The 120,086-nt window shown below is 38.9% G+C and overlaps 1 protein-coding gene across 1 annotated transcript; it reads left to right on the forward strand.

The window, feature by feature from the left end:
* Nucleotides 1-3,586: 3,586 nt before the first annotated feature.
* Nucleotides 3,587-65,689, forward strand: LOC128639063 (transmembrane protease serine 3-like). The gene is made up of 14 exons (XM_053691208.1): nucleotides 3,587-3,818; nucleotides 5,222-5,275; nucleotides 12,025-12,154; nucleotides 13,669-13,809; nucleotides 15,355-15,498; nucleotides 26,279-26,423; nucleotides 34,318-34,437; nucleotides 38,032-38,075; nucleotides 42,470-42,635; nucleotides 43,305-43,474; nucleotides 48,351-48,446; nucleotides 48,919-49,061; nucleotides 64,963-65,115; nucleotides 65,607-65,689. The coding sequence occupies exons 1-14, from the start codon at nucleotides 3,807-3,809 to the stop codon at nucleotides 65,625-65,627; spliced, it is 1,539 nt and encodes a 512-aa protein (XP_053547183.1). The 5' UTR covers nucleotides 3,587-3,806; the 3' UTR covers nucleotides 65,628-65,689.
* The last annotated feature ends 54,397 nt before the right edge of the window (nucleotides 65,690-120,086 follow it).

Genomic DNA, 120,086 nt, shown 5'->3' on the forward strand with positions numbered 1-120,086 from the left:
AAATAAAAACACCCCTAATCTAATACTAAACTACCAATGGCCCTTAAAAGGACTTTTTGTAGGGCATTGCCCTAAGTTAAACAGCTCTTTTCCTTACAAAAATACAAAGTCCCCCCTCTAACAATAACTCCCCCCCCCCACCAAACCCCCCAAAATAAAAAAGCTAACACTAAAAAATCCTAAACTACCCATTCCCCTTAATAGGGCATTCAGCTCTTTTAAGATTGCTCCAAATCCCTAATCTAAAAAAAGCCTTATTCTAACCCCCAGATAGGTACTCATGGTTCCTGAAGCCCGGCGGAGAAGGTCCTGTTCCAGGTGGTGAAGTCTTCTTCCAAGCGGCCGACATCTTCTTCCAAGCGGGGACCTCTTCTTTCTTCATCCAGGACCAAGCCGGCACGGAGCGGAGATGAACGCAGACCAGGACTGGCGACCGCGGAGCCATGGAGCATGGAGGATCCTCTTCGTACGAGAGCCGCTGTACACTCACTATTGAATGCAAGGTATGCGATTAAAAATGGCGTCCCTTGCATTCCTATTGGCTGATTTGATTCTTCAAATTCAAATCAGCCAATAGGATGAGAGCTACTGAAATCCTATTGGCTGATTTGAACAGCCAATAGGATTTCAGTAGCTCTCATCCTATTGGCTGATTTGAATTTGAAGAATCAAATCAGCCAATAGGAATGCAAGGGACGCCATTTTTAATTGCGTACCTTGCATTCAATAGTCAGTGTACAACGGCAATGGTACGAAGAGGATCCTCCACGCTCCATGTATCTGTAGTCACCGGTCCTCGTCCGCGGTCCTCTCCGCTCCGCGCCGGCTTGGTCCTGGATGAAGAAAGAAGAGGTCCCCGCTTAGAAGAAGATGTCGGCCACTTGGAAGAAGACTTCACCGCCTGAAACAGGACCTTCTCCGTCGGACTTCAGGAACCGTGAGTACCTATCTGGGGGATAGAGTAAGGCTTATTTTTTTTTTTTTTTTAGATTAGGGATTTTGGGCAATCTTAAAAGAGCTGAATGCCCTTTTAAGAACAGTAAAAGAGCTGAATGCCCTTTTAAGGACAGTAAAAGAGCTGAATGCCCTTTTAAAGGCAATGCCCATACAAATGCCTCTTTAGGGGCAATGGGTAGTTTAGTATTTTTTAGTGTTAGGTTTTTATTTTGGGGGGTTTGGTGGGTGGGGGGTTTTTACTGTTAGAGGGGGGACATAGTATTTTTTTTAAGGAAAAGAGCTGTTTAACTTAGGGCAATGCCTTACAAAAGGCCCTTTTAACGGCTATTGGTAGTTAAGTATTAGATTAGGGGGTGTTTTTATTTTGGGGGGGCTTTTTTATTTTCATAGAGATTAGGTATAATGTTTTTATTTTTGATAAAAAATAATTATTATTTTATGTAATGTTAGACTTTTTTTGTTTTCTGTAATTTTAGCTTAATTTAAACTTTTATTTTTTATTTTTAAAGTAATGTTTGCTTTTTTATTTTAATTGCAATTTAGTATTATTTTAATTTATGTAATGGGGTTAATTTAGAGGGTGTTAGGTTAGGGGCTTAGTGATTAGTTATTTGCATTGTGGGGTTTGGCAGTTTAGGGGTTAATAGATTTATTAGCATTATTGCATTGTGTGGGTTTGGCGGATTAGAGGTTAATAGTTTTATTAGGTTTATTACGTTGTGGGTTAATGGCGGATTAGGGGTTAATAGTTTTAATAGGTAGTTTGCAATGTTGAGGTTAGCGGATTTAGGGGTTAATACTTTTATTAGGTAGATTGCAATGTATGTGAATGGCAGATTAGGGGTTAATAGTTTTATTAGTTTTTTTGCATTGTGGGTTAATGGCAGATTAGGGGTTAATAGTTTTATTAGGCTCATTGCATTGTGGTTTAATGGCTAATTAGGGGTTAATACTTTTATTAGGTAGATCGCAATATATGTGAATGGCAGATTAGGGGTTAACAGTTTAATTAGGCTTATTGCGTTGTGGGGGGTTGTCGGTTTAGGGGTTAATACTTTTATTATTAGTTCCGATGTGGGTTTGATGGCGGATATAGGGGTTTTTACATGTCGGGTTTATTTTTGGGAGCGGGTTAGACTTTTACGGGAGATTTTAAAAAAATTTTATTTTCTTAGGCGCCGGCAGTTTCTATAGTGCTGTAAATCACTGGCGACTCCAGAAATGTGTATTTACGGTCATTTCTGGACATTGCTAGTTTATCTGACTTACGGCATTTTATGAACTGCAGGCGGGGTTTATTGGATACCCTGATGTGCAAGGTGAAATTACAGGCAGCGCAGGTTTCAGCACTTGCGCTGAATCCTGCACCGTATATGTAATCTTGCCGCTTTAGAAAGTCCAGAGGATCAGACTGATAATAGCGCCAGCAGACAAGCTGGAGAGGGTGCAAGGGCTAAAACCAACAAAAGGCATTCCAGAGAAATCAAGATTTTCAAAGAAAAAGTTATAGGAGAATTAAAGTTCAATTAAACTTTCATGGTTCGGATAAAAAAAGTCAATTTTAAACAAGTTTCCAATTTATTTCTTAAATCAAATTTGATTTGTTCTCCTGGTATCCTTTGTTTAAGAGTAAATCGAGGTAAGCGGATAGGACCTCAGTAGCGAGCACTTGTCTATGGTAGCAATGTTTTGCAACATTGTTTATATCAGTGTTATACATTGTTGCTAACACTACTGCCCTAGGAAAAATCTGCATAATAATCTGATAATGTCTGACAAAGTTGACCAAATTTTGGTTTCCAATTACAAAAAAAAAGCAAAGTTTAGTATATTGTTCCTTATATTAAACTAGTCATAGCCTTCTCAATCCAAACATCTATTTATATTTTACCTTATATAAATAAACAATGAAAAAGTCAGTTTTGTCCCCTTTGTTAGGAATGCCTGATGTACAATTTGATTAACTGATATAGGTCATTTTCTAACCCCTTAGCTGATATAGCCACCCCATAGACGGCAAATATGTTAGCGCAACAAACTTTTAATATTCACACCCATTTTATGTTGTTCCTTCCAGTAAGCTCTAAAACTTGCCCCACTATTTCAAGTTAAGAAGCTTTGGATAATTATATTTCAACTTAAATAACAGCAGTAAATATTATTTGTCACATCAACTTTTAAGTTCTGAAATGATAACTTAAAAAATGTAGGGATACTGCTTTTGTTTTAGCGTCTTGCAGCCTTTATTAACTATAGGGAATGAATGTAAGTTTAGCTGTGTACACTATAGATAAGTCACTTTATAGTATTACATTACATATGTCAATAACATATTCATTTTCAAATAATAAAGATTTTGTTTTCAAAATGCATAGAAATATTTTACTTATTCTATTTGTTATATGTTTATTGTATTTATTAGAATATTTTAACTAAATATTTTAAAGCAAGTGATGTCATACAGTTTTTATATTTGTGTTTTCTTTCTCATTTTGATTCTGCCTCTGATGGTTTCTTCATATTAACCCCCTCTGCAGGTCTCGTCTTTGTAGGAGTATCAGCTGTATGCGACTGGTTCTGTCTGTAACATTATACCTCCGGTAGGACATCTGATCTATCTCCCATAGGTTCCAGTCAGCAGCATGTGCCCAGTACACAGAGGAGGAAGATATCTGTGTTTTGTTTGTGTATTGTCATTAGGAAGCTATATCTGCTCAATATCTGGCGTCTCAGCTCTGGGCTGCAGAAATACTGCCTGGCACTGTATGGCTCTGAAAAGTCCACCTTCAGTGCCACCTCTGTGGTGAGCAGTATCAGACAGCAAGGAAGGAACTGTGATATGGCCTCTCATGATGACAAAGGTAAAACTGAGAATCTGCTCCACTAAAGGGATATGCAATGCATAACAGGTGTCATTGGGGTTTTACTTGCAGGTTTACAAAAACAAATCCATCACTAGGAAACACTGACACGCTGTGTGCACACTGTGCAGCTAGAGGAGAGGAACTAATTGTGTTACTAACACAGATCGCTCTTACCTTAACAGACATGGAAGTCAAAAAATAAACTTTCATCAGTTAGTTGTTAGAGGGTGCAATAAAACAAAATAATAATCCAATTTTCTTCTGGTATTTAACAGATTTCTTAGTGTTGGTCTCAGCTCCTTTCTATAAGAGCATACTGAGGTAGGATCAGGGCAGTGCATGTGTCTATAAAACTTTATGGAAGCAGTGTTTGTAACAATACATATATTGGTCAAGATGTGTATGCTCCTAAGCCTTTTTTTTTTGGACGCCACCCTGTCTAAATTCTGAAAGTTTAAAGGGACATTCCAGACAAAACTGAAATCCACATGGATGTATTTTAGTTGTGAATAGAAGCATTTTTGGAATATACATGCATTGGCAAAAATGCTTCTATTAAAAGCTATAGCTGTTTCAAATGTGTATTTAAATATGGACCGTGCACCAGCATTTTAAACGCAGCACTTGCTGGTAATGACTCGATTAGTTAATTGCCAACATGATAAAAACCCCACTGGTGCTCTGAGCAGCTGCACTGAGAATATCTAGCTATGCTTTACATGCACGTGCAGAGAAAAATGTTAACACTAAAACAGTGATAACTTTTACTAGAAGCATTTTGCCAATACAAGTGTATATGCAAATATGTTTCTATTCATTTGATGTAATTTATCTATGTGCATTTCAATTTTGACTGGAATGTCCCTTTAAGTTTAACTTCTATGTCAATTTAACTGATTTCAAGAACTCAAAAGCAAGCTTGCCCCTAACAAGATTAGAGTTGTAAGGCTGTTTCCGTCATTCATCTGAAGGGAGGGTAATTTCCCTGTACTATGCAGCTATGACCCTTTCAGTTTTTGATGTTCGATATTCATTAGCATATGTCAACTCTGTGTTTAACTTCCCACAAAGGGGTTAAACACATATTATAAAGTACCGGTTGGGAACCGCAGAGAACCTATGCGCCTGAGCAGAAACTGCTGGTAAGCCAAATGACAGCTTCTGATTGGGTCACTGTTGATTTCCACTTGAGAAAATCGGTTCTCTGCTTCTCTCGAGTGGTACTTTTAACCATGTGCATAATGGTTCTCAGAATGTAATACATAATATATATCTGAAGATTTTCCTGTTAAATACAAATTGTAGCCTCATGCCCTAACATCATGTACTAACTCTACAGGAAGTTGTTTATAATGTAAATTGTGCTGGGAAATAATACTTTTTTGTGTTTTTTTATTTAGGTATCAAAAAGAATTTCCTTATTTGACATTTTTCAAGAAACTGAGAGAGAACCGGTGAGTGAGAAAGATCAAAAGAAATACAAATGTGCTTCCCTAAATGTAATATTCTAAAAGAATTAAATTAACCAGGACCTATAATTGTACCAGGTAAGACAAGAGGAACCAGGTGGCACTTTGACAGGGGTGACACATAGGGACATCATATTCTGGCTAAAACGTACTCTTTTATGAGACCCTCATAAGTGATACATCAATCTTCATTTGCTTGATACCACTGACTATGGTTGGTTTAAATTAATGTGGACAGAATGTTAGGGCAGCATCATTTCATTCTAGGAGTCAGACCCAGGTGGCACTATGTCTTGTGCCTAGGATTGCCAGGTGTTCAGTATTTCAGCAGGTAACCAGTGAAATCTATACAAAAATACTGGACACTTACATGTCCATTGTTATTTTTATAGTCCCCCAATAAGCAGCTACATTTTAAAGGCGTCTTAATCCTTACAAATAAGTGGTGCTGCACTTATACTACTCTGTGTTGCAAACAGCCAAGAATGGTTTTAAAAAATCCCTCATTTCTGTGGGGGAAGGGAATAAAATACTGGTGTGTGTTTGTGTTATCTGTAGCCGCAGTCATTGGGTAACTGCTGTGTGTTTTTGTTTTCTGTAAAACATGGGGGGGGGGGGGTAAAAATACTGTTTTACTTGTGATAGTGGCAGTTAAAGGTATAGTAAACACCAATAATTACAATTTCAGCCAAGTCTAAAGGTTTTTTAAAACAAATTAAGATCCTTTATGCTGCAGTTTTTTTTTTTTATCAAAAACAAAACTCCACCGACCATTTCCTTATTTGGAGGAGGCAATCTAAACTTTAGTCTCAGACAACAAGGCTAGCCACAGTCATAATGTTAAAGGGATATTAAACAGGGGTCAAGTCCTAAAAAAAAAGTGTAGGACCAAGACTTCCACCCCGTCACAATTAATATTGTTTTATATACACACACACTGTATTTATATGTATATAATCTATACACTCTGGTTAATGAAAGCAAATTAAATCCAATGAAGGGTTGAATTGGTTGCCTTTGGGCCTGAGACTGCTCCTCTGTCAGATTATCACCCACTTAAAGGGGCACTCAGGTTAAATTAAATTTGCATGATTCAGATACAGCAGGTAATTTTAAACAACCTTCCAATTTACTTCCATTAAAAAAAATGTGCACAGTATTTTATATTTACAATTTTTGAGTCACCAGATCCTACTGAGCATGTGCAAGAATTCACAGACTATACGTATATGCATTTGTGATTGGCTGATTGCTATCACATGGTACAAGGGGAGTGGAAATATACATAACTTTGAAATTTGTTATTAAAAAAATCTACTACTCATTTGAAGTTCAGACTAAGTGCTATTGCATTGTCTTGTTATCTTGCATTTGTTGATTATGCAAATCTAATGTGTTGACTGGTCCTTTAAGGTGCAATAGTTGTATTTCTGCTGAGGGGAGCTAAATAACCACAGAGCAAGCCACACAGACATATAAGTACCATGTGTTTCACACAGTGCAGGGTGATTACACAGCAAGACCGCTGACAGTCTTGCTTTAGTGTATTGTAGGAAGTGTTACTGCCCATTACTAGAGGATCTCACTATCCCTCTAATCAGACTGCTCCAGCTCCTCCCACCAACAGCAGCAGTGTTTACTGAAGCGTTTCTGTTCTCTGTCCAGGGGGAACTTAGTTCCACCTGCAAAAATAGTGTAGGAACTCTGTTCCCAATGCATTCCCACTGGACTTGACCCCTGATATTAAACAGCCTTTTTTATTTTTGTAATAAAAAAAGCATTAAACAAGGGAACCTCTCATGTTTTAAATAATGTGATGGAAGCTGAAGCATTCTGCAGAGAAGCTGGTGTCCCTTAAAAGGCTGGTTGGTAAACGGAATAAAGATGACTTAGATTCCAGAAATGGTAGATATTTTAAGTTTATGTGTAACAATGGTTTATGTGTTTTCGTTTTTTTTTTTTTGGGGGGGGGGTTTCTCTTCCTTTCTTTCCCTCTCCGTCTCATCTCCCCCCGCGTTCGCCCACCCGCCTTTACCTGACTCCCTTAATTATCTTACCAGCTTCTAATTAGATTAAATGGAATCTAAGTTGAACTGTCTTTCCTGGAATGTGGGCAGGATTACCTCCCCAATTAAAAGAAAATCTATAATAAAATATCTTGGGAAATTCAAGCCTGATCTAGTATTATTGCAAGAACTGCATCTTAAACCCCTTGATATCCCCAAACTTAAAACTAAATGGGTTGGGGAGGTGGTCGCCGCCCCTTTCAATTCAAGGAAAAGAGGAGTTGCTACACTTCTGAATAAAAACCTGGAGTATCAGATACTAAACACTGAGATAGACCCGGAAGGTCAGTTTTTAATTTTGGAAATCAATATTAATAAAGTTAAATATACAGTCTGTAATATTTATGGGCCCAATCATGTCGATCAAGAGTTCTGGACCTCTTTAACAGTTAAATTACATAGCCATATAGGACAAAATCTTATTATTGCTGGAGACTTTAACTTACTAGCAAATGCCACTTTGGATAGTGTTAAAAAAAAGTCGATAATCTCTAGGGATAGGAAAGTACGGATTTTGCAAAAATTTTGTGCTCATTTAGGTCTTATTGACATATGGCGGGTTCAGAACCCGGATGGGCGTGCATATACATGCATGTCACAAGTACATCAAACATTGTCCAGAATTGATTATTTCCTAATTTCAGACTCATTGCTTAAGCGGAGCTGGGAGGCCAAAATTGAGGATATAATAATCTCGGACCATGCGGCCATATCATTGACTTGCAATTCTAATATAAAAAATTCAAGTAAAAGTAACTATATTTACTTTCCTAAACATCTCAGCAATAATATTACTTTTCAGGGTTGGTTGCGCCAGAAGTGGGCAGAATTTTCCAAAGACAATATAAATTACTTGGGGAAAATTGAAGTGTATTGGGAGGCAGCTAAAGCTGTGTTACGTGGGGAGATTAAAAATTACATGTCACACTGGAAGAGGAAATGTGGTCATATAGGCAGGCAACTAGCTAATCAGGTTAAAAAACGCTTACTGTGCCTTTTTAGATAATCCTATAAAACGACATTGGGATAAGTATATGAGAGCAAAGTCACTCCGGGATAGTCACATTAAACAGAATAGTGCTCAAGAAGATCTTAGATTAAAGGCATTATATGGTGGACATACCGGTAGATCTGCTAAATTTTTAGCCAGGATTGCCAAAACTACGGCAAGGCAGGCTATTCCGGCGATCAAACAAGGTCAAAATAGATATACTAATCAGGCAGATATAGAGAGAGTGTTCTTTCAGTTTTTTCAAGAACTATATAAAGCAGATTCCCATAATATCGCTGAGAGAATAGCATTTTGGAATAAGATTAAGATACTGAAACTCTCATCAGAAGCTCTGAGTTCCATTAATGCTGTTATCTCAGATGATGAAATTTTATGTGCCATTAAGAAATCCAAGTTAAATAAAGCACCTGGGCCAGATGAGCTGCCTATAGAATTCTACATAATTCTACAAACCCAAACTTTACCTATTTTGAATAAACTATTCAATTTATATTTTTTGGAAAATTTTACTTGTTCACCATATTTTGCGGCGGCCAACATCTCTTTAATCTTGAAGAAAGATAAAGATCCTGAATTACCTAGCTCATATAGGCCGATTTCAGTTTTGAATACTGATTACAAGATGTTGGCCGCAATTTTAGCCAACCGATTGAAGCCACATATTGGAGACCTAATACATGAAACCCAATCTGGATTTATGCCAGGACGGAACCCGGTAAGAAACATGAGGAAAGTTCTAGTACTGATAGAATCTATTTGGAATAAATATAGGACTGTGGGATCTCACGTGATGCAGGATAAAGCTATACTAATGGTTGATGCCGAGAAGGCTTTTGACTGGATTGGTTGGGACCATCTGTTTTTCTCATTAGGGCAATTTGGGTTCTCTGGGCATTTCAGTAATTATATTAGACTTATTTAAAGTTCTCCCACTTCGGCAATTATTATTAACAATACGATTTTGCAACACTTTACTTTACAGAGAAGGACTAGACAGGGATGTCCACTCTCTCCGTTGCTTTTTAATATTTGTTTAGAGCCTTTAGCGATATTACTTCGTCAGGAATTAGAAGGCATTTTTATGGCGGGCGACAAACTGGTCTTGATGCTATACGCAGACGACCTATTACTATTCATTCTAACGTGAGAGAGTCACTCCCAATATTTCAGAATATTATTACTCAATTTGGAGCAATTTCGGGGTACAAGGTTAATATTCTGAAATCGGAATTGTTATGGCTATATAGAAACCCGGCACGTAGAATTATGCATCCCTTTGCGGAAGTATCCCAAATCACGTATCTAGGCCTCAGACTCAGCAAAAACCCAGAGGAATGGTAAGAGTTGAATTATACACAATGTTTGCAACATTGTATGAGGAAACTGGAGGAGTGGACATCCCTACCCATCTCTTTATCAGCCCGAGTGGTCATGATCAAAACGATTATTTTTCCCAAGCTCTTATATATTTTTCAAAATATGCCAATTATTATGCTGGGGAAAGATGTCCTCAAGTATAATAAGGCATGTTCTGGATTTCTATGGAATAATACAAAACCACTTATAGCCTCTTACCGACTTATGAACTCAAAGCTAACTGCCGGCTTAGCGCTACCCAATATCCAAGCATATAATCTAGTTTTTTCCGCTAGATTTGCAATAAACTGGATAACCGAAAAAGATCAAATTTCTTCATTTAGCTGGGAATCTCAGTTAGTGGCACCGTTTCAATTAAAGGCGCTGTTACATTGTCCTTTGACTGCACTCCCCTCAAACGTATTTTATTTATCCTTGTTTAAAAATGTCATAGTAGCTTGGCAAAAATTGTGTGCTGATTTAGAATACTCCCCGTTTGTATCTCAGTATTTACCTATCTGTGGTAATCCTAACTTTAGTCCCGGTCTGTCAAATAAGATTTTCAAGGTTTGGGAAAGAAAAGGGCTTAAATTTATGAGTCAAATTATGGGAACAGATGGTCACCCAATATTATTTGTTGAACTACTTGATAAGTCTGCCCTGACATCACGTGAATTCTATGCGTACCTCCAAGCTCGTCACTTTCTTTTGGAAATATCCCAAAAGTATGGTACAAACTGGTCTCTGGGCGAATTGCAAGACAGGATATCTAGCTATCTAAATGGACTCTATTCAATCTCCCCAATATATCTACTGTTAAACCAGAAATCATCTAGGTTGCAGGTCAATGATATGGTTGCAAAATGGCAGAAGTGGTTTCCGGATATAAATGAACAGATTATCATTGAGAGTTTTAAAATAATTCAACAAGCATGGGTATCAACATCGTGGAGAGAATTTCATATTAAAGTCTGTCTCCAAAGGTATCTTACTCCAGGAACCTTGTCCAAATGGTATAAAACTAAGGTGTTTTGTTCCAGATGTAGGGCTACAGAAGTAGATATATTTCATTGTTTTTGGCAATGCCCCAAAATTTTGCAGTTTTGGCAAAAAAATAATTACTGGATGAACGCAAGTCTGCATCTGGACCATCAATGAGATCCAATGGAGATTTTTTTTTTTTGTTAAGTTTCTAGGTGTTGCTAAAAACTTTAAGCTTATAAACCCTATTGTATTATGTGGGCGTAACCTTATTTTAAAACACTGGAAGGCACGTTCAGCATCCAAGTTTGCCCACCTTAAAAATGCATTAATTACACAATACACGTTGGAGCAATTTAATCTGCCATATCCGCATGAAGAATATCTGCCCACGTTTTTTAGGAAATGGGAGAGTTTCGTCAGGGCAGTACCAATAGCCTGCCAAAAGGAATTGATTAAACCATTTAGTAATTCAGTGTATGTTCAGGCAAATATATATGCCGGTCATTTTCCTGAATATTGGGCAGACGGGAGTGAGTGAGGTGGGGGGGTGGGCAGTGGGGGCGGCGGTGTAGGGGGAAGGAACCCTTTTTTTTTTTTTTTATGTTTATCTTGTCTAGTTTGTCTTGCCGTGTTTGCTTTCTGTCTGTTTTTTTTTTTTTGTGTAGGTTTGGTGATGTCGCGTTTTATGATACACTGTTGTTTTTGTATTATTGTTGTGTATAAGAGTTGGTATTGTCATACTATGGTGAATCAAATATGCAGATTAAATATTAACATTGTTAGTTAAGCTAGATTGGATGTATAAACAGATTGATTGTTATCTTTACTATTCAGACTTTTGTTAGCAAGACACATTGTTGATATTATTTACAAGTACTAATCTGTATTAACACATGTTTTTTATTTTTTTGTTATAAATAAAGATTTAAAAAAAAAGCATTAAACAGTGGATTGCAATATGTATTATTCATCATTTTAAAAAGATTATACTGTTAATTTATTTTTTTAACTTCATTTATGCAGTGTCCATTACTTCCTGTCACAGCCTGTTTTGTTTTTATTGAAATTTACATTTTACCCACATACTTGTACTTGACCAGGACTGAGCACAGATCATGTAAAAAAAGGACTGCCTTACCAATGAGTAGTTACTGACACATTTGAGAATGGGATGGGGCTACAGTAATTATTGAGCTTCTTACCACCTCCTAGAACTTCCACAAATCAGTATTGTAATCTACACTAAGTACCTCTAGACACACAGTTTGTGTTTACTATATGCAGTGACAAAGTAAACTGTATTTCTAACTCTCCAGGATGTGAATCCTTGTAATGAATTACCTGAATCTGAGAAGGGGACCAATATTACAGGGGAAGGTGACAATCCACAGTCAGTAGACGAAGCTGCCATTATTATTTCTTCCGTGTCTGATGGAGAGAATCAGGGTGAGTTGGAAATACTGAGGACAAGAGGGTGGAAAGGAATAAGTGAAAGACGTCTAATCAGGGGTATCTAGCGTTCATTACATAAAGTGAACTGAAGTTGGAAATGCTTTAGCAAGTCATAAGCATTAGATTTTGTGTGGACAAACACCAATATATTTTGCTAATGCAATTTAATGATACATCAGTATTGCTTAACAAAACACAAAACATGATTGCCCCTAAGCCCACACTTGCTGATTTAAAGGGACAGTAACGTTTTTTTAGTTTATTTTTTAAAGGGCCACTGTAAGTAAATATTTTCTATGCCTGTTACTAACTACCCCAAATACGCTTTTTATCAATAGCATTTCATTAACATATCTCTACCGTATATCAGAAATCTTGTCTGCAAATTTAATTGTTTTCCAAACCCACTCCGTGGGTATCCTTTGCTCTGTACCAATCCGTTTACAATACCTAGGTTTCAAAATGGCGCTTTAAACATATAGTTATTTGTTTAAGTATTTTCAACATGCAGTGCTGAAAATAGTGGGCAGGATAACGTGACATCATCGGCGAATAAAAGATATAACTTTTAGAACGTTATGAAACTTCGTTTTGGAGAAAATATAGGTCAGTAGGTTTTAATTAAGGTTTATTAACTTTAATATGTTAGTTGTTTAGCATAAAAATTATAACAGAAATTAATCCTTTAATTGTGTGCTGTTTTATCAGCTTAGCTTTGTTCTTTTGATTTTCGTATTTAAATTGTAAACCAAAGTAGACACACAGGAGCTCAGGAATATGCACATGTTGTTAGCACTCAATGGCAGCAGTGTTTGCAACAATATATAACAATTTTAAAAACATTGTTGCAAGCACTGCAGAGGCACATGCACACTCCTGAGTCTGCCTAGCTTTACTCTTCAACTAAAGATACCAACAGAACAAATTAAGAGAAACTATTCTGTTTTAAGAGCCTGAAGCCTGAAGCTGTATAAATACTACACTTGAGAGGGGGTTGAGGAATAGTGAGGGGTGACAGACAGGCCTAGTGTTACGTTCTTCTGCACAGAAAGGTTCTCTACACATGTGACAGCAAACACACAGTAAACAGGCAGCAGCTTGCCCAAGGGATATAAAGGTAACCAGGGGCAGGGTTCTCATCTGGTGGGGGTATGTATTTTTAATTGAAGGATCATATATGATATAGATATTTGGCTGCAGGGTCTCCTCTGATATACGTATGTGGCTGACAGAGGAGCTGCAGGGCTAGGAGCATGATCTGATAAGGTTATGTGGCTGACTGAGGGGCTGCAGGGGTCTAATCCATATGCAATTCATAAAACAATGTTGTAAATTATCTATTTTTGCCCCAGAACCAATAAGGGCTAGTAGAAAGCCAGATTAAAAAATGTAGGGCCAGATTTCTGTCTTCACATAGTAAATTGGACAAACCGGCTAAGTCTGTTAAATATTTCTTACATCCTTATGGTTGTGATGGTGCTAAAACATTTGTTTTTCTTCTTATACAGGTAGTGAAAGTTCTGAGAAACTCTGCGGATTCCTGGGAAGGTCAACGTTCTGTTCCCTGCAGCATTTCACAAGACTGCTACTGCATTCCTCCATCATACTGACTGTAGCTGCAGCAACGTCACTGTCCATCTGTCTTATCTGTAAGAAGATCTATATTCTGTTCTATAAAAATAACTCAACCTGTTTGCCCAATCCTATTTTCACTGCATGTCCTGCACACAGTTTATGACAAGCTGAGCGCCTCCAGCCGTCCAAAGCAAAACACAATTTTTTTCAATGAGGTGATGTTTCCACCTGTTAGCCAATAGTGTGCTAGTCATCCAGCATAATGCCGAAGGACAAGCCTGACTATTGGCTAAGAGGTGGAAATGTCACCTCATTGAAAAAATTGCGTTTTGCTGTGGGCGGCCAGAGGCGCTCAGCTCGGCATAAACTGCAGGCAAATAAAGGAACTTCCAGCATGAAGTTTAAAACGCTAGGGTTTACGATCATTTTAAAGGGACTGTATACACTCATTTTCATATAACTGCATGCAATAGACACTACTATAACAAAGAATATGCACAGATACTGATATAAAAATCCAGTATAAATCCTTTTAAAAAACTTACTTAGAAGCTCCCAGTTTAGCACAGTTGATAAAGTTAGGCTGGGACACCCACTGAAAGGACCTGAGAAAGCAAGAATAGCAGACCCCCCCCCCCCTCCCCTGCATATAAAAAGACCCATTACACAACTAGGAGTCTGTAGACATTAGTATACATATAAAACTTTGGGGCCTGAAAATCAGCTAAATGTTTTTTTTAAAATAAGCAAAACTATAAATTTTTACAAAAACACCCCCAGATGGGCTATATAAATGGATCATCTACAAAACATTTATGCAAAGAAATATAGCGTACAATGTCCCAATAAGATGAGCCTATGTTTGAAATTAATTAAGGCTCACTTATCACCTATCATTTCTAGCCTATCACTACTATGGGCATTCCTGTCATTAACTTATACAGATCTGTTAATTTGCCTGATGCATATATCTAAACTGCAAAGGAGAAATGCTAGTAACGCAGATAAAAAATAATAATTACAACTACAACACTTTTGAAACTTTCCCAAAAAGTTTTTTTGTTAGTTTTGTAATGTTTTCGTGATGACTGTACCCTTGACAGTGGAGGTTGTTTTAGTTGATTGGAAGTTAACAGTTGCAAAACAGAAGCAGCTGCTTTGATTTCAGTGGAGCTGATCTCGCTACTCATTGCTTTGATGTTGGGCCAGGTACAAATATTTAAGAATTCCACAATTTGTGGGCAGAAAAGTTGTGGCAAGTTTTTGTCAGCAAGATATTAGCCTCACAAATAAAGTTTTATTGAATCTAGGCCGGGGTCTAAAAGCAGGCATAAGTAGTAGAAAATGATTACTGCCCTATTAGTACCACTATTTATCCTTGATATGGATCTTTGTGGTGGCTTTAGTCAGCACCACAATTTGTAGAGCCACCACTGCTCTGCACCCCATTCTGTTTCTTATTGTATATAACACTGCATTATGTGTACCTTCTAGTGTTTTCTAGAGACCATATTCAGCCTTAATTTACACATGCACAGCAATGCTGTATTATTTATATGTCCTGCACCATATTCATGCCTTTTCCTCATCTTTCTCATCTCACTTTTTATTTCTTTCAGTGCAGTATTTCTATCATCCTGTGGCCCAGCGTGCCTGTCCTGATTATTTGGAGATATGTGCCCCTTTAACAAACTGCTCCTTCTCCGATGGTATCAATATCTGCTCTCCGGACAGACAAACAAGCAACCGGACCCAGAACAGTGGTGAGAAAGAGTTGACAGCCTAATTTAGGGACTTAAAGGGGCAGTATACACCCATTTCTCCAACATAGGTGTGTCCGGTCCACGGCGTCATCCTTACTTGTGGGATATTCTCTTCCCCAACAGGAAATGGCAAAGAGCCCAGCAAAGCTGGTCATATGATCCCTCCTAGGCTCCGCCTACCCCAGTCATTCTCTTTGCCGTTGCACAGGCAACATCTCCACGGAGATGGCTAAGAGTTTTTTGGTGTTTAAATGTAGTTTTTATTCTTCAATCAAGAGTTTGTTATTTTAAAATAGTGCTGGTATGTACTATTTACTCTGAAACAGAAAAGAGATGAAGATTTCTGTTTGTAAGAGGAAAATGATTTTAGCAACCGTTACTAAAATCGATTGCTGTTTCTACACAGGACTGTTGAGATGAAGTAACTTCAGTTGGGGGAAGCAGTTGGCAGACTTTTCTGCCTGAGGTATGATGGCCACATTTCTAACACGACTTGGTAATGCTGGAAGGCTGTCATTTTCCCTATGGGGATCGGTAAGCCATTTTCTTAGATTAAGTATAAGAATAAGGGCTTTATAAGGGCTTAAAAAACTGGTAGACATTTTTCTGGGTTAAAACGATTACTTGCTAAGCATATTTGACAGATTATAGCGCTTTATAGTTATTATAATCTTGGGGATTGTTGTTAAAAAACGGCAGGCACTGTATGGACACCTTTTTCAGATGGGGGCCTTCTCTAGTCATAGGCAGAGCCTCATTTTCGCGCCACTAATGCGCAGTTGTTTTTGGAAGGCAAGGCATGCAGATGCATGTGTGAGGAGCTAAGATCCACTGAAAAAGCTTATAGAAGGCGTCATTTGGTATCGTATTCCCCTCTGGGCTTGGTTGGGTCTCAGCAAAGCAGATACCTGGGACTGTATAGGGGTTAAATGTAAAAACGGCTCCGGTTCCGTTATTTTAAGGGTTAAAGCTTTCAAATTTGGTGTGCAATACTTTTAAGGCTTTAAGACACTGTGGTGAAATTTTGGTGAATTTTGAACAATTCCTTCATACTTTTTCACATATTCAGTAATAAAGTGTGTTCTGTTTAAAATTTAAAGTGACAGTAACGGTTTTATTTTAAAACGTTTTTTGTGCTTTGTTGACAAGTTTAAGCCTGTTTAACATGTCTGAACCATCAGATAAACGATGTTCTATATGTATGAAAGCCAATGTGTCTCCCCATTTAAATATATGTGATAATTGTGACATGGTGTCCAAACAAAGTAGGGACAATGATGCCACAGATAATAATAGTGCCCAAGATGATTCTTCAGATGAGGGGAGTAAGCATGGTACTGCATCACCCCCTTCTGTGTCTACACCAGTTTTGCCCACACAAGAGGCCCCTAGTACATCTAGTGCGCCAATACTTATTACTATGCAACAATTAACGGCTGTTATGGATAATTCTATTGCAAATATTTTATCTAAAATGCCTACTTATCAAAGAAAGCGCGATTGCTCTGTTTTAAACACTGAAGAGCAAGAGGACGCTGATGATAACGCTTCTGACATACCCTCACACCAATCTGAAGGGGCCAGGAGGGAGGTTTTGTCTGAGGGAGAAATTTCAGATTCAGGAAAAATTTCTCAACAAGCTGAACCTGATGTTGTAACATTTAAATTTAAATTAGAACATCTCCGTGCACTGCTTAAGGAGGTATTATCTACTCTGGATGATTGTGACAATTTGGTAATTCCAGAGAAATTATGTAAGATGGACAAGTTCCTAGAGGTTCCGGTGCCCCCCGATGTTTTTCCTATACCCAAGCGGGTGGCGGACATAGTAAACAAGGAATGGGAAAGGCCCGGCATACCTTTTGTGCCTCCCCCGATATTTAAGAAATTATTTCCTATAGTCGACCCCAGAAAGGACTTATGGCAGACAGTCCCTAAGGTCGAGGGGGCGGTCTCTACTCTAAACAAACGCACTACTATTCCCATAGAAGATAGTTGTGCTTTTAAAGATCCTATGGATAAAAAATTAGAGGGTTTGCTTAAAAAAATGTTTGTTCAGCAAGGTTACCTTCTTCAACCAATTTCATGCATTGTTCCTGTCACTACGGCAGCGTGTTTCTGGTTCGAAGAACTAGAAAAGTCGCTCAATAAAGAATCTTCGTATGAGGAGGTTATGGACAGAGTTCATGCACTTAAATTGGCTAACTCTTTTATTCTAGATGCCGCTTTGCAATTAGCGAGATTAGCGGCGAAAAATTCAGGGTTTGCTATCGTGGCGCGCAGAGCGCTCTGGCTAAAGTCTTGGTCAGCGGATGTGTCTTCCAAGACAAAATTGCTTAACATCCCTTTCAAGGGCAAAACACTGTTTGGTCCTGATTTGAAAGAGATTATTTCAGACATCACCGGAGGAAAGGGCCACGCCCTTCCTCAGGATAGGTCTTTTAAGGCTAGAAATAAGCCTAATTTTCGTCCCTTTCGCAGAAACGGACCAGCCTCTACTTCTACATCCTCTAAGCAAGAGGGTAATACTTCTCAACCCAAACCAGCCTGGAGACCGATGCAAGGCTGGAACAAGGGTAAGCAGGCCAAGAAGCCTGCCACTGCTACCAAAACAGCATGAAGGGATGGCCCCCGATCCGGGACCGGATCTGGTGGGGGGCAGACTTTCTCTCTTTGCTCAGGCCTGGGCAAGAGATGTTCAGGATCCTTGGGCACTAGAAATAGTTTCTCAAGGTTATCTCCTGGAATTCAAGGAACTACCCCCAAGGGGAAGGTTCCACAGGTCTCAATTATCTTCAAACCAAATAAAAAGACAGGCATTCTTACATTGTGTAGAAGACCTGTTAAGGATGGGAGTAATTCATCCAGTTCCAATAAGAGAACAAGGGATGGGGTTTTACTCCAACCTGTTCATAGTTCCCAAAAAAGAGGGAACATTCAGACCAATTCTGGATCTCAAGATCCTAAACAAATTTCTCAGGGTTCCATCGTTCAAAATGGAAACCATTCGAACGATCCTTCCTACCATCCAGGAAGGTCAATTTATGACCACGGTGGATTTAAAGGATGCGTACCTCCATATTCCTATCCACAAGGAACATCATCAGTTCCTAAGGTTCGCTTTTCTGGACAAGCATTACCAGTTTGTGGCACTTCCATTCGGATTAGCCACTGCTCCGAGAATTTTCACAAAGGTACTAGGGTCCCTTCTAGCGGTTCTAAGACCAAGGGGCATTGCAGTAGTACCGTACTTGGACGACATCCTGATTCAAGCGTCGTCTCTGTCAAAAGCAAAGGCTCATAAGGACATCGTCCTAGCCTTTCTCAGATCTCACGGATGGAAAGTAAACATAGAAAAAAGTTCTCTTTCCCCGTCAACAAGAGTTCCCTTCTTGGGAACAATAATAGACTCCTTAGAAATGAGAATTTTTCTGACAGAGGTCAGAAAATCAAAACTTCTAAGCTCTTGTCAAGTTCTTCATTCTGTTCTTCGTCCTTCCATAGCGCAGTGCATGGAAGTAATAGGATTGATGGTTGCAGCAATGGACATAGTTCCTTTTGCACGAATTCATCTAAGACCATTACAACTGTGCATGCTCAGACAGTGGAATGGGGATTATACAGACTTGTCTCCGACGATTCAAGTAGATCAAAGGACCAGAGATTCACTCCGTTGGTGGCTAATCCTGGACAACCTGTCACAGGGAATGAGCTTCTGCAGACCAGAGTGGGTCATTGTCACGACCGACGCCAGTCTGGTGGGCTGGGGCGCGGTCTGGGAACCCCTGAAAGCTCAGGATCTATGGTCTCGGGAAGAATCTCTTCTCCCGATAAACATTCTGGAACTGAGAGCGATATTCAATGCTCTCAAAGCTTGGCCTCATCTAGCAAAGGCCAAATTCATAAGGTTTCAATCAGACAACATGACGACAGTTGCATATATCAACCATCAGGGGGGAACAAGGAGTTCCCTGGCGATGGAGGAAGTGACCAAGATAATTCAATGGGCGGAGGATCACTCCTGCCACTTGTCTGCAATCCACATCCCAGGAGTGGAAAATTGGGAAGCGGATTTTCTGAGTCGTCAGACATTCCATCCGGGGGAGTGGGAACTCCACCCGGAAATCTTTGCCCAAATAACTCAATTATGGGGCATTCCAGACATGGATCTGATGGCGTCTCGTCAGAACTTCAAGGTTCCTTGTTACGGGTCCAGATCCAGGGATCCCAAGGCGACTCTAGTGGATGCACTAGTAGCACCTTGGACCTTCGACCTAGCTTATGTTTTCCCACCGTTTCCTCTCATTCCCAGGCTGGTAGCCAGGATCAACCAGGAGAGGGCTTCGGTGATCTTGATAGCTCCTGCGTGGCCACGCAGGACTTGGTATGCAGACCTGATGAATATGTCATCGGCTCCACCATGGAAGCTACCTTTGAGACAGGACCTTCTTGTTCAAGGTCCATTCGAACATCCGAATCTGGTTTCTCTCCAACTGACTGCTTGGAGATTGAACGCTTGATTTTATCAAAGCGTGGGTTTTCAGATTCTGTAATTGATACTCTGATTCAGGCTAGAAAGCCTGTGACTAGAAAAATTTACCATAAGATATGGAAAAAATATATCTGTTGGTGTGAATCTAAAGGATTCCCGTGGAACAAGATAAAAATTCCTAGGATTTTATCCTTTCTACAAGAGGGTTTGGAGAAGGGATTATCTGCAAGTTCTCTGAAGGGACAGATTTCTGCGTTATCTGTTTTACTTCACAAAAGGCTGGCAGCTGTGCCAGACGTTCAAGCGTTTGTTCAGGCTCTGGTTAGAATCAAGCCTGTTTACAGACCTTTGACTCCTCCCTGGAGTCTTAATCTAGCTCTTTCAGTTCTTCAAGGGGTTCCGTTTGAACCCTTACATTCCGTAGATATTAAGTTATTATCTTGGAAAGTTTTGTTTTTGGTTGCAATTTCTTCTGCCAGAAGAGTTTCTGAGTTATCTGCGCTGCAGTGTTCTCCGCCCTATCTGGTGTTCCATGCAGATAAGGTGGTTTTACGTACTAAGCCTGGTTTTCTTCCGAAAGTTGTTTCCAACAAGAATATTAACCAGGAGATAGTTGTACCTTCTTTGTGCCCGAATCCAGTTTCAAAGAAGGAACGTTTGTTACACAATTTGGACGTAGTCCGTGCTCTAAAATTCTATTTAGAGGCCACTAAAGATTTCAGACAAACTTCTTCTTTGTTTGTTGTCTATTCTGGTAAAAGGAGAGGTCAAAAAGCAACTTCTACCTCTCTTTCCTTTTGGCTTAAAAGCATTATCCGTTTGGCTTATGAGACTGCCGGACGGCAGCCTCCTGAAAGAATCACAGCTCACTCCACTAGGGCTGTGGCTTCCACATGGGCCTTCAAGAACGAGGCTTCTGTTGACCAGATTTGTAAGGCAGCGACTTGGTCTTCACTGCACACTTTTGCCAAATTTTACAAATTTGATACTTTTGCTTCTTCAGAGGCTATTTTTGGGAGAAAGGTTTTGCAAGCCGTGGTGCCTTCCATTTAGGTGACCTGATTTGCTCCCTCCCTTCATCCGTGTCCTACAGCTTTGGTATTGGTTCCCACAAGTAAGGATGACGCCGTGGACCGGACACACCTATGTTGGAGAAAACAGAATTTATGCTTACCTGATAAATTACTTTCTCCAACGGTGTGTCCGGTCCACGGCCCGCCCTGGTTTTTTTAATCAGGTCTGATGAATTATTTTCTCTAACTACAGTCACCACGGTATCATATGGTTTCTCCTATGCATATTTCCTCCTGTACGTCGGTCGAATGACTGGGGTAGGCGGAGCCTAGGAGGGATCATATGACCAGCTTTGCTGGGCTCTTTGCCATTTCCTGTTGGGGAAGAGAATATCCCACAAGTAAGGATGACGCCGTGGACCGGACACACCGTTGGAGAAAGTAATTTATCAGGTAAGCATAAATTCTGTTTTTCATTTAACTGCATGTAATAGACACTACTATAAAGGATAATATGCACTGCACAGATACTGGTATAAAAATCCAGTATAAAACCTTTTAATAACTTACTTAGAAGCTCACCAATTTAGAACTGTTGATGAGATTATCCTGGGACACCCACTGAAAATGACTGAGAGCAGAATCCCTCACCCTTCCCCTGCATATGAAAAGACCCATTATACAAACAGAAGCAGTCGGAAGTCTGTTTATATCAGTATACATCTAAAACTTTGGGGCTTGGTTAGGAGTCTGAAAATCAGCACAATGTTATTTAAAACTAAGCAAAACTATACATTTTAACAAAAACAGACCCAGATGGGCTATATAAATGGAACATCTAGAAAACATTTATGCAAATAAAAATCTAGTGTATAATGTCTCTTTACGGAAGTGGATTCTAGGACTGAATCAGATTACGGTCTATGGGGCCTATCTATCAAGCTCCGAATGGAGCTTGACGGTCCGTATTTCTGGCGACCCTGCAGGCTCGCCAGAAACAGCAGTTATGAAGCAGCGGTCTAAAGTTTAATTTTGACTTTCCTATTCCTTTAAATGCTGTGTACATGTTCTTTTTCAACAAAAGATGCCAAGAAAACTAAGTAAATTTGAAAATAGAAGTGAATTTAAAGGGACATAAAACTCAAAACATTTTATTTCATGTTTCAGATAAAGCATGCCATTTTAAACAACTTCCTAATTTTCTTTTATTAAAATATTTTCTTTATTCTGGTGGTATCTTATTGTTGAAAAGCAGGAACGTAATCTCAGGAGCACGCACGTGTCTGGAGCAGTGTTCCCTCTAAAGGCAGTTTTGTGAGCACCGCAGCAGTGAAACGGTTAATAAAGGACCCACACCTTGCAGCCTGCATTGTGTAGTGTTTGCTAAATGATCTAATTAACTGTTTCGCTGCTGGGCCACTTACAAAACTGGCCTTAGGGGGAACACTGGTAGCCATGTAGTGCTCCAGACCCCCACCTAGGTATCTCTTCAAAAAAGACCACAACGGGAACAAAGCTAATTTGAGAATAAAAGTAAATTGGAAACTTTTTCGAAACCGCAGGCTCTTTCTAAATCACAAAAGGAAATGTTTGGGTTTCAAATCCCTTTAAAAGTGCCTTTAAATGACATGCTATACCTTTAATTTACAAGTTGATCATATGAAATAGGAATACTCGCCCTATTATATATGCATTTTAAGTATTGTAACGTAATGTACAACGCCTGTGGATTTGCTTTAGGTACTATACTATTATCTGTAGACATTTTTACCAGTTTATATTAGGGTCACTATTTGCATTTTATGCCAATGTTATCTCAGATCTTTTAAGTGAGCATGATAAACACTGTTTTTGTATTCATTAACCCATATTTACTTTATACCGGGGTCAACAGATTTTAAAGTGCCATAAAACATGTTGAGATCTGTGCATTTCCTAAAAGGGCTAATTAAGTAAAATAGTTTGCATAAAAAACTGTTTAAAAATTGCTGGCAAGTATTTTAAAATAATTTTCAAAAGTAAGCAAAATTAGTTACATAGCCATGCTGTCTGGCGTAGTCTGGTCCACCCCCTTTATCAGTGTTTAGCATCAGAAACACAAGCAGTGTATTTCAAGCTCACAGTAGCTTATTTGCTTCTAGGTAAGCTCCAGCAGATAATGAGTGTTAACGTCTTGCATTCTACCAAATCAAAGGTGGATATAGATGCCGCCATAGAAGGAAATGTGTGGGTGGTGTTAGAGCAGTACCATTCGGAAACTTAAAAGAAAGGGTTAATGGTGAGGCTCTGCAGTATTCATTTGCAGGTAAAGTAATTAAAGTACTTTTTTTTTTTTAAGTATTTTTATTGATTTTATGCATGAGTTATACATAATTTTGAAATGTACACGGTTATCAATAATCAACAAAACAATAAAACGAAAAAATAAAAGTTGACAATAATTTTGTGTTAGATACATCAAATACAGGTTTAAGAAAACTGTAAGAATGAACACCATTACATCTTAATAGGTCAAAGGAATACAAACAAAAGTACAACCACTGGTTCTGTGAGTTATTAAAGAATTCATGAAAGGGATAAGTGTGAAGGGTTAAGGGGGCTCCGGAATTTTTGGGTTATGTAGGATTCCCATAAGATTTTAATTTCTATATACACGTCTTTGCGTTTAGTTTTCATGTAATGGTACTCTTCTAGACTCAAGACCGTATTACATTGGTCCAGCCACTGCGCCAGGGTGGGGGTTGTGGGTGTCTTCCAGTTTCTCACTATCAATGTTTTTGCGTTGTTAATTAAGATATGTAGTAATTTAGTTTGACAGGTGGTGAGCTTTTTAGGGGTGAGGTTAAATAACCAATGATTATAGGGCCTAAAATATTTACAGTTTCTTTAATTACTATTGCCCAGAAAGGGGTAATATCCAGGCACTGCCACCAGATATGTGACATTGTTCCCACCTGGGTATGACACCTCCAGCATTTATCGCTGACTTTGTTAAATAATTTATGACATCTAGCTGGGGTGAGGTACCATCTGTGCATTCATTTAATATTCGTCTCTAGCATTCTGCTAGAGATAGAGGTTTTAGTATTGTTAGCAAACATTTGTTTCATTTCTGAAGGAGTGATAGCTAAGCCAAGCTCGTATTCCCATCTATCTATATAATAAAGAGTATGGCCGAGTGATTGGGTTTGCAAAATGGTATACATGTGTGATAAAGCGTGAGTGATTGGGACATGTTTACTGCATAAGGATTCAAACGGGGTGAGTGATCTCATCATATTTCTCCTATCTGGGTGGTTAGCTACGTATGAGTCACACTGGCGCAGCTTAAACCAATCTTGGAGGAAGGGAAGCCCATTTTCTTTTAGTTCTTCAACCGTGAACCATCTTTGTTAGTTTCCCAGGTGGTTTACCATTAGGGATCTGTTTGATTTTTGGGTTAGGTATCCTATCTGGCCCAGCCCAGGGATGAATTCATAATTATCAGTAAGGGGGGTCAGCGGGGAAGGTCTACTGGAGAGGAGGGGGTAGGCCTTTAGTAGTTTTTCCCAGACACTATAAGTTTCTGATATGATTGAGTTATAGTTTGGGGAGAGTAGTTTGGTGATTTTCGGCCCCCAATATAGGGTGCCAAGGTGTGTAGTACAAGCTATGTCATGTTCTAGGTGGACCCAGGGTTTTTGATCATAATTTGAGAACCAATCCGGAATTCTCTGCAGGAAGATCGACTGTCTGTATTTGGTCAGGTTGGGAACCCCCAGTCCCCCTTGTGTATATGGCAAATTCTTGCAGGCTTTTTGTTCCATATATAGTAAAAAATTGTTTCTGTAGAGTATTAAGGAAGGATGGGGGCAGAGGGATTGGGGGGGTCTGTAATAGATATAGAATTTTTGGCAGCATGTTCATTTTAAAAGCATTTATTCGCCCAAGCCACGATATATTGCGAGAACGCCAGGAGGACATGTAATTAAAGTACATAATATTATATTTTGTCTCTATCCCAACTTCTTTTATGTCCCTTTAATATAATGGTTTTGCCTTCTCTCAGCTCCAGTCTGTGTGTAGGATTCAGTACCACAAATGGTTAAGCATTATGCTGAAATTCAGCGTTCTACTCAGGTTTTATTTTGTATGGGTATAGTGTTAAAGAATATAAAGCCTAAAATTTTTCGAGCATATAACTGTAAAAAAGTTTCCAATTTACTTCTATTTTCAAATTTGCTTTGATCCCATGGTATTCTTTAGTAGGTGTCTGGAGCACTCCATGGCAGGAAATAGTGCTGCCCTCTAGTGAACTTGCAAATGAATAACATTCTTGCAAAACTGTTGCCATATAGTGCTCCAGACACGTGCATGCTCCTGAGCTTACGGCCCTGCTTTTCAACAAAAGATACCAAGAGAAGAGAGAAAATTAGATGAGAAGCAAAGCACTTTAAAAATCATATAAAATGTAGAGAGCAAAAATATAAACAAAAAGATTGCATTTATTAACATGGCCGGTTGAGCTCACACCTGCATCTATAAATAGGGTATGGATCTTGCACTAATGTCCAAACCAGACTTCCTTCCATAAGGCTTTTACTTTTCCTTATTGCCTAATTGATTCTCTGCTAATATTTATATATAGTCATATGACTTAATGGTCTTTGTAATCATCTTTTGCTTTTTTTAGAAATTAAAGCAATCATTTTAGTGGTCATGTAAATTAGAAATAACAAAGAGGGCGCCACATAGCGTGATATTGTAGATTCAATGCCAAAATAGGTGAATAATGTAAAGGCTTACCAGAGGTAATGGCACCGTATGATAACCGGTGCTGACAGGCAGGCTAACACTTTCAGTGGCTAGCACACTGGGTGGTCTCCGGCAAGCTGTTCACAGGTGATGTTCAGCGTTTCTTTTGATTGGCGTCTGTGCGGCTGAAACCTGAGACGCTGCGGTAGAGCAGATACTTTGATGCCTTATCCAGGAAGGCTCAAAGGGAGAACCAAGGCAAAAAACAAATGGACAACTTCCGTATAATTAAAATCAGTAAATTTTAATCCATAAAAACTGCTACGCGTTTCTAGACCATAAACCGGTCTTTTCTTCAGGCATACAAACAATGGATATATTTTGGTTCATTTTAGTAGTCATATTTGGAAAAAACATTGCTGTATGTTACTAATATTTTAACATACTTGGTGCTTGTTTTCAATAATGCTGGGGCATGTTTATACATAGAGTCACATGGTAAAGGCGTAGAGCATGTCTCATTATTACCTTTATTTCACAGAATACAAAAATCCAGTGCTTCTGCTAACAGGCCGCTCGGTGCTGCAGGTGTATAGTGTGAGCACAGGTCGGTATCACACTGTGTGTCACCAGGGCTGGGAGCCTTACCATGGCTGGACAGTGTGCAGGGAGCTGGGTTTCAACAGGTACCATCTCTGGTCATTTCATGTGTGTGCTATTCTGTGACTTGCTCTGCATTACCACATGTGCGTTGCCTGTGTATCCCTGTGTGAGTGCTGCCCAGTTTAGCGTGATTGAATCTGCTCAATAGCTTTCAATGTTTAAAATCCTTGTTTCCATTGTGGCATTTTCTATAAAGCCCACTATTATAAACTTGAGAAGTTGTGTCTACTTTCTTCTGCTAGACATTAAAGGAACAGTAAACACCTTGTGATTACAAGACATTTATGTTGTGTTGCTATAGAATAACATACCAGCCAAGTCTTAATGTTTTAAAATAAATTAACACCTTATTTTACTGCAATTTTTTTTTTAATACTTCACCCACCATTTTCTTTATTTGGAGGAGCCAATCTGGGCTTTAGTCCACAGACAACAAGGCTATCCGCTGTCGTAAAGTTAATATAAGGTACATTTTTTGGCAGTTGTTATAATCTGATAAAGCTATTTAGGGACCTATATGTAGCAGGGTTAGCCTTGAGAAGCCAGCAGGTTGCATTTCCATTTCTGAGAATTAGAAATTGCTTACATTTTCTGAGCTAAATTACATGAAAAAGGGGCAAAATAAATAATGAAAGTATATTGAAAAGTTGTTCCATTACACATAACTCAACATTTCATATACAAATCTCAAGGTGTTCACTGTCCCATTAATATCCCACATTGTTAATCTCAACAAATGATACAACACGTTTTACACAATAAAGGTAGTAGAATTATATTATGAGCAACTTTACAGTATAATGCATATAAAAAACATACCCTACACACATGCAATGTATACCCATAATGCCACAGCTCAAATGTATTAATTATTGTGATTTTTAAATATATCTTATAATTACCAATGGTCATTGCACTATATAGTAAAGATATAGGTGTTCAATTGGTGTAACTTGTATAATAATGAGGAAATATTTCAGGTATGTTCAAGTTTTCTAAACCTCAGATGGCCAACTTGCTGCCTATGGGCCACATAGGGCCCTCTAGGCTAGTTTATGCGGCGCCGGCCCCTAAGGGAAAAGAAAAACTAAGAATCTGTTCCATAGTTTTGTGGCTGTAGGAAAAAAAGGAAACTAAAGAGGAATACTTTTGGGGAATTCTGGTGATGGGTAAACAAATTGGCCACGATTCAAAAGGGCCCTATAAGGGGGAAAACAGCAGATAGGATACCCTGCAACCTTACCTAAATCAGGGCCTAAAAAATTTATTTGCACCCCTTCTTGTTTTTTTAAATATTGATCTGTGCGCCAGTGACGTGCAGTGAGGTCAGAGGCTGGTGAGGCACTAGATATGATACCCTGGAGAAACACATGTATAGAGGGCCGCAAGTACCCCCAACAGGGCAGGTTTAAATGATAGCTGAACCAGTGCACAGGTGACATAATCAGGTGATGGGTGAGAGCAAGTTAGTAACCACTGAGTTATTGATCAGCTAATTACTTCACCTGTGCACTGATTCAGCTATAATGAAAACCTGGCCTGTTGGGGGTACTTGAGGACCATTGTTAAGAAACACTGCACTAAAGCACCAGCTCATCGGAAATGTATTGATTACCTGGAGAATAAAGCACACATACTCTGCTCACTGACACCCACACACACTCTGCTCACATACACACTCACACAATTCTGTGGCACAGTGCCAGTTACTAAGCAATTAGAATTATACACAATCTCTTCTCTACTCACTACAGTATTGTAAAAAAAGAAATAATTTACCATACAAGTTTTACACAAAGGACAAGTTATCAATACTGCCAACACAGCTGCTGCAATATGGTGTTCAAGAAACACATGTGCACATCCCACTTAGGTATGCTCTTCAACAAATGATGCCAAAAGAATGAGGTACATAGTAATAAAAGTAAAATATAAAGTTTAAGAAAAAACACAAAAACCAATGGCACTACCTTGTTATGTAAGGTTTATGAAAAAGCTCTTGATATCTCAAATATTTGATTAATTGTTCACCATGAACTTAGTAGATATCGATTGGTGCTGTGTATTAGAAGAATTTTAGAACAAAATTGTGGTAGGTAAAGGAAACCCCACAGGAGAAAAGAATACACATGTAGCACTCTAGAGCTATTAGTAATGTTGAAGTATATGAATATTATAAAAATAGGGTAGACACCACTAAACACCCATTGGAATAACCAAAACTTATGGTGCTATTCTGGAGACAATAACAAACTGATATGTATGCTTCAATAAGGATGGCAACATAAAATGTAATTATTATTAACAACAAAGCTATTATTCTGAATCCCTGTGTAGAATCCAAACATGGTTTCAATCCTACCCACAACATACTATATAAACCAGATTATTTATATAGATACAGATGCTTGTATCTTTATTATATCAGTCAACATATATATCGTGTGTGTTTTTAATGTGGTTGCTTCCCATACTTTTAGTATTAATTTCACAATAAAAGTTATATTTTAACTAGCTCCCCATTTTCCTCTCCCCCAATCCTGTGATTTAGTATCAGCAAAACATGATACTTATCTTATAATATTCATGTACTTCAACATTACTAATAGCTCTAGAGTGCTACATGTGTATTATTTTCTCCTGTGGGGTTTCCTTTACCTACCACAATTTTGTTCTAAAATATAAAGTTTATTTATTTTTATTTTTTGTGCAATTTCTATCTGTATGATGGAAATGTAATTATGACTTTCATGTTCCTTTCAAAAACTAATTTGATTTGCTGACATGGGGCCAGTAACAGTTGATGCTAATTCTCAAAATATAAATAAATAGAAACGTCTATTAAAATAGCATGCTCTACCTCAATCATGAAAGTTTAATTTTAAATGTCTCCCTTTGACTATGTGTTTAACCAGTTACTTTACAGTGGCATTATTTCTAAAAACATTTAACTGCAATAATTACATATATTTTTTAAATGACTCATTATCTCCTTTTATTAATATAAACTTGTATAAAAGCAGCACATATTAAAAACACAATGCAACAGCTTTCAATTGATTTGTGAATTACAAGTTAACAGCAGTCTTTAAATAAATGGAGACACAGAGAAAAAGAAAAATAGATACTGCATCCTCTGACTGAACAGACATAACATATATGGAGTTTGTACCTAATTAAATCAAATTACCATGGAAAAGGGAGGCTTAGCAATATTCAATGTCAAAAACTTTAATTTAAATAATGTGGACACTGCACACTTAACTTCAAACTCTGGGTTTTAAATTATGGATTTAAATTTGAATTGACCCTTTGACTTCCTGTCAGTATTGGGTTATGCTCACTTACTGTCCCCCTGTTAATGAGCTGTATCTGAACACAATTTGTGAATCACAAGAGATGTAGAATACTACTTTACTCTTCTTCTTGGTGTCATCTGTTCTTAGGTTACCTCAGCTTCCAGTTGTGTTACATGACCCTGCTCACTGCATCCTCCTTCTGATTAATCTATATATCCTTCACTTGCTAGGAGGCATCAAGAGGGGTGCCTCCTATTGGTCCCAATTTTTGCTGCTAATATATTGACAGAACACAGGTGGCGCTGCAGCACATCTTTTCCTTTGACCCATGTACTGCAATGGAGAGAAGCATTCCTGTACCTGCCTCTCCATAGCATTACATGGGGGGGGAAATATTTTTTTTTTTACTTTTTGTTTTATTGTTTTAATTAAAATTTAATTAAGCTTTGGCCACATATGGCAGGGGAGGCACTGCCTCCCCTGAATCCTATGAGTGCACGTCCCTGCTGTGCACCCTTAAAGCTTCTAAAATTCTGATCCCGTGGCCCCCATGTGTTAGGAAGTTTGTTTCTCTGTTCTAAACAATATACGCAAGCTAAGGTGAACATTATCCTACACGCCTGTCTTGCCACTCTTTTACTGGTGAGATAAGCAAATATTTAAATTGAATATAACACGTATTATATTGTATGTAAATATCTTTTGAAAATATGCCCCTTCCACACTCTGAATTTTTTTCTAATCATTGTGAATGTCAGCAGTGTTCAAATGTAGTGTGACCTGTACTTTCCTATAGAAACAACATTGCAAATCATCAGTACGGTGAGGGAAAGACTACTTTTTTAGGACCTGGCATGACCAATGCAAGACTAGAGAGACAGAAATTAACATTTCTTATCTGACCTTTTAGTACATCTCTGTCTAACCCCCAACTAGGAGTATGGTTTTTTTTTCTTTCTTTTCTAAATGTTTTTGTTTAAATAGCTTTTCTACTTACAGTACTTAATTATTGACATTTTCAGTATATATGGGGATCCAACAGGCAAAAACAGTTATTTGAAAATACAAAATCAAGGTAAAGGAGCTATCTGTAAACAATTGAATACATTCCAGAAGGTTCAATTGATAATTGGCAACACATTAAAGGAGACAACACTCACTGCCCCTATAAGTTCAAACAAACAATACCAGGAGAAATGTTACTTTGATAATAAAAAAAATTAAAGGGACATTACATTTTATTCCCCCGCCCCTAATTCTGTAGTATATGTACAATTAATGATTACAATGAGAATCTCTGCTTTTACATCTAATCTTTTTTTTTTGTATATTTATTGTCCCAAAAGGTCCTCCGTTCACAGCTGCAAAATCCTTCTTTCTGGCTCCTTTTATTTTTTAATGTGTCCCATGTTTATTGTCCAATCACAATCCACTTGTTGGTGCCGTTCAGATAAATGTTCCCTGCTCCTGTACTGTACTGGATAAAGCTTGTCTTGTGATTAAGGAACAACCCTCTGTGATACGTTATTTTTAAAAGCTGAGAGTCTTATTGTAGTAACTATTTGTGCACATACTGCACAATTATGGGGAAAAAGTATTTTTTAATGTCCCTTTAAATTGAACGCCGTATCTGAATCATGAAACTTTAATTTTATCTCCTATGTTAAAAAAATAATTATACACAAGAATGCTCCAGAGTAGGTGAAGTATCACTATCATTGTACAATGTCGAATAAGACATTTTTAATCAATTTAAATGAACACACCATGATTTAACTAGTGCATGGGGCTAAAAGGGTAACCTGTATCCCATTGGTGTAAGGTTTTTACTAAAACAAAGATTCTTCACATGCTATAAACCCTGAGAAGTGAGACAATTAAAGGGGTCTTTCTATGGATAAGCTTATTAATCAATTACTCAAAAAAGGTCTTGGTGGCACTTAACTGAATAGCAAGAATGACCTTGTTGCAGGGTTTCTGCAAACATACAGGGAGTGCAGAATTATTAGGCAAGTTGTATTTTTGAGGATTAATTTTATTATTGAACAACAACCATGTTCTCAATGAACCCAAAAAACTCATTAATATCAAAGCTGAATATTTTTGGAAGTAGTTTTTAGTTTGTTTTTAGTTTTAGCTATTTTAGGGGGATAGCTGTGTGTGCAGGTGACTATTACTGTGCATAATTATTAGGCAACTTAACAAAAAACAAATATATACCCATTTCAATTATTTATTTTTACCAGTGAAACCAATATAACATCTCAACATTCACAAATATACATTTCTGACATTCAAAAACAAAACAAAAACAAATCAGTGACCAATATAGCCACCTTTCTTTGCAAGGACACTCAATAGCCTGCCATCCATGGATTCTGTCAGTGTTTTGATCTGTTCACCATCAACATTGCGTGCAGCAGCAACCACAGCCTCCCAGACACTGTTCAGAGAGGTGTACTGTTTTCCCTCCTTGTAAATCTCACATTTGATGATGGACCACAGGTTCTCAATGGGGTTCAGATCAGGTGAACAATGAGGCCATGTCATTAGATTTTCTTCTTTTATACCCTTTCTTGCCAGCCACGCTGTGGAGTACTTGGACGCGTGTGATGGAGCATTGTCCTGCATTAAAATCATGTTTTTCTTGAAGGATGCAGACTTCTTCCTGTACCACTGCTTGAAGAAGGTGTCTTCCAGAAACTGGCAGTAGGACTGGGAGTTGAGCTTGACTCCATCCTCAACCCGAAAAGGCCCCACAAGCTCATCTTTGATGATACCAGCCCAAATCAGTACTCCACCTCCACCTTGCTGGCGTCTGAGTCGGACTGGAGCTCTCTGCCCTTTACCAATCCAGCCACGGGCCCATCCATCTGGCCCATCAAGACTCACTCTCATTTCATCAGTCCATAGAACCTTAGAAAAATCAGTCTTGAGATATTTTTTGGCCCAGTCTTGACGTTTCAGCTTGTGTGTCTTGTTCAGTGGTGGTCGTCTTTCAGCCTTTCTTACCTTGGCCATGTCTCTGAGTATTGCACACCTTGTGCTTTTGGGCACTCCAGTGATGTTGCAGCTCTGAAATATGGCCAAACTGGTGGCAAGTGGCATCTTGGCAGCTGCACGCTTGACTTTTCTCAGTTCATGGGCAGTTATTTTGCGCCTTGGTTTTTCCACACGCTTCTTGCGACCCTGTTGACTATTTTGAATGAAATGCTTGATTGTTCAATGATCACGCTTCAGAAGCTTTGCAATTTTAAGAGTGCTGCATCCCTCTGCAAGATATCTCACTATTTTTGACTTTTCTGAGCCTGTCAAGTCCTTCTTTTGACCCATTTTGCCAAAGGAAAGGAAGTTGCCTAATAATTATACACACCTGATATAGGGTGTTGATGTCATTAGACCACACCCCTTCTCATTACAGAGATGCACATCACCTAATATGCTTAATTGGTAGTAGGCTTTCGAGCCTATACAGCTTGGAGTAAGACAACATGCATAAAGAGGATGATGTGGTCAAAATACTAATTTGCCTAATAATTCTGCACTCCCTGTACTGCTGTGAAATGTCCAAGACCATAAGAATGCTAAGAACACCACAAATGGTGTCAAAATGATGTCACCATAATGATGGTGTCACCTGCAGGCAGGCTTCCATACTGGTAACTATAGGAACAAAAACTGCAGTTTTAAAGTGAAAAGAATCAGCAGTATAGTGGGAAGACACAGGTACCCTAAGCAAGCACTGACTAGGATTCAGGAATATGAAGACACATTATTCACAGATATCCGAAGTATAAAAATAAATAACTACCTGATTATCAAGGTGTATTCTAGGGCAAGACTGGGCCATCTGGATGAGGACAGGTACCATAGCGGACACAAATAGCACAAATGATTAACTAGCTGGGGGTCACTAACACTATGCATTTGAAATGAGCAGTAGAATATTTTGTGGCGAATTTAAAAGTTAAACTAAAGCCCCCCCCCATATCATGTGACAATTTCACAATGTATATATTATACATTATGCAAATTTTTATGACCCTGGGAGGTCTCCCTAAGGGTGATGGGGGAAATCAGACCTGGACTCCTTGCCCGTGTGCTTAGAGGAATATGGCTGCACCTCACTGACAAGGCCCATGGAAGGCCAAAACGATCGTCTGGGGTTGTCATATTCCTTGTTCAGAGGAGAATTGCCTGGTATTTCGGGGCTGGACTAACCTTACTTGGAGGGATCAGACTGCTATACTTTAGGAAAGTTTTCCTCAGTAGAAAGCACAACTGGGCTAAAAGAGGCTGCTCCTAGGTGGTAACTCGCCATAGAACAAGCCACTGAGCTGTTGTTCGTTCCTGGTAGAGCGCTTCTCTCTTTGTATGCAAATATATACTATACACTTGTGCACATGCCCAGTAGGAGATGGAGCCTCAGAAAATTTGCATATAAAAAGAATGTTCATGTTTTTATAATTAAAGTATATTGGAAAGTTGCTTTTTTATATTTTATTTTTATTGCATGCTTTATCTGAATCATTAAACTTTAATTTTGATGTTAGTGGTCCTTTAAATGCAAGAAGGTTTTAACTCTTCCCTTTGAGACTCCTCTTATTTTTCTCGACAGTCATACAGAATCCTTGCCTGTCCTGCTCAGTGCCACAGATCCCAGCTGTCTAGAGGCTTTTGCTGTACTGAATAAATCAAATGGATCACCTAGTACTCTGGAAGCTTTCCTGAGCCCTGTGTAAGTTCCATATACATTACTCCCCTTATAATTCCACTGAAACATAAACACACACTTTATATATCTCCCTTATACAAATGTAGCCTATGATAAAGTTTCTTGTTTTTAACTTGTATGTTTACCTTCTGCTTCAGAATATTCTATATGTTTTTCCATTGAGAACACTGCAAATTGTATATGAAATTTAAATGGGCATTAGCTTACCAAACAAATGCCAACTATGGCAGCAGGCAGCACCATTCAGCTAATTTTGGCACCATATTTATTTGTGTAGTAGACTGTGCAACACAGAAATATCTGGATTTGGACAAATATTTTATGTTGCACTATTACACAAATAAATCTAGTGCGGAAAATAGCGGAACGCTGCTCCCTGCTGCCTTATTTGGCAGTCATTTTGTAAACAAATGACACATAACCAAATTCTGCCTAATAAATAACAAAATGTGTCCTGGTCCTACATAAAGGCTAACAGCTTTCAGGATACAAAATGCCACACGTTTACCACGGAGAGATGGGATGGATCTTGTCTCTTATCCCCTTTGAAATAACTAATTTTCCCAATCAAGTCAAACCTGACTGTAGGAGGAGCACACTTAAAGGGACACTGAACCCAAGTTTTTTCTTTTGTAATTCAGAAAGAGCATGCAATTTTAAGCAACTTTCTTATTTACTCCTATTATCAATTTTTCTTCGTTCTCTTTATTTGAAAAATAAGGCATCTAATCTTTTGGGTTCAGTACTCTGGACAGCACTTTTTTATTGGTGGATGAATTTATCCACCTATCAGCAAGGATAACCCAGGTTGTTCACCAAAAATGGGCCGGCATCTAAACTTACATTCTTGCATTTCAAATAAAGATACCAAGAGAATGAAGTAAATGTGATAATAGGAGTAAATTAGAAAGTTTCTTAAAATGTCATGCTCAATCTGAATCACGAAAGAAAAAATTTGGGTACAGTGTCCCTTTAAAGAATTGCTTGCGGTGAGGAAGTTGTGTGGTGGTCGTGAGTGGAACTTGGATGTGCCATGGCTTGGGTGGTGCCTCCCCTGTGGAGTTGGGGTTTAATGTGGAGAGGTTAATTTACACTGAGGTTTGATTGCAGTGAGGAAATAGCAACAGATATGGGGTAAATTCATTGGGGAGAATGTTGAAGTAAGATATTCTGGTGCATAAGAGAGTAAATAGTTGTTTGTGTTTTTGTTTTTTATAATTGTACACTTTGTTGAAAAGCAGATAGGTAGGTTCAAGAGTGTGCACGTCTGGCCCACTATATGGCATCAGCTTTGGAAGAAAACTTTGCAATTTAATAAAATGTTATACTTTGTGCAAACAATGCTGCCATCTAGTGCTCAAAAGATTTCTTGCAAAAATGCTACCATATAGAGATCAGGGCATGTGCAAGTTGCCTACTAAGGTATTCGCTTCAACACAGAATACAATGGAACAAAGTAAAATTGATCCTTTTTTTTTTTAAATCTGAAACATGAAATAAAAACATTTGGGTTTTATGTTCATTTAGTGTTACTGGAGTGAAGTGGGTATTAAAATAAGGAAATCATAAAGACTATAGGTGTTATAAATATATAATATAGTTGAGGAGTTTTAGTGTAATTTGCATGTATATAAATTTGAATAAACAATAAGGCATTTGATGCTGTTTGATATTAGGTAAGAGCAGTTGGCAAAATGACGGTCATGATTAAAAAAATAAATTAAAAAAAGCAATTTATAACTGTAAAAACCCTGCTTTACCAGTGTTCATATAGATTGGAATTTGATTTTAAACCCAGCTATGTGGTAAAAAACGCAAAAAAAATGCTAAAAATTGAGCACATGATGGCTTGGAATTTGAAAATGCCATATTTGTCAGTATTAAAGGAACGTGAAACCCCTCACTTTTCTTTCATAGTCAGACAGAGAATACAATTTTAAACAACTTTCCAACTTCTATTATTATATTATTTATTAATTGTCTTAGTATCCTTTGTTAAGGAATGAATCCATTTGGATCCAGCAACACACCAAATCATAATATATAAACTCACTCCAAAATCAAAGCCTCCTTCATTTTCTTGGTATTCTTTTTTTAAAATAAATACGCAAATATCCTACACGAATGGGAGCTAGCTGCTGATTGGTGCCTGCACACATTTGTCTCTTGTGATTGGCTAACTAGATATGTTCATCTAGCTGCCAGTAGTGCAATGCTGTTCCTTCAGCAAACGATAACAAAGAATGAAGCAAATTGATAATAGAAGTCAATTCAAAAGTTGTTTAAAAGTGTATGTTCTATCCAAATCATGAATGAACATTTTGGGGTTTCCTGTCTCTTTTAATAAGTACACATAAGTTTCAACATTGTTTAATCATAAAAAGTCAGTAAAATCCTTTTCTCTGTTTATACCTTATAGGATACAAATATAGCAAATTAGATCATAGAAGTGGAATGTGGTTTAAAATTGTATGCTCTATGATGAAAATGTAATTTTGACTTTAGTGTCCCTTTAAACCCACCTGATAGCCTGACTGACAGGACTGCAATCCACCTTCATGTCCGACTAATATTTTCAAACTAACATTATACATATATTGTGATAGACTGGGTGGGCAGTAAATGTATATCCTCTAAATTTAAGTTGGTTAAAGGGACGGTCTTCTTGAAAATTATTATTGTTTAAAAAGATAGATAATCCCTTTTATTATCCATTCCCCAGTTTTGCATAACCAACACTGTTATATTAATATAATGTTTACCTTTGTGCTTACCTTGTGTCTAAGTCTCTGCAGACTGTCCCCTTACTTCAGTGCTTTTAACAATCTTGCATTTTATCCAATCAATGCTGGTTCTTATATAACCATTATCATTCTCCACAGGAGTGAGCACAATGTTATCTATATGGCACTAGCACTGTCAGTGATATTTATTAGCTTTTTAAAACTTGTAAATAGCCAGAGATAAGAGGAGGCCTGCAGGGCTTAAAAACCGGCAGACTTACAGGTTATAAATATATTAATGTAATAATGTTTGTTATGCAAAGCTGATAAAGGGATTATCTATATTTTAAAATAATAATAATTTTTAAGTAGACTGTCCCTTTAAAGTAATGGACTGGAAAACCTATGCACTTTTTAATTCCAGTAATTATTCTGTGCATCCTTCTACCTCCAGCTTCAAAGTAGAGCAATGACATCAGCTGCACAGCCAGGTTTGTTAACAAGTAGATATTTATTGGCACAAGCAGAAACCAGAGAAACTGTCCGTAATAGCTAAAAATGAGGAGACCTGAATTCTCTAAGCAGACAAGCACGGGCTCACAGAGATCCTATTCTACTTGTAAATAAAACATATAGTAGCAACAACAATCTCTATTAATGTATACAAAGATTTTCTTTATCACCACCAGTTGGTCTGTATATTAGCACCGTTATAGGTTTCTTATTTGTATCACTCATATACATAGTACTTGCACCTTCCATGTTATATGTATGTTTATTTTATTGGTCATAAACACAGAAGTCTACAAGAAGAATTTGTTCATGAATCCGGGAACCAGCATAATATTTATTGTAATGTTCTTTATCTTGGCAGAGAAACCTGCCCTGCCCAGGAAGGAGTATCACTACAATGCACAGGTGAGAAATTACAATCTGGAAGAGCCTTAAAGGGACATTAAACACCTCAAGATATTAATATAAATAATTTAATTACAGTATCTCACAAAAGTGAGTACACCCCTTACATTTCTGTAAATATTTTATTATATCTTTTCATGTGACAACACTGAAGAAATGACACTTTGCTATAATATAAAGTAGTGAGTGTACAACCTGTATAACAGTGTAAATTTGCTGTCCCCTCAAAATAACTCAACACACAGCTATTAATGTCTAAAGTGTTGGCAACAAAAGTGAGTACACCCCTCACATTTTTGTAAATATTTTATTATATCTTTTCATGTCACAACACTGAAGAAATGACACTTTGCTACAATGTAAAGTATTGAGTGTACAGCCTGTATAACAGTGTAAATTTGCTGTCCCCTCAAAATAACTCAACACACAGCCATTAATGTCTAAACCGTTGGCAACAAAAGTGAGTACACCCCTAAGTGGAAATGTCCAAATTGGGCCCAATTAGCCATTTTCCCTTCCCGGTGTCATGTGACTCGTTAGTGTTACAAGGTCTCAGGTGTGAATGGGGAGCAGGTGAGTTACATTTGGTGTTATCGCTCTCACACTCTCTCATACTGGTCACTGGAAGTTCAACATGGCACCTCATGGCAAAGAACTCTCTGGGGATCTGAAAAAAATAATTGTTGCTCTACATAAAGATGGCCTATGCTATAGGAAGATTGTCAAGACCCTGAAACTGACCTGCAGCATGGTGGGCAAGACCATACAGAGGTTTCACAGGACAGGTTCCACTCAGAACAGGCCTCGCCATGGTCAACCAAAAAAAGTTGAGTGCATGTGCTCAGCGTCATATCCAGAGGTTCTCTTTAGGAATTAGACATATGAGTGCTGCCAGCATTGCTGCAGAGGTTGAAGGGGGTCAGCCTGTCAGTGCTCAGGCCATACCCCGAACACAGCATTACATTGGTCTGCATGGCTGTCATCCCAGAAGGAAGCCTTTTCTAAAGATGATGCACAAGAAAGCCTGCAAACAGTTTGCTGAAGACAAGCAGACTAAGGACATGGAGACTGGGCTGCATGGCAGTATTCCAACATGATAACGACCCCAAACACACCTCCAAGACGACCACTGCCATGCTAAAGTAGCTGAGGGTAAAGGTGAAGGACAGGCCAAGCATGTCTCCAGACCTAAACCCTATTGAGCATCTCTGGGGCATCCTCAAACAGAATGTGGGGGAGTGCAAGTTCTCTAACATCCACCAGCTCTGTGATGTCATCATGAAGGCGTGGAAGAGGACTCCAGTGGCAACCTGTGAAGCTCTGGTGAACTCCATGCCCAAGAGGGTTAAGGCAGTGCTGGAAAATAATGGTGGCCACACAAAATATTGACACTTTAGGCACAATTTGGACATTTCCACTTGGGGGTGTACTCACTTTTGTTGCCAATGGTTTAGACATTAATGGCTGTGTGTTGAGTTATTTTGAGGGGACAGAAAATGTACACTGTTATACAGGCTGTACACTCACTACTTTATATTGTAGCAAAGTGTCATTTTTTCAGTGTTGTCACATGAAAAGATATAATAAAATATTTACAAAGATGTGAGGGGTGTACTCACTTTTGTGAGATAATGTACATTTAGTAAAACAACTTTGCATATACTTTAATTATTTATTTTGTTCTCCTTTCCTGTTTTTTAGTTCTGAATTTTGTGGGCTTTCCAATTCAGGTTAAACATGGAAGTGCAGACACAGCTATATTCCACACAGTCATTGGTTGCATACTCTAGCAAGCTATTTATAACCATTCCTAATTGGCCTCAGCAGAAAGGGTAACCTAAGTTACAATATGGCGGCACCCACTGCTTTATGGACATTAATAATCTACCATTATTTTTTTCAATATTTAAACTAATATAATTTTTAAAAATACATGTACAACTTATCTTTCCTCTGCATACAATATTTAAGCAATGATTTATTTAGTGTTTAATGTCCCCTTAATATACTGGGTAATATTCTTGTGATGCTGGCAGTGATCTAATAAGTCAATCTATGGTGGAACAATCTACCGCATAGAGCAAACGTAAACAAAGGCTTTCTTCTTTTTTCCCCATTTTCAGTATTTTAACACAAAACAACCAGAACAATTACAGGGTCAGTGCCTGCTTATATGTAGGCATTCACAATACCAGATAATATTTTGAGTGATGTATAATAGTAACACCAAAGTAACTATAGATTGACTTATTTATTTAGTCCATCAGCACCTGAAGTGCTGCACATTAACTGCATATAAAATTCCTACATAACTTAAATTGTAATTAACGCCAAAGCTATGACCACCCAGCTGTAGATAATCACAATACTACACAATACTGTCAGAGGGGCAGAGTATCAACATCGGATTATTAAAAGGTTGATTTACAAATTTACAACAAGGGCCATAGTGGATTAATCAAAGATGGATTTATATACTTATTAACCTTCTACGTTTTATAGGCTTTATAACTATCACTTACCATCTTTAGGTGACCCATGCCTAATTTACCTATTGCAAATCATTTTATAACAATTGGACAACACTGTCTAATAACTACATTTATTCATTAACCCTTTACCGGTTAATATCCACACCATACTGGTTGATATTAGATCCAACCGGCAAGAAGGTTAAATACAGTACCCTCTGTATGCTAGCTGTCCATATCGATGTGCAGTTATTTAATAACAGGTGTAGAGATTCCCGGTGCTCTGACAAAATGCAGAAAGACATTTGGCAGAAGGACATTTGGCAGACGGACATTTGGCCGACGGACATTTGGCTGACAGACAGAAAGCTAAAGAATGTTCCGATTTCGGCTGAGGGCAGATACGTTCCAGAGTGCTCTGTTCTAATCAGAGCCTCAGGTGCCGCAACTGCCTCTGGGAACCTTACCATGGGTCCCAGGCTGCACGTTTTGTAATTCTCTGTCTGGGAAATTATCTATCTATCAAATCTATCTATTTATCTATCAAATCTATCTATCTATCGTATCTATCAAATGTATCTATTGCATCTATTGATCTATCTATCTAATCTATGTATCTATCTATCTATCAAATCTATCTATCTCGTGGCCGGACTGTTATCTGACAGCCACTTGTGTTTCGGCCAAATGTCCGTCGGCCAAGTGTCCGTCGGCCAAGTGTCCGTCGGCTAAAAGTCCGGCCACGGAGATTCCCAGTGGCCATGAGTGCTTTATAATGCTCCTATATTTCAAACTTTGATAGGGCCTTTGAATGTTAGTCTATTACTAGCTCATTAGGTACCGATACACCATACCAGATACTTCTTTATAGTTATCATTTGATCACCAGTAGTGCAGAAACAGCATTTTGATAATGCATCTCATTTGTGTTTTTAATTTCACACATCTGTTTTCATTTTAGAAATAAAAGCTATGTTTTAAACAAAAACTAGGTTTCTACCCCTTGCAAAATGATGTCCTTAATATAAGGGGAGACAGAAGTGCTATAAAGGTGCATACTTTCTAGTCAAATTTATTTGATTCAACTCTGTAAAACCTGCCTAGATTTGCTAATTGTCTATACAATAATTCTTAATTTTATCTCCGCCATAGCTTAAATGAATATTGTTTTTGCCCTTAAACTAAGCTTCACTTAGCAGCAAATCAAACCTCTCTTCTGCTGATGAAAGTTAATGAGCTTGAAACAGCTGTCCAGAATTGGTTTTGTTTTTGCTGCTCTGATCACATAAGGGTATCCACTGTGCTTAAACACTATACTGGCAGCAAAAAAGTATGAGATTTGCATATTTTATACAGAGTTCTCTGGTGTATTGGTAACAATGTATATAAAATCCATCTGAGGAAAAGCAAATGGTGATACTTATCTAGCTGACTAATTGTCTACAAAATAATTTTATGGCTCTTACTTTTATAAAATGGAGGATTTTAATCTTATGCTTTTATCTTCACAATAACTTAAATGAATGAATAATCACAATTGAAAACAACTTATATATAACACACACACACATACACACACACACACATATATATATTAAAAGAGAACATAGTTTGATAGTGTAGGACTAGACAGAAGATAAGTCACAATTATATAAGCACCTATGTCTTCTGCAAGAGCTTGGTATATGTTTTTAACCATTTCTTACTAGCACTATTCTACAGATCTACTACAATTTCTGTAAATTAAACCCTAAAACTCACATTGAGGATTAAAAACATAACATTATATGAATATGATAACCTTGTTACAATTATTTATTTTTTTGAGCACTTGAATTCTTGTCTTTATATGTAATCCCGTTTCTGGTTCTGTGCATATAGTGAAGTGTGGGTTGCATTTCCTGTTATGTTTTCTTCTTTTAGACTGTGGGCGAGCCACTGTGGAGAGTAACCGTGTAGTAGGAGGATCTCCATCTGCTCTGGGTCGCTGGCCATGGCAGGTCAGCTTGCAATGGGATGGACGTCATGTTTGTGGGGGTTCTGTAATCTCATCTCAGTGGGTGATGAGTGCCGCCCATTGCTTTGTGCTGTGAGTATCAGCATATTTTTCGCCCTTGAAGACATTAAAAGACCATTAAACATTTCAACAACGTATAAAGTGTTTCATTATTGCAAGTGAAACATTATTGCAATATACTTTCATTATTTATTTTGCTGCCTATTGCTGTAAAATACATCTAAAAACTGTGTTTGTTTCACTTTTTTTCCAGAGAGGTTAGGGTTAATACTTTTACTCAATTTATGTGAGTTTTTGTTTACTTCACCCTCCTCCCTAAGATTCTCAGCAGTTACATATTTGTGAAGGCTGGACTATCAGTATTGCATCAACAATCATGATAGGAGAAACATTTTTTTGCAATAGTAACTAAGTTGAATCAGTGCTAAACCACCTTATTGTAAGAGATAATGGCAGGTTTTTCCCCAGTCTCTCTCAACTGCACAGGTGCAAACAGAGTTTGTGCTATATCTGAATAGTAGTTTGTTATTGGTTAGCAAGGATTATTTTGTTCTGGGGGACAGGGAAATCAGTGAAATTAATAAACATAAAACAATATACTCATTTGACAAAATAAAGCTGCAGTTTGTATTGCAAAATTATTATCAGATATAAAGGTTCAAAATCATGCAGTTTAAAATTTGTGTTTAGTGGTCCTTTAAGGATTTAATCAGTATTGATTTTTTTTTTGTATACTCCCAGCTCCAACTTACTAGCAGTCGGAAGGTGGAGAGTCCATGCTGGGTCTACTACTCTGTACCCGGCAGCCTCACACTCTATCCGGAGCATCTATTACAATGGCCTCTATGATATTGCGACCAATGACTATGATGTAGCTCTACTCAAAACCACGTTTCCTATGGCATTCTCTGGTACGTGCAGCTGTAACTGGTCGGCAAAGAATAGTGCTGTTTTCGTAAAGCAAATGACAAAGGCTGGACAGGACATAATAGTCAAAGTTAAAATGTGCATAAGTGCAGTTTTGCATAGATGCACATTTGCCATTTACTAGTATTAGCAAAAATGTTTCCTGTAAAAGCTATCAATGTTTATTTATTTTATTTATTTATAAAATATTTTACCAGGAAGGATACATTGAGATTTCTCTCGTTTTCAAGTATGTCCTGGGTCCACAAGACATTGCATTGATAACATAGGGTACAATAAAATACAAAAAACAATAATAATACACAATATATGAAAAAAAAAAAAAAATTAACATAGAACAGGTATTTAATCAACCATGACAGATGCATTCTGTTTTGAGATATGTAGAGAGTGATCTCTTAAAGGATATTAGGCTTGGGGAAGGTTTGAAAGTGTGCGGGAGGTTGTTCCATAATTGTGGTGCTCTGTAGGAAAAGGAGGATCGAGCTGCTTTCTTTTTGTATTGAGGCAAGCTAAATAATGTGCTGGTATTGGATCGGAGGTTATAGGAGGTGGGAATAGCCGGGGAGAGCATTCTGCTCAGGTAGGGTGGGAGCTTCCCAGAAATGCTCTTAAACACAAGGCAAGAAAGATGGAGGGAGCGTCTGGATTCCAGCAACAGCCAGTTTAGTTCTTCTAGCATGTCACAATGGTGGGTCCTGTAGTTACATTGTAGCACAAAGCGGCAGAATGAGTTATATAACGTATTTAGTTTATTAAGGTGAGTTTGCGGTGCAGGTGCATATACTACGTCCCCGTAATCCATGATAGGCATCAGCATTTGCTGTACAATCTTTTCCTTTACTGTAGGGCTGAGGCAAGATTTGTTTCTGTACAGGGCAAATAGTTTTGGATAAAGTTTAGATGCAAGTTTTTCTATGTGGAGGCCAAAAGATAGATTGGGGTCTAACAACATACCCAAGTATTTGAAAGAGTGGACTGCAGTCAGCGTGCAATTGGATTTTGTTTTGATGCGTAGATGGGAATTTTGTAATTTGTGTAATTTAGGCCCTGTTCCAAAGATCATTGTGACAGTTTTGTCAGTGTTTAGGAAGAGTTTGTTTTTGATATCCACTTTTCTACCTCTGTGAATTGGTCTTGGAGCACTGCTTCAAGCTGCGGCAGATTGGAATTGTTTACATAGATTACCGTGTTGTCTGCGTACATGTGTACAGTTGAGGATTTGCAGACATTAGGCAGATCATTTATAAATAATGTGAATAGCAGGGGGCCGAGAATGGATCCTTGGGGAACACCACACGTGACCAGGAGAGGGAGGGAGTCACTGTCAGAAATGGAGACATATTGTGATCGATCCGATACATATGATCGAAACCAGGTTAGCGGACGATCACCAATACCTGAGTTTTTTAGTTTGAGCAGTAGTATATCATGGTCTACTGTGTCAAAGGCCTTTGCAAAGTCAAGGAAAATCGCTCCAGTTAGGTCTCCTTGTTCCATGCCAGTTTGGATGTCGTTGCAAACTTTTAGGAGGGCAGTTGTAGTGGAGTGATTCGGGCGAAAACCTGATTGTTCAGGGGTCAGATAGTTACATTGTTGGTAATACTCACAAAGTTGCGTATGGACGCATTTTTCTAAGATTTTTGACAATACTGGGAGCAAAGATATGGGACGATAATTAGAAACCAAGGTTAACTCCCCACTTTTATGGATAGGCACTACTCTTGCAGTTTTCAAAAGTTTGGGTATGTATCCAGACACCAAGGATTCGTTAATTAGGGTTGTGATGGGTTTAGCAATTGCCGGCGCACTGATCTTCAACAGCATTGCTGGGATTTGATCAGGTCCAGACTGATTTTTCATTTTTAGATTATTAAGGTGTTTCTTAATTACATTGATGGGTACAGGTCTAAAATTGAACTTCTGTATATTGGGTCTTTGCTGATTTAGTGGGGCCTGATCCACATTTGTAGTTTCAGGATGCGCGTCATTTATTAGTTTGTCAATCAGGGTGGTGGAGCATCCGACAAAATAACTATTAAAGGCATTTGCTACTTCTAAGGGGAGTTGCAGGGTTTGGTTGTCCACATTGACAGTGCGGGGTTGGGAGTGGATTGGTGAATTTTGTAAGTTGTTTATGAGTTTCCAAAACTTTCTAGGGTTTGATATGTTATTGTTCAGATTTTCACAGAAATATTGGGCCTTGGCCAATTTTGTTTGTTTAGTGCAAATATTTCGCCATTGTCTATATACACAGTGATCGTTCATAGAGCCTGTATGCTTGAACTTTGACCACAATGAATCCCGAAACTGGTACATTTGAATGAGGTCAGCTGTGATCCAATTTAAGTGTGTTCCTTTTACTCTCACCTTACGCAGCGGGGCATGCATATTCCAAACTTGTAGGAGTTCAGACTGGAAGAATTCTACTGCGGAATCTAGATCTGGGATTAGGTTTAATCTGTGCCAGGGGAGGTTCTTAATGTCATTTAGAAATGATTGAAGATTACATTTTTTGAAGGACCTGGTGATTTTAACCTTGGGAAAGGATTTAGTTGCCTTTATTTTGCGCACGCAGTACACTAGGCAGTGGTCACTGAAATTGTTAGGAAGAACACCTGCCTCCTGGATTCGGTTGGGAGAAGTGGAGAGAATCCAGTCAAGCAGGGTGTGATTATGGCTTTTGATGTTTATGCGAGTTGGGGAGGAGATTAATTGCGTTAGCTGCAAAGATTTAAACAGTGAGCGACAACTATTATTTTTTAGATTCAGCCAATCAATATTAAAATCTCCAAAAAACTAAATTTCACTTTTTGGGTTTTGAGCTATGGTTTCACTAAGGAGATGTGCTATGTCAGAAAGGGAATGTACAGGGGAGCTAGGTGGGCGGTAGATCCCTGCAACAATTATTGATTTACTGCATGGGATTTCAATTTTGCCAGAAAGGAAATCAAAGGTGGCAGGAGAGCAAGATTTTTGTAAGGGGGTGAACTTTGTGGAATTGTCAACATAAATTACAATGCCGCCTCCTCTCTTTGCTCTATCATTTCTATGGCATGAATATCCATGTATTGCAATGGCAGAGTCAGGTATTTTTGCGGTTAGCCACGATTCAGAGATCACAATGATTTTGGGTTTGTATTGTAAACACCAAGCTTGCAGTGCATCAATTTTCGGTAGTAAGCTGCAGATATTACAGTGCACAAAGGAGAGGCCTTTCTTAGCTGGAAGGCTAGGAATGGAATTTGTTAGGGGACCAGGGTTAGACTCTACGTCATTTGCAAGGGCAAGTAACATAAGGAATAGGAATTTGGAAATAATTTTTGATTGGCCATGTAGTGAATGTGATACTTTATAATTTTGTGAGGTGGGGGTAGGAGGGTTATTTTTTATAACCCTCCACCAGCACTCAGCAGATAAGTTACAGCAACAGAGCAGGCCATGATGTATGATAATTTGTTTTCCAGTTTGAGGTGTGTGCTTATGGCGGTTATTATGTGAACCAAATTGGAGTGAGAAAAGGGTTATCATGAATAACAGTATGGATATATTTGGATTCATGTTAGTGGTATGAGGTGTGTAGATAAAAAATAAAAATGAAAAGTATATACACTATTGATGTGTGATATATAGCTATATGTAGGAAGAGAGGGTATTTATTCTATAGGGTTAAGTAGAAGGAAGGATGTGCTGATCAGTGGTTGCAGCTGTCATTTAAGGAGAATGAAAGAAGTGTGGGAGACTATCTATAAAGGAAGAAATGAGCCTGGGGTGGGTGGGGTGAGGGGCAGGGTGGGAGGGAAACTATCTTGCAGGATCTACCTGTTTGCAAAGCAGGGGCACAGCTGAGATAAGTTCTGTATTTTCTTGCAAGGCTTGGGTAGATATGTTTAAAAATCAGGCTAAAGGAGAGAGATAAATTAGCGTCAGATTGGGCTGCAAACATTTAGAGGAATGGGGAGGGAATATCTATGAACATTTGAGCTAAGGGTCATAAAAGCAAAAACACAGGGAAAGTTAAAATTACAGAGATAACACAGAGGTATTCATGTAGGGGAATAAAACCATTAAAGTACAAAAAAGATACATGGCCTTAGCTGATTAAACTAACTTTCAGGGTCAATGATATATATGATGCATGTGCCCTGTACAACCAAGTTCAAAGTCCACCCGATCAGACAGCTATTGGTGGCATCATACAATCACCGGCAGCTCTCCGAGCATAAGTACAGTTTTGCTAATACAGATATGCTTTTATTCAAAATTCAAATGTACTCATGCACATTTCAATTTTATCTATAATGTCCTTATATAGAAAAATTTTGTAATTGAAAATAACATTTTTTCCCCCTTTTTTGTGCATGTTCAGTTGACTTGTTAATAAACAAAAAACTATTTATGATTGTACTCAAATTAAAATGATCAGAGTTTTCATTTATGATAGGCAGCTATTAAGTTTTGGATGTTTTCAAAAACTATACTTATAAAATGATGTTAAAATGACATGAAATGAATTGCACACCTTTTATGAATCTGCTTTCAAAATGTTTTCAATATTAAATCAATTAGCCGTTGTTCGCCTTCACAAAGATCCCTAAAAACCCATGTTAAAAATTCCTTCAAAACCTTGTGGTACAGTACACCTGGTTCTTGTTGGTTATATTTAATTTGAGTTTCCTTTTTGTTGCTTATGTAATTTAATACATTTTACTAGTATAAACAATTGACCTTAAAAAGGAACAAATTACACATCTTTCATCTGATATTTTCGCAGGGGATTTCATATGTATTGGAAATGGGATCACTAATAATCCTTGCAAGCTTTTTGTTACTTCTCTGACCTTTGTTTATATCCTGTAGAGACCCTGAGGCCTATCTGTCTGCCCAGATCACACCAGCAGTTCCATGTCACAAGCAATTGCTGGATTAGTGGATGGGGTCATGTGACTGAAGGTGGTACGTACCTAACAAGAACATTAAATGATAAATAAAATATAATGATAATAAAATAACATAATCATATAAGTTCCAGGTAAGGCCTAGATCCTATGCGACCTGCTAGTGATAGTGACTCATGTGTAACAAAGATGCAGGACTGTTTCTATTAGTAGTCAGTAACGAGCCATCATTCTCAAAACACTAGTTGAGCAGCTCAAACAGTGTGGCGGCTTCTAAGTAATAGTGATGGTTAACACTCTTTATAAGCAATGCTCTTTGCAAGTCATTAAGCTGTTGTACAACTGCTATTAGGTCCATGAAACTCAAAGCAGAATATCAAAACTAAATAATACTCTACATGGACTTAAACTGAACTTTACTGTCCCAAATCCCCAAAGTGCAGCAAAACCCTAACTGCACTGTCCTGATCCCCTTTCCAGTTCTTCATTTAATTGTTTTTATTTATCCCTTTTTATTCTTCCATCCTTAGGGCAGTTGTCGCCTGTCCTCAGAGAAGCTAAGGTGCATCTGATCAATAGTCAGCTGTGCAACCACTCTTCATACTACCATGGACTAATAAGCCCTCGCATGCTGTGTGCCGGGTACCTAGATGGTAAATCGGATTCATGCCAGGTGCAGTATGAGAATAAACCTCCCCAAAGCATTAATTAGTGATAGTAAGTGGTAGTGTCCTGTTGGCGTTAAAGGGACATTAAGCACTTTGTAATTGTAATATAAAATGGTAAATTATGGTTAGTAACTAGATTTGTGCAGCAGTGAAGTTTATTATTATTATTATTATACTTTATTTATGAAGCGCCAACATATTCTGCAGCGCTATCCATGGGTACAATTCATTTAAATAAAACAATGATATAAAACTTGTAAGAGACAGGACAAAATTTACAAACACATACAGGAGGAATTGAGGGCTCTATTCCCGTGGGAACTTACAATCTAGAAGGGTAAGAAGTTGAGAAACAGGAGGTGATACGTTTAGGACGAATCATTCAAAATTAATATTCTGAAATTTTAGTTTTCTGAATATTTGTTTGCTGCACTATTCAGTATTCGCTTTGTGTAAAACTAAACAAAAACTGAATATTTTGTAAGATATAAATTCATTTTTGTTAAAACAAATGTAAATTTAACTTTTTCACCTGCAGTAAAGGATCACCTGCAGACTTATACTTACCTATAGCCCGTTGGGGGAGCCGCACTAATTCCGAACCTTCTTCACTGAGCCCAGGGCCACGCTATTAAGGGTTCTGTGAAGAAAGCTCAGGATTAGCGCAGCTCTCCAGGGCACTATAGGTAAGTATTTTACCTTTTAAAGGTCGTTAGTATGTATTTGTTTTCTTTAAAATTTGTTCAGATATTCGTTTATTGAAAATGAAACAAATATCTGTGTTTTCGTTAAGAATATGCATTTGTAACTAAACACAAACTTAAAAGATCTGAAATACAGAGCATATAAAGCGCAAAGAACACCATCTAAGAATAATCAGTCTTTATAACCAAATCGCACACAAACATTACCTGGTGTTTCTTGTAAAGCCGGCTCTCAGACACGCTGGTCTTAACACGATGATGCTGATAGCGCCACTTAGCGGGTCACATTTAGCAAAGGTGAGAGTGAAACATCGGAGGTTTGTGATCCTCTCATGAATCACTGACAGATCGGAGATAAGAGAAAGGAGCTGTTTGGGATGATTGAATTCAAACTTTTATCATTCCTCACATGTTTGAGGTTTGTCTGTGTGAGTGCATCTTGTTTATATATTAAAAACAAATGGTTTTAACCTAATACTACACTTAGATGGTGTTCTTTGCGCTCTATATGCTCTGTATTTCAGATCTTTTAAGTTTGTGACTTTTATGGACACTGCACCAGTGCCCAAATAAGGAGCTGCATACACCGTGAGGAATAATACATAACAAAACAAAGGAAAAAGGGACTCAGCGTTCAAAATATAAGATAAGATATTGAAATATTTGACAGAAACTGATATTGATAATATTCATGTTTATTGTTTGAATGTATTATTAAGCTATATAGAGAAATTAGTGGCGCTCTGGTTCATTAGTTTGGATCATTTGATTTGTAACTAAACAAATGCATGTCTAGCAGTAACAGAACTGTGCAGTACACTCATTTTTTATTTTGTACCCTTTTCCTGTAATTTAACTCTGAATAATGAGTGCTCATTACTTTATGGAAACTGTTTAGTGTTAAAGGGACAGTCTAGTCCAAAACAAACATTAATTATTCAGATAGGGCATGTAGTTTTAAACAATTTTCAAATTTACATCTATCACCAATTTTGCTTTGTTCTCTTGGTATTCTTAGTTGAAAGCTAAACCTAGGAGGTTCATATGCTAATTTCTAAGCCCTTGAAGGCCGCCTCTCATCTCAGGGCATTTTGACAGTTTTTCACCACTAGAGGGTGTTAGTTCATGTGTTTTATATAGATAGCACTGTGCTCACGCACGTGGAGTTCCTATAATCCAGCACTGATTGGCTAAAATGCAAGTCTGTCACAAGACCAGAAATAAGGGGGCAGTCTGCAGAGGATTAGATACAAGGTAATCACAGAGGTAAAAGTGTATTAATAAGGGGACTATCTATCTTTTAAAACAATAAATATTCGGGTGTAGACTGTCCCTTTAAGTTTCCATTTAAAGGGTCAGTGAACACCTTGAGATTTTTATATAAAATATTTAGCAATGCTAAAAATTACAATAAATTTTCTTTGCTCATTTTTTTTATTGCAAAATGACATCAAAATCTGCAAATTTTTTTATTTTTTTTTAACTATCAGAACTTGAGATGCATCCTTCTGACTTCTCAGGAGTCAGGACTAGATCTGTCCCTAAATGGATAACACATTTAGAATAAAGTACATTGTTTTGTAGTTATGACCGTGGATAGCCTTGTTGTCTGTGGACTAAAACCCTGATTGGCTCCTCCAAATAAGGTAAATGGTGGGTGGAGTTTGGCTATTGAAAAATAATTGCAGTAGAAGAATGTTATTTTTTTTTTTTTTTAAATATTAAGACTTGGCTTATATGTTGTTCTATAGCAACACAACAGACGTGTCTTGTATTTAATAGGTGTTTACTGTCCAGTTAAGATTAAGTATATCTTTACAATTAGGTAACATTCACATCTTGGGTACAATATATATAGGGCAACAAAGTCCACAGGTGGGGATTATGAGGGAAAACTGGAATAACCCTGAATGCTCCCTTTGGGATGGATGACTGGACACAGAGCAATGCTGGTGTTTGGTATAGAGACCCAGCTGTTATCTGTGCCCCTCCACTAATAAGTCCCTACAAGAGGTGCCCCCTGTCTCAACACTGAGTGCTGAGCTGTCAGACATGCTGTGTGCAGGCTGCACTTTGCTGCCATTGTCACTGTGTGGCTCTCTGTCTCAGCACAACTGGTTCCCAGCCTCTTACCTTGCTCTCCAGGAAATTATTCTACCTAGTCTCCTCCTAGCTGGCCATGCTAGGAATGTCTAGTGGCCAGTTTACTGCTCAGGTGGTGCATACGGGAACTATGCCACCTCTGCCTACCCAGATTTGGGAACAGACTGTGCAAGGAGCCGTGACGTGAAAGTGCAGTAATGGGATTGGGAACCACCTACATACAGTGTGCAAAGTGCTGCCTATACCTGACACTGCACCTTCAAGCTGCTCTTGACACTGGGGGATTTTTACAGACATTTAGTGCTATTACTGAGCAGTGTTCTACTGACCTCGAGGGGCAACACCATGAACAAAATCTTGCCCAGCAGTGGTGGAACTCCAGGGTGCACCAACTCCCCTCCACCCCCCCCCCCCACCCCCGTGGCGGTGCTCCAGGGCCTGGTGATACCTGCTTGGCCAACACCCCCAAGGATGGACTTCTAGGGCCTGGTCACATCTGTGACCTTTTAAACCCTGAAAGTTCCACCATTGTAGTCCACTATTCCTAGACGTGTATAAAGTTGCAGTGCTCTACTGAGGAACTAGGCTTCTTCCTATTTTTAGTATTGGACGTACCACTTTTTTTCTCTCAAGTTTAACTTCACCAGACAGAATAATGTCAAACTCTGGTTTTCAAGTGCTTGTAACTTTTGATTGAGTAAAATAATTTTCTTAAAATTTTTCAGTTTTGTGGTCACTCTGTTACAGTAAGTGCTAAAAATCTGAAGTAAATTGAGAATTTTTTTTTTATTGCAACTTCAACTTTACTGCAACTGTCTGCCATTTAACGCTGAAAACTTATAGCAAAAATTACAGCAAAACACTGCTATGAAAGTTGCTTATTTTGATATATTTTGAGCATGCTTAGTAGAAGTGGAAATTGATGTCTCCTTCCTGGTGCAGGATGGTAAATGTGATATCAGTTACCTCTGTCTCACTCACTTTATCTAGGATATAAAATTATTAATATTGATATACTTTGTTTCAGTGCCAGAGTTGACGCATTTATAAAAGAGCAATGTCATGGTATTGATTATATTCCTTCTTACAGACACTGATAGCCCCTGAAAAAACACTAATTATAGTGGCTATAAACAGCCCTGATAAGATTATGTAAATTATTAATGCCCAACAGTAATTATCACACATATTAACCTGACTTACATTCTTTGGTGTAAAAGCCCTGTCCAGTAAACAAGTGTTACCATGTCATTGGGTGCCCTGTGCTACCTGTATTCTAGTTCTAAACAGTTTTTAGCCCAATTACAATGCATAATGTTAGCAGAGCTTTCAGTAATTGAGGGAAATGCCCAATTTAGTTACACACTTTCACATGGCCAGCACACACCCCTGTTTCAATTTACCCCAGTATGTTAGATTATGGGAGTTTTTTCGGAATTTGGTTCTTTTTGGCACATGTGCAAATCCAGATCTGTGTGTCACACTAATATATCCGGTGCCAAAAAGAACCGAATGCCACTGTGGCCATATTCAGCTTTTGCTTAACAAATGAATGATGAATTCTAATAAACAGCCATGTCTAGAAAAATTTGATTGCACTTATTTCTTACTAGAACTCCATTGCTCAGTTTGTTTGGTTTAAAGGATAGTGCACTATATATCAAATATTTTTTTTCTCTTAATTTCTCCCTGAATTTCTCTCCTTCTATCCCAAAATTGTTTTGTAGACGTTCTTATTTTTGTGTTTTAATATATTTATGCCTTTCTAAAGTATGCTATGAACAAAATGTATTTGAAATTCTAGATTTCCTTCATTGTTTACTTTTGATTTGAAAATGTGTGTGTACATGTGTGTGTGTGTGTACATGTGTGTGTGTGTGTGTGTACATGTGTGTGTGTGAGTACATGTGTGAGTACATGTGTGTGTGAGTACATGTGTGTGTAGTGTGTGTGAGTACATGTGTGTGTACATGTGTGTGTAATGTGTGTGTACATGTGTGTACATGTGTGTGTGTACATGTGTGTATAATGTGTGTGAGTACATGTATGTGTGAGTATGTGTGTGTGTGTACATGTGTGTGTGTGTGTTTACATGTGTGTGTGTGTGAGTACATGTGTGTGTGCAATGTGTGTGTGTGTACGTGTGTGTGTGTGTGTGTGTGAGTACATGTGTGTGTTGTGTGTGTACATGTGTGTGTAATGTGTGTATATGTGTGTGTACATGTTGTGTACATGTGTGTGTGTGTGTGTGTAATGTGTGGGTGTGTAATGTGTGTGATGTGTGTGTAATGTGTACATGTGTGTGTGTAATGTGTGTGTGTGTACATGTGTAATGTTTGTGTGTGTGTGTACATGTGTGTGTGTACATGTGTGTGTGTACATGTGTGTGTGTCTGTGTGTACATGTGTACATGTGTGTGTGTACATGTGTGTGTACGTGTGTGTGTGTGTACACATGTGTGTGTGTACGTGTGTGTGTACGTGTGTGTGATGTGTGTGTACATGTGTATGTGTAATGTGTGTGTGTGTGTGTGTGTAATGTGTGTGTGTGTGTGTATATATATATATATATATATATATATATATGTGTGTATATATCCAAAAACAAGATGACAAGTACAAATCCTGCGCTAACTGAAATAGAAAAAAACATAATTTATGTAAGAACTTACCTGATAAATTCATTTCTTTCATATTAGCAAGAGTCCATGAGCTAGTGACGTATGGGATATACACTACTACCAGGAGGGGCAAAGTTTCCCAAACCTCAAAATGCCTATAAATACACCCCTCACCACACCCACAATTCAGTTTAACGAATAGCCAAGAAGTGGGATGATAAGAAAGGAGCGAAAGCATCAAAAATAAGGAATTGGAATAATTGTGCTTTATACAAAAAAATCATAACCACCACAAAAAAGGGTGGGCCTCATGGACTTGCTAATATGAAAGAAATGAATTTATCAGGTAAGTTCTTACATAAATTATGTTTTCTTTCATGTAATTAGCAAGAGTCCATGAGCTAGTGACGTATGGGATAGCAGATACCCAAGATGTGGAACTTCCACGCAAAAGTCACTAGAGAGGGAGGGAAAAATAAAGACAGCCATATTCCGCTGAAAAAATAATCCACAACCCAAATCAAAAAGTTTTAATCTTATAATGAAAAAAACTGAAATTATAAGCAGAAGAATCAAACTGAAACAGCTGCCTGAAGTATTTTTCTACCAAAAACTGCTTCAGAAGAAGAAAAAACATCAAAATGGTAGAATTTAGTAAAAGTATGCAAAGAAGACCAAGTTGCTGCTTTGCAAATCTGATCAACAGAAGCTTCATTCCTAAAAGCCCAGGAAGTAGAAACTGACCTAGTAGAATGAGCCGTAATCCTCTGAGGCGGGGACTTACCCGACTCCACATAAGCATGATGAATTAAAGACTTTAACCAAGATGCCAAAGAAATGGCAGAAGCCTTCTGACCTTTCCTGGAACCAGAAAAGATAACAAATAGACTAGAAGTCTTTCTGAAATCTTTAGTAGCTTCAACATAATATTTCAAAGCTCTAACCACATCCAAAGAATGTAAAGATCTTTCCAGAGAATTCTTAGGATTAGGACACAATGAAGGGACAACAATTTCTCTACTAATGTTGTTAGAATTCACAACTTTAGGTAAAAATTTAAATGAAGTTCGCAACACCGCCTTATCCTGATGAAAAATCAGAAAAGGAGATTCACAAGAAAGAGCAGATAACTCAGAAACTCTTCTAGCAGAAGAGATTGCCAAAAGGAACAAAACTTTCCAAGAAAGTAATTTAATATCCAGAGAATGCATAGGTTCAAACGGAGGAGCCTGTAAAGCCCTCAGAACCAAATTAAGACTCCAAGGAGGAGAGATTGACTTAATGACAGGCTTAATACGAACCAAAGCCTGTACAAAACAATGAATATCAGGAAGTTTAGCAATCTTTCTGTGAAAAAGAACAGAAAGAGCAGAGATTTGTCCTTTCAAGGAACTTGCAGACAAACCCTTATCCAAACCATTCTGAAGAAACTGTAAAATTCTAGGAATTCTAAAAGAATGCCAAGAGAATTTATGAGAAGAACACCAAGAAATGTAAGTCTTCCAGACTCGGTAATAAATCTTCCTAGATACAGATTTACGAGCCTGTAACATAGTATTAATCACTGAGTCAGAGAAACCTCTATGACTAAGAATCAAGCGTTCAATCTCCATACCTTCAAATTTAATGATTTGAGATCCTGATGGAAAAATGGACCTTGAGAAAGAAGGTTTGGCCTTAACGGAAGTGTCCAAGGATGGCAACTGGCCATCCGAACGAGATCCGCATACCAAAACCTGTGAGGCCATGCTGGAGCCACCAGCAGTACAAACGAACGCTCCATTAGGATTTTGGAAATCACTTTTGGAAGAAGAACTAGAGGCGGAAAGATATAAGCAGGTTGATAATTCCAAGGAAGCGACAACGCGTCCACTGCTTCCGCCTGAGGATCCCTGGATCTGGACAGATACCTGGGAAGTTTCTTGTTTAGATGAGAGGCCATCAGATCTATTTCTGGAAGTCCCCAGATTTGAACAATCTGAAGAAATACCTCTGAATGAAGAGACCATTCGCCCGGATGAAGTGTCTGGCGACTGAGATAATCCGCTTCCCAATTGTCTATACCTGGGATGTGAACCGCAGAAATTAGACAAGAGCTGGATTCCGCCCATACAAGTATCCGAGATACTTCTTCCATAGCCTGAGGACTGTGAGTCCCTCCTTGATGATTGACATACACCACGGTTGTGACATTGTTTGTCTGAAAACAAATAAACGATTCTCTCTTCAGAAGAGGCCAAAACTGAATAGCTCTGAAAATCGCACGGAGTTCCAAAATGTTGATTGGTAATCTCACCTCCTGAGATTCCCAAACCCCCTGCGCTGTCAGAGATCCCCATACAGCTCCCCAACCTGAAAGACTCGCATCTGTTGAGATCACAGTCCAGGTTGGACGAACAAAAGAAGCCCCTTGAATTAAACGATGGTGATCCAACCACCAAGTCAGAGAAGATCGAACATTGGGATTTAAGGATATTAATTGTGATATCTTTGTATAATCCCTGCACCATTGGTTCAGCATACACAGCTGAAGAGGTCTCATGTGAAAACGAGCAAAAGGGATCGCGTCCGATGCAGCAGTCATGAGACCTAGAATTTCCATGCACAAAGCTACCGAAGGGAACGATTGAGACTGAAGTTTTCGACAAGCTGAAACTAATTTCAGACGTCTCTTTTCTGTTAGAGACAAAGTCATGGACACTGAATCTATTTGGAAACCCAAAAAGGTTACCCTTGTCTGAGGAATCAAGGAACTCTTTGGTAAATTGATCCTCCAACCATGTCTTTGAAGAAACAACACAAGTTGATTCGTATGAGATTCTGCAGAATGTAAAGACTGAGCAAGTACCAAGATATCGTCCAAATAAGGAAATACCGCAATACCCTGTTCTCTGATTACAGAGAGAAGGGCACCGAGAACCTTGGAAAAGATCCTTGGAGCTGTTGCTAGGCCAAACGGAAGGGCAACAAACTGGTAATGCTTGTCTAGAAAAGAGAATCTCAGGAACTGATAGTGATCTGGATGAATTGGAATATGAAGATATGCATCCTGTAAGTCTATTGTAGACATATAATGCCCTTGCTGAACAAAAGGCAGAATAGTCCTTATAGTCACCATTTTGAATGTTGGTATTCTTACATAACGATTCAATATTTTTAGATCCAGTACTGGTCTGAAGGAATTCTCCTTCTTTGGTACAATGAATAGATTTGAGTAAAACCCTAGACCCTGTTCCAGAACTGGAACTGGCATAATTACTCCAGCTGACTCTAGGTCTGAAACACATTTCAGAAACGCCTGAGCCTTTACTGGGTTTACTGGGATGCGTGAGAGAAAAAATCTTCTCACAGGCGGCCTTACCTTGAAACCTATTCTGTACCCTTGTGAAACAATGTTCTGAATCCAAAGACTGTGAATCGAATTGATCCAAACATCTTTGAAAAATTGTAATGAGGAATGAGGGCGGCACCTTCATGCAGATTTAGGGGCTGGTTTTGACTTTCAAAAAGGCTTGGATTTATTCCAGACTGGAGAAGGTTTCCAAACGGAAACTGTTCCTTTAGAGGAAGGGTCAGACTTTTGTTCCTTATTCTGATGAAAGGAACGAAAACGATTAGCAGCCCTATATTTTCCTTTAGATGTTTTGTCCTGAGGCAAAAAGGCTCCCTTCCCCCCAGTAACAGTTGAAATTATTGAATCCAACTGTGAACCAAATAATTTATTACCTTGGAAAGAAAGAGAAAGCAATGTTGACTTAGAAGTCATATCTGCATTCCAAGATTTAAGCCATAAAGCTCTTCTAGCTAAAATAGCTAAAGACATATACCTGACATCAACTCTAATGATATCAAAAATGGCATCACAAACAAAGTTATTAGCATGTTGAAGAAGTTTAACAATGCTATAAGCATTATGGTCTGACACTTGTTGCGCTAAAGCCTCCAACCAAAAAGTGGAAGCTGCAGCAACATCAGCCAAAGAAATAGCAGGCCTAAGAAGATTACCTGAACATAAATAAGCCTTCCTTAGAAATGATTCAAGCTTCCTATCTAAAGGATCCTTAAACGAAGTACTATCTGCCGTAGGAATAGTAGTACGTTTAACAAGAGTAGAGATAGCCCCATCAACTTTGGGGATTCTCTCCCAAAACTCTAATCTGTCAGATGGCAAAGGGTACAATTTCTTAAACCTTGGAGAAGGAGTAAATGAAGTACCCAGACTATTCCATTCCCTAGAAATTACTTCTGAAATAGCTTCAGGAACTGGAAAAACTTCTGGAATAACTACATGAGGTTTAAAAACTGAATTTAAACGCTTATTAGTTTTAATATCAAGAGGACTAGACTCCTCCATATCTAATGCAATCAACACTTCTTTAAGTAAAGAACGAATAAACTCCATCTTAAATAAATATGAAGATTTATCAGTGTCAATATCTGAGGCAGAATCTTCTGAACCAGAGAGATCCTCATCAGAAATAGATAAGTCAGAATGATGGCAGTCATTTAAAAATTCATCTGAAATATGAGAAGTTTTAAAAGACCTTTTACGTTTACTGGAAGGAGGAACAGACAGAGCCTTCCTAATAGAATTAGAAACAAATTCTCTTACATTAACAGGAACATCCTGAACATTAGATGTTGAAGGAACAACAACAGGTAATGGATTATTACTAATGGAGACATTATCTGCGTTAGAAAGTTTATCATGACAACTAACACAAACTACAGCCGGAGGAACAGTTACCAAAAGTTTACAACAAATGCACTTAGCTTTGGTAGAACCAACATCAGGCAGCGTCTTTCCAGAAGTAGATTCTGATCCAGGGTCAGGTTGTGACATCTTGCAATATGTAATAGAAAAAACAACATATAAAGCAAAATTTATCAAATTCCTTAAATGACAGTTTCAGGAATGGGAAAAAATGCAGAACAAACAAGCCTCTAGCAACCAGAAGCAACAAAAAATGAGACTGAAATAATGTGAAAAAAATGACGCCCACTTTTTTTGGCGCCAAGAATTACGCCCACATTATTTGGCGCCAAAAACTACGCCCACTTTTTTGGCGCAAAAAAACGTCTGTAACACACATGCGTCAAAAAATGACGCAACCACGTGAAAACTTCTGGCGTCAACTATGGCGCCGGAAATGACGAAATTTTGTGTCAAAAAAGTTCGCGCCAAAAATGCCGCAATAAATTGAAGCATTTTCTGCCCCCGCGAGCCTAACAGCCCGCAAGGAAAAAAGTAAATTTGAAATTTTCAAGGTAAGAAAAAATATTTATTCAAATGCATTTTCCCAAAAAATGAAACAGACAGTCTGAAAGAAGGAATACTGATTATCCTGAATCATGGCAAATATAAGTTTAAGACATATATTTAGAACTTTACATATAAAGTGCCCAACCATAGCTTTGAGTGTCATAAATAGAAATAAGATTTACTTACCCCAAGACACTCATCTACATATAGTAGATAGCCAAACCAGTACTGAAACGAGAATCAGTAGAGGTAATGGTATATAAGAGTATATTGTCGATCTGAAAAGGGCGGTAGGAGAAGAAATCTCTACGACCGATAACAGAGAACCTATGAAATAGATCCCCTAGAGGAAGACCATTGTATTCAAATAGGCAATACTCAGCCTGCTGCGAAGCGCATATCAACGTAGAAATCTAGCACAAACTTACTTCACCATCTCCATGGGAGGCAAAGTTTGTAGAACTGAATTGTGGGTGTGGTGAGGGGTGTATTTATAGGCATTTTGAGGTTTGGTAAACTTTGCCCCTCCTGGTAGGAATGTATATCCCATACGTCACTAGCTCATGGACTCTTGCTAATTACATGAAAGAAAAACACACTCTGAGTACAAAAACAGAGTGTAACATATGTCCCTGCTAAAAATCACAGTAGAGATCACAGGTAAGAGTGACAAAGAAACAAAACAGTTCAAATGTTGCTAGATGAAATTCCCAAACGATGAAAGTTCAACAAAAATACTCACAAGAAATAACCTCAATCCTATGAGGTAAGTTTACTGCTGGGGGGGAGAGGAAGTGGGTTTCCACATCTGCTGTTTTCACTGTTCTGAGCCAGTAGCGTCACTTGTTACTTGAATCTTAAAGTTTTGTAGTGAAAGGGATATCCTCATACATTGATAAAGAAAAAGGGATAACGACTGTGTAAACTTGTTTAATAGCAAAAAATAAAACACAGATGCCCATGCACTCACATGTAATGACCTTAATTGTTATGAGTTATCCGCAAAGCCAAAAAAAAAACCCTCACATGGTCCCAGTGCTTAAACGGAAATCTCTGTGACCATCTAAAATTCTGATATAAGCACTGTTCTCCGATGTGATATGCCGCCAGGTAACACCACTTAATCCTGGCGGCATAGCACATCAGAGAACAGTATTTATATATATATATATATATATATATATATATTATACAAATCTATTAAAAAAACAACATTATTTTTGCAGGGACACGCTAATATGCAGTTATCTGCAGTTTAACAGCTCCTTCTAGAGGAATGTAATGATAATCTGTAAAATCTGTAAAGTCTGTTTACCAGCAGCTGGAAAAATACAAGCTTTACATGTATAAAACGCTGGTGCCTAAGTTATATATGCCCCAGTTATAATACATGTTAAACTTCTAGCACCTAAAACCTAGCCATGGCCTCACCCTATTAAACACTATTGTACCAGATCTTCACCACAATTAATTTCCTACCCCCCCCCCCCCAGATCTGCTCAGTATTTAATCACACTTTCCCTCACCATATTAACTAATACTGTATTCACTAACCAAGACTAACTCCAATCTCACTTAACACAATTGTACCCACTAACCTAGATTAAATCCAGCCATTATAAACATGGCTGAAAACAGCCCCCTTAGCATCCTAGGACCCTGTCCATGACTTCCCTGGCACCGATCATCCCCTCCCTCTATGACTTCCCCAGAACATATCATCCCCTCCCTCCATGACTTCCCTGGCACCGATCATCCCCTCCCTCTATGACTTCCCCAGAACATATCATCCCCTCCCTCCATGACTTGCCCGACACCTATCATCCCCTCCCTCTATGACTTCCCCAGAACATATCATCCCCTCCCTCCATGACTTCCCTGGCACCGATCATCCCCTCCCTCTATGACTTCCCCAGAACATATCATCCCCTCCCTCCATGACTTCCCTGGCACCTATCATCCCCTCCCTCTATGACTTCCCCAGAACATATCATCCCCTCCCTCCATGACTTCCCTGGCACCGATCATCCCCTCCCTCTATGACTTCCCCAGAACATATCATCCCCTCCCTCCATGACTTCCCTGGCACCTATCATCCCCTCCCTCTATGACTTCCCCAGAACATATCATCCCCTCCCTCCATGACTTGCCCGACACCTATCATCCCCTCCCTCTATGACTTCCCCAGAACATATCATCCCCTACCTCCATGACTTGCCCGACACCTATCATCCCCTCCCTCTATGACTTCCCCAGAACATATCATCCCCTCCCTCCATGACTTGCCTGACACCTATCATCTCCTCCCTCTATGACTTCCCCAGAACATATCATCCCCTCCCTCCATAACTTCCCTGGCACCTATCATCCCCTCCCTCTATGACTTCCCCAGAACATATCATCCCCTCCCTCCATGACTTGCCCGACACCTATCATCCCCTCCCTCTATGACTTCCCCAGAACATATCATCCCCTACCTCCATGACTTGCCCGACACCTATCATCCCCTCCCTCTATGACTTCCCCAGAACATATCATCCCCTACCTCCATGACTTGCCCAGAACATATCATCCCCTCCCTCCATGACTTGCCCGACACCTATCATCCCCTCCCTCTATGACTTCCCCAGAACATATCATCCCCTCCCTCCATGACTTGCCCGAAACCTATCATTCCCTCCCTCCATGACTTGCCCGACACCTATCATCCCCTCTCTCCATGACTTCCCCAGAACATATCATCCCCTCCCTCTATGACTTCCCCAGAACATATCATCCCCTCCCTCCATGACTTTCCTAGCACCTATCATCCCCTCAATCTATGACTTCCCCAGAACATATCATCCCCTCCCTCCATGACATCCCCAACACCTATCATCCCCTGCTTCTAAGACTTTCCCAGAACATATCATCCCCTCCCTCCATGACTTCTCCGACACCTATCATCCCCTCCCTCCATGACTTCTTCCACACCTATCATCCCCTCCCTCTATGACTTCCATAGCACCTATTACCCAGTCTAAGGTGTGGCCGTGCTCATCTCAATCCTCCTCTCACCTCAATCCTAAATGAATAATGACTTTACAAAATTATTTTTTAAAAAAATATATAAAAAGGAGGACAATACCCAAACCTACTGCAAGAAAGACCAATGAGAAATATCCTTTTGTCATGGAAGGAAGAGGCTGAAGATGCAGGACCAAAGATTAAGGGAAGTACAAAAATTGTAACTCCTGAGATAAACATAGCATGTGATTGGCAGCTGTGTAAAACAGTAATTTCCTGATTAGCTCACCAACCATGTTTTCTTATACTTTACCTATGTTTTTAACCCAATTCCATATTCATGTGGAAGTTGCATATGTTACTGAAAACGAATAGAACTTCTGAACAAGGCATTCCCATCATAATTACTGCAAGCTCTGCTAAAATTCTGAAGAATAATGTAAAGTGTACAATAAAATATTTATGACTAGCTGCTTCTAATTAAAGGGACATTATACACTAGATTTTTCTTTCCATAAATGTTTTGTAGATGATCCATTTATATAGCCCATCTACTTTTTTTTTTATTTAAATAACATTGTGCTGATTTTCAGACTCCTAACCAAGCCCCAAAGTTTTAGATGTATACTGATGTATACAGACATCAGACTGCTTCTGTTTGTATAATGGGTCTTTTCATATGCAGGGGAGGGGGGAAGTGCTGCTATCAGCCCCTTTCAGTGTGTGTCTCAGGCTTATCTCATTAACAGTGTTAAATTGGGAGCTTCTAAGTAAGTTTTTAAAAGGTTTTACACTGGATTTTTAGATCAGTATCTGTGCATATTATTCTTTTTAGTAGTGTCTATTACATGCAGTTAAATGAAAATTGGTGTATACTGTCCCTTTAAGACAATGGTGAAACAGAATAACCAGTGAGAGGGTAATACTTGTTTATTGGCCAGAGAATTCACACCATAGAAGTGTGTGATAATTACTAATCTTATCAGGCATGTTTATGACCACTATACTTTGTATTCCTTCTTACAGAGACCGATATCTCAAGAGAAACACAATCAATAAATATTATGAGCTCTTTTCTAAATGCATCATCTCTGGCACTGAAACAATATTAATAATTTTACATCTTCAATAAAGTTAATGAGACAGAGGTAACTACTGAAGACAGAAATACTGGAGCAAAAATTAAGGAAGGAAAACCATTGCAGTACAAATATGACACGTGATTGTTAGCTGCGTAAAATAGCCACATTCTACTAGAGAGCTGCAACTTCTTGTGTGATTAAGTATGTATTTAACCCTTTTGCTGGGGTTAAACCAAGAAGTTGATGAAAATCTATTGTTTGTTTATGATCTGCATGTAAACAGCTGTAGATGAGCGCTTGCCTATGGAGGTTCAATCACAATCAGTCATTTTCATTGTTTAACTGGAGCACTTTTTCATATTCGGTTCTGTGAAACATTTTGTTGTTTTCTAGATCACAATCCAAATTCTTAATACTTAGCAACAGTTTTACAGGGCAATTTTTCACTTATCAAATTCAACGAGTTGGAGTTCATAAATAACCAGACAACACTTACTACTGAGTATCCCAAAACGTTTTTTAATAAAACATTGGTTTTGCACATGCACTTAAAACACTGACATTACTCCACCATATTGGATCACAATAGGAAGCAATATCACCAAACTAATGCAAACCCTACCGGCCCAATCCATTAAACTTAAGAACTTTCATAATAAACACTTTAAACCTAATAAAAATTAGACAAGCCTATACCCAACAAACTCGGATTACCACTATACCGATAATGGCCCTGTTCAAAAGAGTCATGCACTCATATATCCCTATTATTTTGGAGCACAGCAGGTTAAATGCTCACATGTCACCTATTTGCACCACTGCACACTATTAAAATTTATCAATCAACATACAGGCCCTTCAACATGTGAATTAATCACTAAACCCACAAAATAACCATTTTCTTTGTCATTAAGGGCTCATATTTACATTTTTGGATAATGATTTCATGTTGTTTTTGGAAGGTAACAATTCTGAGCTTGAAGGGTATTGATGGCAGAAGCATTTTAACATTGGGATTTTTAAATGTTCAGTACAATATTTTAAGCTGCGTGTACATAGTTATACATAACGATACAAGAGAATAGGTTTTAATTCAGTTCACATTTACAATGATCTTCTCTTTTCTAGGGAGACAGCGGAGGACCCTTGGTCTGTCAGGAGGAGGGTCTGTGGTGGCAGGTTGGCGTTGTGAGCTGGGGAGAGGGCTGTGGCAGGCCCAACCGTCCTGGAGTTTACACAAATCTCACTGCACTTCTGGACTGGGTGTACCATCGCCTGCAGGTCAATAAGTGGCAATGACGTAGTCAGACACACAGATGGATTACTGTAACAGTCTCACTGGAAACAGAAGTTATGAAGCAGCGGTCTAAAGACCGCTGATCCATAACTTGTCCGCCTGCTCTGAGGCCGCAGACAGAAATCAACCCGATTGAATATGATCGGGTTGATTGACACCCCCTGCTAGCGGCCGATTGGCCACGAATCTGCAGGGGGCGGCATTGCACCAGCAGTTCACAAGAACTGCTGGTGCAATGATAAATGCGGCAGAGTATGCTGTCAGAATTTATCGATGTGCAGCGGACATGATAGTTAAAATAAATATAATTAACAGAAATCATTCCCACTGCTTTATATTTTGGAATCAGTTGTACCAAATTTAGTCAGTGGTTAAGTTATCTGAAATCTGCTTCCTTTCCTTCATATAAGAGAGTTGATATAATATGTATGTAAACATAACCCAACATTCTATATCTTTCTACTTCTCTCTCTAGATGGATAGCGAGATTCCATGATGGAGACATCCATTTACAAACAGCTATTGGAGAAAATAAATAAATACAAAATAAAAACAAAATGATAATTGTCATTGTTTGCAGACATTGCTACAAACAAGTTTGGAAGGAGTAAACAGTGCAGTCTAATATCTGTATGTTTTAGATCTGTGCCCGAAAAGGGTTAACAAAGTCATCTCTCTATCTCTGTAATCTGCAAATAATCCTCTAGTATTAATTTGCACAATGATCCAGTTGCGGAAATCCTAGCACTGCAGACCCAGCAATGTTGAGGGACCCGCAGGTAAGAGGAGCCTGCAGCCTGTCCAGCTTTTCAGGGCTGGTGGGATGTTGCAGGGCCGCATCACCTGCTAGGGACCAGTGTCAGGGAGCAGAAGGCGGCCACCAAGCAACCTGTGTGCATAGCGCATCTTGCCAAGCCGCTCGTGTACGGACCAGGGGGTGGGGTTAGGGGGAAGGTTAGGGTCCGGGGGACTAGCAAAAAATTGTTCCACCCCTGCAATGATCCATAGGGACGTTTCCTTAAAGACAATTAAATATATTACAATTAAAAATAAAATGTGCAAAAAAAAAATAACACACAAATAGTGATAATAATACAGACCAATATGCAGGAATAGATCCAAAGTGAAAAGAGTCTTTAATGGAAACAGTCCCACAAATACAAATAGTTCAAACAATGTTCCTCAAAAGGAAAAGAAAGAAAGACATCATAGCATAATACTGTGTAAATCTTCACTACTTAGATGGAAGGCAGTTAGAGCTGTAACAGCTCAAGGAAATTAGCTCTATTGTGCAGACCCCCGGCAAACTGGATACAGACAATGACAAATGCGTAAAGCAAACGTACAAATTATAAAAACAAAAGCCAAAGTTCTTGTAGATCACTAAGCGTAATATGTACAAACATACAAGGATACTATACATGTAATAGTCTGTTGTTACAGAGCACATAAAGCTCCACACCGTATCTGTAGTCTTTCTGCACCGGACAAGTACCCCTCTTTGTGACCAATTTGAACAAGGCTTAAATGACTCCAATGATCATTTCACCAACTGCTGTTAGCTTTTTCAAGCAATTACATACTCAAGCAATACAATTGCATACTCAACAAATGCATTATAAAAAGAAAATCTAATAACACTTTGAATATCAAGTGAGTAGATTTCCTTTCATTTCCCTGAATCCTGTATCATGTGTACGCTGTGAATTTTTGCACATGCTCAGTAGAGGCTGGGGCCCCAGAAAGTCTGGTGCCACACAAGAGAAGTCCTGTAGTCTAGCATGAGAGGAGGTGATGGTAGAAGAGGCAAGGAGTAGATCGTTGTTGGATCTTAGGGGACGGGCTGGAGTATATTTGTTGATGAGTGAGGACAGGTATGGGGGGGCTGCATTGGTAAGGGCTTTGCAGGTCAGAGTGAGAATTTTGAATTTAATTCTGCTGTGATTGGGGAGCCAGTGAAGGGACTCACAAAGGGGTGCGGCAGATACAGAGCATCGGGAGAGGTGGATTAGCCTAGCAGAGGCATTTAGGATGGATTGAAGGGGGAGAGGCGGGAGAGAGGAAGGCCAGTTAGTAGGTTGTTACAGTAGTCAAGCCGGGAAATTACTAGGGAATGGATTAGCTGTTTAGTAGTTTCAGCACTCAGAAAAGGACGAATTTAGGAGATATTGCGTAAGTGGTTTCAACAGGATGAAGAGAGAGATTGGATGTGGGGTATGAAGGACAGATTGGAGTTGAGTGTAACGCCTAGGCAGCGGACTTCGGGTGATGGGGAGATAGTGGTGTCACCGACAGTGATAGTAAAGTTAGAAACTGGATTAGAATTAGTTGGGGGGATTAGGAGAAGCTCAGTCTTGGACATGTTGATTTTTAGGTGATGAGAGGCCATCCATGAGGAAATGCCAGATAAGCAGTCGCTGATGTGGGAAAGGACAGAAGGAGAGAGTGCAGGGGTGGATAGGTAAATCTGAGTATCATCAGCATAGAGGTGATAGTTGAAGCCATAGCTACTGATAAGTTTACCCAGTGAGGAAGTATAAATAGAGAAGAGTAGAGGGCCTAGAACAGAGCCTTGAGGTACTCCAACAGACAGAGGCAATGGAGAGGATGAGTCGCCAGCAAATGAGACAGAAAAGGACCTATTAGAGAGATAAGAGTGGATCCAGGAGAGGGCAATGTCACAGAGCCCAAGGGAGCTGAGAGTCCGTAGGAGGAGGGGATGGTCAACAGTGTCAAAGGCAGCAGACAGGTCAAGTAAGATAAGTATAGAATAGTGGCCATTGTTTTTAGCAGAAAGAAGATCGTTAGTAACCTTGGTGAGGGCAGTCTCAGTTGAGTGTTGTGGACGGAAGCCAGATTACAGGGGGTCAAGCAATGAGTTGGAGGACAGAAAGTGGGTTAGGCTATCGAAAACTAGTTTTTGCTGGACTTTACAAGCTAGCGGAAGTAGTGATATGGGGTGGTAGTTTGCAGGAGAATTGGGGTTGAGGGAGGATTATTTGAGGATGGGGGTGACCTTTGCATGTTTGAAGGATGATGGAAATGAACCAGTAGTAAGGGATTGGTTGAATATGTGAGTAAGAGCTGGGGTGAGGGTAGAGGACAGAGAAGGTATTAGATGTGAAGGGATAGGGTCAAGGGGGCAGGTAGTGAGGTGTGAGGAAGATATTAGGGAACTCAGCAAAATATTGCTGTGAAAGGGGTTTGCCTTATGAGTGCAAACATTTTTGAAATATTAGATAAACTGTGGAAAATTTAATAGAACGGATGAAAGTATAGAAATTGATATGTAACTTGACTATATATATATATATATATATATATATATATATATATATATATATATATATATATATATATATATATATAAACAGGTAGCCCTCAGTTTACGCCGGGGTTAGTAGGTTCCAGAAGGAATGGTTGTAAATAGAAACCTTTGTAAATTGAAACCCAGTTTATAATGTAAGTCAATGGGAAGTTAGGGAGTTAGGTTCTAGGCCCCTCTCAAAGTTGTCATAAGTAACACCTAATACATTATTTTTAAAGCTTTGAAATGAAGACTTTAAATGCTAAACAACATTATAAACCTAATATAATAATCACACAACACAGAATATATCATCAAACTAAGTTTAATGAACAAAGACATTTGCTAAACAGCATTATAAACCTAATAAAATAATCACACAACACAGAATGTATCATCAATTAAAGTTTAAAGTGAAGGTAAATTTTGATGAATGAAAGCACGGTTTTAAAAAATACTATTAAAAACAGGGGCACTTTCATTCATCAAAGTTTAGAAAGCAGCCATTTTGTTTAAAAACTTACCTCTCTTCTCTTCACAGCCGGAGCAGCTTCCCTCGCACGGAGATCCTCTCTTGACACGTCAGCAATGACTAATCCGGTTCCTCCAATCAGGGCTTTCCCCCAGGGGAGTCATTGCCTGAGGCCATACTATGATTGGAGGAAGCCGGATTAGTCATTGCTGACGTGAAAGAGGATCTCCGTGTGGGGGAAGCTGCTCCGGCTGCGAAAAGAAGAAAGGTAAGTTTTTAAACAAAACGGCTGCTTTCTAAACTTTGATGAATGAAAGTGCCCCTGTTTTTAATAGTATTTTTAAAAACCGGGCTTTCATTCATCAAAGTTTACCTTCACTTTAATGAACAAAAACATTTTTTTACTTGCATTTTTCTGCAAACAGTTCTCTGCATTGTTAGCATGTTAGATAATATCGGGTCTGCAGCTATTCTATGCATTCCAGTCTGGACTGATTTATAGGCACCCTGACCTTCAAGCAGCTGGGCAGGAAGATAAAAGGAGAGTGGCTGCTAGATCTTGTTCCTTTGAAAGCTGCTCAATAGCTTAGGTCTGGTTACAGTTACACTGATTAATTGCACAGTTACAGTTAAAGGGACAGTTTACTCAAAAAATTTCTCCCCTTTAATTTGTTCCCAATGATCCACTTTACCTGCTGGAGTATATTAAATTTCCCTTATATTGGCATTTGAAATAGTTGATTTAGCATGTGGTATCCCCACCTATTCTGAAAGTTTGAGGCCGCAGGTCCCAGCTATAGATAAGCTTTGTAAACACTGCCAGCAGAAGAAATTGCACTCCCAGTGGGATATAGCAGAGATAAGGTGATACAATGTTGATTTTCCATTGTTCTCTCCAAGTACTGGTGATTGTTTTCTGGAAAGATATAAGATAAAGAAGCAGGTATATGTACACAATGTGATACAGTAATGAGATCTGAGTATACCTACAAGCTCAACCCATTTTATTAGGTTGTGGCTTCAAAACACAAAATCAGAGCTTTAATATACACAAAAAAACATAAAAAGCTATTTTTATACATTTTTTCTCTGCAGTTGGTAAAAAAAAGCAATTGTAAACACATTAAGCGAAAAAATATTTTTCAGTATACTGTCCCTTTAACTGCTTGGCTTGCATATCTTTTCTGCAACAGAAGCGGACAGCACCACCTACTGGCCTGCCCTTATTTTAATCAATGTACTGCTTCTCAGTGCTTTTCAATAGCAGTCACATGACTGGAAAAAAAAGGGCATTATTCTGAAAAGGCGCAAAGGGAACCGTCGTAAACCGAGGGCCACCTGTATATATATGTGTATGTATATATATATATATATATATATATATATTTATTTATATATTATCTTTCTCTTTGAATTTCAACCCTATGAAAAGCAAAACCAATAGCTACAATGTAGCAGAACTTTATTAAAAACTAGCGTTAGCCCTTTTTCTATCAGTGTTTCTAAATTTAATAGTGAATCCCTAAACCACAAAGGGGCCGATTTATCAAGCTCCGCAAGCCTTCAGGCTCACTGGAAACAGAAGTTATGAAGCAGCGGTCTAAAGACCGCTGATCCATAACTTGTCCACCTGCTCTGAGGCCGCGGACAGAAATGAACCCGATCGAATATGATCGGGTTGATTGACACCCTCTGCTAGCGGTTTATTGGCCGCAAATCTGCAGGGGGCGGAATTGCACCAGCAGTTCACAAGAACTGCTGGTGCAATGATAAATGCCGGCAGCGTATGCTGTCAGAATTTATCGATGTGCAGTGGACATGATACACTACATCGTATCATGTCTGCTTGCACTTACATAAATAGGCCCCAATCTCTCTATTAGGAGTTTACATTCTGATATAAACCACAAGAAGGTTAATAGACTCACAAGCAATAAGTAAGAATACAGGGTGCTGCCCAATTCTCAAGCTATTCTACACCTATCTGCTCTGATCTGATCGGCCCTAAAACTGTTAACTTTCAGAACTGTCTGACCACAAGGCTAGTACAGATATGGCTTCAAAGCAACTATGTGCTGGCAGCAAATTGGTTAATTGCTGGATCTTGTTCATTCTGTTACTCGTAACATTTCTCATTGCCTGCTACACGCAATAAAATATGTTAAGCCAATGTCCTCATTGTAGTAAAATGATGTTTAGCAATAAACCATAAAGACTTGAAGAGTAAAACAGCTTTTTTTTATAGCACTCTGGAATATACTGAATGTTAATCATGAACTTCATTGAAAGCTGTATAAACCAACACTTGTTGTTTGGGGAATTGAAATAAAGAATGAACAAAGAACGCAAAACATTAAAAACATTTAGCTTAAAAGTAAGGTCTTGTGGAAAGAGATGCACAGCTAGTGGTGACTCTAAGGGCTGATGATCTAAAGTTCTCTGGGCTGGCGGGATTATTAAAGAATACTCGCCAGTACTTCTACTTACCTGGTGGCATTATCAAAAGCCCCTTTTTACCCTGTCTCACTAAGGGGCGTATACTGCATTTTCATATGGGGAGGAGATGCATACATTACAAAAGTGCATAATAAAATTCGGATTTTCTAAAATCTTACAAAATGAATAATTAAACCATTCACACAAAAGTAAGCAGGAAAAAATTGTATTGCTAAGATGCATAAAAAATCGTAACAAAATTCGTCACCAAAAGTCGTATGTTATCAAAAGCGTAAAATGTGTATGTAAATTAAATAGTATTAAATATGCACAGTGTAAATCATAATTTAAGTACACTGGATGTGAAAAATCATTTAGAAATTCATACTTTTATGTACAAAATACAAACGGCTAAATTTAGAGTTTTGTCGGTAACGACCCGCATAGCTAACGCTGGCTTTTTTTTCCCCGCACCTTTTAAATACCGCTGGTATTTAGAGTTCACAGAAGGGCTGCATTAGGCTCCAAAAAGGGAGCGTAGAGCATAATTTACCGCCACTGCAACTCTAAATACCAGCGGTGCTTACGGACGCGGCCAGCTTAAAAAACGTGCTCGTGCACGATTCCCCCATAGGAAATAATGGGGCATTTTGAGCTGAAAAAAAACTAACACCTGCAAAAAAGGAGCGTTCAGCTCCTAACGCAGCCCCATTGTTTCCTATGGGGAAACACTTCCTAAGTCTGCACCTAACACCCTAACATGAACCCCGAGTCTAAACACCCCTAACCTTACACTTATTAACCCCTAATCTGCCACCCCCACTATCGCTGACACCTGCATATTTTTTTTAACCCCTAATCTGCCGCTCCGTACACCGCCGCAACCTACGTTATCCATATGTCCCCTAATCTGCTGCCCCTAACACCGCCGACCCCTATATTATATTTATTAACCCCTAATCTGCCCCCCACAACGTCGCCGCCAGCTACCTACAATAATTAACCCCTAATCTTCCGACCGGACCTCACCGCTACTATAATAAAGTTATTAACCCCTAATCCGCCTCACTCCCGCCTCAATAACCCTATAATAAATAGTATTAACCCCTAATCTGCCCTCCCTAACATCACCGACACCTAACTTCAAGTATTAACCCCTAATCTGCCGACCGGACCTCGCCGCTACTCTATTAAATTTATTAACCCCTAAAGCTAAGTCTAACCCTAACCCTAACACCCCCCTAAATTAAATATAATTTTTATCTAACGAAATAAATTAACTCTTATTAAATAAATTATTCCTATTTAAAGCTAAATACCTGTAAAATAAACCCTAATATAGCTACAATATAAATTATAATTATATTGTAGCTATTTTAGGATTAATATTTATTTTACAGGCAACTTTGTATTTATTTTAACCAGGTACAATAGCTATTAAATAGTTATTAACTATTTAATAGCTATTGTACCTGGTTAAAATAAATACAAAGTTGCCTGTAAAATAAATATTAATCCTAAAATAGCTACAATATAATTATAATTTATATTGTAGCTATATTAGGATTTATTTTACAGGTAAGTATTTAGCTTTAAATAGGAATAATTTATTTAATAAGAGTTAATTTATTTTGTTAGATTTAAATTATATTTAACTTAGGGGGGGTGTTAGGGTTAGAGTTAGACTTAGCTTTAGGGGTTAATAAATTTAATAGAGTAGCGGCGAGGTCCGGTCGGCAGATTAGGGGTTAATACTTGAAGTTAGGTGTCGGTGATGTTAGGGAGGGCAGATTAAGGGTTAATACTATTTATTATAGGGTTATTGAGGCGGGAGTGAGGCGGATTAGGGGTTAATAACTTTATTATAGTAGCGGTGAGGTCCGGTCGGCAGATTAGGGGTTAATAATTGTAGATAGGTAGAGGCGACGTTGGGGGCGTCAGATTAGGGGTTAATAAATATAATATAGGGGTCGGCGGTGTTAGGGGCAGCAGATTAGGGGTACATGGGGATAACGTAGGTGGCGGCGGTGTGCGGTCGGCAGATTAGGGGTTACAAAATTTTAATAGATTGGCGGCGATGTGGGGGGACCTCGGTTTAGGGGTACATAGGTAGTTTATGGGTGTTAGTGTACTTTAGAGCACAGTAGTTAAGAGCTTTATGAACCGGCGTTAGCCCATAAAGCTCTTAACTCCTGACTTTTTTCTGCGGCTGGAGTTTTGTCGTTAGATTTCTAACGCTCACTTCAGCCACGACTCTAAATACCGGCGTTAGAAAGATCCCATTGAAAAGATAGGATACGCAAATGGCGTAGGGGGATCTGCGGTATGGAAAAGTCGCGGCTGCAAAGTGAGCGTTAGACCCTTTCCTGACTGACTCTAAATACCAGCGGGCGGTAAAAACCAGCATTAGGAGCCCCTAACGCTGGTTTTGACGGCTAACGCCAAACTCTAAATCTAGGCGTAAGTGTAATTGTTGTTTTTTCATACAATGGACTGAACTGTCTCTAATCCCAGCGTAATCATGTAAAGATTTTCACACTATAGATCTCACAGTTTTTTGTCACCAACTAAAAGGCAGCAAGCTTTTCTCAAAACACTGAAAATACTTATAACCCTAATAGACAAACACATGCATACAAAAATAAAGGCAATTGTTAGATGCTATACGCAGAAAGCAGCGTAATGTGATTTATATTGGCTGCAGGATTTCATTTTTAAAATGCACCCCCTGTGCTCTGCTAACTTCGCTCTACGGAGCGAAGTGTCCCTTTCCAACGAGCTCCATTACTTACAATAAGAGACATCTCCTGCCACTCGCAGGGACTGCCCCTTTTTTACAATAATCCCACCAGGACAGTCCCTGCGAGGGTCGGCATGAAAAAGCACATCTGACATCTGCGAGGTTTAGATCATTGGGACCTAATAGTCTATAGATGCTTCTATTTACAGCAGTAGCCTACTCCAGTGTCAATAGGAACAGAGGGTGTGAGGAGCCAAAGGGGCTGATCTATCATTTGTCGGACGGACATGATCCAATGTAGCGGATAATGTCCGCCCGACATCGATAAATGCCGACAGCATACAATGTCGCCATTTATCATTGCACAAGCATTTCTCGTGAAATGCTTGTGCAATGCTGCCCCCTTCATATTTGCGGCCAATCGGCCGCTAGCAGGGGGTGTCAATCAACCCAATGGTATCCGATCGGGCTGATTGCTGTCCGCCGCCTCAGAGGTGGCGGGGGAGTTGAGGAGCAGCAGTCTTATGACTGCTGCTTCTTAGTGTATGTTTCCGGCAAGCCTGAAGGCTCGCGTGGAAACTGCTGCATTCGCAGCATAATAAATCAGCCCAAGAGCCTCAACAAGTGGTGGCTCAGGGATCAGCACTATGGATCATTAAATGTCAGACCCCTTTTTTCAGGGTCATTGGATCAAGTCCAGATTCAGGTCCTGAAAGTGTATCCATGCAGCTAAACTGCTTTTTAATATCTTGTAGAGACGTAACACACTTCATAAGTTGGTAGCAAGGTGCACAAACTGTCCAGCATCCTTAACTAATGCGTCCTTCTACAATGCAAGGCAGGAACGGTAGAGTGGTTTTTTTTTTTTTTTTTTAAATCTTTGCTCAAATAATCTTTTAAAAATATAAAATTTGTAGACATCTTAAATGTAGACCTTCTATAAAAGGCTATGGAACCTGTGCAAAACCAGGTTTTCCTGTTTTATATATACAGTATATAGTATAAAGAATTCAAGCAGTTTTACTAATTTTATTTAACAGAAACTTCTAATTAATTGGAATTGTCTTAGAGATCTAACACAAACATCACCTGAGCTTGCAGACTATTCTTTTGTATAGAAATTCTAATGAATTAGAATTGGAAAACACAAACATTTCATATTTCTCCTGCTTTGTTGGAAGTATTCAATGATTAATGAAAACAAAATAAAAACATTTATTTGTTTCTACTAAGTTGTCTCAATTATATTGTATACAGCTGTCAGTTACAAAATATGTTGTTGCCTTAAAGGGACAGTCAACCCAAATTTTCAAATATATTATTTCTATAACGTTGCTAACGATATTTAGTTTGCACTGTAGCCTAATTCATTACCCTAAATCGTTTCTGAGCATTACTACTTACTTGTTTGATCTTTGCAGTTTAAAATGCCCGCCTGCCCCCTCCCCTATTTCGTCATCAAGATCCTAAGTTTGGTCAATCCCCAGCTCTATGTCGGCTACTTCTCGAGAATCCACGCTCCTGGTACTTTAGCGCATGCGCATTGCGCTGCTAACGCTAGGGAGAAGGAACTAAAAATACTTTCTCAAGTTCCGACACGTCTGATATTTCAGACGTACCAGTGTGCTGCCTGTCATCGTAGTCTTTGAACAGTCTCCGGCAGTGTGCAGTCATTGCGTGAGAACTCATTTATAGAGGTAGCTTACAGATAGGCTGCGTGTACTGTTTATACTGTATACGTATACTAGTAAAGGACATTTGCTTACAATACATAAGTGCTAAAAGGCCGGCCACTAACTTCATTATTGTGCAGGTGCACATACATATTGCTGATTTATGTCCCTCAGTAATACCTGTGCCAAAATAAAAAAACGCTGGTTACAGATGTCAACGGATTTTGAAAAAGAATGCATATGCATGAAAAATTTGTAAATCAAATAGTGAAATTACCCCCTTCTCCTGTAAACCTGACTTAGCCGGCTCAGACAAAAAAAAACCCACACTGGATTTGTAAAGATAAACAGCAAATTGTAGATTAATATCTTAAAAAATGTTCTAATACCGTATGTATTTACATAAAATGGTTACATTACATACAATCATTCTGAGAATGTCCAAAATGAAAAGACATTGTTTAAATATTTTAAAGTCACTAAAATCGTTTCTCCCCTTCAAAAAATGCCTTTTATAAAGAAAATATTAAATAAAATTTTAGGACATATAAAATTCCCACCCAGAAAATTTCAGCAAAAAATATTTAAATTTACAAAGAAAGAAAAAAAGGCAATAATTGGCTTTTTGTACAGTATAACAGCATACAAATAACTGTGATAAACCGGCATTTTTAACTTGCTCCTGAAACTCATAGAAACATACAATCAAAATCATAGTTATTACATAAGTATTGAAGTAACACAGTTTTAAAATACCATCTTATTGCTGTCACAGAAATAAGCCGTTTGCCCAGGAGGACACGGACTTGATCGTACTGCCCAGAATAATTTATAGCAACATACTTATAACGATCAGGTCCGTCTCCTCCTGGGCAAACGGCTTATTTCTGTGACAGCAATAAGATGGTATTTTAAAACAGTATTTTCAAACTGTGTTACTTCAATACTTATAAACATACAATCAAAATCATAGTTATTACATAAGTATTGAAGTAACACAGTTTTCCATACACGATAAAGAAACTTCTCCTCTAAATATCTACATTAAAGGGACAGTCATGGTAGGTATATGTGTAGAATAAAGAAAAGCTTTTAGACAAAATTTACTTAATTAATTTTTTTTAAATCTGTTTCTAGATCTAGAGTCTTTAAAAAGTGAAATTTCATTTTGAGTATATGATGGCTGCAAATGCATTTGTCCTGTTCGTTTAACACAAACTGTTTTGTGGCAAGTGTTAGCTACATAGTTATCAAGTTTTTAAAAAAATGATTATCGTCATGTCAAAGAAAATAATTCCAGATGACATTGTATCTGGTACAGTATTGAAGTAACACAGTTTGAAAAATCCTCTTTTAAAAAAGCCTGTCCCAAAATTCAGCTTTTTTATTGTTCTGCAAGTTGAAGCAACATTCCATAGCTATAAAAACCTGCTCCCATAACTGCTTGTTTAGTAAAGGATGTATGTATGATAATGTTACAAAGCACAGTGTATTTGTGTGATAGCAGATATCGTATCAGAGTGATGTCCAGGTATCAAAGGCAGCTCCACACAACTGAACAGAACATTTAACCAAACACAAACATTTAGTAGGAGCACACTAACTTCCCAATTAAACGTCTCACCTATAGCCGGCCAGTGTGTAGGAAACTAACGGCTCAATGGAGACTAGCACATATGCAGCAGTAAAGCGTGTCTCTCCTAGACCCAAATAAAAGCAAATAGAATCCAAATAATTGCACACAGTGATGCAAAACTCTCAAAAGCATCCAAAGAAAAAGTAAATACGTTACTGAGGATGCCATTGCAATGCCTTTATCCTTTGAGTAGAATTGGGGAGAAATATATTGAGGTTTAATGGTCATGCACTCATCACAGTTTTTCTTCAAGAGACTTGGTAATGATACATTATTACTTCCATTTAATCAATTGCATAATTATTATAGGTCTAGAATTGTTGTGTCATCTTTGCATACAAATTCTAGACTTATGCATTGTGCATACCTTAGAGAGAGCTGCTATCACACAAATACACTGTGCTTTGTAACATTATCACATGCTCCCACAACTGCTTGTTTAGTAAAGGATGTATGTATGATAATGTTACAAAGCACAGTGTATTTGTGTGATAGCAGCTCTCTCTAAGGTATGCACAATGCATAAGTCTAGAATTTGTATGCAAAGATGACACAACAATTCTAGACCTATAATAATTATGCAATTGATTAAATGGAAGTAATAATGTATCATTACCAAGTCTCTTGAAGAAAAACTGTGTTACTTCAATACTTATGTAATAACTATGATTTTGATTGTATGTTTATAAGTATTGAAGTAACACAGTTTGAAAATACTGTTTTAAAATACCATCTTATTGCTGTCACAGAAATAAGCCGTTTGCCCAGGAGGAGACGGACCTGATCGTTATAAGTATGTTGCTATAAATTATTCTGGGCAGTACGATCAAGTCCGTGTCCTCCTGGGCAAACGGCTTATTTCTGTGACAGCAATAAAATGGTATTTTAAAACAGTATTTTCAAACTGTGTTACTTCAATACTTATGTAATAACTATGATTTTGATTGTATGTTTATATGAGTTTCAGGAGCAAGTTAAAAATGCCGGTTTATCACAGTTATTTGTATGCTGTTATACTGTACAAAAAGCAAATTATTGCCTTTTTTCTTTCTTTGTAAATTTAAATATTTTTTGCTGAAATTTTCTGGGTGGGAATTTTATATGTCCTAAAATTTTATTTAATATTTTCTTTATAAAAGGCATTTTTTGAAGGGGAGAAGCGATTTTAGTGACTTTAAAATATTTAAACAATGTCTTTTCATTTTGGACATTCTCAGAATCATTGTATGTAATGTAACCATTTTATGTAAATACATACGGTATTAGAACATTTTTTAAGATATTAATCTACAATTTGCTGTTTATCTTTACAAATCCAGTGTGGTTTTTTTTGTCTGAGCCGGCTAAGTCAGGTTTACAGGAGAAGGGGGTAATTTCACTATTTGATTTACAAATTTTTCATGCATATGCATTCTTTTTCAAAATCCGTTGACATCTGTAACCAGCGTTTTTTTATTTTGGCACAGGTATTACTGAGGGACATAAATCAGCAATATGTATGTGCACCTGCACAATAATGAAGTTAGTGGCCGGCCTTTTAGCACTTATGTATTGTAAGCAAATGTCCTTTACTAGTATACGTATACAGTATAAACAGTACACGCAGCCTATCTGTAAGCTACCTCTATAAATGAGTTCTCACGCAATGACTGCACACTGCCGGAGACTGTTCAAAGACTACGATGACAGGCAGCACACTGGTACGTCTGAAATATCAGACGTGTCGGAACTTGAGAAAGTATTTTTAGTTCCTTCCCCCTAGCGTTAGCAGCGCAATGCGCATGCGCTAAAGTACCAGGAGCCTGGATTCTCGAGAAGTAGCCGACATAGAGCTGGGGACTGAACAAACTTACGGCTAGATTTAGAGTTTTGTCGGTAAGGACCCGCGTAGCTAACGCTGGCTTTTTTCTGGCCGCACCATAAAAATAACTCTGGTATTGAGAGTCCACATAAAGGCTGCGTTAGGCTCCAAAAAAGGAGCGTAGAGCATATTTAACGCAGCTTCAACTCTCGATACCAGAGTTGCTTACGGACGCGGCCAGCCTCAAAAACGTGCTCGTGCACGATTCCCCCATAGGAAACAATGGGGCTGTTTGAGCTGAAAAAAAACCTAACACCTGCAAAAAAGCCGCGTTCAGCTCCTAACGCAGCCCCATTGTTTGCTATGGGGAAACACTTCCTACGTCTGCACCTAACACTCTAACATGTACCCCGAGTCTAAACACCCCTAACCTTACACTTATTAACCCCTATTCTGCCGCCCCCGCTATCGCTGACCCCTGTATATTATTTTTAACCCCTAATCTGCCGCTCTGTAAACCGCCGCTACTTACATTATCCCTATGTACCCCTAATCTGCTGCCCCTAACACCGCCGACCCCTATATTATATTTATTAACCCCTAATCTGCCCCCCACAACGTCGCCTCCACCTGCCTACACTTATTAACCCCTAATCTGCCGAGCGGACCGCACCGCTATCATAATAAAGTTATTAACCCCTAATCCGCCTCACTAACCCTATAATAAATAGTATTAACCCCTAATCTGGCCTCCCTAACATCGCCGACACCTAACTTCAATTATTAACCCCTAATCTGCCGACCGGAGCTCACCGCTATTCTAATAAATGTATTAACCCCTAAAGCTAAGTCTAACCCTAACACTAACACCCCCCTAACTTAAATATAATTTAAATCTAACGAAATAAATTAACTCTTATTAAATAAATGATTCCTATTTAAAGCTAAATACTTACCTGTAAAATAAATCCTAATATAGCTACAATATAAATTATAATTATATTATAGCTATTTTAGGATTAATATTTATTTTACAGGCAACTTTGTAATTATTTTAACCAGGTACAATAGCTATTAAATAGTTAAGAACTATTTAATAGATAAAATAGTTAAAATAATTACAAAATTACCTGTAAAATAAATCCTAACCTAAGTTACAATTAAACCTAACACTATACTATCATTAAATTAATTAAATAAAATACCTACAATTACCTACAATTAAACCTAACACTACACTATCAATACATTAATTAAATACAATACCTACAAATAACTACAATGAAATAAACTAACTAAAGTACAAAAAATAAAAAAGAACTAAGTTACAAAAAATAAAAAAATATTTACAAACATAAGAAAAATATTACAACAATTTTAAACTAATTACACCTACTCTAAGCCCCCTAATAAAATAACAAAGACCCCCAAAATAAAAAATGCCCTACCCTATTCTAAATTACTAAAGTTCAAAGCTCTTTTACCTTACCAGCCCTGAACAGGGCCCTTTGCGGGGCATGCCCCAAGAAGTTCAGCTCTTTTGCCTGTAAAAATCGGAACAGCCAATAGAATGCGAGCTCAATCTGATTGGCTGATTGGATCAGCCAATCGGATTGAACTTGATTCTGATTGGCTGATTCCATCAGCCAATCAGAATATTCCTACCTTAATTCCGATTGGCTGATAGAATCCTATCAGCCAATTGGAATTCGAGGGACGCCATCTTGGATGACGTCCCTTAAAGGAACCGTCATTCTTCAGTTGGACGTCGCCGGATGAAGATGGGTCCACGGTGGAGGTCTTCAGGATGGAGCCGGTCCTCATCGGATGAAGATAGAAGATGCCGCTTGGAAGATGATGGTTGCCGGTCCGGATCTACTCTTCTTCCCGGATAGGATGAAGACTTTGGAGCCTCTTCTGGACCTCTTCAGCCACCGGATGATGGATCGCCAGCCCCCGCTTGGATCGCCAGCCCCCACTTGGGTTGGATGAAGATTTTGGAGCCAGGACCGATCGGTGATACCCGGTGAGGTGAAGACAAGGTAGGATGATCTTCAGGGGCTTAGTGTTAGGTTTATTTAAGGGGGGTTTGGGTTAGATTAGGGGTATGTGGGTGGTGGGTTGTAATGTTGGGGGGGGTATTGTATGGTTTTTTTTACAGGCAAAAGAGCTGAACTTCTTGGGGCATGCCCCGCGAAGGGCCCTGTTCAGGGCTGGTTAGGTAAAAGAGCTTTGAACTTTAGTAATTTAGAATAGGGTAGGGCATTTTTTATTTTGGGGGGCTTTGTTATTTTATTAGGGGGCTTAGAGTAGGTGTAATTAGTTTAAAATTGTTGTAATAATATTTTTTTATTTTTTGTAACTTAGTTCTTTTTTATTTTTTGTACTTTAGTTAGTTTATTTCATTGTAGTTATTTGTAGGTATTGTATTTAATTAATGTATTGATAGTGTAGTGTTAGGTTTAATTGTAGGTAATTGTAGGTATTTTATTTAATTAATTTAATGATAGTATAGTGTTAGGTTTAATTGTAACTTAGGTTAGGATTTATTTTACAGGTAATTTTGTAATTATTTTAACTATTTTAGCTATTAAATAGTTCTTAACTATTTAATAGCTATTGTACCTGGTTAAAATAAATACAAAGTTACCTGTAAAATAAATATTAATCCTAAAATAGCTATAATATAATTATAATTTATATTGTAGCTATATTAGGGTTTATTTTACAGGTAAGTATTTAGCTTTAAATAGGAATAATTTATTTAATAAGAGTTAATTAATTTCGTTAGATTTAAATTATATTTAAGTTAGGGGGGTGTTAGTGTTAGGGTTAGACTTAGCTTTAGGGGTTAATACATTTATTAGAATAGCGGTGAGCTCCGGTCGGCAGATTAGGGGTTAATAATTGAAGTTAGGTGTCGGCGATGTTAGGGAGGGCAGATTAGGGGTTAATACTATTTATTATAGGATAAGTGAGGCGGATTAGGGGTTAATAACTTTATTATAGTAGCGGTGCGGTCCGCTCGGCAGATTAGGGGTTAATAAGTGTAGGCAGGTGGAGGCGACGTTGAGGGGGGCAGATTAGGGGTTAATAAATATAATATAGGGGTCGGCGGTGTTAGGGGCAGCAGATTAGGGGTACATAAGGATAACTTAAGTAGCAGCGCTTTGCGGTCGGCAGATTAGGGGTTAATTATTGTAGGTAGCTGGCTGCGACGTTGTGGGGGGCAGGTTAGGGGTTAATAAATATAATATAGGGGTCGGCGGTGTTAGGGGCAGCAGATTAGGGGTACATAAGGATAACGTAGGTGGCGGTCGGCAGATTAGGGGTTAAAAAATTTAATCGAGTGGCAGCGATGTGGGGGGGCCTCGGTTTAGGGGTACATAGGTAGTTTATGGGTGTTAGTGTACTTTAGAGCACAGTAGTTAAGAGCTTTATGAACCGGCGTTAGCCCAGAAAGCTCTTAACTACTGACTTTTTTCTGCGGCTGGAGTTTTGTCGTTAGAATTCTAACGCTCACTTCAGACACGACTCTAAATACCGGAGTTAGAAAAATCCCATTGAAAAGATAGGATACGCAATTGACGTAAGGGGATCTGCGGTATGGAAAAGTCGCGGCTGAAAAGTGAGCGTTAGACCCTTTTTTGACTGACTCCAAATTCCGGAGGTAGCCTAAAACCAGCGTTAGGAGCCTCTAACGCTGGTTTTCACGGCTACCGCCAAACTCCAAATCTAGGCCTTAGGATCTTGATGACGAAATAGGGGCGGGGGCAGGCGGGCATTTTAAACTGCAAAGATCAAACAAGTAAGTAGTAATGCTCAGAAACGATTTAGGGTAATGAATTAGGCTACAGTGCAAACTAAATATCGTTAGCAACGTTATAGAAATAACATATTTGAAAATTTGGGTTGACTGTCCCTTTAAAGTGAAGGTAAACTCAACCCAACTTGGTCACGTCATATAATTGATTTTTAAAAATTATGCATAGTTTAATTCATCATTTTATTTTAAAATGTATATTTTTTGCTCTTTTTTTTCCTTTTAAACAGCCGCCAATGTTTCTCCGCCCCCCATTTTGGCTAATTGATTGACAGGCGAGTTGGGATTCCATCCTCCAATGGTTGTTTCCCCCCCGGGGGTTCATCTCATTGACTGAAACGTCACGCGGTTGTATAGCGCATGCGTTAAATGCAGAATAGCACTGTTTATTCTAGCAGCTTGTTCATGAGACGCGCATGCTCTTTAGGCATTACAGTTCATACTTGTTTACCAAAAACCATTACGCATAGATTGTGGTTCAAGTAAGTATCATAGCTGTTTAATAGCGTATCTATGAAATAGATTGGCAAATATTTAAACAATTTTGTTGTTTCAATCACGCTAGCACTGAAGGCTCCCTTGACGTATTACGTTATGAGCTGTCTTTTGATTCTGTCTTTATATACTTCGACTGAGAGACCGACCGTAACAGTATACTAAGGTGACATAGGCAATACAGACTGCGTATCGAATACTGGAGATTGTCTCTTCAAATACGTCGAGGGAACCTTCTCTATTCTGTCAAGTTCTATACTCTGGGAGGTGCCAAGTGTTTTACCGATACATCTTATATTTACCTCATGTGAATTGAGGGTCTTTAAAGTAAGTGTATATCTGAGTGGGGACATCATCGTTCTACAGTGACCTATCATTATTTTTTCTGATTTTGACCTTGGACTTTATGTGTGATTATATGACTTAACTTTATAGTCCTTCCATACATCTTTTAGTCTTTGGGCAATAACTACTTATTTATTGCTTTGATGCCTTGATATATACATATTCACAATTACAATATATTAATAATATATTATTATATAGCACCATCCTTATCCTTTTTGTACACATATATACATATATATATATATATATATATATGTATACACCAAGGACAGGAAAATGGAGTCAAATTTTAAAAAAAAACTATTGTATTTCATGGTTCATTTATTTATTTACACCATGCTCACTATGGGCCTGACATTCAAAACCTTGCTGCTTGGGTGGAATATTCTAAGAAGTCTCGTTGGTATGGTGGGGAACTTAAAAAAAAAATTGAAACTCAAAATGTAACTTGAATCATGTTTATGTTGCGATGTAGTGTTCTTTATGTGAAATAGTCTCCTACATTTAAATACAAGGTCTAAAAAAAATCCAAAAGATTTTGTGTGTCTTCTCTCCATGCCGGTGAGGTTTTCATTATCAGGTTCTATCTGCCTTACTACTAAAGCCTCAGAATGTGTCAGCAGAAAGATCTCATGATAAGTACTGTTAGGCTTACATACTATTTTGTTTACAACTCAAGCTTGGGATTTCCAGCTGCTCTGGAGAGTGAAAAGTTTGTTACTTCTCAGATTAATAAAATGATAATATTTCCCCCCTTTAGATAGTGATTTCAGTCTAGCTCATGAGTTTTAAAATCCATACTCCATTTTGTTTAAAAAGAGAGGACTTGATGGAGGCTTATTTCCTGTCTTTTCTTAAAGGGACAGGAAACACAAAATTTTCTTTCATAATTCAGATAGAGCATACTATTATAAACAACTTTCCAATTTGTATCTATTATCAAATTTTCTTTGTTTTCTTGGTATCCTTAGGACCGTGCACGTGTTTGGAGCACTGTATGGCAGCAGTTTTGCAAGAATGTTATACATTTCCCAGAGCACTAGATGGCAGCACTTTTTCCTGTCATGTAGTACCCCAGACATGTGCACACTACCTACCTAGGTATCTCTTCAACAAAGACTAACATGAGAACTAAACAAATTTGATAATAGAAGTTAACTGGAAACTTTTAAATAATGTTATGCTCTGTCTGAATCACGAAATAAAACATTTGGGTGTCATGTTATAATATTTTTATTAATGACTTGATGCAAGGATTAAATAGCAACTTCTCTATTTTTGCAGATGATACAAAGTTGTGTAAGGTCATTAAGTCAGAGCAGGATGAACTTGCTTTACAAGGGGATCTGCAAAAATTAGAAGAATGGGCAGGTAAAGAAAAAAAATTGATTTAATACTAGAAAATGCAAGGTTCTACATTTTGAAAGTAAGAATAAGCAGGCAATGTATTATTCAAATGGGACTAGACTTAGCCAAACAGAGGAAGAAAGGGATTTGTGAGTAGCAATAGATAACAAGCTAAAGATGGGTGCACAATGCAGGGTAGCGGCTTCTAAGACTAATAAGATACTAGCATGTATTAAAAGAGGCATTGATTCAAGGGAGGAAATAATAATTCTGTCACTTTATGAATCCCTGGTAGCACCTCACCTTGAGGATGGAGTGCAGACTTAGAAAAAGTTCAGAGAAGGGCCACAAATCTAATAAGAGGAATGGAGAATTTAAGCTATGAGGAGAGGTTAGCCAAACTGGGTTTGTATTCTCTAGAAAAAAAGACGCTTGAAAGGTGAGATAATTGATTACTTTATATAAATATTTTCCAGGCCCATTTACAGAGATAGTGGAAGATCTGTTTATTCAAAGGAATTTGTTTGTGACAAGAGGTCACAATTTAAGGCTGGAGAAAAGGAGATTTAATCTCCTGCAACATAAATGTTTTTTCACTGTAAGAGCAATAAAATTGTGGAACTCATTACCTGAGAGGTAGTAAATGCCAATACCGTAGATACATTTAAAAATGGTTTAGACACATTTCTGTCTAGAAACAGAATTCAGAGATATGATTGCTTGTGTTAAATTGATCACCTTTTTAATGGGATTTAATTTAAGCTCAATATTAGATTTATATAGGTTGAACTTGATGGATTTCTGTCTTTTTTCAACCTCATATACTATGTTACTATGTCCCTTTAAGCAAAGTGACATTACTCCTGTGCAGAATTATCCAGTAAGTAAATGACTGTCTCTCTGTTTCTAGATAGCCTGGCAGTGTTGATTTCAGATGTTTTGGTTTTAGTTTTTACATTCAACAAAGTCTCCAATTCCTACAAAGAAAGACATTTTGCAATATGTTGTCTCTGTTTGCAGTGTGAAAACATTAAGCCTAAAAAAATCTGAAATCTGATTCTGTGTCTATTTTTGGTGGTTCATGATAACCAGTATTAGACGTTCCGACATCGAACAAGCACGTGAGCATATGTAAATTCAAAATGGAATCTCTGCTGATCTGTGTGATCCACCCACAAGCATTTATGGTTACAGTAGACCTGAAAAATAAATATCTGAATATTCTAATTACCACTGTTCATGGTATTTGTTCAGATTATCCATGGGGAATTTCAAGTGTCAGTTTGAATGGAAGGCATACAAGTGTATTACTATCTAAAGAATATACTTATTGTGGCTCCTTCAGAGGCACTCACTTTTCAGCATAATTATTTTCTCCTCATATCTTTCAAGCATGACTGGAGGTTAAACTTGGAAAAATTTTATTTTATCTTTAGTCAGACCCGAGTCTTCTTGGAAGTAGTATGAAGTAGTATTTCTTTCCTGTATCAACAAAATCAAGGTCTGGTATCTTGGAATAAAAGTATGTGTCCCTTCCCTACATAGAATAAAAGAGGCATTGTTCTAGTGGATCACATCTGCAGCAAGGCAAACTCCTGATGCAACCCCAGTGGGCATGCTTGACCACAGATTCTACTACCTTAAGATGGGTGGCAAATACAACCTTACAGAATCAACTTATTCAATGATGTTGGCAGATAAGTAATGTTTGGCAATAAATGTATTGGAACCCATAGAAGCTAGTCCTTCTGCGCTACCAAGATCACCTGTATAGTACAACACTTTCTTATATCATGAAGAAAGCATAAAACAGAGGGGCGCTTCATGTGTGTATCAGCATATTCAGATATGGGCAAATGGATATTCAAGCCAAATTTATACTCACATTTGGTCAAAGTACACTTATTTACTAGTAGGAACAGGATAGTAACTTGGGGTCTACCAGCAAACCCTCTCCTGGCTCCAGCGTGGAATGCAAGTGCAGTCCAATCCACTACAGAAGTGGGCAGGTTCAGTGGCTCAGATATGGTATAATGATAGGTCAGACAAAAACAGGTGCTTCCACTAAGCTTGTAGTAAAAAGGTTTATTTAAAACTTCCAAGAATTAAAAACATGCAAGTGGTGGCTATATGGGGCATGTGTAGTGTACCCCCTATCTATGCCAAGCGATTCTCAGCCTTAAAACTGTCTGTTTCCTTAGGCATCTTGATTCAGGAAACCGACAGGATTCTGCAATGATCAGAAACCCATCTTCTTGACGATACTGCTGCACATCTTCCAGAAAATTGCAGATGCACTTTTTCAGTAGATAGCATATTTTGCCAGTAGAATGTATTCTTAGCAGATCAATCTTTTTATCTTTCTGTTGTCTTTGGTAATAGATTGCTTCAAAATATAATCTTCAGATAGAGATGCTTTTAGTCACTTCCTTCTCATGGAAATATATGTAGGCAGCTTTAACCATCAAATCAGACTTTTAACCATCAAATCAGACGTTTGTCTGATTCACATATCCCCTCCATACTTTCTTATTCTTCAAGTGATACAAAACATTCTACAAGTGCACTGGAAAGAGTTGATTTGTCACTGGAATTCAGTGCTGTGGCAGATATGGTTTGTATGCTTAGGCTAAAAACAATCACAGCAGCAGAAATACAAGTCCTACAAATACTAAAGACAAGCAATATAGGTTTAAATTGCAAACTGCAGAACTGGATTTGGAAGTAACATAAACTAGATGTGCAACTAAAATACACTTTGCATGGCTGTCTAGCAGAGTAGATGAAACAGGTCTATAACTTTTTATTAAGTGATTAAGACACCTGCGTGATTGGGGTTTAAAGCTTATCCTACAAAAGCAGTCTCTGCTTCTTAGGAGGCTGAAGAAAATTATCCTGAGGACCTATGTAAAGCAGAGGATTGTGGTTGTCATTATATTGTTATAAAACACTACAAATTACATGTGCATCTGCTGAGGTCAAATTTGGGGTAAGATTATGGGCTACATTACAAGTGGAGCGCTAATTTATCGCGCACCCTTTGCGGGCACACAATAAATAACCAGCCATTACAAGTGGCTGGTTATTGCTAGTGCAAGCTTGCGGTTGCAATTAGCACTTATAAAATGATAAATTTATAAATATATAATACATTTGATAAATGTCCACCAAATGCCCCCAAAATCAAGTGTAATATACTTTATAAAAAATAAATATAGTAGGGGGGGGGCTAAAGTTTGTGGCTGTAGGTTGTTAAGAAAAAAAACAGCACTGAAAAGTGACTTTACATTGCAGAACTGTGTGTTCCCTGTAAATATATATGTATAGAAGCATATACAGTACATATATATTTACAATTTGCTTCCATTGCTGCGCGACTTACCCCCTTCGCTGCATTACACGGCATGAGAACAAGGTTCCCATTGGACCCTATGGAAGCGCATTCTCATGAGCACAATGCTTCCCAGCAATGCGGATGCAAACTCGCGTTCGCATTGCTCACAACTTGTAATACCAGCGCACATTAGCGTGTGCTGGTATTACTCAATGAAGCACAAATATCGATTTCACAAAAAATATATTTAGCGATCCACTTGTAATCTGACCCTATATTGGATTCTAAGTTTTTTTCTTTAAAAAACACAAAAACAAACAAAGCGGCACAAAATCATCTATTTAGGTCAAATTAATATTTCAGACAACAACATTTTGGAATAATTCCCTTATTCATTCAATATTTCTTTATACTTTATTAAACACAGCACCACCTATTGATAAAGCCTATATAAAATATAATTTATAATAAACTGTCACCCAGCAGAACTTTTTCACATAGATATTATAAATCTATGACATAACACAAAAAATGACCAAATTACTAATAAAATATATAAAAACTATATACACTATACTATATAGATATAAACACAGTCCAGATCTGTGTGCATACCATTCTGTTGCTTGTCATTTGATATAAAAATCCAATATGCTTCATGTTGTTTTAAAAATAGTTCCCTATCTCTTTCCCATTTTAGTCACATATAATAACTGTCGCCTAGTTTACGAGTTTTGAGCGCTATAGGGAAATTAACGAACGCAAGAAAAGTGGCGTTATTTAATGCCCTATAGCGCAGCCATTTCAAGTTTTTCAAAAGCCGGGGTTTTTAAGCTCCATATCGCACCAAAAACAAGCGCTGTTTTGACGTGCTCGTGCACGCTTTCCTCATAGACATCAATGGGGAGAAGGTGTCAGTAAAAAGTCTAACTGCGATTGCGGAAAGAAAAGCTCAGTAACGCAGCCCCATTGATGTCTATGGGGAAAGAACACTAACGTGTAAACCTAACACCCTAACATAAACCCCACATCTAAACACCCCTAATCTGCTGCCCCTGACATCGCCGATGCCTGCCTACAATTATTAATACCTAATCTGCTGCCCCCGACATTGCCGACGTCTGCCTACAGTTATTAACCCCTAATCTGCCACTCCCGATATTGCCGCCACCTAAATAAAGTTATTAACCACTACTCTGCCACTCCCGATATTGCCGCCACCTAAATAAAGTTATTAACCCCTAATCTGCCACTCCCGATATTGCCGCCACTATACTAAAGTTATTAACCCCTATTCTGCCGCACCCCAACATCGCCGCCACTATATTAAAGTTATTAACCCCTATTCCGCCACCCCCCGACATTGCCACAACTAAATAAAGTTATTAACCCCTAAACCTCTGGCTTCCCACATCACAACCACTAAATAAACCTATTAACCCCTAAACCCCCAGCCCCCCACATCGCAACAATCTAAATTAAACTATTAACCCCTACACCTACCCCTAACGTAACGCTAACCCTAACCCTAACGTAACCCTAACCCTAACACCCCCTAACTTTAACATAATTAAAATAGATATAAATTAAATTTACAATTATTAACTAAATAATACCTATTTAAAACTAAATACTTACCTGTGAAATAAAACCTAAGATAGCTACAATATAACTAATAGTTATATTGTAGCTAGCTTAGGTTTTATTTTTATTTCACAGGTAAGTTTGTTTTTATTTTAACTAGGTAGACTAGTTAGTAAATAGTTATTGACTATTTACTAACTACCTAGTTAAAAGAAATACAAATTATTCCTATTCTAATGCCCTTTAAAAAAAAAAAAAAAAAACACCCCAAAATAAAAAAGCATAATCTAGAATAAACTACCAAGGGCCCTTAAAAGGGCATTTTGGGGGCCCTTGAAAGGGCCTTTTGTAGGGCATTGCCCTAAGTTAAACAGCTCTTTTGCTAAAAAACAAACAAACACCCCCTAACAGTATACAACCCCCACCCCCAAACTACCAAGGGCCCTTAAAAGGGCCTTTTGGGTGGCCCTTAAAAGCGGCTTTTGTAGGGCATTGCAACAAAAAAACAAACACCCCCTAAAAAATACATTACACAAAATAACAAACAAATTATCCAAAATAATAAAAATTAAAATACCCATTAAAAAAAACCACCTCAAAATAAAAAAACAAATCTAGAATAAACTACCAATGGCCCTTAAAATGGCCTTTTGTAGGGCATTGCCCTAAAGATATCAGCTCTTTTCGTGAAATAAAAATACAAATACCCACTAACATTACAAACCCCCCCCAAACCCGCAAAATAAAGAAAACCTAATCTAAAAAAACTAATCTACCCATTGCCCTGAAAAGGGCATTTGGATGGACATTGCCCTTAAAAGGGCATTTAGCTCTTTTACATGCCCAAACCCTAAACTAAAAAAAAAACCTACCCAAAAAACCCTGAAAAAACCTAACACTATCCCCCGAAGATCCACTTACAGTCTTTGAAGTCCCGCTTGAACGATCTTCATCCAGGCGGCGAGAAGTCTTCATCCAGGCGGCCTCTTCAGTATTCATTCAGGCAGCATCTTCTATCTTGATCCAGACGGCGCGAAATGGGTCCATCCTGAAGACATCCGGCGCGGAGCATCCTCTTCATACAGTCGCCGCCGTACACTGAATCTTCAATGCAAGGTACGCGATCCAAGATGGCGTCCCTTGCATTCCTATTGGCTGAAAAATTTTAATCAGCCAATAGGAATTAGAGCTGCTTAAATCCTATTGGCTGTTCAAATCAGCCAATAGGATTTAAGCAGCTCTCATTCTGTTAGATGATTCAGTAGTGAAATAAGGTTTATTAGATTAACATAAAATGTGCAATATGCATCCAAACGAAATTAGACAGGTGCATAAATATGGGCACCCCAACAGAAATATGCTTCATATAGCCTGTAATAAGTGTCTGGATTCTGGATAAAGGTATTTTGGACCATTCCTCCTTGCAAAACATCTCCAGTTCAGTTAGGTTTGATGGTTGCCGAGCATGGACAGCCCGCTTCAAATCCCCCACAGATTTTCAATGATATTCAGGTCTGGGGACTGGGATGGCCATTTCAGAACATTGTACTTGTTCCTCTGCATAAATGCCAGAGTGGATTTTGAGCAGTGTTTTGGGAATTTTACTGTGGGTAGCAAGTGTTTGTCTTGGAACGCTGTGTTCTTTTGCAGCCATGCATAACGCCCTTTGTTATGATCAAATAACTCAATCTTTGTTTCATCAGTCCACAGCACCTTCTTCCAAGCTGGCTTGTCCAAATGTGCGTTTGCATACCTCAAGCGACTCTGTTTGTGGTGTGTGTGCAGAAAAGGCTTCTTCCGCATCACTTTCCCATACAGCTTCTTCTTGTGCAAAGTGCGCTGAATTGTAGAACGATGCACAGTGACATCATCTGCAGCAAGATGATGTTGTAGGTCTTTGGAGATGGTCTGTGGGCTGTTTTTGACCGTTCTCACCATGCCTCTCCGATATTTTACTTGGCCTGCCACTTCTGGCCTTAACAAGAACTGTGCCTGTGGTCTTCTATTTCTTCACTATGTTCCTCACAGTGGACACTGACAGCTTAAATCTCTGCGATAGCTTTTTGTAGCCTTCCCCTAAACCATAATGTTGAACAATCTTTGTTTTCAGGTCATTTGAGAGTTGTTTTGAGGGCCCCATGTTGCCACTCTTCAGGGGAGAGTCAAAGAGAACAACAACTTGCAATTGGCCACCTTAAATACCTTTTCTCATGATTGTATGCGCCTGTCTATGAAGTTCAAGGCTTAATGGGCTCACCAAACCAATTGTGTGTTCCAATTAATCAGTGCTAGGTAGTTACAGGTATTCAAATCAACAAAATGACAAGGGCGCCCAAATTTATGCACCTGTCTAAATTTGTTTGGATGCATATTGCACATTTTCTGTTAATCCAATAAACCTAATTTCACGACTGAAATATTACTGTGTCCTTCAGTTATTCAATAGATCAAAATGAAATTGCTGATCCAAACACCCAATTATTTATAAATGAAAATCATGGAAATTGTCAGGGGTGCCTAAACTTTTGCATACAACTGTATATCTGTGTGTATGTGCATCTGTGTGTCTATATATATATATATATATATATATATATATATATATATATATATATACAGTCATGGCCAAAAATATTAGCACCCCTGCATTTCTGTCAGATAATGCACCATTTCGCCCAGAAAATTGTTTTAATTACGAATGTTTAGGCATTATCATGTTTATTTCTATTGTTTGCATTGGTATGACATATAAAAGTGGAGAAAAAAAGCCAAATCTAACACATTCCATGCAAAACTCCAAAAATGGACTGGACAAAATTATTGGCACCCTCAATTTAATATTTGGTAGCACACCCCTTGGAAAGAATAACTGAAATCAATAGCTTTCTGTAACCATCAATGAGTTTATTACACCTCTCTACTGGAATTTTGGACCACTCTTGTTTCGCCAACTGCTCAAGGTCTCTCAGATTGGATCCTTTTCCCAACTGCTGTTTTGAGATCTCTCCCACAGGTGCTCTATGGGATTGAGATTATCCTTAAATCTGAGGATGGGGACGACCCCGAAAACGTTTACGTAATAAAGGATTTTATTTTTTGAACAGAGAGTGCCTTCTGGAATGGGACAAGCCCAGGTACCATGTCAAGGTCCTTTCCAATACCGGGGACCCTAAAACAGCCACACAATGCAAGCTTCTCAAATCCAAACAAACTGGGAACAAGGGAAGGGTGCACAGGCTTATGTAATCACCCCAGTAATATACAAAACACGGAAGGGGACTGCACTCCTAGACCGGACCGGGTACACATCCCATGACCCTGCAACATGCTCAGCCCTGGGTGCTCAATGGCACTTACAAGAAGCTGTGCTGTCACCAGAGTCACAGGCAGTTAACCCCAGAAAGGTCTGGGTGCAAGAACCATAGGGGAAATTACAAAACAATTTAATACAACACACAGCGAAAACTCTGCACTCACTAGCAAGCTCACAGCTAAGATTTAAAAGCAAAAATGGAAAGGTTAGTTACCGCATATGGCCAAATGGGACAAGCCCAGGTACCATGTCAAGGTCCTTTCCAATACCTGGGACCCTAAAACAGCCACACAATGCAAGCTCTCAAATCCAAACAAGCTGGTAACAAGGGAAGGGTGCACAGGCTTATGTAATCACCCCAGTAATATACAAAACACGAAAGGGGACTGCACTCCTAGACCGGACCGGGTACACATCCCATGACCCCACAACATGCTCAGTCCTGGGTGCTCAATGGCACTCACAAGAAGCTGTGCTGTCACCAGAGTCACAGGCAGTTAACCCCAGACAGGTCTGGGTGCAAGAACCATAGGGGATATTACAAAACAAATTAATACAACACACAGAGAAAACCCTGCACTCACTAGCAAGCTCACAGCTAAGAATTAAAAGCAAAAATGGAAAGGTTAGTTACCACATCTGGCCAAATGGGACAAGCCCAGGAACCATGTCAAGGTCCTTTCCAATACCTGGGACCCTAAAACAGCCACACAATGCAAGCTCTCAAATCCAAACAAACTGGGAACAAGGGAAGGGTACACAGGCTTATGTAATCACCCCAGTAATATACAAAACACGGAATGGGACTAAATTCCTAGACCGGACCGGGTACACATCCCATGACCCTGCAACATGCTCAGCCGTGGGTGCTCAATGGCACTCACAAGAAGCTGTGCTGTCACCAGAGTCACAGGCAGTTAACCCCAGACAGGTCTGGGTGCAAGAACCATAGGAGAAATTACAAATCAAATTAATACAACACACAGAGAAAACCCTGCACTCACTAGCAAGCTCACAGCTAAGATTTAAAAGCAAAAATGGAAAGGTTAGTTACCGCCTCTGGCCAAATGTGATATATATATATATATATATACATACAGTATCTCATAAAAGACTCTAAAACTGAGCTGCAGCACGGTGGGCAAGACCATACAGCGGTTTTACAGGACAGGTTCCACTCAGAACAGGCCTCGCCATGGTTGACCAAAGAAGTTAGGTGCACGTGCTCAGCGTCATATCCAGAGGTTGTCTTTGGGAAATAGACATATGAGTGCTGTCAGCATTTCTGCAGAGGTTGAAGTGATGGGGGGTCAGATGGTCAGTGCTCAGACCATACGCTACACACTGCATCAAATTGATCTGCATGGATGTGGTCCCAGAAGGAAGCCTCTTCTAAAGATGATGCACAAGAAAGCTTGCAAACAGTTTGCTAAAGACAAGCAGACTAAGGACATGAATTACTGGAACCATGTCCTGTGGTCGGATGAGACAAATATAAACTTATTTGGTTCAGATGGTGTCAAGCGTGTGTGGAGGCAACCAGGTGAGGAGTACAAAGACAAGTGTGTCTTGCCTACAGTCAAGCATGGTGGTGGGAGTGTCATGGTCTGTGCCTGCATGAGTGCTGCCGGCACTGGGGAGCTACAGTTCATTGAAGGAACCATGAATGCCAACATGTACTGTGACATACTGAAGTAGAGCATGATCCCCTCCCTTCGGAGACTGGGACACAGGGCAGTATTCCAACATGATAACGACCCAAAACACACCTCCAAGACGACCACTGCCTTGCTAAAGAAGCTGAGGGTAAAGGTGATGGACTGGCCAAGCATGTCTCTAGACCTAAACCCTATTAAGCATCTGTGGGCCATTCTCAAACGGAAGGTGGGGGAGCGCAAGGTCTCTAACTTCCACCAGCTCCGTGATGTCATCATGGAGGAGTGGAAGAGGACTCCAGTGGCAACCTGTGAAGCTCTGGTGAACTCCCTGCCCAAGAGGGTTAAGGCAGTGCTGGGAAATAATGGTGGCTACACAAAATATTGACACTTTGGGCCCAATTTGGACATTTCCTCTTAGGGGTGTACTCACTATTGTTGCCAACAGTTTAGACATTAATGGCTGTGTGTTGAGTTATTTTGAGGGGACAGCAGATTTGCACTGTTATACAGGCTGTACACTTACTACTTTACATTGTGGCAAAGTGTCATTTCTTCAGTGTTGTCACATGAAAAGATATAATAAAATATTTACAAAAATGTGAAGGGTGTACTCACTTTTGTGAGATACTGTATGTTTATATATATATATATATATATATATATATATATATATATATATATATATATATATATATATATAATGTATGTATGGGTATGATTTTGTATTCATATGTGTTATTTTATTTATCAGTGTGTATGTGTGTATTTATTTAAAAAACAAAACAAAAAACACTGCGGCACCACAAGCCAACCAAGTCCTTTAGCCACTGTTGCTTGCATCCCAATTTTTTATGGTCTACAACCATCCCTGCATCTTCCTAAGTAATACTCCCTCTTTTATTATTGATTTATGATAGTAGGCAGCAAGGAGGGGATTAATATTAAATGCTAATTAAGTCACAGGCTTTCTGTTTTCTGTTCGGCTCCTATTTAAAGTCCTAGCTGGTGAGTGCTATTTAGGGATATGAGAAAAGATATTGAAATTAATATATATATATTATTATTTATTTTGGTTAAAAACAATTAATAATAATAAAATACATTTTCCTCAGATTTTCAGACATGATTTATTTATTTATAAATGTATGTATTCTGGGTCCCTTGAAAATATGTTTGGCAGAAAAGCAGTTAACCAGTCACGTCTGTGCTGTGAGAAGGAAGTGCTGATTCATATGACATAGACAGAAACCAAAGAGCTACGTGTTAGCTAACATCAGCTCAGATACCAAAATCAGGGGCACCCCTCTTGCATTAACTCTTTCAGTGTCTGAATGAGCAATATGAATAATACATCTAAATATTTATGGAGGTTATTTCACATTTTAACTGCTTCAGTGTAAGAGTCGTTATTAGAGTTATCTTCCACAAAGATATAAAGATTTTATCCTGATTGTGGTGCAGATCTGTCATTCCATTTACACATTTAAATCTTGTGTGTTTTTTCCCTTTGTTTTTAATTGTTGTCTTTAACTTTCATATAGGTAAACATTTCAATATATATATATATAATTATAGGTTGATTTTCTATACATCAACTGATACTATTTAGCAAAAAATGATATATATATATATATGTCAAGAATCACTTAAGAGAGAAAGAAACAAGAAAATACTTGTTTTAATAAAGACAGGGATTTCAGCACTCTTTTTAAAAACAGATACACAGCTCTAAAGGTAAAGTGAACAAAGTAACAATTTATTGGCATAGGCAATTGAATATTTTGACACATTGCATCCCCCAGAGCAAAGGATGTACAAATAAATAATATAACGCACTGTATAGGCTAACCAATATGTAGATACAAAATAATTAGCTAAATCAATAATGTGAACAATATACAATGTTCCTGACCGGCCAGGGTGAACCAAGGTACCTATTAAGACATATATATGCACAACAATAATACGTTGCTGGAAAATATATTCTAGATAACTACACCTAACTGCACACAGAACCTTCACCCTCAATTGTGGAGGTATGACCATGGCAGATTATCAACACGGGATCTAAGTTATCAGAAAGTACATATGTAACATATAAGAAACATCATAGATGTACCAAGCAAATAGTAGAAGCATGGCAATTAGTAGCAAGAATATGGTAGAGTGACGATTCAAACAACTACACCCTGCTGCACACAGAACCCCCCCAAAAAAGTTTAGAGGTATACCCTGGGCAGGTAATATAAAAATGGGATCTAAGTTGTGTGATCAGGCACTCTAAGCAAAGCAGTAGGGTTATACATTCAGGGAACAACAAGTTTGCACAGATGGTTAATAAGCTCAAGCATCAAGGAGCTGTCGTAGTTAGTAGGAAAGTCCAATGGACATATAAAGCAATTCCATACAGTTTTTCGTGCAAAGGAAAAAGCTACTTAGGCAATCGATGTTCTCCTTAGAGCTGTGCTACAGAATGTATGCTGAAGATATCGCCTCGATAGGCGTCTCCAAAGGCAGTTTATTTACTGTGAGTATAGGCACTTAAACATGGGCACCTTGAACTTCATGCTTAAAAAACGGCCAAATATATAGAAACTTCAAGCAGTGTGTAATATCGATATACTACACCTTCCTTCCAGAGCTACTGCGGCTTCAGGTCTCTATTGATGTAAGTCAAATGAGTACTTTTCCAAGTTCATGCTGAAAAGAAAAACCCGCTGCATGTTCAAGCGGTACTGTGGTCCGTACACAAGGTCACATGGTAGGTCAGCTGATGCCTTTCTGCTCGAATATATATATATTTATACAGTATATATATTATTTATTTCTTTTTAAGTAATTGTTTTGCACAAACTACTCTATAATTCTAGAACAGCTTTCAAAGCAATGATGTAATATAGTTATAGTATAGTATGTTGAAAAAGCTATTTTTATTAACTCAGAGACTCCAAGTCTTCAGTGCCAATCTGGAAGCGCATGCACTCTATGGGGCATATTTATTAAGCTCCCTATGGAGCTTGATGCCCCTTGTTTCTAAAGACCGCTGCTCCATAACTTGTCCACCTGCTCTGAGGCGGCGGACAGAAATCAACCCGATTGAATACGATTGGGTTGATTGACACCCCCTGCTAGTGGCCGTTTGGCCGCAAATCTGCAGGGGGCAGCATTGCACCAGCAGTTCACAAGAACTGCTGGTGCAATGATAAATGCCGACAGTGTATGCTGACGGCATTTATTGATGTGCGGCGGACATGATACGCCATGAGATTTGCACATTGTTCACATTACAGTGCCAGTGATATAATATCACAAAGTAAACAATCTGGTACTATAGAGTCCTTTAATAGTTTGCTCTAGAATTTCCGTTTAAATATAGCTACATAATTTGCAGTCACTCTACCGATGACTGCCCTGTCAGCAAATAATATATTTTCTATGTTGAATGAGAATATACAAATTGATCTTAAAGGATTCCAAAACTTTTGTTTTTTGTGCGCACCTGAACCACACATTTTATATACCAAACATTTATATATCATAAATTACCTACTTTTAAACTCCAACAATGTTTCTTAACATGATAAAATGAATTTTTAATTTTTGCCGATGACATAATTTAATCCAACCCTCTAATATGGGTCGTGCACGATCAAAAACAATTTCCAATCGGATGGCGATTTTGTCTCCCTGTGCATGTGTAGTGTGATCCATAGACTTGCGCATGCGCATATCCCCTCCCTGTGATTTATTCATTATTTGTTTGTAATTTAAAAAAATAATTAATTAATGCTTGTTATTGGTAGGGAGATTCTCACAGCGCAGCGCTCTTACCTGCTCTGTGCAGCTCCGTCATAAGCTCTGCAATCGATACAGTGGGTCTGCTGGTTTGCTCTGCGTGACGTAAATGATGAGGATTCTGCATAACGCGCATGCACATCCCGGCATACTCCGCCATTTTCATAACCTGGGTTATCGGTCTGGATTGAATGATAGAAAAGCATAGCCGGGGTTTGGAAATTAGATTTTACAATTATGATTTCTACTAAATGGTAGTTATTTGAAACGCAAGGTAAATTACAAACTAATCCAAAATGTATTGATTTTGTGATTGCAGGTAACTTTGTTTTTGGGTTTAGTGTCCCTTTATGTCCTTTAACCATCATAAGCACATTCATTAAAATATGTGAACTTGTGAAATAAAACACTACTACTGCTCTTGTCAGAGATAAAAACACAGTTTGACAGTGAGTATGATAAGAGTAGTTCACTGCTGCTGCAGATTTCTCAGAGTGTATTTGATAACTAGCATTTGCATATCTTCAGTCAGCTGTTTCTGTTTCTCTGAGCTACACAGGCTTCTCTGTAGCAGTGGAAGGGTTAACTCCAGGAGGAATGTGTTTGTAGCTGAAGGCTGGGTGTGGAAGAGTCCTGTGTACGTGTGTCTCAGCACACTCACTGCACTTCTCATTTTGTCTTTTATATACATGCAATAAAATATACAGGAATCAAATAGATTTGCTCATATGAACAGGTGACTGGTATAATAGGTTCTCAGTGTTCTATGTAGAGCCTGTACATAGATTTTCTGAGTTCTATGTAGAATCTTCTCTCACTGGGCAGCACAGAACATGCTCACTAGAATGATTTCCTTTGCTCAGTAATAACAGACTTTGTGGAATTTCTTGAAAATCTACTGTAGTAAGATCTGTGCTATTTGGAAAGATAAGAGGGGATTTTCCTTTGGGTATTTTAAAGCAATAAGTCAAAAATAAACAATTTCAGACCCCCAGCCATGAATTTACTTAACTTATGAAATGTATTAAATGGAAAGTAAAGTCAAAATTCAACTTTTGTGATTCAGATAGAGCATGAGATTTAAAAAAATAATAATCAAATTTCCTTCTATTATCAAATGTGTTTGGTTCTCTTATTATCCTTTGTTGAATAGTGAATCTAGATAAGCTAATAGGAGCTCAAGAGCAGTTAAAGGGACAGTCTAGTATAAACTAAACTTTCATTATTCAGATGGATAGGACTTTTAATTTTAATCAACTTTCCAATTTACTTTTATCATCAAATTTGCTTTTTTCTCTTGGTATTCTTAGTTTAAACTAAACATAGGTAGGCTCATATGCTAATTTCTAAGCCTTTGAGGGCTGCCTCTTATCACATGCTTTTTAAATCTCTTTTCAACACAAAGAGACAGAAAGTACACATGGGCTATATAGATAACACTGTGTTCAGGCACAGAAAGTTATTTAAGATCTAGCACAATACAATGCTAAATTTAAGACAATAGATAATAAACAGTCACAGTCATGTGATCAGGGGGCTGGAAGAAGGTTCCTAGATACAAGGTAATCACAGAGGTAAAAAGTATATTAATATAACTGTGTTGGTTATGCAAAACTGGGGAATGAGTAATAAAGTCAAATGTTTTGTGTTATTTTTTTATATAGGTATAACAGAATATTGACACAGGAGTGGGTCATACAAAGGGCAGGGCATACAACGGAGGGGAATAAAGACCCTGGGGAGAGGGGCCCCATAAATGTATTCTGTCCAGGGCCCCACAAATGCTAAGGTTGACCCTGGTAGCAGTGTTTGTATCTATGTATAAATTGCTATAAACAACTGCTGCCAGATGGCTAGAGATGTGCACGCTCCTGAGCTTACCTAAGATTTTTCTTTAAGAAAGGATACCAAGAGAACTAAGCAAAATTGATAACAGAAGCAAATTGTAAAGTTGTTTAAAATGTCATGCTCTATCCAACTTATGGAAGTTTAATTTTGACTTACTGTCCCTTTAAATTTACCTTTTGTTGAAATGTACCTATTTTTCTTCAGAGCATACTGAGGAAAACTCAAGAGCATAAAAAGTCCTAGAACACTACATTTAGATCACTGTTACAAATAATGATGCAAACACTGCTGCCATATCCTGCTCAAGACACGTGCACACTCCTGAGTATGCTCTATGTAAAAAAGAGCTAAGTTTCAACAAATGACACCAAGAGAAAATAGTACATTTGAAAACAAAAAGTAAACTGCATTTTTTTATACTCTCTATTACATTTGTGCACTTTTAGGAGCTAACGAATACGGAAGTAAGTAGTTACTCCCGGCGCTCGTCTCTTTTCGGGGGCCGGATTTCTTCTGTGCAAATCCAGATCTCAGTGTGTTGCACTTTCACAAGAGCTGAATACGCCTTGCGGCCGCTTTCTTCTATATTCGTTAGCACCCGAAGTGCACAAATGCTCATATCTACTCTCTTTATTGTTTGTGAACGTTTAATTGTGACACCCATGAACAGTCCGCACAGGCTTTGGCTCTTCCATAAAGGTCATTAAACACTTCTTGCTTTGTTGCACGTTACCTAGAGAAGCCAAGTAGCAAAACTTGTAAACCTAGGGTTTGAAAATGCTGCAAATTGCTTAAAAACAGCTATTTGATTTGCAGCATTTGCGAGTTACATAATCAATCGGACAGTCCAGTATTTTAGCAGGCGGTCCAGTAAAATCATCACAAAATACTGGACATTTTAATGCACATGTTTTTGTTTTTTACTCCATGATTGTTAGATAAATGTAAAAGGCTGTTAGCTTAATGTAAAAGGCCTCTGATGCTTAAACACATTACAAATATGGACTGGAGCAGAGAGACGTGAGGGGCAGTCAAGAGGGCCAAATCACATGTTTATGAGTGTTACTGGCAGACAAAGGAGTAATATTATTTATGTATATATTACTGGGAGCCAAGGGGTAAAATGCTTAGTTGTGAAAAAATTATTATTATTATTATGATTCTTTATTTATAAAGCGCAAACAGATTCCGCAGCGCTGCCCATGGGTAGGATAGAAGTACGACAGAGGAACAATAAAATAAAAGACACAATTTTACAGACAGATACAGGGGGAATTGAGGGCCCTGTTCCCGTGGGAACTTACAATCTAGATGGGTAGGAGGATGGGAAACAGGAGGTGGGAATGATATTAGTGGGGAGATGAGGGCAACTGTTGGGTTAGTGAAGTTCATTTGTTAAAGGGACAGTCAACACCAGAATTTTTGTTGTTTAAAAAGATAGATAATCCCTTTATTACCCATTCCCCAGTTTTGCAAAACCAACACTGTTATATTAATACACTTTTTACTTCTGTGACTAACTTGTATCTAAGCATCTCCTGACCGCCCCTAATCACATGACTTTTAGTTATTTTTCATATAGTTGCATTTTAGCCAATTAGTGCAGTGTCTGCCACTACCACGGGCGTGATCACAATGCTATCTATATGGCATACATGAGCTTGCTCTCCCCTGCTGTGAAAAGTAAATAAAATAGAGGTGGCCTTCAAGGGCTTAGAAATCATCATATGAGCCTTCATAGGTTTGCTTTCAACTAGAATACCAAGAGAACAAAGCAAAATTGTTGATAAAAGTAAATTGGAAGTTGTTTAAAATTACATGCCCTATTTGAAAAATGAAAGGTTTTTTTGGACTTGACTGTCCCTTTAATGAGTCGGGTGATAGGCTTCCCTGAACAAAAAGGTCTTTAGGGAACGTTTAAAGCAGGAGAGGTTAGGGGAGAGTCTGACGGCTCGAGGAAGTGCGTCCCAGAGGGTTGGTGCCGCACAAGAGAAGTCCTGTAGTTTAGCATGAGAGGAGGTGATGGTAGAGGACGCAAGGAGCCGGTCATTGTTGGATCTTAGGGGGCGGGCTGGAGTATATTTGCTGATGAGTGAGGACAGGTAGGGTAGGGTGGGACAGCATTGGTGAGGTCTTTGTAGGTCATGGTGAGTATTTTGAATTTAATTCTGCTGTGAATGGGGAGTCAGTGAAGGGACTCACAGAAAGGTGCAGCAGAAACAGAGCGTCAAGAGAGGTGGAAAAATTAGAAACTGTAGTAGAGTTAGAGGGGGGGATTAGAAGTAGTAGTAGAAGACATATATGGGGTCTGAAGTGGAGCTTTTGGGGGCGATGTGTGACCCTCATCTACCAATGTACCCAGTCACTGAATCTGCTTCTTGGCCTCTCTGGGGAGCATGGGACAAGCGCATTTTACACAAAAGCAAGAGGTGTTTGAAGTTTTTCTTTATGTGGTGTTAACAAATTTTCTTAAACAAATGAGCCACTAATCTTACAAAATCAAGTGTAATATAAAAATAAGATGACCACCTTCCTATTTGCTTTTATAGAATATGTAAAAGGTAAGGTTAAGTATATTTATTTAGTTTTGCTCTATTTATTTCTATAGGTAAATACAGTTATGTCTTTGGGACAGAGCCTATAATTTAAAAAATGTTTAAACTTTACGTATATTATCCAATTAGCTTCATTCCTATGCTATTATTTGTTGAAGAGATACCTAGGTAGACATCTGGAGTACTACATGGCAGGAAATAGTACTAGTCCTCTTTCAAACGGATAACATTCTTGCAAAACTGATGCCATATAGTTCTCCAGAAATGGGCACGCTCCTAAGCTTACATCCCTGCTTTTCAACAAATGATACCAAGAGAACAAAGAAAATTGATACTAGAAGTAAATTAGAAAGTTGTTTAATATTGCATGCTCTATCTGAATCATGAAATAAAAATGTTGGGTTTCATATCCCTTTAAACATGTATAGATTACTTTTATGGTATATTTGAACAAAATATTTTTATTTTCAAAAGACAATACATTTTAGATCAAAAGTTTTGAGTATGATTTGGAAATATACTTATTAAGGAACATACATAAAATATATCAGGAACTTAGTACTAGGACAGTATTTAATGACTACGTCTGTGCTTAGAGACACACTGAAATATACCGTGTTGCTCTACCTAGTCTGGCGACTCCAGCTGCGGAGGGTACAACGTCTTGTTGTTTGGCTAGAGCCGAGTTGTAAGTCATACAATAAACATTACAGTTACTTTAGTTGTGACTGCGGTGTGGCGGGTTTTGTGTTTCATCCTTAGCAATGCGACTTAATTCTTATGCAGGCTGGAAACTTGTGGAGTCCTGGAATTCATTATTTAGCTTCAGTTTCAGATTACTTCTTGGAGTTTAAAAAAGGTTCTTTAACCATGAACTCCCCTGAAAACATAGGGAATGTATCTTCCCTTGGGATCTATTTTATATTTTTAAGTTGACTTGCCAGAGAGGGTGTATAACTGGATATTGTTGTATATTTGAATCATGTATTTTTCACAGTATTTATGATCATTAAGATTCTTCACTATAAATAACATTAGAGAACGTTTTACTGTACTAGTTATAGACACTTGAAGCAGCAGATCATGATGACTTGCAGTTTGTTTACTCACACAGAGTGAATATTATCTAGGTGTGATCTGCATGTCACGAAAGTCAGACTTTGTGTTTGTAAACCTTCCTCATCAACTTAATGTACCAGGTGATACAGAGTAAAATCAATGCATGCAGATTATTTTTTATCTAATATTAATGCTGCAAACTGTTGTTGCCTAGGCATTTTTAGTGATTTAGCTACTGGATAAATGTAAGCATACAAAAGTAGCTCTAAACAAAGACAGATCATTGTGTAAATAATTTTTTTCCATATTTCAGTGTTTTATTACACAAGTTATCATGAAATTAATTTGTTAAATTATGCAATTAATTTGTGGTTTGGATAGCAGAAAAATATTATATTATTGCAAAGTAGTAAACTGCCCCACCCAGCAACTTCATAGTGCCAGTAGGCTGGCAACATTTTCTGTGGCACAACACTGTAGAGCACCACTTCTACTATGTGTTTAACCCATTGCATGGTCAATAGACGTTAAATTGCATGCTCTAACGGATTAGAGCATGTCATTTTTCAACTATTATGGCCCTTTAAAATGACAAACTTCATCTGAATCAGGAAAGTTTAATTTTGACTTTACTGTCCCTTTAATCACACCATGCCAAAGATGTCAAATATGTTTACACTTTATAGTTACAAACTAAAAATATTAACAACAGCGATACTGCTTCACAGTAAATAATCCCACTGGGACTCATTTGTTCTGTGTTCATTGTACTCTGATTAATTATTGTGATGTCTGTGTATTACATTTAAAGGGACAGTCTACACTAGAATTTGTATTGTTTAAAAAGATAGATAATCACTTTATTACCCATTCCCTAGTTTTGCATAACCAACACAGTTATATAAATACACTTTTTACCTCTGTTATTACCTTGTATCTAAGCCTCTGCAAACTGCCCCCTTATTTCAGTTCTTTTGACAGACTTGCATTTTAGCCAATCAGAGCTGGCTCTTAGGAACTCCACGTGCGTGAGCACAGTGTTATCTATATGACACACATGAACTAACACCCTCTAGTGGAGAAAAACTGTCAAAATGTCCTGAGAGAAGAGGCGGCCTTCAAGGGCTTAGAAATTAGCTTATAAACCTCCTAGGTTTAGCTTTCAACTAAGAATACCAATTGAACAAAGCAAAATTGGTGATAAAAGTAAATTGGAAAATTGTTTAAAATTACATTCTCTATCTGAATCATGAAGGTTTATTTTGGTCTAGACTATCCCTTTAAGCAAGAGATAAACATTATACGCTAAATTCTACAGGTAATGAAAGGACATAGATGTTAACAGTATACTGGAGCTGTAGAATATCATCATACTATTGTAAGGCCACTTCCAAGGTAAAGTGTTTTCCAAAAACAAATAAAAAAAAAAACAACTTTGCAGTTTTATCCTTTTTTAACTCTATATCAGAACCTCATGCACACGCCCCCTTGTATGAGCACAGCACTGTGAGCAGGTAAATAAAAAAACTGCTTTAGCCATTTTTATTTAATACCGTTATTAACATTAACACCACATTACAGTAGCTGCTGTACAGTAATATGCCTGAGCTGTACCATATTTAATGTCCCTTTAAAGGGCAGCATGTTTACATTTGTCATTGAAGATTTATTTCATGGGATAGTTTGTATAATTTCCAATTAATCTAGAGAACTACAATAAAATTACTTTTTCCCCTTTTATAATTATTAGACAGCTGGCACCTTAACATTACAAGTCTAAATACATGTGTAGAGTTCTTTTATAGTATCTTGTTGAGTTTTGGTGGTGAGAATGACATAGATGTAGATAATATTGTTTATGGCTCATGCAGTGAGAATGTACCAACCTTAAAGGGACATTAAACACTTTGAGATGGTAATATAAAATGATAAATTGTATATATAAAACAGCTTTGCAATATACTTTCATTATTTATTGTGTCCTCTTTGCCTGTAATTCCATTCTGAAATTGTGAGCTTTTCAGTTCCTGTTAGAAATGGAAGTGCAGAACACTGTTATATTCCACACAGCCATTGGCTGCACACTCTAGTGACCTATTTATAACTGTCTCTAATTGGCCACAGCAGAGAATGTAACACAAGTTACAACATGGCAGCTCCCAGTGTTTTATAGACACTAAAACTTTACACTTATTTTGTCACTTTTTAAACAACTAATGAAACTTTAAAAAAATACATCTACATGTTACTCATGGACTAATCTTTTCTTTGAATGTATCATTCTATCTAGCATGTATTTAGTGTTTAATGTCCCTTTAATGAGGGGCCGGGGTTGACATTGTGGCAGTTTCCACTTCTACATTACACACTACACCTCTGTTTGCCCTACAGTGCAATACATAAATGTATATACATGGTAGTTTGTTTTAGTTTTGTCGAATTCCTTTGTATAGATGGGTGCATAGATTCCGGGGGCGGAACTACCATTGGTGCAGCAGGTGCAGTTGCACCAGGGCCAAGTGTTGATAGGGCCACATAGCAGCAAGTCTATACATGAGCATGTGCAGAATCCTAATGCAGGGGATTATTTTATTACTGCAGGCTGCAGGTCTGTCAGTCTATTCATCCATCCACCAAATCATTATACAGAACAACATGCATATTATTTATATTACTCACTAATGAGTTACCTTTGGGGGGGGGGGGGGCAAATATATATATTTTTTGCATCGGGCCCTCTATTGAGTAGGTCCACTACTGCATGTATGTCTGGGGGGAGGGGCAAGAGAAGACAAATGCTTCCCAAGGAATTTTTCTCTTTATATAGAAGCATAAGCGGCGTGCCCACTTGAGTCACTCTTTTGATGCCAGTGAGATATTGACCACACATCTAGGCATTTTATATGCTTAAAATGAATAAATAAAAACACAGACACTTGAACTTGGGTGAAAAAGGCTGCAGCCCGCATTTATTATAAAATTAAATCAAGATCAAAACTTTATTAAACACAAACTTCATTTAAAAGTGCTTGCCCTAAAACACAAGGGTGTGCCTTCCACTGGCTCTCAGCCAGGCACGCCCCCACCATAACCTCTCCCCATATCTGAGGAGGTACCCACAATAATTATTTAAATTTTTAGGCTAGCACCCCGCACCAGCTGCGACAGCCACTTACCAAACAAAAGGGGAGGGAGGGACGCTTCTTTACAGGTCCGCTTCTTCCGACGCTGAGGAGAAAGTGAGCAACGGCTCAGAAGACACGCCCTACGCCTAGAGTGAGGTCACTGGCCCCTCCTCTCTTAGGCAATCGACCGGGGCCTCATTGACCACACATCTAAGCATTTTATATGCTTAAAATAAATAAATAAAAACACAGACACTTGAACTTGGGTGAAAAAGGCCGCAGCCCGCATTTATTATAAAATTAAATGAAGATCAAAACTTTATTAAACACAAACTTCATTTAAAAGTGCTTGCCCTAAAACACAAGTGCGTGCCTTCCACTGGCTCTCAGCCAGGCAGGCCCCCACCATAACCTCTCCCCATATCTGAGGAGGTACCCACAATAATTATTTAAATTTTTAGGCTAGCACGCCGCCACTGCACGAATTACAATCGTGCATGAACCCACAGGGCTAAGGCCTTTTTCACACCCTCGCTTAGATTAAAATTAAACAGATGGAGCCCTATCTCATTAAGGTGAACACCATCATTCAAAAAGAAACATCTACCCACTTCACCTTCAAATTCCACATGCCGAATAGCACACCCACCTAATTTGGCCACGAAGCTAGAAATAGTTCTATTGACTTTCTTTCTAGAACCATCCAAACGCCTAATATCCCATGCTGATCTCCAGGAAATTCTGCATTCTATGTCAGACCAAACAATTGTGATTCGGGGAAATAATTCCTTTAATCTAATAATATCCCACTTAATCATGTCTATTAAAGAATTTTGAGACATAAAACCAAGGTCGTTACCCCCTGCATGAATCACTAGAATATCAGGAGGATGAAAAAGTCTCGCCCAGCTAATGACTTGCCCAACCAATTGCTCCCATTTCATACCCCTAATACCAAACCATTTAATAAACACATTCTCAGAAGGACAACCAAGCTGACACCCAGTATCTTTACATGAAGCCGCCTTTCTCGCCCAGTAAACATAGGAGTGTCCCACGATCCAACAATGCGGGGGACCTGCTGAAACAAAAACTAACACACTAAATCTGGCCTAACATAAGACCTAAAACATTCAGACTTCCACCTCCCAATCCTTTTAACCACACTTTCATTCAAACCCAGAATGCTAGCTTCCGTAGCTGCCCCAATCCTAAAAGAATGGCAACCAAATTCCTTACTATTAATACCAATATACTCCAAAGCTTTTCTCATTACAGATTCAAATTGAAAGCGAGATAAAGAGGATCCATCCTCATGGATCAACAAAGTTCCCCCAACTGACTGACCTCTACAACATAAATAATCCTTAACTGCCGTAACTGGGCAGCACACCCCACCAATTTCACTCAAACAAATCCAACAACCCCTACCTTCCTGATCAGTTTTCGATTTCTTTAACCATAACAAAACATCGTGATCATTTAAAACAACATCATCCAACATAAAACCACCCTGACTCCAACGATTAGCAGAAACCGATTCTGAAATTCTAAAAGCACCAAAAAATGCTAACAAAAATGAAGCTGTCAGCCGCTCTGGAATCAATCCGGGATGTAACCCAACTGCTAGCGTGAATTGAAAGCACACGCTAGCACACTGAGAAATATCCAGGACGTGACCCACTCAGGAAGCAGATTAGAAGATAACAAAAATGAATATTGTTCCAGAATGCAGGAAAGCCACAAAGGATAAAACGTCCCTTTAAGTAGTACAAAGAACAAAAAGGAAATGCTCTTACTTTGAAGCTTCTGAAAAAGGTCCTCTTTAGCAGGCTTGTAAAACAAAGGAAAAGTTCTCTTTTGCAGCTTGTAAAAGTATAATGTCCCTTTAAGCAGGTTTATAATAAACAGAAAGGCAAAGTTCTCTTTTGCAGCTTGTAAAAGTAAATGTCCCTTTTAAGCAGGTGTATAACAAACAGAAAGGCAAAGTTCTCTTTTGCAGCTTGTAAAAGTAAATGTCCCTTTTAAGCAGGTGTATAACAAACAGAAAGGCAAAGTTCTCTTTTGCAGCTTGTAAAAGTAAAATGTCCCTTTAAGCAGGTCTTGTTTAACAAAGAATAGGTTTAAAGGTAAAGGCCAAAGCAAGGTCAGGCAGGCAGAAGTCGGCATCCAAATATCAGCAAAAGGTATAGGCAAAAGACAGGGTCAGGCAAGCAGAAGTCGGCATCCAAGTGTCAGCAAAAGGGTAATAGCTACAGGCAAGGTCAGGCAGGCAGAAGTCAATGTCCAAATATCAGCAAGTAGGGATTAGGCAAGAGGCTTGGTCAGGCAGGCAGAAGTCGGTACACAGAAGAATAAAACTGATATGGTACTCACAATCCAGGGAAACAAACAAACGGGCCCAGATTCAGATCTCCCGCCGAGATTTAAAGGGCAGGAGCGTAACCGTCATCAGAGGGGTGTGAGAGAAAGCGTCATGTTGCTAAGCAACATGACGTCAGAGACACAGAGGAGTTCCGGGAGCCGCGGCGACACGGCGATGAACGGAAGCGCTCATGACAGCACCCCCTCCTCAAGGGCCCCTCCGGGGGACAGGACCAGGTCTATCAGGATGAGTCTTGTGGAAGGTCTTGACCAATATTGGAGCATTTACTTGATGAGCAGGTTCCCAAGAACGTTCCGTGACTGGATAACCCTTCCAATGAATGAGATAATACAATTTCTTGCCCCGCAATTTGGAATCTAGAATATGGCTGATCTCAAACTCAGGATGTCCATGCACCAATAACGGTGGAGGTTTAGAAAAAGGCTTAGAATACCTGTTAATCATCACAGGTTTTAAAAGAGAAACATGGAATACCGGATGGACTTTGAGAGACTTGGGTAAAGCTACCCGATAAGCAGTGGAACATACCTGACCCAGTATTCGGAAAGGACCCACATATCGTGGTCCCAATTTGTTAGAAGGTTGTTTCAGGCGAAGAAATCGAGAGGAAATCCAAACTTTATCACCAGGGCGATATTTGGGAGCCTTTTTCCGTCGAAGATCCGAAAAGAACTTGTAACGTCTAGAAGTTACAGAAAGAATACGATGTATCTTCTGCCAATGTCGAGTTAATCTTCGGGCTGTAAGATCAGAAGCAGGATTCACTGTGGAGGAAGTATGCAAAGGGAACGTCCTAGGCTGATATCCGTAAGCTGCATGAAAAGGAGAAGTCTGAAGGGAGGAATTGTACCGGGCATTATGGGCCAATTCAGCCAAAGGAAGGTAAGAAGTCCAGTTAGAATGATAATGATCCACATAATGTCTAAGATATGTTTCAAGACACTGGTTTACTCTTTCAGTCTGACCATTCGATTGTGGGTGGTGAGAAGTAGAGAGAGATATAGTAGTACCAAAATGTTTACAAAGTGACCTCCAAAATCGAGAAACGAATTGTACCCCTCTATCTGAAACAATATCAAGAGGAAATCCATGGATTCTTACAATATGTAGAATAAAAAGTTCAGAGAGTCTTTTGGCAGATGGTAATCCTGGCAAGGGTACAAAATGAGCCGTCTTAGTGAACCTGTCGACCACCACCCAGATAGTATTGTTCCCAGTGGACAAGGGAAGATCGGTAATAAAGTCCATGGATACATGAGTCCAAGGCTGGTGAGGTATAGGCAATGGTTGGAGTAATCCTGAAGGAAGTTGGCGTGGAGTTTTGTTCATGGCACATTGTGTGCATACTGAGACGTAATCCTTCACATCTTGAGAGAGTGTAGGCCACCAGACATGTTGTTTGAGGTTTCGAGTGGTAATACTGATGCCAGGATGTCCAGAAAGGGGACTATCATGAGCCCAAAATAAAATCTTGGAACGAAGGCGTTCAGGAACAAAGAGTAAACCATTGGGAGGTTTACAGGACAAAGGAAGACGCTCTTGAGCGGACTGTAATTCTTGTAACCAAGAAGTTGTTAACTGGGCAATGACTTCATGAGGTTGGAGAATGGTACCAGACTCAGGAACTGGGGTATCTTGAAATTGTCTGGAAAGTGCGTCTGCTTTAATATTTTTTGAACCAGGTATGTAAGACAAATTATAGTGAAACCGAGAGAAGAATAAGGACCAGCGTGCTTGCCTGGAATTTAGTCGTTTGGCTGTTTGGAGATACAGAAGGTTCTTATGATCAGTAAGTATAGTAAATGGCAAAGAAGTACCTTCCAGCCAATGTCTCCATTCATCCAATGCCATCTTGATAGCAAGCAACTCTTTATTCCCTACGTCATAGTTAAATTCGGAAGGAGTGAATTTTTTAGAGAAAAAAGCAACAGGATGAATCCTTCCAGTCTCTGGTATTCGTTGAGACAGAACCGCTCCAGCAGCAACAGAGGAAGCATCCACCTCCAGAATAAATTGAAACTCAGGATTTGGATGACGAAGGATAGGAGCTGAGGAAAAAGCTTCTTTGAGAGATTCAAAAGCTTCTATAGCCTCAGACGGCCATACTTTACAGTTTTGTCCTTTTCTTGTGAGAGAAGTAAGAGGAGAAGTAATAGTAGCAAAATTCTTGATGAACTTTCTGTAATAATTGGCGAAGCCTAGGAAACGTTGTAAAGCCTTCAAAGAATCAGGTCTAGGCCAATCCAAAATGGCAGAAAGTTTAGTAGGGTCCATTTCGAATCCAGATGCCGATATTACATAACCCAGAAAGGGTATGGATTTTTGATGGAAAGAACATTTCTCCAGTTTAGCAAACAGATGGAATTCTCTTAGACGTTGAAGTACTTTCTTGACGTGGTGCACATGATCTTGGTGGTTCTGAGAAAAAATTAAGATGTCGTCCAGGTATATGATAACAAAAATATTCAAAAAATCACGAAAGATCTCATTTACAAAATGCTGGAAAACCGCCGGAGCATTGCATAGCCCAAAGGGCATGACCAAATATTCATAATGCCCAAATCGAGTGTTAAAGGCAGTCTTCCACTCATCTCCTTTGCGTATACGGATCAAGTTGTATGCACCACGTAGGTCGAGTTTGGTGAAAATGGTGGCTCCCTGAAGATAAGTAAAAAGTTCAGGAATAAGGGGCAGAGGATAACTGTTCTTGATGGTAATCTGATTCAATCCACGATAATCAATACAGGGTCTTAATCCGCCATCCTTTTTTCCCACAAAAAAGAAACCAGCCCCTACAGGGGAAGAGGAGGGTCGAATAAATCCTCTAGCCAGATTGTCTTTTATATATTCTTCCAGAGCCATGTTTTCTGGTTTAGAAAGTGGATATGTTTTGCCTCGAGGATAGGCAGCCCCAGGAAGGAGGTCAATGGGACAATCAAAAGGGCGATGAGGAGGAAGACGTTCCGCTTCTTTTTTGGAGAAGACATCCACAAAGTCATGGTAATGCATAGGTAAGGATTCCGGAGTTTCAACTGTGAGAGCAATAGTGAGTGGTAACTTAGTAATCTCTTGAAGACATTTAGTCTGGCATGTAGATCCCCAGGAAGTGAGTTCACCGAAAGTCCAAGAAAAAATGGGATTGTGAATCTGGAGCCAGGGTAATCCCAAGATAATGGGAAATTGCGGAGTGGGAATGACATCGAAACAAATTGTCTCAGAATGAAGTATTCCTACGGTGAGGATTAAGGGTTGAGTAGAAAACTGAATGTATCCAGAACCCAAAGGATCTCCACTGACCGTAGAGACTGAAATGGAATACTCCTTCTTTAGTAAGGGTATAGAATGAGTAGAAACAAATGTAGAGTCAATGAACACACCTCCAGCACCAGAATCAATTAGGGCTTGGGTATAGATCTTCTTTTGTCCAATTAGAAGAGTTACTGGAACAAAGAGTTTCTTGTATAGGGAATGACCACTATTTTGGCTTAACTCAGTTCCCTGGACTAGAGTTAAGCCCTGGCTTTTACTGGCCTAGTAGGACAATCCCTTAATAAATGTCCTTTAAGGCCACAGTACAGACATAAGCCAAGAGTCCGTCTTCTTAAGCGTTCAGTCTCAGTTAATTTTATACTTCCTACTTCCATGGGTTCAGCCTGATCAGTAGTAGGAGAGGCTGGAGTGACTGGACTAGAAAAACGAGGAGCTAAACGAAAAGGAGTTCGAGTGGCAGTCCTCTGTGTTCTATCCTTTTCTTGTTGGCGTTCACGAAACCTGGCGTCGAGACAGATACAGAGATTTATTAAGGCTTCTAAGGACTCTGGAAGTTCACGATACACCAATTCATCCTTGAGACGCTCAGAAAGTCCTTTACGGAAAGCGGCTCTGAGTGCTCCCTGATTCCAAGTGGTTTCAGAGGCAAGGGTGCGGAACTCAATTGCATATTGAGAGACTGGTTGATTTCCTTGACGTAAATCCAGGAGAGTTGCTTCAGCAGCGGATGACCTTCCAGGTTTATCGAATACGTTTGAGAATGTAGATAGAAATGTATCAACATCCAACAGTATAGGATCATTCTTTTCTAGCAAAGGTGACACCCAAGCCAAGGCTTTTCCTTTCATTAAGGAAATAAGAAACGTGATTCTAGAAGAGGCAGTAGCAAAGAGAGTAGGGCTATTTCGGAAATGAAGACGGCATTGATTCAAAAAGCCTCTACATTCTTCAGGATTCCCATCATATTTATCCGGAAGAGGAATCCTGGGACTTAGTTGTACCTGAGACTGATTGTTAGGAATCGGAGGAGGTAATGCCTCAATCGGATTTGGATTGGGATTAGGATTGGGAGGTGCGGTAGCAACCAAATTTTGTAATAGAGCAGTAATTTGATCAAGTTTAGTGTCCAGAGACTGCAAGTGAGTGGCATGAGAACCCAAGAGCTGTCCCTGGTGAGCCACGGCCATAGATAATTCAGTGGGGTCCATTTTTATGGCCCGTTTGTAATGTCAGCCGCTCTGGAATCAATCCGGGATGTAACCCAACTGCTAGCGTGAATTGAAAGCACACGCTAGCACACTGAGAAATATCCAGGACGTGACCCACTCAGGAAGCAGATTAGAAGATAACAAAAATGAATATTGTTCCAGAATGCAGGAAAGCCACAAAGGATAAAACGTCCCTTTAAGTAGTACAAAGAACAAAAAGGAAATGCTCTTACTTTGAAGCTTCTGAAAAAGGTCCTCTTTAGCAGGCTTGTAAAACAAAGGAAAAGTTCTCTTTTGCAGCTTGTAAAAGTATAATGTCCCTTTAAGCAGGTTTATAATAAACAGAAAGGCAAAGTTCTCTTTTGCAGCTTGTAAAAGTAAATGTCCCTTTTAAGCAGGTGTATAACAAACAGAAAGGCAAAGTTCTCTTTTGCAGCTTGTAAAAGTAAATGTCCCTTTTAAGCAGGTGTATAACAAACAGAAAGGCAAAGTTCTCTTTTGCAGCTTGTAAAAGTAAAATGTCCCTTTAAGCAGGTCTTGTTTAACAAAGAATAGGTTTAAAGGTAAAGGCCAAAGCAAGGTCAGGCAGGCAGAAGTCGGCATCCAAATATCAGCAAAAGGTATAGGCAAAAGACAGGGTCAGGCAAGCAGAAGTCGGCATCCAAGTGTCAGCAAAAGGGTAATAGCTACAGGCAAGGTCAGGCAGGCAGAAGTCAATGTCCAAATATCAGCAAGTAGGGATTAGGCAAGAGGCTTGGTCAGGCAGGCAGAAGTCGGTACACAGAAGAATAAAACTGATATGGTACTCACAATCCAGGGAAACAAACAAACGGGCCCAGATTCAGATCTCCCGCCGAGATTTAAAGGGCAGGAGCGTAACCGTCATCAGAGGGGTGTGAGAGAAAGCGTCATGTTGCTAAGCAACATGACGTCAGAGACACAGAGGAGTTCCGGGAGCCGCGGCGACACGGCGATGAACGGAAGCGCTCATGACAGAAGCCTTGAATAATAGAACCTCACAACTAGAAAAACAAACCTTAGGCAAAACCAAAACCATTCTCTCAACTATAGAAAAAACTAAAGGACGTCTCTTATCCAAAGCCACCTTACGCCTCAACAAACCTCTCACTGCCATACGGATACAAAAATTTTTGGACAAATCAGACCAATCCAACATTTTAAACAAAAAGGACAATGCCGCCATGTTCCTTTTTATCACTGACTTAGAAAATTTTTTATCTCTCCATTCCTCAATCCAACACAGAAGCAAACTCACTTCATCCACATGACCATCGTTTTCCAACAGTTTATTCAGCCAGCGCACCCATACCGACACATAAGCCTTCCACGTACCAGGAGCTAAGGCTCCCCTCACCCAATTCACAACTCTAGAAAATTCAGGTACCACATTTCCTCCGGGCACGTAGCACCCAACGTCTCTGCATCCGGAACAGCCTCTCGAAACCTCTGCCACTGAAAACGAGAAAGAGCATCAGCCCCAACATTCTCCTTTCCAGAAACGTGAACATCTCTAAAATACACATTATGTTTCATACATTCGAAAACAAACATTCTGATCAAACCAATTACCGGTTTAGAGCTCGATGATAAGCGATTGATGGCAAAAACAACCCCCAAGTTATCAGAATGAAAAGTCACCTTTTTGTTTTCAAACTCGCAACCCCAAATCTTCAAAGCCACCACTAACGGGAATAACTCCAGAAAAACGAGGTTCTTGGTAAGGCCCGTCTCGGCCCAGGTTTCAGGCCAAGAACCTGAACACCACTTATTACCAAACAAAGCACCAAAACCATGTGCTCCAGAAGCATCAGTAAATAGATGCAACTCACTGTTCAAAATTTCAGCAGATTGAATTAAAGAATTACCATTAAACTCCTTTAAGAAGGCCTTCCAAACACGTAAATCCTCCTTAACATGAGCAGACAGACGTATCCTAAAATGGGGAATCTTAACCCCAACTATTGACAACGACAATCTCCTGCAGAAAATCCTGCAAATGGGATAATCCTACAAGCAAAATTAAGCTTGCCAACTAAGGATTGAATTTCCTTCAAAGAAAGCTTCTTTTTCTTGAGGGCTAAGTCAAGTGAAAAAAACAGATCTTTCACCTTATCCTCCGGCAGCCTACACTCCATAACCACTGTATCAATGCAGATACCCAGAAAACTAATTACAGAAGAAGGCCCCTCTGACTTATCGCTGGCGATTGGAATACCAAAATCCCCAGCCATAGCAACAAAAGAGTACATAAGCACCTGACACGAATTCAGTCCAGAAGGACCCACGAAAAGAAAATCATCCAAATAATGGATAACCGATGAAAGCCCAGAGATCTGTTTAACCACCCATTCCAGAAAACAACTGAATTTTTCAAATAAGGAACAAGAAATAGAGCAGCCCATAGGTAAACATAAGTCCACAAAATAGGAACCATCTACAAAACATCCCAATAAGTGGTGACAAGGATGAACAGGTAAAAGCCTAAAAGCCGACTCAATATCAACCTTAGCCAACAAGGCATTAGGACCCGCTTCTCTCACTAATGATAAAGCCTTATCAAAAGAAGCATATCTTACCATAGACAATTCAGGGTCAATACCGTCATTAACCGAAAAACCTTTCGGAAAAGACAAGTGATGAATAAGCCTAAACTGATTCGGAACCTTCTTTGGAACAACACCCAAGGGGGACACCCTTAGATTATCAAAAGGAGGAACAGCGAAGGGTCCCGCCATTCTACCAAGAGACACCTCCTTCTGAATCTTCTCCAAAACAACACCAGGAAAATCTTTTGCGGACTTAAGATTACCAGCAAAAACAGATTCAATCCCAACAACAAAAGGAATAAGAAAGCCATCATTGAAACCCTTAAACAAAATTTCCGCATCAGACGCCAAACCTTTTCTCCTACCGTACAACCTTAACCAAGGCTCCATCTTTTCTACCTTCACCGGAGTCTTGGCCTTGAATGACACTCTCAACTTTTGATGAAGATTTAACCCTCTTAAAGCACTTGACACTGGAATGAATTCCTCCACAAAAGGAGCATTCATGCTTGTACTTACAAGCTGAACCGAATTTACACACTCCCTCGTTGAACTGAAAACAGAGACCTTTCCTAAAGGCCACCGCAGATGATGAGGAAGATGAGGCACCGGCAACAACTCCTGAACCCCGAAAGGACTGAGCAGACCTTAAAGGAGTCATAAGCTCCAACCAAATACCCATATCCCTATCATCCCAAAGCATCTCAGGACGAACCGCCAGACGTTGACGGAACTGTTCGTCATACTTCCACCATGCCAGGCCACCATAAGTACGACAAGCACTAGCTATCTCGTCCAGATAGCAAAAAAGGGAAGAACACAGCTCTGGGTTCCTCTCACCGATCACACTAGCCAAAATACAAAAGGCCCTGGACCAGTTAGATAAAGTTTTAGGAATCTTCCTAAATCTCTTTCTACGCTCATCCTCATCCTTCTTACCAGAATCACTCTTTGAATCGTCCTTACTGTCAAAACTTTGATCCACCGGAAGCAGAGAAAATATCTCAACGAATTCACGCCTCCAAATTTTTTCTTTTATATCTCTAGATAAATGAATGCCCAAAGGCCCAACTGAACACAGACAAGGCCGCCTAAGAGCCTGGTCAGATATTCTAACCTGACCAGAAACTGAAGGAATACCAGATGCAACAGAAACAGCCTGGTCCAGGGGACCTCCCCCAGATGCCATGTGCTGAGAAACCCAAGCGCCCACGGGGCCCGAAGGAACACTAATATTAGAATGAGAACTACTTTCCATTTGATATACTAAATCCTTCAAACCTCTTAATAGCACCTCACACGGATCATCAGAAACATTTGCAGTCTGCACAGGAATCACACCACTACTCACACCATCAACACATGAAACATTAGAACCTTCCTTTGATATACCTGCTTCCTTCCTTGTGTCCAGGCGTCTAGGTTCACTTCCCTGCCTCAGACCATCCCTTTCTTTATGACTCCTTCTATCCGGAGTCCTAGATCTCCTGTATCTCACTCTCTCCCTTGACTGACTGTCGAGAGTACCCCAAACAGCCGTTTCTCCTGACTCCTGATTCTTTCTGTCACTAACAGGCGACCGGGATCTTACCCGACGCCGTGCAACTGGAATCCTGGATCTTCTTTCTTGTCTGTCTCTTCCTTCTGAACTGCCCTGTGACCGAGAGGATGCGTAACCCCTGTTAGCTAAACACCTACCACTAACGTCTAAATTAGCTGCCCTGTTCCCATTATCAGAGATAGGCTTAGCAAAATTTTCCCTATCCTCAACTGAGTGAAAACTCCTATCATTAACGCTACTATTAATATTCTCCCTTTTTTCAGGAATCAGTGCCCTAATTAAATGTGTCAACATTTACCTACCCCCTACCTGTTCTGAAGCAACTGGTCCTGAAACAGATGTCGATTGCTCCTCTTCCTCTCCAAAGTCGCTATAATGATCCTCAATCCATAAGGAATCTCCGTCTTCATGTTCACTCCGATGAGTGAAATCCTTCTGTCCTGCCGTGTCACACCTATTCTGAAAAACAACTGGAGAAAAGGAAACATTACCCTGCCTAACGGCAGCCCCCCTGAAATCCTTAATGCTCTGACTACCAAAACTATGCCTCTCCCTACTACTCTGTCTATTATCTGAACCTAAACCATAATTATCAGCACTCCTTCCTACCTCCTCCCTTCCAACTAAACTAGCATCCTTGGACACAATGTAATCTTGTCCAGATACCGAATCACAATGCTTAGTCTTCTTTAATGCCTTTTTACCAGACCCTTTATTTCCAGGGTCGTCAAAATTTAATGTCCTCCTAGCTGATTCTGACATAGGCCTTACTGGCGCATTGGCCTCAGGCCTAGTGCCCGTTATGCTCCCTCTCACAGAATAAACATTTGTATTACCCCTGGCATCTTTAATAAGAGCCGTAATGTCCTGCTTTTGTTTCCCCCAGGCCCTGAGACCGTAAAACTCGTCCTGTCAGACATGCCGGCTGGGCCTGAAATGGCCGTTACCTGCTCCGAAAAAGGCGCCAAAACTGCGGGGGCCTCCTCATCCGAATTGCTCTCTATTGCCCCCATTGCGGCCTCCTCTGCCATTTGCTCCCCACCGGACACCTCACCGCAACCTGAAAGAGAGAAAAAATTACCTGTCTCAGGCTCCGATACCGGAATCCGTAACTCCTCCTGGCCGCCGGTGACTCCGCTCCTGCTCCGACGCTTGCTGCCCACTCCGACCTTGGATGCGACGGTGCAGGCCTGCACCGCCCGTTGCGCTGGAACTCCTCCTGCTGACGACGCCTTCACCGATCTTCTTCTTCTGCTGCTGGACTCCCGCCTCCTGCCACTCGATGGACTTAGCCTCTCCGGCGGACGAGATCTCCGAACAGGCCTAGATGCTTCTGCACCCGCCGTCTCCGCTCCTCCGGATCCGCCGACCTCTTCAGGGACCAGTCTCTTCTGCAACCATTCGACTCCCTTCGTCCTCAACAGCTCCTGGACCGTGCCGAGAATTGATTGAAGATCCGCCATGGTAAGTACAGGAACGCTTCTTTACAGGTCCGCTTCTTCCGACGCTGAGGAGAAAGTGAGCAACGGCTCAGAAGACACGCCCTAAGCCTAGAGTGAGGTCACTGGCCCCTCCTCTCTTAGGCAATCGACCGGGGCCTCATATTTTATAATA

This window comes from Bombina bombina, chromosome 8 (assembly GCF_027579735.1).
Source record: "Bombina bombina isolate aBomBom1 chromosome 8, aBomBom1.pri, whole genome shotgun sequence".
Taxonomy (NCBI): Eukaryota; Metazoa; Chordata; class Amphibia; order Anura; family Bombinatoridae; genus Bombina; species Bombina bombina.

Bases quoted from the DNA above. Each gene is read 5' to 3' on its own strand.
- LOC128639063 (XM_053691208.1), top strand. The intron at 26,424-34,317 runs GTACCATCTCTG...TTTTCTCGACAG, and splicing joins AGGGAGCTGGGTTTCAACAG to TCATACAGAATCCTTGCCTG. The intron at 34,438-38,031 runs GTAAGTTCCATA...TTATCTTGGCAG, and splicing joins GAAGCTTTCCTGAGCCCTGT to AGAAACCTGCCCTGCCCAGG.